At 50.6% G+C, this 144179-nt stretch overlaps 1 protein-coding gene across 3 annotated transcripts; it reads right to left on the reverse strand.

Annotated features, from left to right (window-relative positions):
- Positions 1–35619: 35619 nt before the first annotated feature.
- Positions 35620–105315, reverse strand: LOC140720121 (NACHT, LRR and PYD domains-containing protein 3-like). Of its 3 annotated transcripts, none has more exons than XM_073035011.1 (12): positions 105220–105315; positions 102466–102897; positions 101731–101891; positions 99767–99938; positions 99602–99667; positions 96316–98050; positions 37598–37684; positions 37273–37443; positions 36947–37117; positions 36621–36791; positions 36298–36465; positions 35620–36133 (listed from the first exon to the last, which is right to left on the reverse strand). In XM_073035011.1, exons 1-12 carry the CDS (start codon positions 105227–105229, stop codon positions 36046–36048), a joined length of 3432 nt encoding a protein of 1143 aa, XP_072891112.1. In that variant the 5' UTR covers positions 105230–105315; the 3' UTR covers positions 35620–36045. The 3 variants fall into 3 exon arrangements, with proteins under 3 accessions (XP_072891112.1, XP_072891111.1, XP_072891113.1); XM_073035010.1 differs by having other exon boundaries at positions 101731–101897; XM_073035012.1 differs by lacking the exons at positions 36947–37117; positions 37273–37443 and having other exon boundaries at positions 101731–101897.
- Positions 105316–144179: the final 38864 nt, after the last annotated feature.

Below are 144179 nucleotides of genomic sequence, written 5' to 3' on the forward strand. Positions count from 1 at the left end.
TGTATTGGCGCGCTGTCAAGCTCGGCTCCCCGGGACCTCTAAAACGATGGAATCCCAGAACAGAGAGCGGCCAGTCCTGCCCCTCTCTCACTAACCTCTGCAATATCAGACTTCCTTGTGTTCCTCCACGCCCTGAGCATATCTCCCTTCCTTGCACTGAAACATCCGGGGCTCGGGACACCAGTCGCGTCATGCTCTACCTTTCGATTCCTGACTTTGTATGCGCGCGCTCTTAAAACCACCAATCTTCAGAACCACTCCACTCTCCTAAAGGAAATCTTGCTTGTCGCCTTCCAGATTGGGTGCAAACTATTTCTTCTCTAAAGGTCCCGAATTCACAGGAAGAGAGACGAATGAATCCCTGCTACACTAACTCCTTACCCACATGTTGAACTGTATGAACTTCCTAGTTCGGACCTCACGGGCACAGTTACTGAGAGCTCAATGGTTGGGAAGATCTTAAGCGGTCGGTTTCGCAGAGGCACATGATGAAATAGGGCATGGTCAACATTGGCACATCTTGCTGACAAAGCGGGTCGATTCCTTTGAAGAAATAACAAACAGGATGGACAAAGGAGATTTGCTCGATCTTGTGTACTTGATATTTCTGAAAGTCTTTCACTGGATGCCATACAAGCTACAAACCCATGATATTACACGGAAGATTCTAGCAGTGGCTGACTAGCAGGCGGGAAAGACTGGTCGTTTATTGTTCGGACGCCGGTAACGAGCGGTGTTTCGGTGTCTGGTAGGAGCGATTTATTTAACATCAGGTTCACGAAAATGTGTCTAAGCAATTTGATGAACGTTTGGTGGCTCTGAATCCATATTTTCTGGAATTCAGCAGAAGAAGGGTGAGACACACTAAACCCTAACTAATGGCGAAAGGCCTTGATCGGGGGGATGCGGACAGGATATATTTTATGGTGCGAGAGTCCACTATGTAAAAATAAAGCTCAGAATGGAGGGGTGTTGTCAGAAACGAGCCACGCTCCCGAATAATGGCTTCAAGACAAATTCAAGGAAACAAAGTTTATTAACAGTTCTGCAGAGCTGGGCCCCCTCAGAGAAGGGAACCCTGAACCTTACAGGGCAGCAGGTTTTATCCTTCTTCCTTACCACCCCCCCCCCCCTGACTCGAGAGGTACACAGTCTTAGATTCAGTGTTTTCCCATTCCATATTTGGAGTTGTTTTTTACACATTTCTGTAAAACAATAGTCCATATCTCAGGACTTCAATGATTACAATCTTCGCATATCTGCTCTGTTTTCCACAAGCAGTTAGTCTTGTCGGGCGCTTCTGCATTCCTGCTTATCAGACATAATTAAATCACATTTGTTTTCTGCACTGACTTTTAATCTTCCAAGCCCACGCACATCTTAATTTACTTCAACTCTCACAGGTGTCCTTTTAGACAAGAGAGGGGGGGATTTTTTTTTTATCAACTGAGTGGTAAATATGGGAATTCATTGTCATAAGCAGCAGTGGGGGCTACCTTTCTATGTATACTTAAGGCGGACATATCCATGTTTGGGTCGGACATGATGAGATACAGAGAGAAGGATGGAGATGGAGCCGGTGAAGAAATGAGTCAGCCATGATAAAAAAATTTCCGGGGGAAGCTCGATGGGGAAAACGGGCTAAATTTACTCCTTTATCGTACGGTTTATGGTCTAAAGAGTGAGGATAAGCATCCTGTTTCAAACAAAATATCGCCTTGAGCTTTAACATATAATATAGAAAATAGAACAGAGAACAATTCAGCACAGTACGCGCCCTTCGGCCCAAAATATTGTGCCGACCCTTAAATCCTGCCTCCCATATAATCTCCACCTTAAATCCCTCCATATACCTGTCTCGTAGTCTCTAAACATTTCATTAGTTTATCTGCCTCCACCACTGAATCAGGCAGTACATTCCACGCACCAGCCACTCTCTGAGTAAAAAACCTTATTCTAATATCCCCCTTGAACTTCCCACCCCTTACCTTAAAGCCATGTCCTCTTGTATTGAGCAGTGGTGCCCTGGGGAAAAGGTGCTGCTTGTCCACTCTATCTATTCCTCTTAATGTCTTGTATACCTCTATCATGTCTCCTCTCATCCTCCTTCTCTCCAGAGAGTAAAGCCCTAACTCCCTTAATCTCTCATCATAATGCATACTCTCTAAACCAGGCAGCATCCTGGTAAATCTCCTCTGTATTCTGTTCAATGCTTCCGCATCCTTCCAATAGTGAGTAATATTGGAGTATAAAAGTATAAATTTTGCTGTGTAACCAAAACTATGAAGTCAGTTTTGAAAGTAGGAGAATGAAATCTGTAGAATGTAGAAGACAATGGTGTGTTAATGAGTGGTAGCTAAAGAGATGTAGATTAGAACATGATTAAGTCAATTGATAGCGATTAAGTCAATTGGTAGCGAGATGTACGTGAGGTACGTGTAATACGCAACTATAGACCGATTACTTATGCTAATGCAACTGGACCAGGAGATTGCTATAAAAAGTGCTGTGTCCGAGGATTGGGGGGCAATCAGCGACTAGCTCAACGACTGTCTCAGCTTTGATTTGCAAATTAAAGTTTAACCCTTCTTGAAGAATCTTCTGCGTCTCCTGGTCGGTTGTGGGGCACGAAAAACCACGACAAAATTGGCGACCGCGGCAGGACCGGAAAGAGACCCGCGGAAAGAAAACGGCAGATTGGGGAAGATTCCCAGTCCTCTAGGGACCCCCACAAGGCGAACAGAATTAAGGGTGCACCCAAACAAAAGGTAAGCGCTTTTTGCGATAGTTTGGACTAAGAATTCTGTTGGTTTTTGGGAGGTCTTGGAGTCTCAGAGGTGTGGAACCACTGCCGAAGTGTCTCTCCGGTCCAAAGAATCTGGCAGAATTGGGGGTTAACAGCAGGCTCAGAGGATTGCTCAAGAACACTGCAGTGAGGGTAAGTACAAATAAGTTAATAAGACGTAAAGAAAAAGTCCACGTGGTGTTGGTAAATCCCTGTGGGTACCGCTTCGTATAAAACGAAGGGCTGAACGGGCAGGGAAAGGAAAATAGACTAGGCGTAGAATTAGAGTAAGTTTAGTTAAGAAAAAGTCCACGTGGTGTTAGACTAGAGTAAATAATATTATCCAGTAAACAAACTGTGAATCTCTGAAATACCTTAAAAAGAGAGAATAACATGACAGGTAAAGGAACGGCAGTAGAGATTCTGAGCAAAAAATTCCCGTTAATTAAAAATGAGATCACAAAAACTTCAGAAAAATGGGAAAAATGAACCAAAAACCTGGTCACAAAGTGGCCAAGAGAAGGAACGTTTGATGTAAGTTTGTGCGAAGAAATGGAGGGACTAATTAAAAATTACAAACCAAAAGATAAATCTAAGAAAAGAGGGCAAAAAAGAGAACGAGAAATGGAAGTGCTAAAACTCTTCAGAACGGAGGGGGAAAGGCTGAGGAGGACAGGTAGAATATTGATTACAAGCGAGGAAGGCACTAAGGTGCTGGAGAAACAGCCTGTTAGAGAGAGAGGAGAGTACGGTGAGAAGTTGGCTTCAGCTCCGTACCCGGATGCGAAAGAAACAGAAAAGCCCCCTCCCTATAATGAGGAAGGAACCCCTAAGCAGTGCCCTCTGCTGACGGGAACAGTAAACATGCAGGGAGAAGTACAAGTTTGGGATAATGAGGAGGAAAAAAAAACAATACGAGAAGGAAAAAGCGGCGATATGGAAGGAGATACAGGCAGAAAGGATAAAGATAGAACAGGTACAGAGAGAAATGGAAGAAGGGATTGAACGGATGAAATACTTAAGAGAGAAAAAGGAATATGAGGAGTATCGGTTATACTATAGAAATAAACAGACTAAAAAGGAAAGTGGCTCATCAGGGCAGGAAGAGATGAGACATTCAAGAGGAAGTGGAAAAAAGATAGGAGATGAGAGTCTTGGAGAAACACAAGAGAGAAGGGAATCAAGCACGAGTAAGGATCATGAGGAGTCCCTGCCACAGGTGTACAGACACAGACAGGAAGAAAGAGAAGGTGACTCATTGGAGGGGCAAGAGTTAAGTGGAAAGAGAGAGGATGCGAGAATCTGTGGGGAAGAGGTAGGAGGCAGAAGCCTAGAAGAGCAGAAGGAGGCGGTAGGGAAGTGACTTGCGGAAGTAGAGAGAGAGCTAGATAAGTTACTGAGAGGGGATTGCCAGAGGAGATGCGAAAAATACTCCAGGGGCCAACCAAGTATTGAATCAGGACAGAAAGGAAGGACTCCACAGGGAGACCGAGGGAAGACGAGGACCCCGGAGACATTTGTGTGAGAGGCAGTAAAGACATACCCTGAGACAGATGGGGAGTCAGGCGAGGAGGAGAGCCAGGGCAGGTGGGAAGAAGGAGGAAAAATGATGCCGTTGTTAGTTAAAGGATCAGGACAAGTGCAGTATACTCCTTGGGGATCCCAGGACCTAGAAGGGCTGAAAAACACTCTGCCCAATCTACATGAATGAGCAGGGAAATGGATTAGAGCCTTTGAAGAAGAAACGGCGGGACTATTATTGGCTATGGGAGATTTGAAGGCACTGTTGATAGGGTTGATGGGAACCTCCAAATTTAACGAACTAATGGAAATGGTTGGCCTAGTGAACTCGAACGACCCGAGAACTGATGGAGACGGGTTTGACAGAGTGAGGCAGAGGGTTTGGCAGGCCCTCAGGAAGCTTTATCCACCCAAAGTGGACCCCGAAGCCTTAAAGGGGGAGCCACTGGGAGACACTGAAAACCCAGCAGCCAACGTAGAAAACCAGTTGAAAAGGTGGAGACTGGAGACTGAGCAAGAGGTGGAGAATAGCTTATTCATCACCACACTGTTCCAACATAGCATTCTGGATGCAATGCCTCCGCAAGTTAAATCCAAACTAGAGGAAGTGGTTGGGCTGACGTCAATGACCCCACAAGAATTTAGAGACCACGTAATCCATGCGGTTGAGAAATACCGGAAAGACAAACGAAGGTTGGCTGAGCAGCAGGAAGAGGTGCAAAGAAAGTTAATACAAATGCAGCTCGAAGAACTCAAAAAGAAGGAAAAAGAGAAAAACAAAAAGATGCTGCCAGCAACCACCGGTTCGAGTACAGCCATCGAACTGGATGAAGCACCGCTATATGGAGGGACCGATCATACTGTTAGACAAGGGCTGGAAAACCCCATGCCAATAATTGTCTTTGAGGGAGCATTCCCACAAATGCCCTATCAGGAACAGGCTAAATTCAAACAGCCCAGACAGGACTGGAAGTCCCAAGGAGGGGGACAGAGGAGCTATGGGCAAAGGAGACCAGTGAGAAAACAGTGGGAAAGAGAGGTAGAGAGATTGTGCTGGGAATGTAATCAGCCAGATCACATGAGAAGAGATTGTCCGTTTATACTATGGCCTGTCACACACCAGCAGGAACCGATAAGAAGGGAACCAAAGTTTAGCCAAGGACCAGCCCCCACAGGCCCAAGCGGACCTGTGAACCCCTATGCGAGGTATTAGGGGTGCCCCGAGAACTTGAGTGGGAAGGGACATTACCCAATGATAACAAGGGAGGCAGACGAGGAACCCATTGTTCAGGTTATGTTGGAAGGGCAACTGACACCAATGATGATAGATACTGGAGCCACGTACACTTGCGTACAGCCACAGTATGCCCTTCACCTTCCCATGTCAGGAAAGTTTATTAAGACGGTAGGGTTCTCGGGGAAAACACAGCTGACACAGTGCACGGCTCCAGTGCGGTTGAGAATGGGAAATAAGGGAATTGTTTTGCCGGTGCTAGTATTTAAAGGAACTCCGATTAATTTGTTAGGCAGAGATGCCTTATTGAAACTGGAATTAAAATTAGAATGCACCAGAAATGGGCTGAGTGTGGAAAGAGCAGGGGCTCAATTGATAGTGCAAGAAGACAAGGCTAATGTCTTTTGGATAGGAGACATCGCAGATCAGATTCAGGAAACCTGGGAAAAATGGAAAAAGGACGTGCAGGCTATATTACCCAGGGCTGTCATGCCCAAATCTGAGCTACATTGTACAGTGATTTTTGACGAGACTCAGAACAGGGAGTTAGAGGAGAGATGGCACCCGGAGGCATGTACCCAACAGCACCTGGAAGGGGAGGCTGTGATAATTGGAAAGCCAGGGGCAACTTTACAAGTTAAGTGGAACACCTTTTTAGAAAAATGGTACAGGATACCGGAGGCTGCGCCCCACGTAACGTTGTTGGTAAACAAGGGATATCAGTCTAAAGACTTAGGACCCTTAGTTAAGAGTGCTGAAACCGTAACAGTGTGGAGGAAAATCACGCCAGAGGTGTGGATATCAGAAGACAACAATTGCATTAAAATAATGGTAAGTGTAGATATGGTAGGGACAGTGAGAGAGGTCGAAATAACTCCCCAACCACACATGCCATTGCTGGGAAAGGAAAGAGGCCAGCAGAAAGATAAAAGGTTAGATGAGTTGCCGTCTATTCTGTGGTCACAGCATGACACGGACGTAGGGAAAATAAAAACAGCTAGTCCGGTGGAAATAAGGCTGAGAAGGGGAGCAATTCCACCCAGGAGACCACAATACCCTCTAAGATCAGAAGCAGAAGAGGGAATAGCATCGACAGTGCAGGGGTTGTTTGGAATAGGAGTGCTTAAAAGAACAAACAGTCCATGCAATACCCCGTTGCTGCCGGTCTTAAAAGCAGATAAATCTAAGTGGTGATTGGTGCATGATTTGCGAGCGGTAAATGATGTGGTAGAGGACTGGCCAGCGGTAGTCCCCAACCCACACACGCTTTTGACTAATGTTCCACCAGAAGCAAGTTACTTTTCAGTGATTGATTTGTGTTTGGCTTTCTTCAGCATTCCGCTGGCCGACCAGTGTCAGTATCTGTTTGCATTTACTTACAGAGGTGCTCAGTATACCTATACCAGAATGCCACAAGGGTTTAAACATTCACCACACGTTTTTAATCAGGTGTTGAAGGCAGACCTAGAGGGCATACCATTGCAAAGTACATTGATACAGTATGTGGATGACCTGTTGATTTGCTCCCACAGTAAGGAACAGTGTGAGCAAGACACTATAACTCTGTTAGAGAAGCTGGCGCACGGAGGACATAAAGTATCCAAAAAGGAACTGCAATTTTGCACGCAGCAAGTGGAATACTTAGGCAGGGTAATATCCAAGGGAGTGAAGGCGATAGGACCAGATCAGATTGAGGCAATAACTAAGGCCCCAAAACCCCAGACTGTAGGGCAGATGATGACGTTTTTGGGAATGGCAGGGTACAGCTCAGATTGGATAGGAGAATATGCTGAGATTGTGGCACCTTTGAGAAAGATAATGAAAGAAGCAGGACATACAAATTTGAAGAACGGATTACAGTGGAATGGAGAGGCGGAGATAGCTTTCAATACTATTAAGCAGGAATTGCAGTCAGCACCAGCATTAGCTTTGCCTGACTACGAGAAGGTTTTTCATTTGTATGTATCCAACCGACAGGAGGGTTATGTCACAGCGGTTCTAACACAAGAGACAGGCACAGGAAAAGCAAAGCAGCCGATAGCATACTACAGTACGAGACTAGATGAGGTGGCTCAGGGGTATCCACCCTGTTATCAGGGATTGGCGGCGCTGTACTATGCATATGAAAAGGCATCATCTGTAACCCTGGGCTATCCTGTAACTCTGTACACACACCACAAAGTAGCAGAATTGCTGGAAAGAGGGAAATTTGCGCTGACGCCAGCCAGGATAGCAGCGTATCAGATGCTATTGACATTTCCAGACATAACAATACAGAGATGCACTACCAGTAATATAGCCGATTTTGTCCCTTTGGGCTATGAAGGAGAACCCCATGATTGTGTAGGGAAGACGATGGCCAAATTGAGAGCAGATTTACGGTCAGAACCACTAGAGGATGCAGATAAAAAGGTTCTGGTCGTAGCTGGCTCTTGTTATAGGGATTACGATGGAAATCATGCAGGGTTCTCAGTAGTGCAGCGGGATCAGTCGAGCTATAAGATTATTAGGATGGAGTCCTGTCCCCAACCGTGTTCCGCCCAACTAGCGGAAATCAAAGCCCTGACAGCTGCGTGTGAAATGATGGAAGGTGAGAAAGTAGACATCTACACTGATTCGGCATATGCTCATGGAGTATGCCATTTGTTCGGGGCAGTGTGGAAGCAGAGAGGTTTTAAAAAAAGGTAATGGAGATCCCATACAACAATGTCAGCAAATTCTAGACTTAATAAAAGCCATAATGAAACCTAAAGCATTGGCTATAGTAAAATGCCAGGCACATAAAAAGGGAAATGATGTAATAACAAAGGGAAATCAAGCTGCGGACGAGGCAGCCAGAAAAGCGTCTGGGTGTACGTCAGTTGTCATTGCCCCCCAGGTAAGCCTATCTCCAGAACCTGTGGTAGAGGACCTAATTGAAATACAAGGTAAGGCAACTTTGGCAGAACAGACAATGTGGAGACGAAGGGGGGCCAAGCAGAACCCGGAAGGATTGTGGAGCACGGAAGACGGTTTGTTGGTAGCGCCCACCCCTCTACTGACGGTCCTGATTTCAGAAGCGCATGGGATTGACCATTGTGCAAGGGGGGAAGTGATAAATAAAATAAAGAAGGATGGTTTTTGGTCGCCTTATATCCAGGCTTCAGTGGACTTTGTCTTGTCACAGTGCAAGGTATGCACACAGAATAATGTTCGGAAGGGAATTACAACCCCAATAGGTCACATTCCTGTACCTGAAGGACCATTTAAACATCTAGTGATCGATTACGTAGACATGATAAAGACAGTGAGAGGGAAGAGGTACATGCTGGTAGTAATTGATCGATTTAGCAGATGGGTGGAGGTGGTACCTTCAAGAGATCAAGGGGCAAAGACAGGGGTAAAATTTCTGACAACTGAAGTGATCCCAAGGTTTGGAATACCTACAGAAGTTAGCTCAGACAATGGTTCAGCTTTTATCCAGAAAGCGGTCAAATTGGTATTACAGGCGCTGAGGATAAAGCAAAGATTTGGATGTGAATACCACCCTCAGTCGCAGGGCATGGTAGAGAGAATTAATGGAACCCTGAAAGCCAAACTGAACAATATCTGTGCAGACACTAAACTTAATTGGGTCGGTGCTTTACCGTTAGCATTGATGAGTTACCGCACGCAAACTAATCGAATGACATGCCTGACACCGCATGAGATGCTCACTGCGAGGCCCATGCCTGTGCCCCAGTGGAGAGGGCCGTATAAGGGACCTAGTTTGGAACAATTGGAAATAGAATTGAGACAATACCTGCAGCAGCTAACTATGATACATAGGTCTATTTATGCACAGGAAAAACAGAAAGAGCCGGAGACCGTACAAGGGGAAGGACCGATCAAACCAGGAGACCAGGTTTACGTGCGAGTTTTTCTGAGAAAGTGGAACGAGCCGAGAAGGGGGAAGGACCCTTTACGGTGACCAAGGCGTCACCCACCGCAGTTCAGGTAGAAGGACGCTCCCACCCGGTACCATCTGAACCACTGCACGAGGGCAGCCCCGCAAGGGCAATCAGGTGAGGTGTCCGAGGTAAGTGATGCGGACGAGCAGTTAGGAGGAGACAGACGGGGGAACAAGAAGCTGACACTGCACCTCAGGAGTCTGATCAGTTGGTAAGGGAAATTTTTGGTCCTGAGGACGGGCCTGAAGACCCTCAGGATGTGGTGGTGGACAGTAGGGCTTCTTCAGATAATGGGGATGAGCTGGGAACGACCGGTCGTACCCCTGGGGACAAAGCACCCACATACTCCAGTGCAGACTTGGGAACCATTAGTGTGGCAGATACGGAATGGGACCGTTAAGTCCCCACAGAACCTACAGAAAAGAAGTAAGAGGAGCACAACACTTACCTCCTCGTCATGGTTACAGACACGTACTAATCAGTGGTATCAATGGGCAGCTTACACGGCAGGAATGATGGAGAGACAGAATTGTTACCTGTGCTCAAGGGAAAGCCCCACTCAGCATGTAGTTCCCATGCCTTATAACTCCCCCACTTGCACGCGGTGGCGAAGAGAGCACAGGGGAGCAATGTGAACGACAGTGTCCAGGTCCGATTAAGGCTTGCTTCCTGAAGCTTTGTGTTATAACAGACCCCTGCTATCAAAGCTGTATGGGGAACGCACCAGTGTGCCCATATTGGTGTATGTTCTATCAGGCTTCCTCGCAGTTTGTGTGATGTTTGGAGAGAAGTGCTGTACTTTTATACCAAATAACACTAGTCCGGAAGGATCGGTTACTAAGGCAATGTATAAGTTGAAAAGTCTAAGAAAGGAAGTTAAACAGAATGCAGGGACCGGACATCAGTTATTTGACTGGTTAGACAGTAGACTCGGAGGATGGGGAGCATGGCTGACTAAGATGGCAAAAACTGTCAGTATTGTATTGTTGAGCTGTGCTGTTTTCCTCCTTGTCTCAAGTCTCTTGTAGTGCGTGCTGCAACCAAACAATTTCCGATGCTCGTGGCAATTACTGAAGCAAGCTTAGTGGAGAAAGACACACCGAAAATGTATCGTTACAGCCTACAACACCTGCAGGATGAACAGGAGCAAAACGACAGTGTGGGAGTAGATTGCAAGAGCTTCTGAGTTTTTTCCCCCTGTCTCAGGTACAAAGGGACAGGTTTTTGGCTCAGCGGCCCAGGGTAACGGGGAGAGAATACTTTGAGGTCTTGGCGCAGAAAATTATAGTTTAACCCGAGATTTGGGAGTAAGTGCTTGAGTATATTGGGGCTTTTGTGCGCGGGCTGTTAGTCATCTTTCTCTGTGTGAGACCCTATGGGTCTCAAAGGGGGGATATACTGGAGTATAAAAGTTGCATTGTTTGCTGTGTAATCAATACTATGTAGTTAGCTTTGAACTTGCTAGTTGCTATGCATGTATCCAATTTAGTAGGAGAATGAAATATTAAGAATGTAGAAGACAATGGTGTGTTAATGAGAAGCAGCTAAGAGATGTAGATTAGCAAACACGAGGAAATCTGCAGAAGCTGGAAATTCAAACAACAACACACAGAGAATGCTGGTAGAACACAGCAAGCCAGGCAGCATCTATAGGGAGAAGCGATGTCGACGTTTCGGGCCGAGACTCTTCGTCACGACTAACCTATCTTTCCTATCGGATAGTCCTGACGAAGGGTCTCGGCCCGAAACTTCGACATCGCTTCTCCCCATAGATGTAGATTAGAACAGGATTAAGTCAATGGGTAGAGACAATAGTGGCGGATGTACTTGTGATACGCAACTGTAGACCGATTGGATATGCTAATACAACTAAACCAGGAGATTGCTATAAAAAATGCTATGCACAAGGATCGGTGGGCAATCGGCGACTAGCTCAACGACTGTCTCAGCTTTGATTTGCAAATTAAAGTTCAACACTTCTTGAAGAACCTTCTGCGTCTCCTGGTCGTTTGTGAGGCAAGAAAAACCACGACAAAATTGGCGACCGCGGCACGACCGGAACGAGACCCGCGGAAAGGAAACGGCAGATTGGGGACGCTTCCCAGTCCTCTAGGGACCCCCACAAGGCTAACAGAATTAAGGGTGCACCCAAACAAAAGGTAAGCGCTTTTTGCGACAATTTGGACTAAGAATTCTGTTGGCTTTGGGAGGGGTCTTGGAGTCTCAGAAGTGTGGAACCACTGCCGAAGTGTCTCTCCGGTCCAAAGAATCTGGCAGAATTGGGGGTTAACAGGAGGCTCAGAGGATTGCTCAAGAACACTGCAGTGAGGGTAAGTACAAATAAGTTAATAAGACGTAAAGAAAAAGTCCACGTGGTGTTGGTAAATCCCTGTGGGTACCGCTTCGTATAAAACGAAGGGCTGAACGGGCAGGGAAAGGAAAATAGACTAGGCGTAGAATCAGAGTAAGTTTAGTTAAGAAAAAGTCCACGTGGTGTTAGACTAGAGTAAATAATATTATCCAGTAAACAAACTGTGAATCTCTGAAATACCCTAAAAAGAGAGAATAACATGACAGGTAAAGGAACGGCAGTAGAGATTCTGAGCAAAAAATTCCCGTTAATTAAAAATGAGATCACAAAAACTTCAGAAAAATGGGAAAAATTAACCAAAAACCTGGTCACAAAGTGGCCAAGAGAAGGAACGTTTGATGTAAGTTTGTGCGAAGAAATGGAGGGACTAATTAAAAATTACAAACCAAAAGATAAATCTACGAAAAGAGGGCAAAAAAGAGAACGAGAAATGGAAGTGCTAAAACTCTTCAGAACGGAGGGAGAAAGGCTGAGGAGGACAGGTAGAATATTGATTACAAGCGAGGAAGGCACTAAGGTGCTGGAGAAACAGCCTGTTAGAGAGAGAGGAGGGTACGGTGAGAAGTTGGCTTCGGCTCCGTACCCGGATGCGAAAGAAACAGAAAAGCCCCCTCCCTATAATGAGGAAGGAAACCCTAAGCAGTGCCCCCTGCTGACGGGAACAGTAAACATGCAGGGAGAAGTACAAGTTTCAGATAATGAGGAGGAAAAAAAAACAATATGAGAAGGAAAAAGCGGCGATATGGAAGGAGATACAGGCAGAAAGGATAAAGATAGAACAGGTACAGAGAGAAATGGAAGAAGGGATTGAACGGATGAAATACTTAAGAGAGGAAAAGGAGTATGAGGAGTATCGGTTATACTATAGAAATAAACAGACTAGAAAGGAAAGTGGCTCATCAGGGCAGGAAGATATGAGGCATTCAAGAGGAAGTGGAAAAAAGATAGGAGATGAGAGTCTTGGAGAAACACAAGAGAGCAGGGAATCAAGCACGAGTAAGGATCATGAGGAGTCCCTGCCACAGGTGTACAGACACGGACAGAAAGAAAGAGAAGGTGACTCATTGGAGGAGCAAGAGTTAAGTGGAGAGAGAGAGAGGATGCGAGAATCTGTGGGGAAGAGGTAGGAGGCAGAAGCCTAGAAGGGCAGAAGGAGGCGGTAGGGGAGCGACTTGCGGAAGTAGAGAGAGAGCTAGATAAGTTACTGAGAGCGGATTGCCAGAGGAGATGCGAAAAATACTCCAGGGGCCAACCAAGTATTGAATCAGGACAGAAAGGAAGAACTCCACAGGGAGACCGAGGGAAGACGAGGACCCCGGAGACATTTGTGTGAGAGGCAGTAAAGACATACCCTGAGACAGATGGGGAGTCAGGTGAGGAGGAGAGCCGGGGCAGGTGGGAAGAAGGAGGAAGAATGATGCCGTTGTTAGTTAAAGGATCAGGACAAGTGCAGTATATCCCTTGGGGATCCCAGGACCTAGAAGGGCTGAAAAACACTCTGCGCAATCTACATGAAGGAGCAGGGAAATGGATTAGAGCCTTTGAAGAAGAAACGGCGGGACTATTATTGGCTATGGGAGATTTGAAGGCACTGTTGATAAGGTTGATGGGAACCTCCAAATTTAACGAACTAATGGAAATGGTTGGCACAGTAAACTCGAACGACTCGAGAACTGATGGAGACAGGTTTGACAGAGTGAGGCAGAGGGTATGGCAGGCCCTCAGGAAGCTTTATCCACCCAAAGTGGACCCCGAGGCCTTAAAGGGGGAGCCACTGGGAGACACTGAAAACCCAGCAGCCAACGTAGAAAACCAGTTGAAAAGGTGGAGACTGGTGACTGAGCAAGAGGTGGAGAATAGCTTATTCATCACCACACTGTTCCAACATAGCATTCTGGATGCAATGCTTCCACAAGTAAAATCCAAACTGGAGGAAGTGGTTGGGCTGACGTCAATGACCCCACAAGAATTCAGAGACCACGTAGTCCATGCGGTTGAGAAATACCGGAAAGATAAACGAAGGTTGGCTGAGCAGCAGGAAGAGGTGCAAAGAAAGTTAATACAAATGCAGCTCGAAGAACTCAGAACAAAGGAAAAAGAGAAAAGCAAAAAGATGCTGCCAGCAATCACCGGTCCGAGTACAGCCATCGAACTGGATGAAGCACCGCTATATGGAGGGACCGATCATACTGTTAGACAAGGGCTGGAAAACCCCATGCCAATAATTGTCTTTGAGGGAGCATTCCCACAAATGCCCTATCAGGAACAGACTAAATTCAAACAGCCCAGACAGGACTGGAAGTCCCAAGGAGGGGGACAGAGGAGCTATGGGCAAAGGAGACGAGTGAGAAGACAGTGGGAAAGAGAGGTAGAGAGATTGTGCTGGGAATGTAATCAGCCAGGTCACATGAGAAGAGATTGTCCGTTTATACTATGGCCTGTCACACACCAGCAGGAACCGATAAGAAGGGAACTAAAGTTTAGCCAAGGACCAGCCCCCACAGGCCCAAGCGGACCTGTGAACCCTTATGCGAGGTATTAGGGGTGCCCCGAGAACTTGAGTGGGAAGGGAGTTTACCCAATGATAACAAGGGAGGCAGAGGAGGAACCCATTGTTCAGGTTATGTTAGAAGGGCAACTGACACCAATGATGATAGATACTGGAGCCACGTACACTTGTGTACAGCCACAGTATGCCCTTCACCTTCCCATGTCAGGAAAGTTTATTAAGATGGTAGGGTTCTCGGGGGAAAACACAGTTGACACAGTGCACGGCTCCAGTGCGGTTGAGAATGGGAAATAAAGAAATTGTTTTGCCGGTGCTAGTATTTAAAGGAACTCCGATTAATTTGTTAGGCAGAGATGCCTTATTGAAATTGGAATTAAAATTAGAATGCACCAGAAATGGGCTGAGTGTGGAAAGAGCAGGGGCTCAATTGATAGTGCAAGAAGACAAGAAGGCTAATGTCTTTTGGATAGGAGACATCGCAGATCAGATTCAGGAAACCTGGGAAAAATGGAAAAAGGGCGTGCAGGCTATATTACCCAGGGCTGTCATGCCCAAATCTGAGCTACATTGTACAGTGATTTTTGACGAGACTCAGAACAGGGAGTTAGAGGAGAGATGGCACCTGGAGGTATGTACCCAACAGCACCTGGAAGGGGAGGCTGTGATAATTGGAAAGCCAGGGGCAGCTTTACAAGTTAAGTGGAACACCTTTTTAGAAAAATGGTACAGGATACCGGAGGCTGCGCCCCACGTAACGTTGTTGGTAAATAAGGGATATCAGTCTAAAGACTTAGGACCTTTAGTTAAGAGTGCTGAAACCGTAACAGTGTGGAGGGAAATCACGCCAGAGGTGTGGATATCAGAAGACAACAATTGCATTAAAATAATGGTAAGTGTAGATATGGTAGGGACAGTGAGAGAGGTCGAAATAACTCCCCAACCACACATGCCCGTGCTGGGAAAGGAAAGAGGCCAGCAGAAAGATAGAAGGTTAGATGAGTTGCCATCTATTCTGTGGTCACAGCATGGCACAGACGTAGGGAAAATAAAAACAGCTAGTCCGGTGGAAATAAGGCTGAAAAGGGGAGCAATTCCACCCAGGAGACCACAATACCCTCTAAGACCAGAAGCAGAAGAGGGAATAGCATCGACAGTGCAGGGGTTGCTTGAAATAGGAGTGCTTAAAAGAACAAACAGTCCATGCAATACCCCGTTGCTGCCGGTCTTAAAAACAGATAAATCTAAATGGAGATTGGTGCATGATTTGCGAGCGGTAAATGATGTGGTAGAGGACTGGCCAACCCACACACGCTTTTGACTAATGTTCCACCAGACGCAAGTTACTTTTCAGTGATAGATTTGAGTTCGGCTTTCTTCAGCATTCCTCTAGCCGATCAGTGTCAGTATTTGTTTGCATTTACTTACAGAGGTGCTCAGTATACCTATACCAGAATGCCGCAAGGATTTAAACATTCACCACACATTTTTAATCAGGTATTGAAGGCAGACCTAGAGGGCATGCCGTTGGAAAGTACATTATTACAGTATGTGGATGACCTGTTGATTTGCTCCCACAGTAAGGAACAGTGTGAGCAGGACACTATAACTCTGTTAGAGAAGCTGGCGCACGGAGGACATAACGTATCCAAAAGGTAACTGCAATTCTGCACGCAGCAAGTGGAATACTTAGGCAGGGTAATATCCAAGGGAGTGAAGGCGATAGCACCAGATCAGATTGAGGCAATAACTAAGGCCCCCAAACCCCAGACTGTAGGGCAGATGATGACGTTTTTGGGAATGGCAGGGTACAGCTCAGATTGGATAGGAGAATATGCTGAGATTGTCGCACCTTTGAGAAAGATAATGAAAGAAGCAGGACATACAAATTTGAAGAGCGGCTTACAGTGGAATGGAGAGGCGGAGATAGCTTTCAATACTATTAAGCAGGAATTGCAGTCAGCACCAGCATTAGCTTTGCCTGACTACGAGAAGGTTTTTCATTTGTATGTATCCAACCGACAGGAGGGTTATGTCACAGCGGTTCTAACACAGGAGACAGACACAGGAAAAGCAAAGCAGCCGATAGCATACTACAGTACGAGACTAGATGAGGTGGCTCAGGGGTACCCACCCTGTTATCAGGGATTGGCGGCGCTGTACTATGCATATGAAAAGGCATCATCTGTAACCCTGGGCTATCCTGTGACTCTGTACACACACCACAAAGTAGCGGAATTGCTGGAAAGAGAGAAATTTGTGCTGACGCCAGCCAGGATAGCAGCGTATCAGATGCTATTGACATTTCCAGACATAACCATACAGAGATGCACTACCAGTAATATAGCCGATTTTGTCCCTTTGGGATATGAAGGAGAACCCCATGATTGTGTAGGGAAGACGATGGCATTTGCCAAATTGAGAGCAGATTTACGGTCAGAACCACTAGAGGATGCAGATAAAAAGGTTCTGTTCGTAGATGGCTCTTGTTATAGGGATTATGATGGAAATCATGCAGGGTTCTCAGTAGTGCAGCAGGATCAGTCGAGCTATAAGATTATTAGGATGGAGACCTGTCCCCAACCGTGTTCTGCCCAACTAGCGGAAATCAAAGCCCTGACAGCTGCGTGTGAAATGATGGAAGGTGAGAAAGTAGACATCTATACTGATTCAGCATATGCTCATGGAGTATGCCATTTGTTCAGGGCAGTGTGGAAGCAAAAAGCTTTTAAAAAATGTAATAGAGATCCCATACAACATTGTCAGCAAATTCTAGACTTAATAAAAGCCATGATGAAACCTAAAGCATTGGCTATAGTAAAATGCCAGGCACATAAAAAGGGAAACGATGTAATAACAAAGGGAAATCAAGCTGCGGACGAGGCAGCCAGAGAAGCGTCTGGATGTACATCAGCTGTCATTGCCCCCCAGGTAAGCCTAGCTCCAGAACCTGTGGTAGAGGACCTAATTGAAATACAAGGTAAGGCAACTTTGGCAGAACAGACAATGTGGAGAAAAAGGGGGGCCAAGCAGAACCCGGAAGGCTTGTGGAGCACGGAAGACGGTTTGTTGGTAGCGCCCACCCCTCTACTGACGGTTCTGATTTCAGAAGCGCATGGGATTGACCATTGTTCAAGGGGGGAAGTGATGAGGAAAATAAAGAAGAATGGTTTTTGGTTGCCTTATTTACAGGCTTCAGTGGACTTTGTCTTGTCACAGTGCGAGGTATGTGCACAGAATAATGTTCGGAAGGGAATTACAACCCCAATAGGTCACATTCCTGTACCTGAAGGACCATTTAAACATCTAGTGATCGATTACGTAGACATGATAAAGACAGTGAGAGGGAAGAGATACATGCTGGTAGTAATTGATCGATTTAGCAGATGGTTGGAGGCGGTACCTTCAAGAGATCAAGGGGCAAAGACAGGGGTAAAATTTCTGACAACTGAAGTGTTCCCAAGGTTTGGAATACCTACAGAAGTTAGCTCAGACAATGGTTCAGCTTTTATCCAGAAAGCGGACAAATTGGTACTACAGGCGCTGAGGATACAGCAAAGATTTGGATGTGTATACCACCCTCAGTCGCAGGGCATGGTAGAGAGAATTAATGGAACCCTGAAAGCCAAACTGAACAAGATCTGTGCAGACACTAAACTTAATTGGGTCGATGCTTTACCGTTAGCATTGATGAGTTACCGCATGCAAACTAATCGAATGACATGCCTGACACCGCATGAGATGCTCACTGGGAGGCCCATGCCAGTGCCCCAGTGGAGAGGGCCGTATAAAGGACCTAGTTTGGAACAATTGGAAATAGAATTGAAACAATACATGCAGCAGCTAACTATGATACATAGGTCTATTTATGCCCAGGAAAAACAGAAAGAGCCGGAGACCGTACAAGGGGAAGGACCGATCAAACCAGGAGACCAGGTTTACGTGCGAGTTTTTCGGAGAAAGTGGAACGAGCCGAGAAGGGAAGGACCCTTTACGGTGACCAAGGCGTCACCCACCGCAGTTCAGGTAGAAGGACGCTCCCACCCGGTACCGTCTGAACCACTGCATGAGGGCAGCCCCGCAAGGGCAATCAGGTGAAGTGTCCGAGGTAAGTGATGCGGAGGAGCAGTTAGCAGGAGACAAACAGGAGGAACAAGAAGCTGACACTGCACCTCAGGAGTTTGATCAATTGGTAAGGGAAATTTTTGGTCCTGAGGACGGGCCTGAAGACCCTCAGGATGTGGTGGTGGACAGTAGGGCTTCTTCAGATAATGGGGATGAGCTGGGAACGACCAGTCGTGCCCCTGGGGACAAAGCACCCACATACTCCAGTGCAGACTTGGGAACCGTTAGTGTGGCAGATACGGAATGGGACTGTTCAGTCACCACAGAACCTACAGAAAAGAAGTAAGAGGAGCACAACACTTACCTCCTCGCCATGGTTACAGACACGTACTAATCAGTGGTATCAATGGGCAACTTACACGGCAGGAATAATGGAGAGACAGAATTGTTACCTGTGCTCAAGGGAAAGCCCCACTCAGCATGTAGTTCCCATGCCTTATAACTCCTCCACTTGCACGCGGTGGCGAAGAGAGCACAGGGGATCAATGTGAACGACAGTGTCCAGGTCCGATTAAGGCTTGCTTCCTGAAGCTTTGTGTTATAACAGACCCCTGCTATCAAAGCTGTATGGGGAACGCACCAATGTGCCCATATTGGTGTATGTTCTATCAGGCATCCTCGCAGTTTGTGTGATGTTTGGAGAGAAGTGCTGTACTTTTATACCAAATAACATTAGTCCGGAAGGATCGGTTACTAAGGCAATGTATAAGTTGAAAAGTCTAAGAAAGGAAGTTAAACAGAATGCAGGGACCGGACATCAGTTATTTGACTGGTTAGAAAGTAGACTCGGAAGTTGGGGGGCATGGCTGACTAAGATGGCAAAAACTGTCAGTATTGTATTGTTGAGCTGTGCTGTTTTCCTCCTTGTCTCAAGTCTCTTGTAGTGCGTGCTGCAACCAAACAATTTCCGATGCTCGTGGCAATTACTGAAGCAAGCTTAGTGGAGAAAGAAACACCGAAAATGTATCGTTACAGCCTTCAACACCTGCAGGATGAACAAGAGCAAAACGACAGTGTGGGTGTAGATTGCAAGGGCTTCTGAGTTTTTTCCCCCTGTCTCAGGTACAGAGGGACAGGTTTTTGGCTCAGCGGCCCAGGGTAACAGGGAGAGAATACTTTGAGGTCTTGGCGCAGAAAATTATAGTTTAACCCGAGATTTGGGAATAAGTGCTTGAGTTTATTGGGGCTTTTGTGCGCGGGCTCTTAAGTCATCTTTCTCTGTGTGAGACCCTATGGGTCTCAAAGGGGGGATATACTGGAGTATAAAAGTTGCATTGTTTGCTGTGTAATCAATACTATGTAGTTAGCATTGAACTTGCTATTTGCTATGCATGTATCCAATTTAGTAGGAGAATGAAATCTTAAGAATGTAGAAGACAATGGTGTGTTAATGAGAGGTAGCTAAGAGATGTAGATTAGCAAACACGAGGAAATCTGCAGATGCTGGAAATTCAAACAACAACACACACAGAATGCTGGTAGAACACAGCAGGCCAGGCAGCATCCATAGGGAGAGGCGATGTCGACGTTTCGGGCCGAGACCCTTCGTCACGACTAACCTATCTTTCCTTTCGGTTAGTCCGGACGAAGGGTCTCGGCCCGAAACGTCGACATCGCTTCTCCCTATAGATGTAGATTAGCACAGGATTAAGTCAATGGGTAGAAACAATAGTGGCGGATGTACTTGTGATACGCAACTGTAGACCGATTGGATATGCTAATACAACTAAACCAGGAGATTGCTATAAAAAAATGCTGTGTACAAGGATCGGTGGGCAATCGGCGACTAGCTCAACGACTGTCTCAGCTTTGATTTGCAAATTAAAGTTCAACACTTCTTGAAGAACCTTCTGCGTCTCCTGGTTGTTTGTGGGGCACGAGAAACCACGACAGTCAGCAGTCGGCAGATTTGAGCCTTGGTTTCGTTGAGAGTTCTGTACTTCAATTCCAGGTCATTGAATCTGTCTCGGAGATGAGTTTGCGCTGGATGCTGAACAGAGAGATCGGTGCTCAGGACCGAGAGGTTCCTCCGCAGGGCGAACAATTCGTTTTCGAGGGTGGAGCGGTGGCTTTCGGGGACAAACAGTTTGCTCTCGGGGGTGGAGGCGTTGTGGTTGAGGGCCGGAACATTCCTGAGACGGGGATCCGGGCGGGAATCCTCGCCTGTCCTGGATTCAAGGGCTGAGATCGTCTCGTCGATCTGCGGTCGACATGGGCGCTGGCTCCTGTTCGCCTCCTGATATTGTTCCCAAAGGCTCCGGTATTTTTGATCGGGGGCGATCAGAGACTGACGGATCTGTAACTCTGAGGGAGACGGTGAAGGGGGTGTCGGTGATGCTACAGAGAGCGGGGTGTCGGTATCACGGTGAGGGCTGTGAGTGGGAATAAAAGGATCCTTTTCTGGTCGGCTGCCAGTGACCGGTGATGTTCTGCCGGGGCCGGTGTTGGGACCGCTTCTCTTTATGCTGTGTTCCAGTGATTTAGATGATGGAATAGATGGCCTTGGTGACAAGTTTGCAGCTATGGAGAGGGTGCAGAGGAGATTTACCAGGATGTCGCCTGGTTTGGTAGAGAAGTCATATGAAGCAAGGTTAGCAGAGCTGGGACTTTTCTCTTTGGAGCGAAGAATGAGAGGGGCCTTGATGGAGGTCTAGACGATTATGAGAGGCATAGATAGGGTGGATAGTCACTACCCGTTTCCCAGGGCAGCAATAGCAAACACCAGAGGGCATAGGCACAAAATTAAGGAAGGGAAGTTTAGGGGAGACATCGGGGGTAGATTTTTTACACAGAGGGCTGGGAGTGCCTGGAATGATTTGCCAGGGATGGTGGTGGAGGCTAAAACATTAGGGGTGTTTAAGAACCTCTTAGACAGGCACACGGATGAAAGAAAAACAGAGGGTTACGGGGTAGTACTTTTTTTAAAGGATTATATGGGTCAGCACAACATGGAGGGCTGAAGGGCCTGTACTGTTCTATGGTGTGTCAGTGGGAACATAATGGGACACGGGACTGTGGGGTAAGCGATTAGTTTGGGGACTGACATAAGCCTGAGGGAGAGTGTGGGTCAGTGGGTGTATTCCGGAGGCTGACACAGGGCTGTGTTGGGGAAGTGGGAGATGTTGGGGTCTGCTACAGGTCAGTGGTGAGGGAGGGTGTCAGTGACTTTGGGGACTGACACAGGGCTGTGTTGGGAAAGTGGGAGATGTTGGGGTCTGCTACCGGTCAGTGGTGAGGGAGGGTGTCAGTGACTTTGGGGACTGACACAGTGCGGTGTTGGGGAAGTGGGAGATGTTGGGGTCTGCCACAGGTCAGTGGTGAGGGAGGGTGTCAGTGACTTTGGGGACTGACACAGGGCGGTGTTGGGTAAGTGGGAGATGTTGGGGTCTGCTACAGGTCAGTGGTGAGGGAGGGTGTCAGTGACTTTGGGGACTGACACAGGGCTGTCTGCCGGAGTTGTCATTTGAGGTGGTTTTCCCCTCCTTGACGGAAAAGTAGCCTCTCAGGTCGTGTACGGGAAGAACGCTGGAGAGTTCGAATGCAAAGGATGTACATGGTACACTCATCTCTCCCGCTGCAGTCCGGTTCGCCATCGTTCCATCTGTGAGAAGCCTGCACCTCTGTGCCCGGATATTCCTGAAAAGATCCGGGATCTCAGTCAACAGCCCGTGGGTCCGACTCCAATCACATGACAACACCCTCGTTCCCCCCATCTCCCTCTCCGACTCTCACTAACCCATCCTCTCTGCCCCTCGTCCCTAACCTATACTCCTCCCTCCCTCTATCGCTCTCTTACTGGCCATCTTGCTTTCTCTTTACCCTCGTTCCTCTAAACTCTCTCTCTCTTTCTCATCCTCCACCCCTCCTCCCCTCCGCTGTTACATCCTCATTTTCCTTCCTCTCGCTACCTTGCCTCCATTTCCCCCAACTCTTCCCCCTTCCGATCATTCTCTCTCTTCCCATTCTCTACTCCCTCCCGACCCCGCTCTCCCTTTTATCCAACCCCTCTCGCTCTCCCGCTCCCCTCTTCAGCTGCTGTCACCTCAATCACGTGCGCTGCTGCTCTCGATACCCCAGTCCCGGGGGAAATAAAGCGCACGCATTCGCCTGATCTGTGCCCCCCGCGTGCTTTCATACGTCTCTGAAATGTCACAGAACAGATCCTCAAAATTCCCGAGCTCTCTCCGTATCCCAGTCCCCCGAGTCCTGGCAAGTTCCTCGCAAATCTGCCCCCGCACTCCCTCCAGCTCAGGGGCATCTTTCCCCCAACAGGGCGACCAGAACCGAACACCGGACTCCGAGTGCGGCCTCACCGACGTCTTGTACAGCTGGGACGTGACCCCACCGGCTCCCGTACTCAGTGTCCCGACTGACGGAGGCCGGCGTGTCGAATGTCCCGTCCCGCTGTGTCGCATCTCTTCTGCCGGATTCACGGTCCGATTTACCATCGGTGATTTACACGACCTGAGATTTGTTCTTTTGCGCAACCGGTAAAGCAAAAAGGATGTAAAGTTAATGGACGGAGGGGGGATATAAAGAGAAGGGTGGGGCAAAGGAGTGGAAGAAGGGGATTAGAGGAGAGGTGAAATACAGTGGGGTATGTATCACTCATGCTGAGCCTTGTTGTCCTGGGGAACTGTGTCCCATCGACGCACACCCCCCCCCCCCAACCCACCCGCGGTCGGTTCCTGGTTTGATCTTCTGACCCTCCCACTGATCTGCTCATCGCCGGGGATTCAGACCCTCTGTGCGGGGGAAATCACGACCCCAGGGACAAACACCCGACACCCACCGAAGCAAGCGAGCACTCTCCCTCCGAGTGAAATGAACAACTCCTCACAGTCTCTGTCTCCCCCTCCCTCCGAGTGAAATGAACAACTCCTCAGTCTCTCTCACCCCCTCCCTCCGAGTGAAATGAACAACTCCTCAGTCTCTGTCTCCCCCTCCCTCCGAGTGAAATGAACAACTCCTCAGTCTCTCTCACCCCCTCCCTCCGAGTGAAATGAACAACTCCTCAGTCTCTGTCTCACCCTCCCTCCGAGTGAAATGAACAACTCCTCAGTCTCTCTCACCCCCTCCCTCCGAGTGAAATGAACAACGCCTCAGTCTCTCTCACCCCCTCCCTCCGAGTGAAATGAACAACTCCTCAGTCTCTCTCACCCCCTCCCTCCGAGTGAAATGATCAACTCCTCAGTCTCTCTCACCCCCTCCCTCCGAGTGAAATGAACAACCCCTCAGTCTCTCTCACCCCCTCCCTCCGAGTGAAATGAACAACTCCTCAGTCTCTCTAACCCCCTCCCTCCGAGTGAAATGAACAACTCCTCAGTCTCTCTCACCCCCTCCCTCCGAGTGAAATGAACAACTCCTCAGTCTCTCTCACCCCCTCCCTCCGAGTGAAATGAAAAACTCCTCAGTCTGTCTACCCCTCCCTCCGAGTGAAATGAACAACTCCTCAGTCTCTCTCACCCCCTCCCTCCGAGTGAAATGAACAACTCCTCAGTCTCTCTCACCCCCTCCCTCCGAGTGAAATGAAAAACTCCTCAGTCTGTCTACCCCTCCCTCCGAGTGAAATGAACAACTCCTCAGTCTCTCTCACCCCCTCCCTCTGAGTGAAATGAACAACTCCTCAGTCTCTCTCACCCCCTCCCTCCGAGTGAAATGAACAACTCCTCAGTCTCTCTCACCCCCTCCCTCCGAGTGAAATGAACAACGCCTCAGTCTTTCTCACCCCCTCCCTCCGAGTGAAATGAACAACGCCTCAGTCTCTCTCACCCCCTCCCTCCGAGTGAAATGAACAACTCCTCAGTCTCTCTCACCCCCTCCCTCCGAGTGAAATGAACAACTCCTCAGTCTCTCTCACCCCCTCCCTCCGAGTGAAATGAACAACTCCTCAGTCTCTCTCACCCCCTCCCTCCGAGTGAAATGAACAACTCCTCAGTCTCTCTCACCCCCTCCCTCCGAGTGAAATGAACAACTCCTCAGTCTCTCTCACCCCCTCCCTCTGAGTGAAATGAACAACGCCTCAGTCTCTCTCACCCCGTCCCTCCGAGTGAAATGAACAACTCCTCAGTCTCTCTCACCCCCTCCCTCCGAGTGAAATGAACAACGCCTCAGTCTCTCTCACCCCCTCCCTCCGAGTGAAATGAACAACTCCTCAGTCTCTCTCACCCCCTCCTTCCGAGTGAAATGAACAACTCCTCAGTCTCTCTCACTCCCTCCCTCTGAGTGAAATGAACAACTCCTCAGTCTGTCTACCCCTCCCTCCGAGTGAAATGAACAACTCCTCAGTCTCTCTCACCCCTCCCTCTGAGTGAAATGAACAACTCCTCAGTCTCTCTCACCACCTCCCTCCGAGTGAAATGAACAACTCCTCAGTCTCTGTCTCCCACTCCCTCCGAGTGAAATGAACAACTCCTCAGTCTCTCTCAACCCTTCCCTCCGAGTGAAATGAACAACTCCAGTCTCTCTCACCCCCTCCCTCCGAGTGAAATGCACAACTCCTCAGTCTCTGTCTCCCCCTCCCTCCGAGTGAAATGAACAACTCCTCAGTCTCTCTCACCCCCTCCCTCCGAGTGAAATGAACAACTCCTCAGTCTCTCTCACCCCCTCCCTCCGAGTGAAATGAACAACTCCTCAGTCTCTGTCTCCCCCTCCCTCCGAGTGAAATAAACAACTCCTCAGTCTCTCTCACCCCCTCCCTCCGAGTGAAATGAACAACTCCTCAGTCTCTCTCACCCCCTCCCTCCGAGTGAAATAAACAACTCCTCAGTCTCTCTCACCCCCTCCCTCCGAGTGAAATGAACAACTCCTCAGTCTCTCTCACCCCCTCCCTCCGAGTGAAATGAACAACTCCTCAGTCTCTCTAACCCCCTCCCTCCGAGTGAAATGAACAACGCCTCAGTCTCTCTCACCCCCTCCCTCCGAGTGAAATGAACAACTCCTCAGTCTTTCTCACCCCCTCCCTCCGAGTGAAATGAACAACTCCTCAGTCTCTCTCACCCCCTCCGAGTGAAATGAACAACTCCTCAGTCTCTCTCACCCCCTCCGAGTGAAATGAACAACTCCTCAGTCTCTCTCACCCCCTCCCTCCGAGTGAAATGAACAACTCCTCAGTCTCTCTCACCCCCTCCCTCCGAGTGAAATGATCAACTCCTCAGTCTCTCTCACCCCCTCCCTCCGAGTGAAATGAACAACCCCTCAGTCTCTCTCACCCCCTCCCTCCGAGTGAAATGAACAACTCCTCAGTCTCTCTAACCCCCTCCCTCCGAGTGAAATGAACAACTCCTCAGTCTCTCTCACCCCCTCCCTCCGAGTGAAATGATCAACTCCTCAGTCTCTCTCACCCCCTCCCTCCGAGTGAAATGAACAACCCCTCAGTCTCTCTCACCCCCTCCCTCCGAGTGAAATGAACAACTCCTCAGTCTCTCTCACCCCCTCCCTCCGAGTGAAATGATCAACTCCTCAGTCTCTCTCACCCCCTCCCTCCGAGTGAAATGAACAACCCCTCAGTCTCTCTCACCCCCTCCCTCCGAGTGAAATGAACAACTCCTCAGTCTCTCTAACCCCCTCCCTCCGAGTGAAATGAACAACTCCTCAGTCTCTCTCACCCCCTCCCTCCGAGTGAAATGAACAACTCCTCAGTCTCTCTCACCCCCTCCCTCCGAGTGAAATGAAAAACTCCTCAGTCTGTCTACCCCTCCCTCCGAGTGAAATGAACAACTCCTCAGTCTCTCTCACCCCCTCCCTCTGAGTGAAATGAACAACTCCTCAGTCTCTCTCACCCCCTCCCTCCGAGTGAAATGAACAACTCCTCAGTCTCTCTCACCCCCTCCCTCCGAGTGAAATGAACAACGCCTCTGTCTTTCTCACCCCCTCCCTCCGAGTGAAATGAACAACGCCTCAGTCTCTCTCACCCCGTCCCTCCGAGTGAAATGAACAACTCCTCAGTCTCTCTCACCCCCTCCCTCCGAGTGAAATGAACAACTCCTCAGTCTCTCTCACCCCCTCCCTCTGAGTGAAATGAACAACTCCTCAGTCTCTCTCACCCCCTCCCTCCGAGTGAAATGAACAACTCCTCAGTCTCTGTCTCCCACTCCCTCCGAGTGAAATGAACAACTCCTCAGTCTCTCTCAACCCCTCCCTCCGAGTGAAATGAACAACTCCTCAGTCTCTCTCACCCCCTCCCTCCGAGTGAAATGCACAACTCCTCAGTTTCTGTCTCCCCCTCCCTCCGAGTGAAATGAACAACTCCTCAGTCTCTCTCACCCCCTCCCTCCGAGTGAAATGAACAACTCCTCAGTCTCTCTCACCCCCTCCCTCCGAGTGAAATGAACAACTCCTCAGTCTCTCTCACCCCCTCCCTCTGAGTGAAATGAACAACTCCTCAGTCTCTCTCACCCCCTCCCTCCGAGTGAAATGAACAACGGCTCAGTCTTTCTCACCCCCTCCCTCCGAGTGAAATGAACAACGCCTCAGTCTCTCTCACCCCCTCCCTCCGAGTGAAATGAACAACTCCTCAGTCTCTCTCACCCCCTCCCTCCGAGTGAAATGAACAACTCCTCAGTCTCTCTCACCCCCTCCCTCCGAGTGAAATGAACAACTCCTCAGTCTCTCTCACCCCCTCCCTCTGAGTGAAATGAACAACTCCTCAGTCTCTCTCACCCCCTCCCTCCGAGTGAAATGAACAACTCCTCAGTCTCTGTCTCCCACTCCCTCCGAGTGAAATGAACAACTCCTCAGTCTCTCTCACCCCCTCCCTCCGAGTGAAATGAACAACTCCTCAGTCTCTCTCACCCCCTCCCTCCGAGTGAAATGAACAACTCCTCAGTCTCTGTCTCCCCCTCCCTCCGAGTGAAATGAACACCTCCTCAGTCTCTCTCACCCCCTCCCTCCGAGTGAAATGAACAACTCCTCAGTCTCTCTCACCCCCTCCCTCCGAGTGAAATGAACAACTCCTCAGTCTCTCTCACCCCCTCCCTCCGAGTGAAATGAACAACTCCTCAGTCTCTCTCACCCCCTCCCTCCGAGTGAAATGAACAACTCCTCAGTCTCTCTCACTCCCTCCCTCCGAGTGAAATGAACAACTCCTCAGTCTCTCTCACCCCCTCCCTCCGAGTGAAATGAACAACTCCTCAGTCTCTCTCACTCCCTCCCTCCGAGTGAAATGAACAACTCCTCAGTCTCTCTCACCCCCTCCCTCCGAGTGAAATGAACAACTCCTCAGTCTCTCTCACCCCCTCCCTCCGAGTGAAATGAACAACTCCTCAGTCTCTCTCACTCCCTCCCTCCGAGTGAAATGAACAACTCCTCAGTCTCTCTCACTCCCTCCCTCCGAGTGAAATGAACAACTCCTCAGTCTCTCTCACCCCCTCCCTCCGAGTGAAATGAACAACTCCTCAGTCTCTCTCACCCCCTCCCTCCGAGTGAAATGAACAACTCCTCAGTCTCTCTCACCCCCTCCCTCCGAGTGAAATGAACAACTCCTCAGTCTCTCTCACCCCCTCCGAGTGAAATGAACAACTCCTCAGTCTCTCTCACCCCCTCCCTCCGAGTGAAATGAACAACTCCTCAGTCTCTCTCACCCCCTCCCTCCGAGTGAAATGAACAACTCCTCAGTCTCTCTCACCCCCTCCCTCCGAGTGAAATGAACAACTCCTCAGTCTCTGTCTCCCCCTCCCTCCGAGTGAAATGAACACCTCCTCAGTCTCTCTCACCCCCTCCCTCCGAGTGAAATGAACAACTCCTCAGTCTCTCTCACCCCCTCCCTCCGAGTGAAATGAACAACTCCTCAGTCTCTCTCACCCCCTCCCTCCGAGTGAAATGAACAACTCCTCAGTCTCTCTCACCCCCTCCCTCCGAGTGAAATGAACAACTCCTCAGTCTCTCTCACTCCCTCCCTCCGAGTGAAATGAACAACTCCTCAGTCTCTCTCACCCCCTCCCTCCGAGTGAAATGAACAACTCCTCAGTCTCTCTCACCCCCTCCCTCCGAGTGAAATGAACAACTCCTCAGTCTCTCTCACCCCTCCCTCCGAGTGAAATGAACAACTCCTCAGTCTGTCTACCCCTCCCTCCGAGTGAAATGAACAACTCCTCAGTCTCTCTCACCCACTCCCTCCGAGTGAAATGAACAACTCCTCAGTCTCTCTCACCCCCTCCCTCAGAGTGAAATGAACAACTCCTCAGTCTCTCTAACACCCTCCCTCCGAGTGAAATGAACAACTCCTCAGTCTCTCTCACCCCCTCCCTCCGAGTGAAATGAACAACTCCTCAGTCTCTCTCACCCCCTCCCTCAGAGTGAAATGAACAACTCCTCAGTCTCTCTAACACCCTCCCTCCGAGTGAAATGAACAACTCCTCAGTCTCTCTAACCCCCTCCCTCCGAGTGAAATGAACAACTCCTCAGTCTCTCTCACCCCCTCCCTCCGAGTGAAATGAACAACTCCTCAGTCTGTCTACCCCTCCCTCCGAGTGAAATGAACAACTCCTCAGTCTCTCTCACCCCCTCCCTCTGAGTGAAATGAACAACTCCTCTGTCTCTCTCACTCCCTCCCTCCGAGTTAAATGAACAACTCCTCAGTCTCTCTCACCCCCTCCCTCCGAGTGAAATGAACAACGCCGCAGTCTTTCTCACCCCCTCCCTCCGAGTGAAATGAACAACGCCTCACTCTCTCACCCCCTCCCTCCGAGTGAAATGAACAACTCCTCAGTCTCTCTCACCCCCTCCCTCCGAGTGAAATGAACAACTCCTCAGTCTCTCTCACCCCCTCCCTCCGAGTGAAATTAACAACTCCTCAGTCTCTCTCACCCCCTCCCTCTGAGTGAAATGAACAACTCCTCAGTCTCTCTCACCCCCTCCCTCCGAGTGAAATGAACAACTCCTCAGTCTCTGTCTCCCACTCCCTCCGAGTGAAATGAACAACTCCTCAGTCTCTCTCACACCCTCCCTCCAAGTGAAATGAACAACTCCTCAGTCTCTCTCAGCCCCTCCCTCCGAGTGAAATGAACAACTCCTCAGTCTCTGTCTCCCCCTCCCTCCGAGTGAAATGAATAACTCCTCAGTCTCTCTCACCCCCTCCCTCCGAGTGAAATGAACAACTCCTCTGTCTCTGTCTCCCCCTCCCTCCGAGTGAAATGAACAACTCCTCAGTCTCTCTCACCCCCTCCCTCCGAGTGAAATGAACAACTCCTCAGTCTCTCTCACCCCCTCCCTCCGAGTGAAATGAACAACTCCTCAGTCTCTCTCACCCCCTCCCTCCGAGTGAAATGAACAACTCCTCAGTCTCTCTCACCCCCTCCCTCCGAGTGAAATGAACAACTCCTCAGTCTCTGTCTCCCCCTCCCTCCGTGAAATGAACAACTCCTCAGTCTCTCTCACCCCCTCCCTCCGAGTGAAATGAACAACTCCTTAGTCTCTGTCTCCCCCTCCCTCCGAGTGAAATGAACAACTCCTCAGTCTCTCTCACCCCCTCCCTCCGAGTGAAATGAACAACTCCTCAGTCTCTGTCTCCCCCTCCCTCCGAGAGAAATGAACAACTCCTCAGTCTCTCTCACCCCCTCCCTCCGAGTAAAATGAACAACTCCTCAGTCTCTCTCACCCCCTCCCTCCGAGTGAAATGAACAACTCCTCAGTCTCTCTCACCCCCTCCTTCCGAGTGAAATGAACAACTCCTCAGTCTCTGTCTCCCCCTCCCTCCGAGTGAAATGAAGAACTCCTCAGTCTCTCTCACCCCCTCCCTCCGAGTGAAATGAACAACTCCTCAGTCTCTCTCACCCCCTCCCTCCGAGTGAAATGAACAACTCCTCAGTCTCTCTCACCCCCTCCCTCCGAGTGAAATGAACAACTCCTCAGTCTCTGTCCTCCCCTCCCTCCGAGTGAAATGAACAACTCCTCAGTCTCTCTCACCCCCTCCCTCCGAGTGAAATGAACAACTCCTCAGTCTCTCTCACCCCCTCCCTCCGAGTGAAATGATCAACTCCTCAGTCTCTCTCACCCCCTCCCTCCGAGTGAAATGAACAACTCCTCAGTCTCTCTCACCCCCTCCCTCCGAGTGAAATGAACAACTCCTCAGTCTCTCTCACCCCCTCCTTCCGAGTGAAATGAACAACTCCTCAGTCTCTCTCACCCCCTCCCTCCGAGTGAAATGAACAACTCCTCAGTCTCTCTCACCCCCCTCCCTCCGAGTGAAATGAACAACTCCTCAGTCTCTCTCACCCCCTCCCTCCGAGTGAAATGAACAACTCCTGAGTCTCTCTCACCCCCCTCCCTCCGAGTGAAATGAACAACTCCTCAGTCTCTCTCACCCCCTCCCTCCGAGTGAAATGAACAACTCCTCAGTCTTTCTCACCCCCTCCCTCCGAGTGAAATGAACAACTCCTCAGTCTCTGTCTCCCCCTCCCTCCGAGTGAAATGAACAACTCCTCAGTCTCTCTCACCCCCTCCCTCCGAGTGAAATGAACAACTCCTCAGTCTCTCTCACCCCCTCCGAGTGAAATGAACAACTCCTCAGTCTCTCTCACCCTCTCCCTCCGAGTGAAATGAACAACTCCTCAGTCTCTCTCACCCCCTCCCTCCGAGTGAAATGAACAACTCCTCAGTCTCTCTCACCCCCTCCCTCCGAGTGAAATAAACAATTCCTCAGTCTCTCTCACCCCCTCCCTCCGAGTGAAATGAACAACTCCTCAGTCTCTCACCCCCCTCCCTCCGAGTGAAATGAACAACTCCTCAGTCTTTCTCACCCCCTCCCTCCGAGTGAAATGAACAACTCCTCAGTCTCTCTCACCCCCTCCCTCCGAGTGAAATGAACAACTCCTCAGTCTCTGTCTCCCCCTCCCTCCGAGTGAAATGAACAACTCCTCAGTCTCTCTCACCCCCTCCCTCCGAGTGAAATGAACAACTCCTCAGTCTCTCTCACCCCCTCCGAGTGAAATGAACAACTCCTCAGTCTCTCTCACCCTCTCCCTCCGAGTGAAATGAACAACTCCTCAGTCTCTCTCACCCCCTCCCTCCGAGTGAAATGAACAACTCCTCAGTCTCTCTCACCCCCTCCCTCCGAGTGAAATGAACAACTCCTCAGTCTCTCTCACCCCCTCCCTCCGAGTGAAATGAACAACTCCTCAGTCTCTCTCACCCCCTCCCTCCGAGTGAAATGAACAACTCCTCAGTCTCTCTCACCCCCCTCCCTCCGAGTGAAATGAACAACTCCTCAGTCTTTCTCACCCCCTCCCTCCGAGTGAAATGAACAACTCCTCAGTCTCTCTCACCCCCTCCCTCCGAGTGAAATGAACAACGCCTCAGTCTCTCTCTCCCCCTCCCTCCGAGTGAAATGAACTGCTCAGTCTTTCTCTCTCCTCCCTAATATCTCTCCCTTCCTTCTCTCTCCCTCCCTCCCTCTCCATCCCTCCTTCTCTCCCCCCCCTCTCTCCGAGTGAAATGAACTGCTCAGTCTCTCTCTCTTCCCTAATATCTCTCCCTTCCTTCTCTCTCCTTCCCTCCCTCTCCATCCCTCCTTCTCTCTCCCCCCTCTCTCCGAGTGAAATGAACTGCTGTCCCTCTCTCTATTCCCTAATAGCGCTCCCCCTCCCTCTCCATCTCTCCTCTCTCTCTCCCTACCTCTATCTCTTCTCTTTATATCCCCCTTTCCTATTTTAAAGGATGTAAGGTTAATGTAAATTACAAATATATATATATATAATAAATACGGCAGAAATGTCGGTGGTGCTCTGACGCATCCAAACACCTGATGGCGGAGGGGAAGAAGGTGTTGCTGAATCGTCGAGTTTTCAGGCTCCACTCCCTTCCCCGATGGTGGCAGTGAGCCGGGAGCCTGTCCCGGTGCTGAGGGAGTCACGGTGATGAGGATCTCCATCATCCAGTTCCAGAGGGAGGTTCGCTGGCCCAGGATCCGGAGCCTGTGGATCAGAACGGAGGGGAGGATGATGCTGAACGCCGAGCTGGTCTCAGTCATCAGCAGCCTGGCGTCGGTGTTATAATGCCCAGGGACCAGGGGAGAGCGAGTGAGATCGTATCCGCGGTAGACCTTTCGTCGAGTTTTCCCAAATCACAGCGGGCCCACGTCCTCTCTGGAGAAGGGGTCGGCTCTGGGTATGACCAGCCTCTCAACCAGATCCCCACACTTGATTCCCAATCGTTCCCAATTCCTCTCAATCACCAGCACCTGGTTTCCATTCGCCACCAGAGGATAAGACTCCGACAGCTCCGGTCAGCCCTTGCCGGATTGTTGGTCGACTCTCAGAGAGAGAGGAACCTTGCTCCAAGTCATGACACAAACCTGGGTGGCAGTGTGAAATGTATGGAAGATGTTATGAGAATGCAGTGTGACTTGGACAGGTTGGGTGAGTGGGCAAATGTATGGCAGATGCAGTTTAATGTGGGTAAATGTGAGGTTATCCGCTTTGGTGGCAAGAACAGGAAGGCAGATTACTATGTAAATGGAGTCAAGTTAGGAAAAGGGGAAGTACAGCGAGATCTAGGTGTTCTTGTACATCAGTCAATGAAAGCAAGCATGCAGTGAAGAAAGCTAATGGCATGCTGGCCTTTATAACAAGAGGAATTGAGTATAGGAGTAAAGAGGTCCTTCTGCAGCTGTACAAGGCCCTGGTGAGACCCCACCTGGAGTATTGTGTGCAGTTTTGGTCTCCCGATTTGAGGAAGGACATTCATGCTATTGAGGGAGTGCAGCGTAGGTTCACAAGGTTCATTCCCGGAATGGCAGGGCTGTCATATGTTGAAAGATTGGATCGACTGGGCTTGTATACACTGGAGTTTAGAAGGATGAGAGGGGATCTGATTGAAACATATAAGATTATTAAGGGATTGGACACGCTGGAGGCAGGAAGCATGTTCCCGATGTTGGGGGGGTCCAGAACCAGAGGCCACAGTTTAAGAATAAGGGGTAGGCCATTTAGAACGGAGATGCGGAAAAACTCTTTCACCCAGAGAGTGGTGGATATGTGGAATGCTCTGCCCCAGAAGGCAGTGGAGGCCAAGTCTCTGGATGCATTCAAGAGAGAGTTAGATAGAGCTCTTACAGATAGCGGGGTCAAGGGATATGGGGAGAGGGCGGGAACGGGGTACTGATTGTGTATGATCAGCCATGATCACAGTGAATGGTGGTACTGGCTAGAAGGGCCGAATGGCCTACTCCTGCACCTACTGTCTATTGTCAAAGCAGTTAATCCCAGTAGGTGTGAGTGTCTCTGGGCGATTGTTGTCGAGGCAGCTCTCCCTACTCTTCTCCGGCACTGGTGTGATTGTCGCCTTTTGAAGCGGGGGGATGGGTGTAATTCAGACTGCAGCGGAGAGACACGTCCTCGGATACTCCAACCTCCGCTGCTGTTCTCCTCACATCAGTCGACACATCCCTCACCTGCACGCCTCTCCGTCTCCTTCGACCCTTTCAACATCTACCACATTCCCCTTCTCCGTCATCGCCTCCCTCCCCGACACCCACCACAGCCCCCTCGTCTCTGTCACACCCCCTCTCTCCCCAAACGCCTCCCTCTCTGTGTTGACAGGGATTTGTGGAGAGAATGGGGGAGAGTTGAATTCCGGAGTTAGACTCCCCCCTTCAACCGCATTTCAATCTCTCAGTTCTGAGCCTATACTGAATGGTCAGAGAGGGAGATTGGGCAGAGAGGGAGATTCGCTGTTTCATAATACCTCACTGTGTAATCGGACCGTGTGGAGGGAGATTCACTCTGTGTCTGACCCCGGGTGTAAGTGTGATGGGACAGTGTGGAGGGAGCTGCACTCTATGTCTGACCCCGGGAGTGTGTGATGGGACGGTGCGGAGGGAGATTCACTCTGTGTCTGACCACAGGAGTGTGTGATTGGACGGTGTGGAGGGAGATTCACTCTGTGTCTGACCCCGGGAGTGTGTGATGGGACGGTGTGGAGGGAGATTCACTCTGTGTCTGACCCCGGGAGTGTGTAATGGGCCGGTGCGGAGGGAGATTCACTCTGTGTCTGACCCCGGGAGTGTGTGATGGGACGGTGTGGAGGGAGATTCACTCTGTGTTTCACGCCGGTATTCCATCCTCCATCCGTCTCGTACTCCGGACCTCAGTGACTCACGTCTGATATTCGAGCCGATATTAACTGTCTGCGGGGTACAGGAGGGGGACGGTTAGCCAGGAAGGGGGTTAATTTGAGACGAGATGCTGGGCACCCAGACTCTGCCAGTCCGACCTCCCTCAGCCTGGAGCTGAGACGCTACTGTGTCAGTGTGAGGAGCTCCGACCCACTGTTACAGTGCACAGGGTGCGGGGGGCAGCGGAAACCTCAAACAAACTCAAGTCCGACACCAAGGCAGGAAGTTACAGCGGTTTATTGATTGCATCATGATAAATGCAAATTAAACAGTATGTGAGCTGCTGACTTGCGGGAATAAATACACTGTTGTAGCGATGTACTACGTACAGAGTTAGAGACAACGACACGCAGTCGGTGAGTCTGTTCCAGACTAGTTTATTCAAACTTCTCGGCGCTGGTATTTAATCCCGGGCTATTTGTGAGCCGATGCGCCTGCGCATTTAATCCCGAGCGCCCGCCCTCTCCGAGCGGAAATGACGTCAGAGGTGCTCACCGCGCTGGCTATTTGTGAGTCCATGCGCCTGCGCAGAAAGTGGGTCGCCACACTGTTCCCGACTCACTCACAATTAACTGACCGGTAACAACGGGTGACCGGTAGATTAATCAGTCCCGTTCCTCACCGTCTCTCTGCATCCAATCACACTTCAGGGCCGTGTCCGGGATCGCTGCGGATCCGAGGCCATTGCCGAGGGATTTGTCAATTTAACACCATTATATCGGCCAGACTGCCGAATGCACCGTCCTCGGCAACGGGAGCAAAAGGATTCTCTCCCGGGACACCGGAGTCCCAGACTGAGCCCCCCCCCCCCCCCCCCCGGGACACCGGTGTCCCAGACTGAGCCCCGGACCCCCCGGGACACCGGTGTCCCAGACTGAGCCCCGCCCCCCCGGGACACCGGTGTCCCAGACTGAGCCCCGGACCCCCCGGGACACCGGTGTCCCAGACTGAGCCCCGCCCCCCCTGGACACCGGTGTCCCAGACTGAGCCCCCCCCCCCCCCCCCCTGGACACCGGTGTCCCAGACTGAGCCCCCGCCCCCCCTGGACACCGGTGTCCCAGACTGAGCCCCGGCCCCCCGGGCTCCTCCTGTCCGGGTAATTCCCCGGGGTGTCACGCGGGAGAGTCTCGATCCCGCACATCCGGCGGAAGTGCGTCACCGCGGGAGCGCTTCCGATATCACCGAGCTCGAGACCGCAGCCAGTTCCGTTAAAACCGTTGGGAATCAGCCCCGGCGCGCGGCCGTTAAAGGTAAGGGCGGGAGTTAAAGGGGAGGTGTAATTAAAGGGGAGGGGTAGTTAAAGGGGTGGGGGAGTTAAAGCGGATGGGGAGTTAAAGGGGTGGGGGAGTTAAAGGGGAGGGGGAGTTAAAGGGGTGGGGGAGTTAAAGGGGAGGGGGGATTTAAAGGGGAGGGCGGGGAATCGGCTCCATCCCGCGGGCGGGGATGTTCACACATTCAGATGTTCACAGATCCACTCTCAGTCCGGGTCTGACTTCCCGCAGAGATCTCAGTTCCTTCCTCCCGGTCTCACTGAACCGATTCCCGTCCAGCCTGAAACAGATGGGAGAATGAAGATGGAATAAACAGATTACACAACAGTGTCAGTAACAGGGGACCGGGGTTAATGTTTCAACAACACTCACAGACAAATATCACCAGAAAACCCGCGGATCCGCTGACATTTTATCACATTGAACATTAACACAAACACTCACCAGATCAGCTTCAGACTCGGGAGGGTCAGTATGAGGCGGCGGAGACCGGGGACAGATCCGTCTGTCAGAGAGTTGTATCCCAGGTCCAGCTCCGTCAGTAATGGGTTTGTACTGAGAGCGGAGACGAGATCCTCGGCCCCAGAATCTGTGAGACCGACATTGTACAGCCTGGAGATGAGAGAGAGTGAGGGTGAAGGACACAGAGAGACAGGAGACGGTACAAATCCCCAGTGTTTATCAGTAACACTATTACTGATTACATTAATATTCAGTGTCAGACACCCAGTGACTGTAAACACAATCTCCCACAGTCTGGTACTTACCGTAGTCTCTGTATTTTACACTCCGGGTTCCTCAGAGCTGCAGAGACCAGTTTCACTCTTGAATCTTGCAGTTTATCACCACTCAGGTACAGCTCCGTCAGTGATCGATTTGTACTGAGAGCGGAGGCGAAATCCTCGGCCCCAGAATCTGTGAGACCGACATTGTTCAGCCTGGAGATGAGAGAGAGTGAGGGTGAAGGACACAGAGAGACAGGAGACGGCACAGCTCCCCAGTGTTTATCAGTAACACTATTACTGATTACATTAATGTTCAGTGTCAGACACCCAGTGACTGTCAACACAATCTCCCACAGTCTGGTACTTACCGCAGTTTCTGTATTTTACACTCCGGGTTCCTCAGAGCCGAAAACACCAGTTTCACTCCAAAATATCCCAGTTTATAACAATTCGAGTCCAGCTCCGTCAGGGATGGGTTTGTACTGAGAGCGGAGACGAGATCCTCGGCCCCAGAATCTGTGAGACTGACATCTAACAGCCTGGAGATGAGAGAGAGTGAGGGTGAAGGACACAGAGAGACAGGAGACAGTACAAATCCCCAGTGTTTATCAGTAACACTATTACTGATTACATTAATGTTCATTGTCAGACACACAGTGACTGTAAACACAATCTCCCACAGTCTGGTACTTACCACAGTTTCTGTATTTTACACTCTGAGATTCTCAGAGCCGACAACACCAGTTTCACTCCTGAATCTCCCAGTTTATTACAACTCAGGTCCAGCTCCGTCAGTGATGGTTTTGTACTGAGAGCGGAGGTGAAATCCTCGGCACCAGAATCTGTGAGACCGACATTGTTCAGCCTGGAGATGAGAGAGAGTGAGGGTGAAGGACACAGAGAGACAGGAGACGGTACAAATCCCCAGTGTTTATCAGTAACACAATTACTGATCACATTAATGTTCAGTGTCAGACACCCAGTGACTGTAAACCAATCTCCCACAGTCTGGTACTTACCCCAGTTTCTGTATTTTACACTCCGGGTTCCTCAGAGCCGCAGAGACCAGTTTCACTCCTGAATCTCCCAGTTCATTCTCCCCAAGTCTAAACACAAACAGACAAATTGATGAACAAAGTGATACAAACCGTGGGTCTGAGGGAAATTCTCTCAAGCGGATATTTCAGGAAACATTAAACCCTTCCGTAAATCACTGATCAGAGTTCCCATCACTGTCAATGTCCCTCACTGCCCAGCTCCAGGGTATTCACCCAATGTCAGTCATTTAGTCTGTTGCTGTGACCCTGTGAACTCCACATATTCTGTGTCGTTCTCCGTTGGCTAGAAAAGTGTTACTGACCACAGAGTGTCAGAAGGGGCAGGGATGAAGGTGATATAGCCCCACAGTGAGGAAGCTTTGTGAATTGGGAAATGTCGATGGGAGATGGAGGAAGAGACCCCACCTGAGGGAACGGATGGAAAGACACAAGAGGAAAGTGATGGGGAAACGAGATCCCACAGGAGGAAGTGGGATGGGGAAAAGAGATACCACAGTTATGGGGGGATGGGGAAGAGAGATCCCACAGGAGGAAGGGGATGGGGAAGAGAGATCCCACAGGAGGAAGTGGGATGGGGAAAGAGAGATCCCGCAGGACGAAATGGGATGGGGAAAAGCGATACCACAGTTATGGGGGTATGGGGAAGGAGAGATCCCACCGCGGGATGGGAAAGAGAGATCCATCAGGAGAAAGGGGGATGGGGATGAGAGATCCCACAGGAGGAAGAGGATGGGAAAGAGATATCCCACAGGAGGAAGAGGAAAGGGGAAGAGAGATCCCAGAGGAGGAAGTGGATGGGGACGAGAGATCCCGCAGTAGAAAGCTGAATCAGGAAAAGAGATCCCACAGGAGAAAGGAGATTGGGAAAAGAGATCTACAGAAGGAAGGGGATGGGCAAGAGATATCCCACAGGAGGGATGGGATGAGGAAATGAGATCCGGCAGGAAGAAGTGGGATGGGGAAAAGAGATCCTACAGGTGTTTGGGGTATTGGGAAGGAGAGATCCCATAGGAGGAAGGAGATGGGGAAGAGAGATCCAACAGGGGGACAGGGATGGGGAAGAGAGATCCCACAGGAGGAAGGGGGAAGGGGAAGAGAGATCCCACAGGAGGAAGGGGGATGGGAAAGAGAGATCCCACAGTAGGAAATGGATGGGGAAAAAGAGATCCCACAGGAAGAAGGGGGATGGGGAAAACCGATCCCACAAGAGGAATGTGATGGGGAAACGAGTTCCCACAGGAGGAAGGGGGATGGGGAAAAGTGATCCCAAAGGAAGGAAGGGATGAGGAAAGGAGATACCGCAGGAGTTGGGGGGATGGGGAAGAGAGTTCCCACAGGTGGAAGGGGTTAGGAAAGAGAGATCCTATGGGAGGAAAGGGAATGGGAAGGAGAGATCCCACAGGAGGAAGGTGGATGGGGAAGAGAGATCCCACAGGAGGAAGGGGAATGGGGAAGAGGTCCCATAGGAGGAAGGAGGATGGGGAAGAGAAATCCAACAGGGGGACGGGGATGGGGAAGAGATCCCACAGGAGGAAGGAGGATGGGGAAGAGAAATACAACAGGGGGACAGGGATGGGGAAGAAAGATCCCACAGGAGGAAACGGAATCAGCAGGAGAGATCCCACAGGAGAAGGGGAAGGCAATGAGAGATCCCGCAGGAGCAAGTTTGGAAGAGAGATCCCACAGGTGGAAGGGGGATGGGGAAGAGAGATCCCATAGGAGGAAGGGAGATGGAGAAGAGAGATCCCTCAGGAGAAAGGGGGATGGGGAAGAAATTTCCAGCAGGAGAAAGTGGATGGGGAAGAGTGATCCCACAGTAGGAAACAGAATCAGGAAGAGAGTTCCAACAGGAGGTAGGGGGGTGGGGAAAAGAGATCCCACAGGAGGCAGGGGACTGGGATGGCATATCAAACAGCAGTAAGGGGAATGGGGAAGAAACATCCCACAGGAGGGAGGGGGATGGGCAAGAGGTCCCATAGGTGGAAGGCGATGGGGAAGAGAGATCACACAGTAGGGAAGAGAGATCCCACATGAGGAAGGGGGATGGGGAAGAGAGATCCCACAGGAGGAAGAAAATGGGAAGAGATCCCACAGGAAGAAGGAGATAGGGAAAGAGAGATCCCACAGGAGGAAGGGTGTTGGGGAAGAGAGATCCCTCAAGAGGAGGGGGATGTGGAAGAGAGATCCGACAGGAGGAAGGGGACTGGGAAGAGAGATCCGACAGGAGGATGGAGAATGGGTAAGAGAGATCTGACAGGCAGAAGGGGGATGGGGAAAAGTGATCCCAAACGAGGAAGGGGGACTGGGAAGACAGATCCCACCGAAGGAAGAGGATTGGAGGGAGATATCCCACAGGAGGAAGAGTGATGTGGAAGAAACATCCCACAGGAGGGAGGGGAATAGGAAAGAGATCCTATGGGAGGAAGGGGAATGGGAAGGAGAGATCCCACAGGAGGAAGGCGGTTGGGGAAGTGAGATCCCTCTGGAGGAAGGGGGATGGGGAAGAGAGATCCCACAGGAGAAAGGGAGATGTGGAAGAGAGATCCCACAGGAGGAAGGGGAATGTGGAAGAGAGATCCCACAGGAGGAAGGGGATGAAGAAGAGAGATCTCACAGGAGGAAGGGGAATGTGGAAGAAATATCCCACAGGAGGAAGGGGATGAAGAAGAGAGATCTCACAGGAGGAAGAGGAATGTGGAAGAGATATCCCACAGGAGGAAGGGCGTTGGGGAAGTGTGATCCCTCTGGAGGAAGGGGGAAGGGGAAGAGAGATCCCACAGGAGGAAGGGGATGAAGAAGAGAGATCCCACAGGAGGAAGGGGGTGGGGAATTTAAACATGCAGGTGAACTGGGAGAAACAGTTTGGTGCTGGACCCCAGGATAGGGAGTTTGTAGAGTGCCTACGGGATGCATTCTTGGAACAGCTTATACGAGAGCCGACCACGGACAAGGCTATTCTGGATTTAGTCTTTTGTAATGAACAGGATTTGATAAGCGACTTTGAAGTAAAGGAGCCATTAGGGGGTAGTGACCATAACATGATATGTTTTTATCTACAGTTTGAGAAGGATAAGGGCAGATCGGAGGTGTCAGTGTTGCAGCTGAACAGGGGAAACTATGGGGCCATGAGGGAGGAGCTGGCCAAAGTTGACTGGAAGGATAGCCTAGCAGAAAGGACAGTGGAACAGCAATGGCAGGTATTCTTGTGAATAATGCACAAGGTGCAAAATCAGTTCATCCCCAGAGAAGGAAGGATTCAAAGGGAGGAAAGGGGCCACAGTGGTTGACAAAGGAAGTAAGAGATTGCATAGCATTAAAAAAAAGGAAGTATGACAGAGCTAAGGTGAGTGGGAGGACAGATGATTGGGAAGTTTTTAAGGAACAACAGAACTTAACTAAAAAGGCAATACGGGTACGAACGCAAGCTAAACAGGAATATAAAGGAATAGCAAGAGCTTTTTTAGGTATGTGAAGAGAAGGAATATAGTTAAGAACAATGTTGGGCCCTTGAAGAATGAATTGGGTGAAATTGTTATGGGAAACAGAGAAATGGCAGAAGAATTTAATGAGTACTTTGGATCTGTTTTCACTAAGGAAGACACAAGCAATCTCCCAGATGTATGGATGGGCCAAGGACATAGGGTAACAGAGGAAATGAAACAGATTGACATTCGGAAGGAAACGGTGATGAGTAGACTGATGGGACTGAAGGCTGACAAATCCCCAGGTCCAGATGGTCTGCATCCTAGGGTACTAAAGGAGTTGGCCCTGGAAATTGCGGATGCATTGGTAATCATTTTCCAAAGTTCCTTAGATTCAGGATCAGTTCCTGAGGGTTGGAGAATGGCTAATGTTATCCCATTTTTTAAGAAAGGAGGGAGGGAGAAAACAGAAGTATCGACCTGTCAGCATGACATCGGTGGTGGGGAAGATGCTAGAGTCCATTATTAAGGGTGAAATAGTGGCATATCTGGATAGCAGTGATAGGATTGGGCCGAGCCAGCATGGATTTACCAAGGGTAAATCATGCTTGACTAATCTGTTGGAGTTTTTCGAGGACGTAACCAGGAAGTTAGATGGGTGAGATCCAGTGGATGTAGTGTACCTCGATTTTCAGAAGGCATTTGATAAGGTACCACATAGGAGATTGTTGGGTAAAATCAAAGCTCAGGGCATCGGGGGGAAGACATTGACATGGATAGAAAACTGTTTGGCAGATAGAAAGCAAAGGGTAACGGTGAATGGGTGTTTCTTGGAATGGCAGGTGGTGACCAGTGGGGTGCCACAGGGCTCGGTATTGGGACCACAGCTGTTTACAATTTACATCAACGATTTAGATGAAGGCATTGAGAATAACATCAGCAAATTTACTGATGATACTAAGCTGGGTGGCAGTGTGACATGTGATGAGGATGTTAGGAGAATTCAGGGTGACTTGAATAGGCTGGGTGAGTGGGCAGATACTTGGCAGATGACATTTAATGTGAATAAGCGTAAGGTTATCCTCTTTGGGAGTAAGAACAGGAAGGCAGATTATTATCTGAACGGTGTAGAGTTAGGTAAGGGAGAAATACAAAGAGATCTAGGAGTCCTTGTTCATCAGTCACTGAAGGTGAATGAGCAAGTGCAGCAGGCAGTGAAGAAGGCTAATGGATTGTTGGCCTTTATTACAAGGGGAATTGAGTACAAGAGCAAGGAAATCCTCTTGCATTTGTACAGAGCCCTGGTGAGACCACACCTGGAGTATTGTGTACAATTTTGGTCTCCAGGGTTAAGGAAGGACATCCTGGCTGTAGAGGAAGTGCTGCGTAGATTCGCGAGGTTAATTCCTGGGATGTCTGGACTGTCTGCCGCAGAGAGGTTAGAGAGACTGGGCTTGTACACGCTGGAATTAAGGAGATTGAGAGGGGATCTGATTGAAACATATAAGGTTATTAAGGGATTGGATAAGATAGAGGCAGGAAATATGTTCCAGATGCTGGGAGAGTCCAGTATCAGAGGGCATGGTGTGAGAATAAGGGGTAGGTCATTTAGGACAGAGTTAAGAAAAAACTTCTTCTCCCAGAGAGTTGTGGGGGTCTGGAATGCACTGCCTCGGAAGGTAGTGGAGGCCAATTCTCTGGATGCTTTCAAGAAGGAGCTAGATAGGTATCTTATGGATAGGGGAAGCAAGGGATATGGGGACAAGGCAGGAACCGGGTATTGATAGTAGATGATCAGCCATGATCTCAAAATGGCGTTGCAGGCTCGAAGGTCCGAATGGTCTACTTCTGCACCTATTGTCTATTGTCCATTGTCCCACAGGAGGAAGGGGGCTGCGGAAGAGAGATGGCACAGGAGGATGGGGGATGTGGAAGAGAGATCCCACAGGAGGATGGGGGATGTGGAAGAGAGATCCAACAGGTGGTAGGGGGATGGGAAAGAGAGATACCACAGAGGAAGGGGATTCAGAAGAGAATTCCCTCAGAAGGAAGGGAGATGGGGAAGAGAGATCCCACAAGAGGATGGGGGATGGGGAAGAGAGATCCCACAGGAGGAAGGGGGATGTGGAAAAGAGATCCCACAGGAGGTAGGGGTATGGGGAAAGTGATCCGACAGGAGGAAAGGGATCGGGAAGATAGATCACACAGAAGGCAGGGGGATGGGGAAGAGAAATCCCACAGGAGGAAGGGGGTTGGGGAAAGTGATCCGACATGAGGAAGGGGATGGAGAAGAGAGATCCCATAGGAGGAAGGGGGTTGGGGAAAGTGTTCTGACAGGAGGAAGGGGGATGGGGAAAGTGTTCCGACAGGAGGAAGGGGGATGGGGAAAGTGTTCCGTCAGGAGGAAGGGGATGGAGAAGAGAGATACCACAGGAGGAAAGGGTTCGGGAAGTGAGATCCCATAGGAGGAAGGTGGATGGGGAAGAGAGATCCCACAGGAGGAAGGGGGATCTGGAAGAGAGATCACACAGGAGGAAGGAGTTGGGAAGAGAGATCCCACAGGAGGAAGTGGTTGGGAAGAGAGATCCCACAGGAGGAAGTGGTTGGGAAGGGAGATCCCACAGGAGAAAGGGGGATGGGAAGAGAGATCCCACAGGAGGAAGGGGTTGGGAAGAGAGATCCCACAGGAGAAAGGGGGATGGGAAAGAGAGATCCCACAGGAGGAAGAGGATGGGGAAGAGAGATCCCACAGGAGGAAGTGGATATAGTAGAGAAATCCCGAAGTAGGAAGCTGAATCAGGAAGGGAGATCGAAGGGGAGGAAGGAGATCGGGAAAATAATTCTACATGGGGAAGCGGATGGGGAAGAGAGATCCCACAGGAGGAAGGAGATCGCGAAAAGAGATCCCTCTAGAGGAAGGTGAATGGGGAAGAGAGATCCCACCGGAGGAAGCTGGATGTTGATAAGTGATCCCGCAGTAGGAAATGGGATGGGGAAAAGAGATACTACAGTTATGGGGGGATTGGGAAGAGAGATCCCACAGGAGGAAGGGGATGGGGAAGAGAGATCCCACAGAAGGAAGTGGGATAGGGAAGAGAAATCCCACAGAAGGAATTGGGATGGGGAACAGAGTTCCCACAGGTCGAAGGGCTATAGAAAAGAGAGATCCTACGGGAGAAAGGGGAATGGGAAGGAGAGATCCCACAGGAGGAAGGCGGATGGTGAAGGGAGAACCAACAGGAGGAAGAGGGATGGGGAAGAGAGATCCTATAGGAGGAAGGGGGATGGGTAAAGGAGATCCTACACGAGGAAGGGGATGGGGAAGAGAGATCCCATAGGAGGAAGGGGGATGGGGAAGTGAGATCCCACAGGAGGAAGGGGGATGGGGAAGAGAGATCCCACAGGAGCAAGTGGGATGGGGAACAGAGTTCCTACAGGTCGAAGGGGGATGGAAAACAGAGATCCTACGGGAGAAAGGGGAATGGGTTGGAGAGATCCCACAGGAGGAAGGCGGATGGGGAAGAGAGATCCTACAGGTGGAAGGGGGATGGGGAAGAGAGATCCTACAGGAGGAAGGGGATGGGGAAGAGAGATACCACAGGAGGAAGGGGGATGGGGAAGAGAGATCCTATAGGAGGAAGAGTGATGGGGATGAGAGATCCCATAAGAGGATGGGAATGGGGAAGAGAGATCCCACAGTAAGGGGGATGGGGAAAGTGATCCGACAGGAGGAAAGGGATCGGGAAGACAGATTACACAGAAGGCAGGGGAATGGGGAAGAGAGATCACACAGAAGGCAGGGGGATGGGGAAGAGAAATCCCACAGGAGGAAGGGGGATGGTGAAAGTGTTCCGACAGGAGGAAGGGAATGGAGCAGAGAGATACCACAGGAGGAAAGAGTTCGGGAAGTGAGATCCCATAGGAGGAAGGTGGATGGGGAAGAGAGATCCCACAGGAGGAAGGGGGATCTGGAAGAGAGATCACACAGGAGGAAGGAGTTGGGAAGAGAGATCCCACAGGAGGAAGTGGTTGGGAAGAGAGATCCCACAGGAGGAAGGGGTTGGGAAGAGAGATCCCACAGGAGAAAGGGAGATGGGGAAGAGAGATCCCACAGGAGGAAGGGGGATGGGGAAGAGAGATCCCACAGGAGAATGGGGGATGGGGAAGAGAGATCCCACAGGAGGAAAGGGGATGGGGAAGAGAGATCCCACAGGAGGAAGTGGATGGGGAAGAGAGATCCCACAGGAGGAAGGAGATCGCTAAAAGAGATCCCTCAGGAGGATGGTGAATGGGGAAGAGATATCCCACAGGAGGAAGCTGGATGTTGAGAAGTGATCCCGAAGTAGGAAATGGGATGGGGAAAAGAGATACTACAGTTATGGGGGGATTGGGAAGAGAGTTCCCACAGGTGGAAGGGGGATAGGAAAGAGAGATCCTGCAGGAGGAAAGGTGATGGGGAAGTGAGTTCCCACAGGAGGAAGGGGATGGGGAAGAGAGATCCCACTCGAGGAAGGGGGATAGGAAAGAGTGATCCTACGGGAGGAATGGGGATGTGAAGGAGAGATCTCACAGGAGGAAGGCGGATGGGGAAGACAGATCCCACAGGAGGAAGTGGGATGGGGAACAGAGTTCCCACAGGTCGAAGGGGTTGGAAAAGAGAGATCCTACGGGAGAAAGAGGAATGGGAAGGAGAGATCCCACAGGAGGAAGGCGGATGGGGAAGAGAGATCCTACAGGAGGAAGGGGATGGGGAAGAGAGATCCCACAGGAGGAAGGGGGATGGGGAAGAGAGATCCTATAGGAGGAAGGGGGATGGGGAAAAATGATCGCTTGGGAGGAAGGGGGATGGGTTAAGGAGATCCCACACGAGGAAGGGGGATGGGGAAGGGAGATTGCACAGTAGGAAGGGGATGGGGAAGAGAGATCCCACAGTAAGGGGGATGGGGAAAGTGATCCGACATGAGGAAAGGGATCGGGAAGATAGATCACACAGAAGGCAGGGGGATGGGGAAGAGAAATCCCACAGGAGGAAGGGGGTTGGGGAAAGTGATCCGACAGGAGGAAGGGGATGGAGAAGAGAGATACCACAGGAGGAAAGGGTTCGGGAAGTGAAATCCCATAGGAGGAAGGTGGATGGGGAAGAGAGATCCCACAGGAGGAAGGGGGATCTGGAAGAGAGATCACACAGGAGGAAGGAGTTGGGAAGAGAGATCCCACAGGTGGAAGTGGTTGGGAAGAGAGATCCCACAGGAGGAAGTGGTTGGGAAGGGAGATCCCACAGGAGGAAGGGGTTGGGAAGAGAGATCCCACAGGAGAAAGGGGGATGGGAAAGAGAGATCCCACAGGAGGAAGGGGGATGGGGAAGAGAGATCCCACAGGAGGAAGAGGATGGGGAAGGGAGATCCCACAGGATGAAGTGGATATAGTAGAGAAATCCCGCAGTAGGAAGCTGAATCAGGAAGGGAGATCGAAGGGGAGGAAGGAGATCGGGAAAAGAATTCTACATGGGGAAGCGAGATCCCACAGGAGGAAGGAGATCGCGAAAAGAGATCCCTCTAGAGGAAGGTGAATGGGGAAGAGAGATCCCACCGGAGGAAGATGGATGTTGATAAGTGATCCCGCAGTAGGAAATGGGATGGGGAAAAGAGATACTACAGTTATGGGGGGATTGGGAAGCGAGATCCCACAGGAGGAAGGGGATGGCGAAGAGAGATCCCACAGAAGGTTAGTGGGATAGGGAAGAGAAATCCCACAGAAGGAATTGGGATGGGGAACAGAGTTCCCACAGGTCGAAGGGGGATGGAAAAGAGAGATCCTACGGGAGAAAGTGGAATGGGAAGGAGAGATCCCACAGGAGGAAGGCGGATGGTGAAGGGAGATCCAACAGGAGGAAGAGGGGTGGGGAAGAGAGATCCTGTAGAAGGAAGGGGGATGGGTAAAGTGATCCGACAGGAGGAAAGGGATCGGAAAGAGAGATTACACAGAAGGCAGGGGGATGGGGAAGAGAGATCACACAGTAAGGGGGATGGGGAAAGTGATCCGACAAGAGGAAAGGGATCGGGAAGAGAGATCACACAGAAGGCAGGGGGATGGGGAAGAGAGATCACACAGAAGGCAGGGGAATGGGGAAGAGAAATCCCACAGGAGGAAGGGGGATGGTGAAAGTGTTCCGACAGGAGGAAGGGGATGGAGAAGAGAGATACCACAGAAGGAAAGGGTTCGGGAAGTGAGATCCCATAGGAGGAAGGTGGATGGGGAAGAGAGATCCCACAGGAGGAAGGGGGATCTGGAAGAGAGATCACACAGGAGGAAGGAGTTGGGAAGAGAGATCCCACAGGAGGAAGTGGTTGGGAAGAGAGATCCCACAGGAGGAAGGGGTTGGGAAGAGAGATCCCACAGGAGAAAAGGAGATGGGGAAGAGAGATGCCACAGGAGGAAGGGGGATGGGGAAGAGAGATCCCACAAGAGAATGGGGGATGGGGAAGAGAGATCCCACAGGAGGAAAGAGGATGGGGAAGAGAGATCCCACAGGAGGAAGTGGATGGGGAAGAGAGATCCCACAGGAGGAAGGAGATCTCTAAAAGAGATCCCTCAGGAGGATGGTGAATGGGGAAGAGAGATCCCACAGGAGGAAGCTGGATGTTGAGAAGTGATCCTGCAGTAGGAAATGGGATGTGGAAAAGAGATACTACAGTTATGGGGGGATTGGGAAGAGAGTTCCCACAGGTGGAAGGGGGATAGGAAAGAGAGATCCTGTAGGAGGAAAGGTCACGGGGAAGAGAGATCCCACAGGAGGAAGGGGATGGGAAAGAGAGATCCCACTCGAGGAAGGGGGATAGGAAAGAGTGATCCTACGGGAGGAATGGGGATGGGAAGGAGAGATCCCACAGGAGGAAGGCGGATGGGGAAGAGAAATCCCACAGAAGGAATTGGGATGGGGAACAGAGTTCCCACAGGTCGAAGGGGGATAGAAAAGAGAGATCCCACAGGAGGAAGGCGGATGGTGAAGGGAGATCCAACAGGAGGAAGAGGGATGTGGAAGAGAGATATTATAGGAGGAAGGGGGATGGGGAGGAGAGATCCCACAGGAGGAAGTGGGATGGGGATCAGAGTTCCTACACGTCGAAGGGGGATGGAAAACAGAGATCCTACGGGAGAAAGGGGAATGGGAAGGAGAGATCCCACAGGAGGAAGGCGGATGGGGAAGAGAGATCCTACAGGTGGAAGGGGGATGGGGAAGAGAGATCCTACAGGAGGAAGGGGATGGGGAAGAGAGATACCACAGGAGGAAGGGGGATGGGGAAGAGAGATCCTACAGGAGGAAGGGGGATGGTGGAGAGAGATCCCACAAGCGGATGGGGGATGGGGAAGAGAGATCCTACAGGTGGAAGGGGGATGGGGAAGAGAGATCCCACAGGAGGAAGGGGATGGGGAAGAGAGATCCCACAGGAGGAAGGGGGATGGGGAAGAGAGATCCTGTAGAAGGAAGGGGGATGGGTAAAGTGATCCGACAGGAGGAAAGGGATCGGAAAGAGAGATTACACAGAAGGCAGGGGGATGGGGAAGAGAGATCACACAGTAAGGGGGATGGGGAAAGTGATCCGACAGGAGGAAAGGGATCGGGAAGAGAGATCACACAGAAGGCAGGGGAATGGGGAAGAGAAATCCCACAGGAGGAAGGGGGATGGTGAAAGTGTTCCGACAGGAGGAAGGGGATGGAGAAGAGAGATACCACAGGAGGAAAGGGTTCGGGAAGTGAGATCCCATAGGAGGAAGGTGGATGGGGAAGAGAGATCCCACAGGAGGAAGGGGGATCTGGAAGAGAGATCACACAGGAGGAAGGAGTTGGGAAGAGAGATCCCACAGGAGGAAGTGGTTGGGAAGAGAGATCCCACAGGAGGAAGGGGTTGGGAAGAGAGATCCCACAGGAGAAAAGGAGATGGTGAAGAGAGATGCCACAGGAGGAAGGGGGATGGGGAAGAGAGATCCCACAAGATAATGGGGGATGGGGAAGAGAGATCCCACAGGAGGAAAGAGGATGGGGAAGAGAGATCCCACAGGAGGAAGTGGATGAGGAAGAGAGATCCCACAGGAGGAAGGAGATCTCTAAAAGAGATCCCTCAGGAGGATGGTGAATGGGGAAGAGAGATCCCAAGGAGGAAGCTGGATGTTGAGAAGTGATCCCGCAGTAGGAAATGGGATGTGGAAAAGAGATACTACAGTTATGGGGGGATTGGGAAGAGAGTTCCCACAGGTGGAAGGGGGATAGGAAAGAGAGATCCTGTAGGAGGAAAGGTCACGGGGAAGAGAGATCCCACAGGAGGAAGGGGATGGGAAAGAGAGATCCCACTCGAGGAAGGGGGATAGGAAAGAGTGATCCTACGGGAGGAATGGGGGATGGGAAGGAGAGATCCCACAGGAGGAAGGCGGATGGGGAAGAGAAATCCCACAGAAGGAATTGGGATGGGGAACAGAGTTCCCACAGGTCGAAGGGGGATAGAAAAGAGAGATCCCACAGGAGGAAGGCGGATGGTGAAGGGAGATCCAACAGGAGGAAGAGGGATGTGGAAGAGAGATATTATAGGAGGAAGGGGGATGGGGAGGAGAGATCCCACAGGAGGAAGTGGGATGGGGATCAGAGTTCCTACACGTCGAAGGGGGATGGAAAACAGAGATCCTACGGGAGAAAGGGGAATGGGAAGGAGAGATCCCACAGGAGGAAGGCGGATGGGGAAGAGAGATCCTACAGGTGGAAGGGGGATGGGGAAGAGAGATCCTACAGGAGGAAGGGGATGGGGAAGAGAGATACCACAGGAGGAAGGGGGATGGGGAAGAGAGATCCTACAGGAGGAAGGGGGATGGTGGAGAGAGATCCCACAAGCGGATGGGGGATGGGGAAGAGAGATCCTACAGGTGGAAGGGGGATGGGGAAGAGAGATCCCACAGGAGGAAGGGGATGGGGAAGAGAGATCCCACAGGAGGAAGGGGGATGGGGAAGAGAGATCCCACAGGAGGAAGGGGGATGGTGAAAGTGTTCCGACAGGAGGAAGGGGATGGAGAAGAGAGATACCACAGGAGGAAAGGGTTCGGGAAGTGAGATCCCATAGGAGGAAGGTGGATGGGGAAGAGAGATCCCACAGGAGGAAGGGGGATCTGGAAGAGAGATCACACAGGAGGAAGGAGTTGGGAAGAGAGATCCCACAGGAGGAAGTGGTTGGGAAGAGAGATCCCACAGGAGGAAGGGGTTGGGAAGAGAGATCCCACAGGAGAAAGGGAGATGGGGAAGAGAGATCCCACAGGAGGAAGGGGGATGGGGAAGAGAGATCCCACAGGAGAATGGGGGATGGGGAAGAGAGATACCACAGGAGGAATGGGGATAGAAAAGAGAGATCCTACGGGAGAAAGGGGAAAGGGAAGGAGAGATCCCACAGGAGGAAGGCGGATGGGGAAGAGAGATCCTACAGGTGGAAGGGGGATGGGGAAGAGAGATCCTACAGGAGGAAGGGGATGGGGAAGAGAGATACCACAGGAGGAAGGGGGATGGGGAAGAGAGATCCTATAGGAGGAAGAGTGATGGGGATGAGAGATCCCATAAGAGGATGGGAATGGGGAAGAGAGATCCCACAGTAAGGGGGATGGGGAAAGTGATCCGACAGGAGGAAAGGGATCGGGAAGACAGATTACACAGAAGGCAGGGGAATGGGGAAGAGAGATCACACAGAAGGCAGGGGGATGGGGAAGAGAAATCCCACAGGAGGAAGGGGGATGGTGAAAGTGTTCCGACAGGAGGAAGGGGATGGAGCAGAGAGATACCACAGGAGGAAAGAGTTCGGGAAGTGAGATCCCATAGGAGGAAGGTGGATGGGGAAGAGAGATCCCACAGGAGGAAGGGGGATCTGGAAGAGAGATCACACAGGAGGAAGGAGTTGGGAAGAGAGATCCCACAGGAGGAAGTGGTTGGGAAGAGAGATCCCACAGGAGGAAGGGGTTGGGAAGAGAGATCCCACAGGAGAAAGGGAGATGGGGAAGAGAGATCCCACAGGAGGAAGGGGGATGGGGAAGAGAGATCCCACAGGAGAATGGGGGATGGGGAAGAGAGATCCCACAGGAGGAAAGGGGATGGGGAAGAGAGATCCCACAGGAGGAAGTGGATGGGGAAGAGAGATCCCACAGGAGGAAGGAGATCGCTAAAAGAGATCCCTCAGGAGGATGGTGAATGGGGAAGAGATATCCCACAGGAGGAAGCTGGATGTTGAGAAGTGATCCCGAAGTAGGAAATGGGATGGGGAAAAGAGATACTACAGTTATGGGGGGATTGGGAAGAGAGTTCCCACAGGTGGAAGGGGGATAGGAAAGAGAGATCCTGCAGGAGGAAAGGTGATGGGGAAGTGAGTTCCCACAGGAGGAAGGGGATGGGGAAGAGAGATCCCACTCGAGGAAGGGGGATAGGAAAGAGTGATCCTACGGGAGGAATGGGGATGTGAAGGAGAGATCTCACAGGAGGAAGGCGGATGGGGAAGACAGATCCCACAGGAGGAAGTGGGATGGGGAACAGAGTTCCCACAGGTCGAAGGGGTTGGAAAAGAGAGATCCTACGGGAGAAAGAGGAATGGGAAGGAGAGATCCCACAGGAGGAAGGCGGATGGGGAAGAGAGATCCTACAGGAGGAAGGGGATGGGGAAGAGAGATCCCACAGGAGGAAGGGGGATGGGGAAGAGAGATCCTATAGGAGGAAGGGGGATGGGGAAAAATGATCGCTTGGGAGGAAGGGGGATGGGTTAAGGAGATCCCACACGAGGAAGGGGGATGGGGAAGGGAGATTGCACAGTAGGAAGGGGATGGGGAAGAGAGATCCCACAGTAAGGGGGATGGGGAAAGTGATCCGACATGAGGAAAGGGATCGGGAAGATAGATCACACAGAAGGCAGGGGTTCGGGAAGTGAAATCCCATAGGAGGAAGGTGGATGGGGAAGAGAGATCCCACAGGAGGAAGGGGGATCTGGAAGAGAGATCACACAGGAGGAAGGAGTTGGGAAGAGAGATCCCACAGGTGGAAGTGGTTGGGAAGAGAGATCCCACAGGAGGAAGTGGTTGGGAAGGGAGATCCCACAGGAGAAAGGGGGATGGGAAGGGAGATCCCACAGGAGGAAGGGGTTGGGAAGAGAGATCCCACAGGAGAAAGGGGGATGGGAAAGAGAGATCCCACAGGAGGAAGGGGGATGGGGAAGAGAGATCCCACAGGAGGAAGAGGATGGGGAAGGGAGATCCCACAGGAGGAAGTGGATATAGTAGAGAAATCCCGCAGTAGGAAGCTGAATCAGGAAGGGAGATCGAAGGGGAGGAAGGAGATCGGGAAAAGAATTCTACATGGGGAAGCGAGATCCCACAGGAGGAAGGAGATCGCGAAAAGAGATCCCTCTAGAGGAAGGTGAATGGGGAAGAGAGATCCCACCGGAGAAAGATGGATGTTGATAAGTGATCCCGCAGTAGGAAATGGGATGGGGAAAAGAGATACTACAGTTATGGGGGGATTGGGAAGCGAGATCCCACAGGAGGAAGGGGATGGCGAAGAGAGATCCCACAGAAGGTTAGTGGGATAGGGAAGAGAAATCCCACAGAAGGAATTGGGATGGGGAACAGAGTTCCCACAGGTCGAAGGGGGATGGAAAAGAGAGATCCTACGGGAGAAAGTGGAATGGGAAGGAGAGATCCCACAGGAGGAAGGCGGATGGTGAAGGGAGATCCAACAGGAGGAAGAGGGGTGGGGAAGAGAGATCCTGTAGAAGGAAGGGGGATGGGTAAAGTGATCCGACAGGAGGAAAGGGATCGGAAAGAGAGATTACACAGAAGGCAGGGGGATGGGGAAGAGAGATCACACAGTAAGGGGGATGGGGAAAGTGATCCGACAAGAGGAAAGGGATCGGGAAGAGAGATCACACAGAAGGCAGGGGGATGGGGAAGAGAGATCACACAGAAGGCAGGGTAATGGGGAAGAGAAATCCCACAGGAGGAAGGGGGATGGTGAAAGTGTTCCGACAGGAGGAAGGGGATGGAGAAGAGAGATACCACAGGAGGAAAGGGTTCGGGAAGTGAGATCCCATAGGAGGAAGGTGGATGGGGAAGAGAGATCCCACAGGAGGAAGGGGGATCTGGAAGAGAGATCACACAGGAGGAAGGAGTTGGGAAGAGAGATCCCACAGGAGGAAGTGGTTGGGAAGAGAGATCCCACAGGAGGAAGGGGTTGGGAAGAGAGATCCCACAGGAGAAAAGGAGATGGGGAAGAGAGATGCCACAGGAGGAAGGGGGATGGGGAAGAGAGATCCCACAAGAGAATGGGGGATGGGGAAGAGAGATCCCACAGGAGGAAAGAGGATGGGGAAGAGAGATCCCACAGGAGGAAGTGGATGGGGAAGAGAGATCCCACAGGAGGAAGGAGATCTCTAAAAGAGATCCCTCAGGAGGATGGTGAATGGGGAAGAGAGATCCCACAGGAGGAAGCTGGATGTTGAGAAGTGATCCCGCAGTAGGAAATGGGATGTGGAAAAGAGATACTACAGTTATGGGGGGATTGGGAAGAGAGTTCCCACAGGTGGAAGGGGGATAGGAAAGAGAGATCCTGTAGGAGGAAAGGTCACGGGGAAGAGAGATCCCACAGGAGGAAGGGGATGGGAAAGAGAGATCCCACTCGAGGAAGGGGGATAGGAAAGAGTGATCCTACGGGAGGAATGGGGATGGGAAGGAGAGATCCCACAGGAGGAAGGCGGATGGGGAAGAGAAATCCCACAGAAGGAATTGGGATGGGGAACAGAGTTCCCACAGGTCGAAGGGGGATAGAAAAGAGAGATCCCACAGGAGGAAGGCGGATGGTGAAGGGAGATCCAACAGGAGGAAGAGGGATGTGGAAGAGAGATATTATAGGAGGAAGGGGGATGGGGAGGAGAGATCCCACAGGAGGAAGTGGGATGGGGATCAGAGTTCCTACACGTCGAAGGGGGATGGAAAACAGAGATCCTACGGGAGAAAGGGGAATGGGAAGGAGAGATCCCACAGGAGGAAGGCGGATGGGGAAGAGAGATCCTACAGGTGGAAGGGGGATGGGGAAGAGAGATCCTACAGGAGGAAGGGGATGGGGAAGAGAGATACCACAGGAGGAAGGGGGATGGGGAAGAGAGATCCTACAGGAGGAAGGGGGATGGTGGAGAGAGATCCCACAAGCGGATGGGGGATGGGGAAGAGAGATCCTACAGGTGGAAGGGGGATGGGGAAACAATGGGGAAATTGTTATGGGAAACAGAGAAATGGCAGAAGAATTTAATGAGTACTTTGGATCTGTTTTCACTAAGGAAGACACAAGCAATCTCCCAGATGTATGGATGGGCCAAGGACATAGGGTAACAGAGGAAATGAAACAGATTGACATTCGGAAGGAAACGGTGATGAGTAGACTGATGGGACTGAAGGCTGACAAATCCCCAGGTCCAGATGGTCTGCATCCTAGGGTACTAAAGGAGTTGGCCCTGGAAATTGCGGATGCATTGGTAATCATTTTCCAAAGTTCCTTAGATTCAGGATCAGTTCCTGAGGGTTGGAGAATGGCTAATGTTATCCCATTTTTTAAGAAAGGAGGGAGGGAGAAAACAGAAGTATCGACCTGTCAGCATGACATCGGTGGTGGGGAAGATGCTAGAGTCCATTATTAAGGGTGAAATAGTGGCATATCTGGATAGCAGTGATAGGATTGGGCCGAGCCAGCATGGATTTACCAAGGGTAAATCATGCTTGACTAATCTGTTGGAGTTTTTCGAGGACGTAACCAGGAAGTTAGATGGGTGAGATCCAGTGGATGTAGTGTACCTCGATTTTCAGAAGGCATTTGATAAGGTACCACATAGGAGATTGTTGGGTAAAATCAAAGCTCAGGGCATCGGGGGGAAGACATTGACATGGATAGAAAACTGTTTGGCAGATAGAAAGCAAAGGGTAACGGTGAATGGGTGTTTCTTGGAATGGCAGGTGGTGACCAGTGGGGTGCCACAGGGCTCGGTATTGGGACCACAGCTGTTTACAATTTACATCAACGATTTAGATGAAGGCATTGAGAATAACATCAGCAAATTTACTGATGATACTAAGCTGGGTGGCAGTGTGACATGTGATGAGGATGTTAGGAGAATTCAGGGTGACTTGAATAGGCTGGGTGAGTGGGCAGATACTTGGCAGATGACATTTAATGTGAATAAGCGTAAGGTTATCCTCTTTGGGAGTAAGAACAGGAAGGCAGATTATTATCTGAACGGTGTAGAGTTAGGTAAGGGAGAAATACAAAGAGATCTAGGAGTCCTTGTTCATCAGTCACTGAAGGTGAATGAGCAAGTGCAGCAGGCAGTGAAGAAGGCTAATGGATTGTTGGCCTTTATTACAAGGGGAATTGAGTACAAGAGCAAGGAAATCCTCTTGCATTTGTACAGAGCCCTGGTGAGACCACACCTGGAGTATTGTGTACAATTTTGGTCTCCAGGGTTAAGGAAGGACATCCTGGCTGTAGAGGAAGTGCTGCGTAGATTCGCGAGGTTAATTCCTGGGATGTCTGGACTGTCTGCCGCAGAGAGGTTAGAGAGACTGGGCTTGTACACGCTGGAATTAAGGAGATTGAGAGGGGATCTGATTGAAACATATAAGGTTATTAAGGGATTGGATAAGATAGAGGCAGGAAATATGTTCCAGATGCTGGGAGAGTCCAGTATCAGAGGGCATGGTGTGAGAATAAGGGGTAGGTCATTTAGGACAGAGTTAAGAAAAAACTTCTTCTCCCAGAGAGTTGTGGGGGTCTGGAATGCACTGCCTCGGAAGGTAGTGGAGGCCAATTCTCTGGATGCTTTCAAGAAGGAGCTAGATAGGTATCTTATGGATAGGGGAAGCAAGGGATATGGGGACAAGGCAGGAACCGGGTATTGATAGTAGATGATCAGCCATGATCTCAAAATGGCGTTGCAGGCTCGAAGGTCCGAATGGTCTACTTCTGCACCTATTGTCTATTGTCCATTGTCCCACAGGAGGAAGGGGGCTGCGGAAGAGAGATGGCACAGGAGGATGGGGGATGTGGAAGAGAGATCCCACAGGAGGATGGGGGATGTGGAAGAGAGATCCAACAGGTGGTAGGGGGATGGGAAAGAGAGATACCACAGAGGAAGGGGATTCAGAAGAGAATTCCCTCAGAAGGAAGGGAGATGGGGAAGAGAGATCCCACAAGAGGATGGGGGATGGGGAAGAGAGATCCCACAGGAGGAAGGGGGATGTGGAAAAGAGATCCCACAGGAGGTAGGGGTATGGGGAAAGTGATCCGACAGGAGGAAAGGGATCGGGAAGATAGATCACACAGAAGGCAGGGGGATGGGGAAGAGAAATCCCACAGGAGGAAGGGGGTTGGGGAAAGTGATCCGACATGAGGAAGGGGATGGAGAAGAGAGATCCCATAGGAGGAAGGGGGTTGGGGAAAGTGTTCTGACAGGAGGAAGGGGGATGGGGAAAGTGTTCCGACAGGAGGAAGGGGGATGGGGAAAGTGTTCCGTCAGGAGGAAGGGGATGGAGAAGAGAGATACCACAGGAGGAAAGGGTTCGGGAAGTGAGATCCCATAGGAGGAAGGTGGATGGGGAAGAGAGATCCCACAGGAGGAAGGGGGATCTGGAAGAGAGATCACACAGGAGGAAGGAGTTGGGAAGAGAGATCCCACAGGAGGAAGTGGTTGGGAAGAGAGATCCCACAGGAGGAAGTGGTTGGGAAGGGAGATCCCACAGGAGAAAGGGGGATGGGAAGAGAGATCCCACAGGAGGAAGGGGTTGGGAAGAGAGATCCCACAGGAGAAAGGGGGATGGGAAAGAGAGATCCCACAGGAGGAAGAGGATGGGGAAGAGAGATCCCACAGGAGGAAGTGGATATAGTAGAGAAATCCCGAAGTAGGAAGCTGAATCAGGAAGGGAGATCGAAGGGGAGGAAGGAGATCGGGAAAATAATTCTACATGGGGAAGCGGATGGGGAAGAGAGATCCCACAGGAGGAAGGAGATCGCGAAAAGAGATCCCTCTAGAGGAAGGTGAATGGGGAAGAGAGATCCCACCGGAGGAAGCTGGATGTTGATAAGTGATCCCGCAGTAGGAAATGGGATGGGGAAAAGAGATACTACAGTTATGGGGGGATTGGGAAGAGAGATCCCACAGGAGGAAGGGGATGGGGAAGAGAGATCCCACAGAAGGAAGTGGGATAGGGAAGAGAAATCCCACAGAAGGAATTGGGATGGGGAACAGAGTTCCCACAGGTCGAAGGGCTATAGAAAAGAGAGATCCTACGGGAGAAAGGGGAATGGGAAGGAGAGATCCCACAGGAGGAAGGCGGATGGTGAAGGGAGAACCAACAGGAGGAAGAGGGATGGGGAAGAGAGATCCTATAGGAGGAAGGGGGATGGGTAAAGGAGATCCTACACGAGGAAGGGGATGGGGAAGAGAGATCCCATAGGAGGAAGGGGGATGGGGAAGTGAGATCCCACAGGAGGAAGGGGGATGGGGAAGAGAGATCCCACAGGAGCAAGTGGGATGGGGAACAGAGTTCCTACAGGTCGAAGGGGGATGGAAAACAGAGATCCTACGGGAGAAAGGGGAATGGGTTGGAGAGATCCCACAGGAGGAAGGCGGATGGGGAAGAGAGATCCTACAGGTGGAAGGGGGATGGGGAAGAGAGATCCTACAGGAGGAAGGGGATGGGGAAGAGAGATACCACAGGAGGAAGGGGGATGGGGAAGAGAGATCCTATAGGAGGAAGAGTGATGGGGATGAGAGATCCCATAAGAGGATGGGAATGGGGAAGAGAGATCCCACAGTAAGGGGGATGGGGAAAGTGATCCGACAGGAGGAAAGGGATCGGGAAGACAGATTACACAGAAGGCAGGGGAATGGGGAAGAGAGATCACACAGAAGGCAGGGGGATGGGGAAGAGAAATCCCACAGGAGGAAGGGGGATGGTGAAAGTGTTCCGACAGGAGGAAGGGAATGGAGCAGAGAGATACCACAGGAGGAAAGAGTTCGGGAAGTGAGATCCCATAGGAGGAAGGTGGATGGGGAAGAGAGATCCCACAGGAGGAAGGGGGATCTGGAAGAGAGATCACACAGGAGGAAGGAGTTGGGAAGAGAGATCCCACAGGAGGAAGTGGTTGGGAAGAGAGATCCCACAGGAGGAAGGGGTTGGGAAGAGAGATCCCACAGGAGAAAGGGAGATGGGGAAGAGAGATCCCACAGGAGGAAGGGGGATGGGGAAGAGAGATCCCACAGGAGAATGGGGGATGGGGAAGAGAGATCCCACAGGAGGAAAGGGGATGGGGAAGAGAGATCCCACAGGAGGAAGTGGATGGGGAAGAGAGATCCCACAGGAGGAAGGAGATCGCTAAAAGAGATCCCTCAGGAGGATGGTGAATGGGGAAGAGATATCCCACAGGAGGAAGCTGGATGTTGAGAAGTGATCCCGAAGTAGGAAATGGGATGGGGAAAAGAGATACTACAGTTATGGGGGGATTGGGAACAGAGTTCCCACAGGTGGAAGGGGGATAGGAAAGAGAGATCCTGCAGGAGGAAAGGTGATGGGGAAGTGAGTTCCCACAGGAGGAAGGGGATGGGGAAGAGAGATCCCACTCGAGGAAGGGGGATAGGAAAGAGTGATCCTACGGGAGGAATGGGGATGTGAAGGAGAGATCTCACAGGAGGAAGGCGGATGGGGAAGACAGATCCCACAGGAGGAAGTGGGATGGGGAACAGAGTTCCCACAGGTCGAAGGGGTTGGAAAAGAGAGATCCTACGGGAGAAAGAGGAATGGGAAGGAGAGATCCCACAGGAGGAAGGCGGATGGGGAAGAGAGATCCTACAGGAGGAAGGGGATGGGGAAGAGAGATCCCACAGGAGGAAGGGGGATGGGGAAGAGAGATCCTATAGGAGGAAGGGGGATGGGGAAAAATGATCGCTTGGGAGGAAGGGGGATGGGTTAAGGAGATCCCACACGAGGAAGGGGGATGGGGAAGGGAGATTGCACAGTAGGAAGGGGATGGGGAAGAGAGATCCCACAGTAAGGGGGATGGGGAAAGTGATCCGACATGAGGAAAGGGATCGGGAAGATAGATCACACAGAAGGCAGGGGGATGGGGAAGAGAAATCCCACAGGAGGAAGGGGGTTGGGGAAAGTGATCCGACAGGAGGAAGGGGATGGAGAAGAGAGATACCACAGGAGGAAAGGGTTCGGGAAGTGAAATCCCATAGGAGGAAGGTGGATGGGGAAGAGAGATCCCACAGGAGGAAGGGGGATCTGGAAGAGAGATCACACAGGAGGAAGGAGTTGGGAAGAGAGATCCCACAGGTGGAAGTGGTTGGGAAGAGAGATCCCACAGGAGGAAGTGGTTGGGAAGGGAGATCCCACAGGAGAAAGGGGGATGGGAAGGGAGATCCCACAGGAGGAAGGGGTTGGGAAGAGAGATCCCACAGGAGAAAGGGGGATGGGAAAGAGAGATCCCACAGGAGGAAGGGGGATGGGGAAGAGAGATCCCACAGGAGGAAGAGGATGGGGAAGGGAGATCCCACAGGATGAAGTGGATATAGTAGAGAAATCCCGCAGTAGGAAGCTGAATCAGGAAGGGAGATCGAAGGGGAGGAAGGAGATCGGGAAAAGAATTCTACATGGGGAAGCGAGATCCCACAGGAGGAAGGAGATCGCGAAAAGAGATCCCTCTAGAGGAAGGTGAATGGGGAAGAGAGATCCCACCGGAGGAAGATGGATGTTGATAAGTGATCCCGCAGTAGGAAATGGGATGGGGAAAAGAGATACTACAGTTATGGGGGGATTGGGAAGCGAGATCCCACAGGAGGAAGGGGATGGCGAAGAGAGATCCCACAGAAGGTTAGTGGGATAGGGAAGAGAAATCCCACAGAAGGAATTGGGATGGGGAACAGAGTTCCCACAGGTCGAAGGGGGATGGAAAAGAGAGATCCTACGGGAGAAAGTGGAATGGGAAGGAGAGATCCCACAGGAGGAAGGCGGATGGTGAAGGGAGATCCAACAGGAGGAAGAGGGGTGGGGAAGAGAGATCCTGTAGAAGGAAGGGGGATGGGTAAAGTGATCCGACAGGAGGAAAGGGATCGGAAAGAGAGATTACACAGAAGGCAGGGGGATGGGGAAGAGAGATCACACAGTAAGGGGGATGGGGAAAGTGATCCGACAAGAGGAAAGGGATCGGGAAGAGAGATCACACAGAAGGCAGGGGGATGGGGAAGAGAGATCACACAGAAGGCAGGGGAATGGGGAAGAGAAATCCCACAGGAGGAAGGGGGATGGTGAAAGTGTTCCGACAGGAGGAAGGGGATGGAGAAGAGAGATACCACAGGAGGAAAGGGTTCGGGAAGTGAGATCCCATAGGAGGAAGGTGGATGGGGAAGAGAGATCCCACAGGAGGAAGGGGGATCTGGAAGAGAGATCACACAGGAGGAAGGAGTTGGGAAGAGAGATCCCACAGGAGGAAGTGGTTGGGAAGAGAGATCCCACAGGAGGAAGGGGTTGGGAAGAGAGATCCCACAGGAGAAAAGGAGATGGGGAAGAGAGATGCCACAGGAGGAAGGGGGATGGGGAAGAGAGATCCCACAAGAGAATGGGGGATGGGGAAGAGAGATCCCACAGGAGGAAAGAGGATGGGGAAGAGAGATCCCACAGGAGGAAGTGGATGGGGAAGAGAGATCCCACAGGAGGAAGGAGATCTCTAAAAGAGATCCCTCAGGAGGATGGTGAATGGGGAAGAGAGATCCCACAGGAGGAAGCTGGATGTTGAGAAGTGATCCTGCAGTAGGAAATGGGATGTGGAAAAGAGATACTACAGTTATGGGGGGATTGGGAAGAGAGTTCCCACAGGTGGAAGGGGGATAGGAAAGAGAGATCCTGTAGGAGGAAAGGTCACGGGGAAGAGAGATCCCACAGGAGGAAGGGGATGGGAAAGAGAGATCCCACTCGAGGAAGGGGGATAGGAAAGAGTGATCCTACGGGAGGAATGGGGATGGGAAGGAGAGATCCCACAGGAGGAAGGCGGATGGGGAAGAGAAATCCCACAGAAGGAATTGGGATGGGGAACAGAGTTCCCACAGGTCGAAGGGGGATAGAAAAGAGAGATCCCACAGGAGGAAGGCGGATGGTGAAGGGAGATCCAACAGGAGGAAGAGGGATGTGGAAGAGAGATATTATAGGAGGAAGGGGGATGGGGAGGAGAGATCCCACAGGAGGAAGTGGGATGGGGATCAGAGTTCCTACACGTCGAAGGGGGATGGAAAACAGAGATCCTACGGGAGAAAGGGGAATGGGAAGGAGAGATCCCACAGGAGGAAGGCGGATGGGGAAGAGAGATCCTACAGGTGGAAGGGGGATGGGGAAGAGAGATCCTACAGGAGGAAGGGGATGGGGAAGAGAGATACCACAGGAGGAAGGGGGATGGGGAAGAGAGATCCTACAGGAGGAAGGGGGATGGTGGAGAGAGATCCCACAAGCGGATGGGGGATGGGGAAGAGAGATCCTACAGGTGGAAGGGGGATGGGGAAGAGAGATCCCACAGGAGGAAGGGGATGGGGAAGAGAGATCCCACAGGAGGAAGGGGGATGGGGAAGAGAGATCCTGTAGAAGGAAGGGGGATGGGTAAAGTGATCCGACAGGAGGAAAGGGATCGGAAAGAGAGATTACACAGAAGGCAGGGGGATGGGGAAGAGAGATCACACAGTAAGGGGGATGGGGAAAGTGATCCGACAGGAGGAAAGGGATCGGGAAGAGAGATCACACAGAAGGCAGGGGAATGGGGAAGAGAAATCCCACAGGAGGAAGGGGGATGGTGAAAGTGTTCCGACAGGAGGAAGGGGATGGAGAAGAGAGATACCACAGGAGGAAAGGGTTCGGGAAGTGAGATCCCATAGGAGGAAGGTGGATGGGGAAGAGAGATCCCACAGGAGGAAGGGGGATCTGGAAGAGAGATCACACAGGAGGAAGGAGTTGGGAAGAGAGATCCCACAGGAGGAAGTGGTTGGGAAGAGAGATCCCACAGGAGGAAGGGGTTGGGAAGAGAGATCCCACAGGAGAAAAGGAGATGGTGAAGAGAGATGCCACAGGAGGAAGGGGGATGGGGAAGAGAGATCCCACAAGATAATGGGGGATGGGGAAGAGAGATCCCACAGGAGGAAAGAGGATGGGGAAGAGAGATCCCACAGGAGGAAGTGGATGAGGAAGAGAGATCCCACAGGAGGAAGGAGATCTCTAAAAGAGATCCCTCAGGAGGATGGTGAATGGGGAAGAGAGATCCCAAGGAGGAAGCTGGATGTTGAGAAGTGATCCCGCAGTAGGAAATGGGATGTGGAAAAGAGATACTACAGTTATGGGGGGATTGGGAAGAGAGTTCCCACAGGTGGAAGGGGGATAGGAAAGAGAGATCCTGTAGGAGGAAAGGTCACGGGGAAGAGAGATCCCACAGGAGGAAGGGGATGGGAAAGAGAGATCCCACTCGAGGAAGGGGGATAGGAAAGAGTGATCCTACGGGAGGAATGGGGGATGGGAAGGAGAGATCCCACAGGAGGAAGGCGGATGGGGAAGAGAAATCCCACAGAAGGAATTGGGATGGGGAACAGAGTTCCCACAGGTCGAAGGGGGATAGAAAAGAGAGATCCCACAGGAGGAAGGCGGATGGTGAAGGGAGATCCAACAGGAGGAAGAGGGATGTGGAAGAGAGATATTATAGGAGGAAGGGGGATGGGGAGGAGAGATCCCACAGGAGGAAGTGGGATGGGGATCAGAGTTCCTACACGTCGAAGGGGGATGGAAAACAGAGATCCTACGGGAGAAAGGGGAATGGGAAGGAGAGATCCCACAGGAGGAAGGCGGATGGGGAAGAGAGATCCTACAGGTGGAAGGGGGATGGGGAAGAGAGATCCTACAGGAGGAAGGGGATGGGGAAGAGAGATACCACAGGAGGAAGGGGGATGGGGAAGAGAGATCCTACAGGAGGAAGGGGGATGGTGGAGAGAGATCCCACAAGCGGATGGGGGATGGGGAAGAGAGATCCTACAGGTGGAAGGGGGATGGGGAAGAGAGATCCCACAGGAGGAAGGGGATGGGGAAGAGAGATCCCACAGGAGGAAGGGGGATGGGGAAGAGAGATCCCACAGGAGGAAGGGGGATGGTGAAAGTGTTCCGACAGGAGGAAGGGGATGGAGAAGAGAGATACCACAGGAGGAAAGGGTTCGGGAAGTGAGATCCCATAGGAGGAAGGTGGATGGGGAAGAGAGATCCCACAGGAGGAAGGGGGATCTGGAAGAGAGATCACACAGGAGGAAGGAGTTGGGAAGAGAGATCCCACAGGAGGAAGTGGTTGGGAAGAGAGATCCCACAGGAGGAAGGGGTTGGGAAGAGAGATCCCACAGGAGAAAGGGAGATGGGGAAGAGAGATCCCACAGGAGGAAGGGGGATGGGGAAGAGAGATCCCACAGGAGAATGGGGGATGGGGAAGAGAGATACCACAGGAGGAATGGGGATAGAAAAGAGAGATCCTACGGGAGAAAGGGGAAAGGGAAGGAGAGATCCCACAGGAGGAAGGCGGATGGGGAAGAGAGATCCTACAGGTGGAAGGGGGATGGGGAAGAGAGATCCTACAGGAGGAAGGGGATGGGGAAGAGAGATACCACAGGAGGAAGGGGGATGGGGAAGAGAGATCCTATAGGAGGAAGAGTGATGGGGATGAGAGATCCCATAAGAGGATGGGAATGGGGAAGAGAGATCCCACAGTAAGGGGGATGGGGAAAGTGATCCGACAGGAGGAAAGGGATCGGGAAGACAGATTACACAGAAGGCAGGGGAATGGGGAAGAGAGATCACACAGAAGGCAGGGGGATGGGGAAGAGAAATCCCACAGGAGGAAGGGGGATGGTGAAAGTGTTCCGACAGGAGGAAGGGGATGGAGCAGAGAGATACCACAGGAGGAAAGAGTTCGGGAAGTGAGATCCCATAGGAGGAAGGTGGATGGGGAAGAGAGATCCCACAGGAGGAAGGGGGATCTGGAAGAGAGATCACACAGGAGGAAGGAGTTGGGAAGAGAGATCCCACAGGAGGAAGTGGTTGGGAAGAGAGATCCCACAGGAGGAAGGGGTTGGGAAGAGAGATCCCACAGGAGAAAGGGAGATGGGGAAGAGAGATCCCACAGGAGGAAGGGGGATGGGGAAGAGAGATCCCACAGGAGAATGGGGGATGGGGAAGAGAGATCCCACAGGAGGAAAGGGGATGGGGAAGAGAGATCCCACAGGAGGAAGTGGATGGGGAAGAGAGATCCCACAGGAGGAAGGAGATCGCTAAAAGAGATCCCTCAGGAGGATGGTGAATGGGGAAGAGATATCCCACAGGAGGAAGCTGGATGTTGAGAAGTGATCCCGAAGTAGGAAATGGGATGGGGAAAAGAGATACTACAGTTATGGGGGGATTGGGAAGAGAGTTCCCACAGGTGGAAGGGGGATAGGAAAGAGAGATCCTGCAGGAGGAAAGGTGATGGGGAAGTGAGTTCCCACAGGAGGAAGGGGATGGGGAAGAGAGATCCCACTCGAGGAAGGGGGATAGGAAAGAGTGATCCTACGGGAGGAATGGGGATGTGAAGGAGAGATCTCACAGGAGGAAGGCGGATGGGGAAGACAGATCCCACAGGAGGAAGTGGGATGGGGAACAGAGTTCCCACAGGTCGAAGGGGTTGGAAAAGAGAGATCCTACGGGAGAAAGAGGAATGGGAAGGAGAGATCCCACAGGAGGAAGGCGGATGGGGAAGAGAGATCCTACAGGAGGAAGGGGATGGGGAAGAGAGATCCCACAGGAGGAAGGGGGATGGGGAAGAGAGATCCTATAGGAGGAAGGGGGATGGGGAAAAATGATCGCTTGGGAGGAAGGGGGATGGGTTAAGGAGATCCCACACGAGGAAGGGGGATGGGGAAGGGAGATTGCACAGTAGGAAGGGGATGGGGAAGAGAGATCCCACAGTAAGGGGGATGGGGAAAGTGATCCGACATGAGGAAAGGGATCGGGAAGATAGATCACACAGAAGGCAGGGGTTCGGGAAGTGAAATCCCATAGGAGGAAGGTGGATGGGGAAGAGAGATCCCACAGGAGGAAGGGGGATCTGGAAGAGAGATCACACAGGAGGAAGGAGTTGGGAAGAGAGATCCCACAGGTGGAAGTGGTTGGGAAGAGAGATCCCACAGGAGGAAGTGGTTGGGAAGGGAGATCCCACAGGAGAAAGGGGGATGGGAAGGGAGATCCCACAGGAGGAAGGGGTTGGGAAGAGAGATCCCACAGGAGAAAGGGGGATGGGAAAGAGAGATCCCACAGGAGGAAGGGGGATGGGGAAGAGAGATCCCACAGGAGGAAGAGGATGGGGAAGGGAGATCCCACAGGAGGAAGTGGATATAGTAGAGAAATCCCGCAGTAGGAAGCTGAATCAGGAAGGGAGATCGAAGGGGAGGAAGGAGATCGGGAAAAGAATTCTACATGGGGAAGCGAGATCCCACAGGAGGAAGGAGATCGCGAAAAGAGATCCCTCTAGAGGAAGGTGAATGGGGAAGAGAGATCCCACCGGAGAAAGATGGATGTTGATAAGTGATCCCGCAGTAGGAAATGGGATGGGGAAAAGAGATACTACAGTTATGGGGGGATTGGGAAGCGAGATCCCACAGGAGGAAGGGGATGGCGAAGAGAGATCCCACAGAAGGTTAGTGGGATAGGGAAGAGAAATCCCACAGAAGGAATTGGGATGGGGAACAGAGTTCCCACAGGTCGAAGGGGGATGGAAAAGAGAGATCCTACGGGAGAAAGTGGAATGGGAAGGAGAGATCCCACAGGAGGAAGGCGGATGGTGAAGGGAGATCCAACAGGAGGAAGAGGGGTGGGGAAGAGAGATCCTGTAGAAGGAAGGGGGATGGGTAAAGTGATCCGACAGGAGGAAAGGGATCGGAAAGAGAGATTACACAGAAGGCAGGGGGATGGGGAAGAGAGATCACACAGTAAGGGGGATGGGGAAAGTGATCCGACAAGAGGAAAGGGATCGGGAAGAGAGATCACACAGAAGGCAGGGGGATGGGGAAGAGAGATCACACAGTAAGGGGGATGGGGAAAGTGATCCGACAAGAGGAAAGGGATCGGGAAGAGAGATCACACAGAAGGCAGGGGGATGGGGAAGAGAGATCACACAGAAGGCAGGGGAATGGGGAAGAGAAATCCCACAGGAGGAAGGGGGATGGTGAAAGTGTTCCGACAGGAGGAAGGGGATGGAGAAGAGAGATACCACAGGAGGAAAGGGTTCGGGAAGTGAGATCCCATAGGAGGAAGGTGGATGGGGAAGAGAGATCCCACAGGAGGAAGGGGGATCTGGAAGAGAGATCACACAGGAGGAAGGAGTTGGGAAGAGAGATCCCACAGGAGGAAGTGGTTGGGAAGAGAGATCCCACAGGAGAAAAGGAGATGGGGAAGAGAGATGCCACAGGAGGAAGGGGGATGGGGAAGAGAAATCCCACAAGAGAATGGGGGATGGGGAAGAGAGATCCCACAGGAGGAAAGAGGATGGGGAAGAGAGATCCCACAGGAGGAAGTGGATGGGGAAGAGAGATCCCACAGGAGGAAGGAGATCTCTAAAAGAGATCCCTCAGGAGGATGGTGAATGGGGAAGAGAGATCCCACAGGAGGAAGCTGGATGTTGAGAAGTGATCCCGCAGTAGGAAATGGGATGTGGAAAAGAGATACTACAGTTATGGGGGGATTGGGAAGAGAGTTCCCACAGGTGGAAGGGGGATAGGAAAGAGAGATCCTGTAGGAGGAAAGGTCACGGGGAAGAGAGATCCCACAGGAGGAAGGGGATGGGAAAGAGAGATCCCACTCGAGGAAGGGGGATAGGAAAGAGTGATCCTACGGGAGGAATGGGGATGGGAAGGAGAGATCCCACAGGAGGAAGGCGGATGGGGAAGAGAAATCCCACAGAAGGAATTGGGATGGGGAACAGAGTTCCCACAGGTCGAAGGGGGATAGAAAAGAGAGATCCCACAGGAGGAAGGCGGATGGTGAAGGGAGATCCAACAGGAGGAAGAGGGATGTGGAAGAGAGATATTATAGGAGGAAGGGGGATGGGGAGGAGAGATCCCACAGGAGGAAGTGGGATGGGGATCAGAGTTCCTACACGTCGAAGGGGGATGGAAAACAGAGATCCTACGGGAGAAAGGGGAATGGGAAGGAGAGATCCCACAGGAGGAAGGCGGATGGGGAAGAGAGATCCTACAGGTGGAAGGGGGATGGGGAAGAGAGATCCTACAGGAGGAAGGGGATGGGGAAGAGAGATACCACAGGAGGAAGGGGGATGGGGAAGAGAGATCCTACAGGAGGAAGGGGGATGGTGGAGAGAGATCCCACAAGCGGATGGGGGATGGGGAAGAGAGATCCTACAGGTGGAAGGGGGATGGGGAAGAGAGATCCCACAGGAGGAAGGGGATGGGGAAGAGAGATCCCACAGGAGGAAGGGGGATGGGGAAGAGAGATCCTGTAGAAGGAAGGGGGATGGGTAAAGTGATCCGACAGGAGGAAAGGGATCGGAAAGAGAGATTACACAGAAGGCAGGGGGATGGGGAAGAGAGATCACACAGTAAGGGGGATGGGGAAAGTGATCCGACAGGAGGAAAGGGATCGGGAAGAGAGATCACACAGAAGGCAGGGGGATGGGGAAGAGAGATCACACAGAAGGCAGGGGAATGGGGAAGAGAAATCCCACAGGAGGAAGGGGGATGGTGAAAGTGTTCCGACAGGAGGAAGGGGATGGAGAAGAGAGATACCACAGGAGGAAAGGGTTCGGGAAGTGAGATCCCATAGGAGGAAGGTGGATGGGGAAGAGAGATCCCACAGGAGGAAGTGGTTGGGAAGAGAGATCCCACAGGAGGAAGGGGTTGGGAAGAGAGATCCCACAGGAGAAAAGGAGATGGGGAAGAGAGATGCCACAGGAGGAAGGGGGATGGGGAAGAGAGATCCCACAAGAGAATGGGGGATGGGGAAGAGAGATCCCACAGGAGGAAAGAGGATGGGGAAGAGAGATCCCACAGGAGGAAGTGGATGAGGAAGAGAGATCCCACAGGAGGAAGGAGATCTCTAAAAGAGATCCCTCAGGAGGATGGTGAATGGGGAAGAGAGATCCCACAGGAGGAAGCTGGATGTTGAGAAGTGATCCCGCAGTAGGAAATGGGATGTGGAAAAGAGATACTACAGTTATGGGGGGATTGGGAAGAGAGTTCCCACAGGTGGAAGGGGGATAGGAAAGAGAGATCCTGTAGGAGGAAAGGTCACGGGGAAGAGAGATCCCACAGGAGGAAGGGGATGGGAAAGAGAGATCCCACTCGAGGAAGGGGGATAGGAAAGAGTGATCCTACGGGAGGAATGGGGATGGGAAGGAGAGATCCCACAGGAGGAAGGCGGATGGGGAAGAGAAATCCCACAGAAGGAATTGGGATGGGGAACAGAGTTCCCACAGGTCGAAGGGGGATAGAAAAGAGAGATCCCACAGGAGGAAGGCGGATGGTGAAGGGAGATCCAACAGGAGGAAGAGGGATGTGGAAGAGAGATATTATAGTAGGAAGGGGGATGGGGAGGAGAGATCCCACAGGAGGAAGTGGGATGGGGATCAGAGTTCCTACACGTCAAAGGGGGATGGAAAACAGAGATCCTACGGGAGAAAGGGGAATGGGAAGGAGAGATCCCACAGGAGGAAGGCGGATGGGGAAGAGAGATCCTACAGGTGGAAGGGGGATGGGGAAGAGAGATCCTACAGGAGGAAGGGGATGGGGAAGAGAGATACCACAGGAGGAAGGGGGATGGGGAAGAGAGATCCTACAGGAGGAGGGGGGATGGTGGAGAGAGATCCCACAAGCGGATGGGGGATGGGGAAGAGAGATCCTACAGGTGGAAGGGGGATGGGGAAGAGAGATACCACAGGAGGAAAGGGTTCGGGAAGTGAGATCCCATAGGAGGAAGGTGGATGGGGAAGAGAGATCCCACAGGAGGAAGGGGGATCTGGAAGAGAGATCACACAGGAGGAAGGAGTTGGGAAGAGAGATCCCACAGGAGGAAGTGGTTGGGAAGAGAGATCCCACAGGAGGAAGGGGTTGGGAAGAGAGATCCCACAGGAGTAAGGGAGATGGGGAAGAGAGATCCCACAGGAGGGAGGGGGATGGGGAAGAGAGATCCCACAGGAGAATGGGGGATGGGGAAGAGAGATACCACAGGAGGAATGGGGATAGAAAAGAGAGATCCTACGGGAGAAAGGGGAAAGGGAAGGAGAGATCCCACAGGACGAAGGCGGATGGGGAAGAGAAATCCCACAGAAGGAAGTGGGATGGGGAAGACAGATCCCACAGGAGGAAGAGGGATGGGGAACAGAGTTCCCACAGGTCGAAGGGGATAGAAAAGAGAGATCCTACGGGGGAAAGGGGAATGGGAAGGAGAGATCCCACAGGAGGAAGGCGGATGGTGAAGGGAAATCCAACAGAGGAAGAGGGATGGGGAAGAGAGATCTTATCGGAGGAAGGGGGATGGGGATAAATGATCGCTTGGGAGGAAGGGGGATGGGTAAAGGAGATTCCAGACGAGGAAGGGGGATGGGTAAAGGAGATCCCACACGAGGAAGGGGGATGGGGAAGAGAGATTCCACAGGAGGAAGGGGGATGGGGAAGAGAGATCCCACAGGAGGAAGTGGGATGGGGAACAGAGTTCCCACAGGTCGAAGGGGGATGGAAAAGAGAGATCCTACGGGAGAAAGGGGAATGGGAAGGAGAGATCCCACAGGAGGAAGGCGGATGGGGAAGAGAGATCATATAGGAGGAAGGGGGATGGGGAAAGGAGATTCCACACGAGGAAGGGGATGGGGTAGAGATATCCCAAAGGAGAAAGGGGGGTGCGTAAAGGAGATCCCACACGAGGAAGGGGGATGGGTAAAGCAGATCCCAGAGGAGGAATGGGGTGGGGAAGAGAGATCCCACAGGAAGAAGAGTGATGGGGATGAGAGATCCCATAAGAGGATGGGAATGGGGAAGAGAGATCCCACAGTAAGGGGGATGGGGAAAGTGTTCCGACAGGAGGAAAGGGATCGGGAAGAGAGATCACACAGAAGGCAGTGGGATGGGGAAGAGAGATCCCACAGGAGGAAGGGGGATGGGGAAAGTGATCCCACAGGAGGAAGGGGGATGGAGAAGAGAGATACCACAGGAGGAAAGGGTTCAGGAAGTGAGATCACATAGGAGGAAGGGGGATGGGGAGGAGAGATCCCACAGGAGGAAGGTGGATGGGGAAGAGAGATCCCACAGGAGGAAGGGGGATCTGGAAGAGAGATCACACAGGAGGAAGAGGGATGTGTAAGAGAGATCCCACAGGAGGAAGGTGGATGGGGAAGAGAGATCCCACAGGGGGAAGGGGGATGGGGAAGAGAGATCCCACAGGAGGAAGGGGGATCTGGAAGAGAGATCACACAGGAGGAAGAGGGATGTGTAAGAGAGATCCCACAGGAGGAAGGTGGATGGGGAAGAGAGATCCCACAGGGGGAAGGGGGATCTGGAAGAGAGATCACACAGGAGGAGGGAGTTTGGAAGAGAGATCCCACAGGAGGAAGTGTTTGGGAAGAGAGATCCGACTGGAGGAAGGGGTTGGGAAGAGAGATCCCACAGGAGAAAGGTGGATGGGGAAGAGAGATCCCACAGGAGGAAGGGGTTGGGAAGAGAGATCCCACAGGAGGAAGGGGTTGGGAAGAGAGATCCCAGAGGAGAAAGGTGGATGGGGAAGAGAGATCCCACAGGAGGAAGGGGGATGGGGAAGAGAGATCCCACAGGAGGAAGGGGTTGGGAAGAGAGATCCCACAGGAGAAAGGTGGATGGGGAAGAGAGATCCCACAGGAGGAAGGGGGATGGGGAAGAGAGATCCCACAGGAGGAAGGGGATGGGGATGAGAGATCCCACAGGAGGAAGGAGATCGCGAAAAGAGATCCCTCAGGAGGAAGGTGAATGGGGAAGAGAGATCGCACAGCAGGAAGCTGGATGTTGATAAGTGATCCCGCAGTAGGAAATGGGATGGGGAAAAGAGATACAACAGTTATGGGGGGATTGGGAAGAGAGTTCCCACAGGTGGAAGGGGGATAGGACAGAGAGATCCTGCAGGAGGAAAGGTCACGGGGAAGTGAGATCCCACAGGAGGAAGGGAATGGGGAAGTGAGATCCCATAGGAGGAAGGGGGATAGGAAAGAGTGATCCTACGGGAGGAATGGGGATGGGAAGGTGAGACCCCACCGGAAGAAGGCGGATGGGGAAGAGAAATCCCACAGAAGGAAGTGGGATGGGGAAGACAGATCCCACAGGAGGAAGTGGGATGGGGAAAAGAGTTCCCACAGGTCGAAGGGGGATAGAAAAGAGAGATCCTACGGGAGAAAGGGGAATGGGAAGGAGAGATCCCACAGGAGGAAGGCGGATGGTGAAGGGAGATCCAACAGGAGGAAGAGGGATGGTGGAGAGAGATCCCACAGGAGGAAGGGGATGGGGAAGAGAGATCCCACAGGAGGAAGGGGGATGGGGAAGAGAGATCCCACAGGAGGAAGGGGATGGGGAAGAGAGATCCTATAGGAGGAAGGGGGATGGGGAAAAATGATCGCTTGGGAGGAAGGGGGATGGGTAAAGGAGATTCCACACGAGGAAGGGGATAGGGTAGAGATATCGCACAGGAGGAAGGGGGATGGGTAAAGGAGATCCCACACGAGGCAGGGGGATGGGGAAGAGAGATTCCACAGGAGGAAGGGGGATGGGGAAGGGAGATTCCACAGGAGGAAGGGGATGGGTTATCGAGATCCCACAAGAGGAAGGGGATGGGGAAGAGAGATCCCACTCGAGGAAGGAGGATAGGAAAGAGTGATCCTACGGGAGGAATGGGGTTGGGAAGGAGAGATCACACAGGAGGAAGGCGGATGGTGAAGGGAGATCCAACAGGAGGAAGAGGGATGGTGGAGAGAGATCCCACAGGAGGAAGGGGATGGGGAAGAGAGATCCCACAGGAGGAAGGGGGATGGGGAAAAATAATCGCTTGGGAGGAAGGGGGATGGGTAAAGGAGATTCCACACGAGGAAGGGGATAGGGTAGAGATATCGCACAGGAGGAAGGGGGATGGGGAAGAGAGATTCCACACGAGGAAGGGGATAGGGTAGAGATATCGCACAGGAGGAAGGGGGATGGGTAAAGGAGATCCCACACGAGGAAGGGGGATGGGGAAGAGAGATTCCACAGGAGGAAGGGGATAGGGTAGAGATATCGCACAGGAGGAAGGGGGATGGGTAAAGGAGATCCCACACGAGGAAGGGGGATGGGGAAGAGAGATTCCACAGGAGGAAGGGGGATGGGGAAGGGAGATTCCACAGGAGGAAGGGGATGGGTTATCGAGATCCCACAAGAGGAAGGAGATGGGGAAGAGAGATCCCACAGGAGGAAGGGGGATGGGGAAGAGAGATTCCACAGGAGGAAGGTGGATGGGTAAAGGAGATCCCACACGAGGAAGGGGGATGGGGAATAGTGATTCCACAGGAGGAAGGGGGATGGTTGAAGGAGATCCCACACGAGGAAGGGGGATGGGGAAGAGAGATTCCACAGGATGAAGGGGATGGGTTATCGAGATCCCAGAGGAGGAAGGGGATGGGGAAGAGAGATCCCACAGGAAGAAGAGTGATGGGGATGAGAGATCCCATAAGATGGGAATGGGGAAGAGAGATCCCACAGTAAGGGGGATGGGTTATGTGATCCGACTGGAGGAAAGGGATCGGGAGGAGAGATCACACAGAAGGCAGGGGGATGGGGAAGAGAAATCCCACAGGATGAAGGGGGATGGGGAAAGTGATCCGACAGGAGGAAGGGGGATGGAGAAGAGAGATACCACAGGAGGAAAGGGTTCGGGAAGTGAGATCCCATAGGAGGAAGGGGGATGGGGAGGAGAGATCCCACAGGAGGAAGGTGGATGGGGAAGAGAGATCCCACAGGAGGAAGGGGGATCTGGAAGAGAGATCACACAGGAGGAAGAGGGATGTGTAAGAGAGATCCCACAGGAGGAAGGTGGATGGGGAAGAGAGATCCCACAGGGGGAAGGGGGATCTGGAAGAGAGATCACACAGGAGGAGGGAGTTTGGAAGAGAGATCCCACAGGAGGAAGTGTTTGGGAAGAGAGATCCGACTGGAGGAAGGGGTTGGGAAGAGAGATCCCACAGGAGAAAGGTGGATGGGGAAGAGAGATCCCACAGGAGGAAGGGGTTGGGAAGAGAGATCCCACAGGAGGAAGGGGTTGGGAAGAGAGATCCCACAGGAGGAAGGGGTTGGGAAGAGAGATCCCACAGGAGAAAGGTGGATGGGGAAGAGAGATCCCACAGGAGGAAGGGGGATGGGGAAGAGAGATCCCACAGGAGAAAGGTGGATGGGGAAGAGAGATCCCACAGGAGGAAGGGGATGGGGATGAGAGATCCCACAGGAGGAAGGAGATCGCGAAAAGAGATCCCTCAGGAGGAAGGTGAATGGGGAAGAGAGATCGCACAGCAGGAAGCTGGATGTTGATAAGTGATCCCGCAGTAGGAAATGGGATGGGGAAAAGAGACACTACAGTTATGGGGGGATTGGGAAGAGAGTTCCCACAGGTGGAAGGGGGATAGGACAGAGAGATCCTGCAGGAGGAAAGGTCACGGGGAAGTGAGATCCCACAGGAGGAAGGGAATGGGGAAGACAGATCCCACAGGAGGAAGTGGGATGGGGAAAAGAGTTCCCACAGGTCGAAGGGGGATAGAAAAGAGAGATCCTACGGGAGAAAGGGGAATGGGAAGGAGAGATCCCACAGGAGGAAGGCGGATGGTGAAGGGAGATCCAACAGGAGGAAGAGGGATGGTGGAGAGAGATCCCACAGGAGGAAGGGGATGGGGAAGAGAGATCCCACAGGAGGAAGGGGGATGGGGAAGAGAGATCCCACAGGAGGAAGGGGATGGGGAAGAGAGATCCTACAGGAGGAAGGGGGATGGGGAAGAGAGATCCCACAGGAGGAAGGGGATGGGGAAGAGAGATCCCACAGGAGGAAGGGGGATGGGGAAGAGAGATCCTATAGGAGGAAGGGGGATGGGGAAAAATGATCGCTTGGGAGGAAGGGGGATGGGTAAAGGAGATTCCACACGAGGAAGGGGATAGGGTAGAGATATCGCACAGGAGGAAGGGGGATGGGTAAAGGAGATCCCACACGAGGCAGGGGGATGGGGAAGAGAGATTCCACAGGAGGAAGGGGGATGGGGAAGGGAGATTCCAGAGGAGGAAGGGGATGGGTTATCGAGATCCCACAAGAGGAAGGGGATGGGGAAGAGAGATCCCACTCGAGGAAGGAGGATAGGAAAGAGTGATCCTACGGGAGGAATGGGGTTGGGAAGGAGAGATCACACAGGAGGAAGGCGGATGGTGAAGGGAGATCCAACAGGAGGAAGAGGGATGGTGGAGAGAGATCCCACAGGAGGAAGGGGATGGGGAAGAGAGATCCCACAGGAGGAAGGGGGATGGGGAAAAATAATCGCTTGGGAGGAAGGGGGATGGGTAAAGGAGATTCCACACGAGGAAGGGGATAGGGTAGAGATATCGCACAGGAGGAAGGGGGATGGGGAAGAGAGATTCCACACGAGGAAGGGGATAGGGTAGAGATATCGCACAGGAGGAAGGGGGATGGGTAAAGGAGATCCCACACGAGGAAGGGGGATGGGGAAGAGAGATCCTGTAGAAGGAAGGGGGATGGGTAAAGTGATCCGACAGGAGGAAAGGGATCGGAAAGAGAGATTACACAGAAGGCAGGGGGATGGGGAAGAGAGATCACACAGTAAGGGGGATGGGGAAAGTGATCCGACAGGAGGAAAGGGATCGGGAAGAGAGATCACACAGAAGGCAGGGGGATGGGGAAGAGAGATCACACAGAAGGCAGGGGAATGGGGAAGAGAAATCCCACAGGAGGAAGGGGGATGGTGAAAGTGTTCCGACAGGAGGAAGGGGATGGAGAAGAGAGATACCACAGGAGGAAAGGGTTCGGGAAGTGAGATCCCATAGGAGGAAGGTGGATGGGGAAGAGAGATCCCACAGGAGGAAGTGGTTGGGAAGAGAGATCCCACAGGAGGAAGGGGTTGGGAAGAGAGATCCCACAGGAGAAAAGGAGATGGAAAACAGAGATCCTACGGGAGAAAGGGGGATGGGGAAGAGAGATCCCACAAGAGAATGGGGGATGGGGAAGAGAGATCCCACAGGAGGAAAGAGGATGGGGAAGAGAGATCCCACAGGAGGAAGTGGATGAGGAAGAGAGATCCCACAGGAGGAAGGAGATCTCTAAAAGAGATCCCTCAGGAGGATGGTGAATGGGGAAGAGAGATCCCACAGGAGGAAGCTGGATGTTGAGAAGTGATCCCGCAGTAGGAAATGGGATGTGGAAAAGAGATACTACAGTTATGGGGGGATTGGGAAGAGAGTTCCCACAGGTGGAAGGGGGATAGGAAAGAGAGATCCTGTAGGAGGAAAGGTCACGGGGAAGAGAGATCCCACAGGAGGAAGGGGATGGGAAAGAGAGATCCCACTCGAGGAAGGGGGATAGGAAAGAGTGATCCTACGGGAGGAATGGGGATGGGAAGGAGAGATCCCACAGAGGGAAGGCGGATGGGGAAGAGAAATCCCACAGAAGGAATTGGGATGGGGAACAGAGTTCCCACAGGTCGAAGGGGGATAGAAAAGAGAGATCCCACAGGAGGAAGGCGGATGGTGAAGGGAGATCCAACAGGAGGAAGAGGGATGTGGAAGAGAGATATTATAGTAGGAAGGGGGATGGGGAGGAGAGATCCCACAGGAGGAAGTGGGATGGGGATCAGAGTTCCTACACGTCAAAGGGGGATGGAAAACAGAGATCCTACGGGAGAAAGGGGAATGGGAAGGAGAGATCCCACAGGAGGAAGGCGGATGGGGAAGAGAGATCCTACAGGTGGAAGGGGGATGGGGAAGAGAGATCCTACAGGAGGAAGGGGATGGGGAAGAGAGATACCACAGGAGGAAGGGGGATGGGGAAGAGAGATCCTACAGGAGGAGGGGGGATGGTGGAGAGAGATCCCACAAGCGGATGGGGGATGGGGAAGAGAGATCCTACAGGTGGAAGGGGGATGGGGAAGAGAGATACCACAGGAGGAAAGGGTTCGGGAAGTGAGATCCCATAGGAGGAAGGTGGATGGGGAAGAGAGATCCCACAGGAGGAAGGGGGATCTGGAAGAGAGATCACACAGGAGGAAGGAGTTGGGAAGAGAGATCCCACAGGAGGAAGTGGTTGGGAAGAGAGATCCCACAGGAGGAAGGGGTTGGGAAGAGAGATCCCACAGGAGTAAGGGAGATGGGGAAGAGAGATCCCACAGGAGGAAGGGGGATGGGGAAGAGAGATCCCACAGGAGAATGGGGGATGGGGAAGAGAGATACCACAGGAGGAATGGGGATAGAAAAGAGAGATCCTACGGGAGAAAGGGGAAAGGGAAGGAGAGATCCCACAGGACGAAGGCGGATGGGGAAGAGAAATCCCACAGAAGGAAGTGGGATGGGGAAGACAGATCCCACAGGAGGAAGAGGGATGGGGAACAGAGTTCCCACAGGTCGAAGGGGATAGAAAAGAGAGATCCTACGGGGGAAAGGGGAATGGGAAGGAGAGATCCCACAGGAGGAAGGCGGATGGTGAAGGGAAATCCAACAGAGGAAGAGGGATGGGGAAGAGAGATCTTATCGGAGGAAGGGGGATGGGGATAAATGATCGCTTGGGAGGAAGGGGGATGGGTAAAGGAGATTCCAGACGAGGAAGGGGGATGGGTAAAGGAGATCCCACACGAGGAAGGGGGATGGGGAAGAGAGATTCCACAGGAGGAAGGGGGATGGGGAAGAGAGATCCCACAGGAGGAAGTGGGATGGGGAACAGAGTTCCCACAGGTCGAAGGGGGATGGAAAAGAGAGATCCTACGGGAGAAAGGGGAATGGGAAGGAGAGATCCCACAGGAGGAAGGCGGATGGGGAAGAGAGATCATATAGGAGGAAGGGGGATGGGGAAAGGAGATTCCACACGAGGAAGGGGATGGGGTAGAGATATCCCAAAGGAGAAAGGGGGGTGCGTAAAGGAGATCCCACACGAGGAAGGGGGATGGGTAAAGCAGATCCCAGAGGAGGAATGGGGTGGGGAAGAGAGATCCCACAGGAAGAAGAGTGATGGGGATGAGAGATCCCATAAGAGGATGGGAATGGGGAAGAGAGATCCCACAGTAAGGGGGATGGGGAAAGTGTTCCGACAGGAGGAAAGGGATCGGGAAGAGAGATCACACAGAAGGCAGTGGGATGGGGAAGAGAGATCCCACAGGAGGAAGGGGGATGGGGAAAGTGATCCCACAGGAGGAAGGGGGATGGAGAAGAGAGATACCACAGGAGGAAAGGGTTCAGGAAGTGAGATCACATAGGAGGAAGGGGGATGGGGAGGAGAGATCCCACAGGAGGAAGGTGGATGGGGAAGAGAGATCCCACAGGAGGAAGGGGGATCTGGAAGAGAGATCACACAGGAGGAAGAGGGATGTGTAAGAGAGATCCCACAGGAGGAAGGTGGATGGGGAAGAGAGATCCCACAGGGGGAAGGGGGATGGGGAAGAGAGATCCCACAGGAGGAAGGGGGATCTGGAAGAGAGATCACACAGGAGGAAGAGGGATGTGTAAGAGAGATCCCACAGGAGGAAGGTGGATGGGGAAGAGAGATCCCACAGGGGGAAGGGGGATCTGGAAGAGAGATCACACAGGAGGAGGGAGTTTGGAAGAGAGATCCCACAGGAGGAAGTGTTTGGGAAGAGAGATCCGACTGGAGGAAGGGGTTGGGAAGAGAGATCCCACAGGAGAAAGGTGGATGGGGAAGAGAGATCCCACAGGAGGAAGGGGTTGGGAAGAGAGATCCCACAGGAGGAAGGGGTTGGGAAGAGAGATCCCAGAGGAGAAAGGTGGATGGGGAAGAGAGATCCCACAGGAGGAAGGGGGATGGGGAAGAGAGATCCCACAGGAGGAAGGGGTTGGGAAGAGAGATCCCACAGGAGAAAGGTGGATGGGGAAGAGAGATCCCACAGGAGGAAGGGGGATGGGGAAGAGAGATCCCACAGGAGGAAGGGGATGGGGATGAGAGATCCCACAGGAGGAAGGAGATCGCGAAAAGAGATCCCTCAGGAGGAAGGTGAATGGGGAAGAGAGATCGCACAGCAGGAAGCTGGATGTTGATAAGTGATCCCGCAGTAGGAAATGGGATGGGGAAAAGAGATACTACAGTTATGGGGGGATTGGGAAGAGAGTTCCCACAGGTGGAAGGGGGATAGGACAGAGAGATCCTGCAGGAGGAAAGGTCACGGGGAAGTGAGATCCCACAGGAGGAAGGGAATGGGGAAGTGAGATCCCATAGGAGGAAGGGGGATAGGAAAGAGTGATCCTACGGGAGGAATGGGGATGGGAAGGTGAGACCCCACCGGAAGAAGGCGGATGGGGAAGAGAAATCCCACAGAAGGAAGTGGGATGGGGAAGACAGATCCCACAGGAGGAAGTGGGATGGGGAAAAGAGTTCCCACAGGTCGAAGGGGGATAGAAAAGAGAGATCCTACGGGAGAAAGGGGAATGGGAAGGAGAGATCCCACAGGAGGAAGGCGGATGGTGAAGGGAGATCCAACAGGAGGAAGAGGGATGGTGGAGAGAGATCCCACAGGAGGAAGGGGATGGGGAAGAGAGATCCCACAGGAGGAAGGGGGATGGGGAAGAGAGATCCCACAGGAGGAAGGGGATGAGGAAGAGAGATCCTATAGGAGGAAGGGGGATGGGGAAAAATGATCGCTTGGGAGGAAGGGGGATGGGTAAAGGAGATTCCACACGAGGAAGGGGATAGGGTAGAGATATCGCACAGGAGGAAGGGGGATGGGTAAAGGAGATCCCACACGAGGCAGGGGGATGGGGAAGAGAGATTCCACAGGAGGAAGGGGGATGGGGAAGGGAGATTCCACAGGAGGAAGGGGATGGGTTATCGAGATCCCACAAGAGGAAGGGGATGGGGAAGAGAGATCCCACTCGAGGAAGGAGGATAGGAAAGAGTGATCCTACGGGAGGAATGGGGTTGGGAAGGAGAGATCACACAGGAGGAAGGCGGATGGTGAAGGGAGATCCAACAGGAGGAAGAGGGATGGTGGAGAGAGATCCCACAGGAGGAAGGGGATGGGGAAGAGAGATCCCACAGGAGGAAGGGGGATGGGGAAAAATAATCGCTTGGGAGGAAGGGGGATGGGTAAAGGAGATTCCACACGAGGAAGGGGATAGGGTAGAGATATCGCACAGGAGGAAGGGGGATGGGGAAGAGAGATTCCACACGAGGAAGGGGATAGGGTAGAGATATCGCACAGGAGGAAGGGGGATGGGTAAAGGAGATCCCACACGAGGAAGGGGGATGGGGAAGAGAGATTCCACAGGAGGAAGGGGATAGGGTAGAGATATCGCACAGGAGGAAGGGGGATGGGTAAAGGAGATCCCACACGAGGAAGGGGGATGGGGAAGAGAGATTCCACAGGAGGAAGGGGGATGGGGAAGGGAGATTCCACAGGAGGAAGGGGATGGGTTATCGAGATCCCACAAGAGGAAGGAGATGGGGAAGAGAGATCCCACAGGAGGAAGGGGGATGGGGAAGAGAGATTCCACAGGAGGAAGGTGGATGGGTAAAGGAGATCCCACACGAGGAAGGGGGATGGGGAATAGTGATTCCACAGGAGGAAGGGGGATGGTTGAAGGAGATCCCACACGAGGAAGGGGGATGGGGAAGAGAGATTCCACAGGATGAAGGGGATGGGTTATCGAGATCCCAGAGGAGGAAGGGGATGGGGAAGAGAGATCCCACAGGAAGAAGAGTGATGGGGATGAGAGATCCCATAAGATGGGAATGGGGAAGAGAGATCCCACAGTAAGGGGGATGGGTTATGTGATCCGACTGGAGGAAAGGGATCGGGAGGAGAGATCACACAGAAGGCAGGGGGATGGGGAAGAGAAATCCCACAGGATGAAGGGGGATGGGGAAAGTGATCCGACAGGAGGAAGGGGGATGGAGAAGAGAGATACCACAGGAGGAAAGGGTTCGGGAAGTGAGATCCCATAGGAGGAAGGGGGATGGGGAGGAGAGATCCCACAGGAGGAAGGTGGATGGGGAAGAGAGATCCCACAGGAGGAAGGGGGATCTGGAAGAGAGATCACACAGGAGGAAGAGGGATGTGTAAGAGAGATCCCACAGGAGGAAGGTGGATGGGGAAGAGAGATCCCACAGGGGGAAGGGGGATCTGGAAGAGAGATCACACAGGAGGAGGGAGTTTGGAAGAGAGATCCCACAGGAGGAAGTGTTTGGGAAGAGAGATCCGACTGGAGGAAGGGGTTGGGAAGAGAGATCCCACAGGAGAAAGGTGGATGGGGAAGAGAGATCCCACAGGAGGAAGGGGTTGGGAAGAGAGATCCCACAGGAGGAAGGGGTTGGGAAGAGAGATCCCACAGGAGGAAGGGGTTGGGAAGAGAGATCCCACAGGAGAAAGGTGGATGGGGAAGAGAGATCCCACAGGAGGAAGGGGGATGGGGAAGAGAGATCCCACAGGAGAAAGGTGGATGGGGAAGAGAGATCCCACAGGAGGAAGGGGATGGGGATGAGAGATCCCACAGGAGGAAGGAGATCGCGAAAAGAGATCCCTCAGGAGGAAGGTGAATGGGGAAGAGAGATCGCACAGCAGGAAGCTGGATGTTGATAAGTGATCCCGCAGTAGGAAATGGGATGGGGAAAAGAGACACTACAGTTATGGGGGGATTGGGAAGAGAGTTCCCACAGGTGGAAGGGGGATAGGACAGAGAGATCCTGCAGGAGGAAAGGTCACGGGGAAGTGAGATCCCACAGGAGGAAGGGAATGGGGAAGACAGATCCCACAGGAGGAAGTGGGATGGGGAAAAGAGTTCCCACAGGTCGAAGGGGGATAGAAAAGAGAGATCCTACGGGAGAAAGGGGAATGGGAAGGAGAGATCCCACAGGAGGAAGGCGGATGGTGAAGGGAGATCCAACAGGAGGAAGAGGGATGGTGGAGAGAGATCCCACAGGAGGAAGGGGATGGGGAAGAGAGATCCCACAGGAGGAAGGGGGATGGGGAAGAGAGATCCCACAGGAGGAAGGGGATGGGGAAGAGAGATCCTACAGGAGGAAGGGGGATGGGGAAGAGAGATCCCACAGGAGGAAGGGGATGGGGAAGAGAGATCCCACAGGAGGAAGGGGGATGGGGAAGAGAGATCCTATAGGAGGAAGGGGGATGGGGAAAAATGATCGCTTGGGAGGAAGGGGGATGGGTAAAGGAGATTCCACACGAGGAAGGGGATAGGGTAGAGATATCGCACAGGAGGAAGGGGGATGGGTAAAGGAGATCCCACACGAGGCAGGGGGATGGGGAAGAGAGATTCCACAGGAGGAAGGGGGATGGGGAAGGGAGATTCCAGAGGAGGAAGGGGATGGGTTATCGAGATCCCACAAGAGGAAGGGGATGGGGAAGAGAGATCCCACTCGAGGAAGGAGGATAGGAAAGAGTGATCCTACGGGAGGAATGGGGTTGGGAAGGAGAGATCACACAGGAGGAAGGCGGATGGTGAAGGGAGATCCAACAGGAGGAAGAGGGATGGTGGAGAGAGATCCCACAGGAGGAAGGGGATGGGGAAGAGAGATCCCACAGGAGGAAGGGGGATGGGGAAAAATAATCGCTTGGGAGGAAGGGGGATGGGTAAAGGAGATTCCACACGAGGAAGGGGATAGGGTAGAGATATCGCACAGGAGGAAGGGGGATGGGGAAGAGAGATTCCACACGAGGAAGGGGATAGGGTAGAGATATCGCACAGGAGGAAGGGGGATGGGTAAAGGAGATCCCACACGAGGAAGGGGGATGGGGAAGAGAGATTCCACAGGAGGAAGGGGATAGGGTAGAGATATCGCACAGGAGGAAGGGGGATGGGTAAAGGAGATCCCACACGAGGTAGGGGGATGGGGAAGAGAGATTCCACAGGAGGAAGGGGGATGGGGAAGGGAGATTCCACAGGAGGAAGGGGATGGGTTATCGAGATCCCACAAGAGGAAGGAGATGGGGAAGAGAGATCCCACAGGAGGAAGGGGGATGGGGAAGAGAGATTCCACAGGAGGAAGGTGGATGGGTAAAGGAGATCCCACACGAGGAAGGGGGATGGGGAATAGTGATTCCACAGGAGGAAGGGGGATGGTTGAAGGAGATCCCACACGAGGAAGGGGGATGGGGAAGAGAGATTCCACAGGATGAAGGGGATGGGTTATCGAGATCCCAGAGGAGGAAGGGGATGGGGAAGAGAGATCCCACAGGAAGAAGAGTGATGGGGATGAGAGATCCCATAAGATGGGAATGGGGAAGAGAGATCCCACAGTAAGGGGGATGGGTTATGTGATCCGACTGGAGGAAAGGGATCGGGAGGAGAGATCACACAGAAGGCAGGGGGATGGGGAAGAGAAATCCCACAGGATGAAGGGGGATGGGGAAAGTGATCCGACAGGAGGAAGGGGGATGGAGAAGAGAGATACCACAGGAGGAAAGGGTTCGGGAAGTGAGATCCCATAGGAGGAAGGGGGATGGGGAAGAGAGGTCCCACAGGAGGAAGGTGGATGGGGAAGAGAGATCCCACAGGAGGAAAGGGGATCTGGAAGAGAGATCACACAGGAGGAAGGGGGATGTGGAAGAGAGATCCCACAGGAGGAAGTGGTTGGGAAGAGAGATCCGACAGGAGGAAGGGGATGGGTTATCGAGATCCCAGAGGAGGAAGGGGATGGGGAAGAGAGATCCCACAGGAAGAAGAGTGATGGGGATGAGAGATCCCATAAGTTGGGAATGGGGAAGAGAGATCCCACAGTAAGGGAGATGGGTTAAGTGATCCGACTGGAGGAAAGGGATCGGGAGGAGAGATCACACAGAAGGCAGGGGGATGGGGAAGAGAAATCCCACAGGATGAAGGGGGATGGGGAAAGTGATCCGACAGGAGGAAGGGGGATGGAGAAGAGAGATACCGCAGGAGGAAGGTGGATGGGGAAGAGAGATCCCACAGGAGGAAGGGGGATTTGGAAGAGAGATCACACCGGAAGAAGGGGGATGTGGAAGAGAGATCCCACAGGAGGAAGTGGTTGGGAAGAGAGATCCGACAGGAGGAAGGGGATGGGGAAAGAGTTCCGACAGGAGGAAGGGGGATGGGGAAAGTGTTCCGACAGCAGGAAGTGGGATGGTGGAGAGAGATCCTACAGTAGGAAGGGGGATGCGGAAGAGAGATCCTATAGGAGGAAGGGGGATGGGTAAAGGAGATTCCACACGAGGCAGGGGATAGGGTAGATATATCGCACAGGAGGATGGGGGATGGGTAAAGGAGATCTCACACGAGGAAGGGGAATGGTGAAGAGAGATTCCACAGGAGGAAGGGGGATGGGGAAGGGAAATTCCACAGGAGGAAGGGGATGGTTTATCGAGATCCCAGAGGGGGAAGGGGATGTGGAAGAGAGATCCCTCAGGAAGAAGAGTGATCGGGATGAGAGATCCCACAAGAGGAAGGGGATGGGGAAGAGAGATCCCACAGGAGGAAGGGGGATGGGGAAGAGAGATCCCACAGGAGGAAGGGGGATGGGGAAGAGAGATCCCACAAGAGGAAGCTGGATGTTGATAAGTGATCCCGCAGTAGGAAATGGGATGGGGAAAAGAGATACTACAGTTATGGGGGGATTGGGAAGAGAGTTCCCACAGGTGGAAGGGGGATAGGACAGAGAGATCCTGCAGGAGGAAAGGTCACGGGGAAGTGAGATCCCACAGGAGGAAGGGGATGGGGAAGTGAGATCCCATAGGAGGAAGGGGGATAGGAAAGAGTGATCCTACGGGAGGAATGGGGATGGGAAGGAGAGACCCCACCGGAGGAAGGCGGATGGGGAAGAGAAATCCCACAGAAGGAAGTGGGATGGGGAAGACAGATCCCACAGGAGGAAGTGGGATGAGGAACAGAGTTCCCACAGGTCGAAGGGGGATAGAAAAGAGAGATCCTACGGGAGAAAGGGGAATGGGAAGGAGAGATCCCACGGGAGGAAGGCGGATGGTGAAGGGAGATCCAACAGGAGGAAGAGGGATGGTGGAGAGAGATCCCACAGGAGGAAGGGGATGGGGAAGAGAGATCCCTCAGGAGGAAGGGGGATGGGGAAGAGAGATCCCACAGGAGGAAGGGGATGGGGAAGAGAGATCCTACAGGAGGAAGGGGGATGGGGAAGAGAGATCCCACAGGAGGAAGGGGATGGGGAAGAGAGATCCCACAGGAGGAAGGGGGATGGGGAAGAGAGATCCTATAGGAGGAAGGGGGATGGGGAAAAATGATCGCTTGGGAGGAAGGTGGATGGGTAAAGGAGATTCCACACGAGGAAGGGGATAGGGTAGAGATATCGCATAGGAGGAAGGGGGATGGGTAAAGGAGATCCCACACGAGGAAGGGGGATGGGGAAGAGAGATTCCACAGGAGGAAGGGGGATGGGGAAGGGAGATTCCACAGGAGGAAGGGGATGGGTTATCGAGATCCCACAAGAGGAAGGGGATGGGGAAGAGAGATCCCACTCGAGGAAGGAGGATAGGAAAGAGTGATCCTACGGGAGGAATGGGGTTGGGAAGGAGAGACCCCACCGGAGGAAGGCGGATGGGGAAGAGAAATCCCACAGAAGGAAGTGGGATGGGGAAGACAGATCCCACAGGAGGAAGTGGGATGGGGAACAGAGTTCCCACAGGTCGAAAGGGGATAGAAAAGAGTGATCCTACGGGAGAAAGGGGAATGGGAAGGAGAGATCCCACAGGAGGAAGGCGGATGGTGAAGGGAGATCCAACAGGAGGAAGAGGGATGGTGGAGAGAGATCCCACAGGAGGAAGGGGATGGGGAAGAGAGATCCCACAGGAGGAAGGCGGATGGGGAAGAGAGATCCTATAGGAGGAAGGGGGATCGGGAAGAGAGATCCTATAGGAGGAAGGGGGATGGGGAAAAATGATCGCTTGGGAGGAAGGGGGATGGGTAAAGGAGATTCCACACGAGGAAGGGGATAGGGTAGAGATATCGCACAGGAGGAAGGGGGATGGGGAAGAGAGATTCCACACGAGGAAGGGGATAGGGTAGAGATATCGCACAGGAGGAAGGGGGATGGGTAAAGGAGATCCCACACGAGGAAGGGGGATGGGGAAGAGATATTCCACAGGAGGAAGGGGATGGGTTATCGAGATCCCACAAGAGGAAGGAGATGGGGAAGAGAGATCCCACAGGAGGAAGGGGGATGGGGAAGAGAGATTCCACAGGAGGAAGGTGGATGGGTAAAGGAGATCCCACACGAGGAAGGGGGATGGGGAATAGAGATTCCACAGGAGGAAGGGGGATGGTTGAAGGAGATCCCACACGAGGAAGGGGGATGGGGAAGAGAGATTCCACAGGAGGAAGGGGATGGGTTATCGAGATCCCAGAGGAGGAAGGGGATGGGGAAGAGAGATCCTACAGGAAGAAGAGTGATGGGGATGAGAGATCCCATAAGATGGGAATGGGGAAGAGAGATCCCACAGTAAGGGGGATGGGTTAAGTGATCCGACTGGAGGAAACGGATCGGGAGGAGAGATCACACAGAAGGCAGGGGGATGGGGAAGAGAAATCCCACAGGATGAAGGGGGATGGGGAAAGTGATCCGACAGGAGGAAGGGGGATGGAGAAGAGAGATACCACAGGAGGAAAGGGTTCGGGAAGTGAGATCCCATAGGAGGAAGGGGGATGGGGAAGAGAGATCCCACAGGAGGAAGGTGGATGGGGAAGAGAGATCCCACAGGAGGAAGGGGGATCTGGAAGAGAGATCACACAGGAGGAAGGGGGATGTGGAAGAGAGATCCCACAGGAGGAAGTGGTTGGGAAGAGAGATCCGACAGGAGGAAGGGGATGGGGAAAGTGTTCCGACAGGAGGAAGGGGGATGGGGAAAGTGTTCCGACAGCAGGTAGTGGGATGGTGGAGAGAGATCCTACAGTAGGAAGGGGGATGCGGAAGAGAGATCCTATAGGAGGAAGGGGGATGGGTAAAGGAGATTCCACACGAGGCAGGGGATAGGGTAGAGATATCGCACAGGAGGAAGGGGGATGGGTAAAGGAGATCCCACACGAGGAAGGGGAATGGTGAAGAGAGATTCCACAGGAGGAAGGGGGATGGGGAAGAGAGATCCTATAGGAGGAAGGGGGATGGGGAAAAATGATCGCTTGGGAGGAAGGAGAATGGGTAAAGGAGATTCCACACGAGGAAGGGGATAGGGTAGAGATATCGCACAGGAGGAAGGGGGATGGGGAAGAGAGATTCCACACGAGGAAGGGGATAGGGTAGAGATATCGCACAGGAGGAAGGGGGATGTGTAAAGGAGATCCCACACGAGGAAGGGGGATGGGGAAGAGAGATTCCACAGGAGGAAGGGGGATGGTTGAAGGAGATCCCACACGAGGAAGGGGATGGGGAAGAGAGATCCCACACGAGGAAGGGGGATGGGGAAGAGAGATTCCACAGGAGGAAGGGGATGGGTTATCGAGATCCCAGAGGAGGAAGGGTATGGGGAAGAGAGATCCCACAGGAAGAAGAGTGATGGGGATGAGAGATCCCATAAGATGGGAATGGGGAAGAGAGATCCCACAGTAAGGGGGATGGGTTAAGTGATCCGACTGGCGGAAAGGGATCGGGAGGTGAGATCACATAGAAGGCAGGGGGATGGGGAAGAGAAATCCCACAGGAGGAAGGGGTTCGGGAAGTGAGATCCCATAGGAGGAAGGGGGATGGGGAAGAGAGATCCCACAGGAGGAAGGTGGATGGGGAAGAGAGATCCCACAGGAGGAAGGGGGATCTGGAAGAGAGATCCCACAGGAGGAAGGAGGATAGGACAGAGAGATCATGCAGTAGGAAAGGTCACGGGGAAGAGAGATCCCACAGGAGGAAGGGGATGGGGAATAGAGATCCCACTCGAGGAAGGGGGATAGGAAAGAGTGATCCTACGTGAGGAATGGGGATGGGAAGGACAGATCCCACCGGAGGAAGGCGGATGGGGAAGAGAAATCCCACAGAAGGAAGTGGGATGGGGAAGACAGATCCCACAGGAGGAAGTGGGATGCGGAACAGAGTTCCCACAGGTCGAAGGGGGATAGAAAAGAGAGATCCTACGGGAGAAAGGGGAATGGGAAGGAGAGATCCCACAGGAGGAAGGCGGATGGTGAAGGGAGATCCAACAGGAGGAAGAGGGATGGTGGAGAGAGATCCCACAGGAGGAAGGGGATGGGGAAGGGAGATCCCACAGGAGGAAGGGGGATTGGGAAGAGAGATCCCACAGGAGGAAGGGGATGGGGAAGAGAGATCCTACAGGAGGAAGGGGGATGGGGAAGAGAGATCCCACAGGAGGAAGGGGATGGGGAAGAGAGATCCCACAGGAGGAAGGGGGATGGGGAAAAATGATCGCTTGGGAGGAAGGGGGATGGGTAAAGGAGATTCCACACGAGGAAGGGGATAGGGTAGAGATATCGCACAGGAGGAAGGGGGATGGGTAAAGGAGATCCCACACGAGGAAGGGGGATGGGGAAGAGAGATTCCACACGAGGAAGGGGATAGGGTAGAGATATCGCACAGGAGGAAGGGGGATGGGTAAAGGAGATCCCACACGAGGAAGGGGGATGGGGAAGAGAGATTCCACAGGAGGAAGGGGGATGGGGAAGGGAGATTCCACAGGAGGAAGGGGATGGGTTATCGAGATCCCACAAGAGGAAGGGGATGGGGAAGAGAGATCCCACTCGAGGAAGGAGGATAGGAAAGAGTGATCCTACGGGAGGAATGGGGATGGGAAGGAGAGATCCCACCGGAGGAAGGCGGATGGGGAAGAGAAATCCCACAGAAGGAAGTGGGATGGGGAATACAGATCCCACAGGAGGAAGTGGGATGGGGAACAGAGTTCCCACAGGCCGAAGGTGGATAGAAAAGAGAGATCCTACGGGAGAAAGGGGAATGGGAAGTAGAGATCCCACAGGAGGAAGGCGGATGGTGAAGGGAGATCCAACAGGAGGAAGAGGGATGGTGGAGAGAGATCCCACAAGAGAATGGGGAATGGGGAAGAGAGATCCTACAGGAGGAAGGGGGATGGGGAAGAGAGATCCCACAGGAGGAAGGGTATGGGGAAGAGAGATCCCACAGGAAGAAGGGGAATGGGGAAGAGAGATCCTATCGGAGGAAGCGGGATGAGGAAAAATGATCGCTTGGGAGGAAGGGGGATGGGTAAAGGAGATTCCACACGAGGAAGGGGATAGGGTAGAGATATCGCACAAGAAGAAGGGGGATGGGTAAAGGAGATCCCACACGAGGAAGGGGGATGGGGAAGAGAGATCCCACAGGAGGAAGGGGATGGGGAAGAGAGATCCCACAGGAGGAAGGGGGATGGGGAAGAGAGATCCTATAGGAGGAAGGGGGATGGGGAAAAATGATCGCTTGGGAGGAAGGGGGATGGGTAAAGGAGATTCCACACGAGGAAGGGGATAGGGTAGAGATATCGCATAGGAGGAAGGGGGATGGGTAAAGGAGATCCCACACGAGGAAGGGGGATCGGGAAGAGAGATTCCACAGGAGGAAGGGGGATGGGGAAGGGAGATTCCACAGGAGGAAGGGGATGGGTTATCGAGATCCCACAAGAGGAAGGGGATGGGGAAGAGAGATCCCACTCGAGGAAGGAGGATAGGAAAGAGTGATCCTACGGGAGGAATGGGGTTGGGAAGGAGAGACCCCACCGGAGGAAGGCGGATGGGGAAGAGAAATCCCACAGAAGGAAGTGGGATGGGGAAGACAGATCCCACAGGAGGAAGTGGGATGGGGAACAGAGTTCCCACAGGTCGAAAGGGGATAGAAAAGAGTGATCCTACGGGAGAAAGGGGAATGGGAAGGAGAGATCCCACAGGAGGAAGGCGGATGGTGAAGGGAGATCCAACAGGAGGAAGAGGGATGGTGGAGAGAGATCCCACAGGAGGAAGGGGATGGGGAAGAGAGATCCCACAGGAGGAAGGCGGATGGGGAAGAGAGATCCTATAGGAGGAAGGGGGATCGGGAAGAGAGATCCTATAGGAGGAAGGGGGATGGGGAAAAATGATCGCTTGGGAGGAAGGGGGATGGGTAAAGGAGATTCCACACGAGGAAGGGGATAGGGTAGAGATATCGCACAGGAGGAAGGGGGATGGGGAAGAGAGATTCCACACGAGGAAGGGGATAGGGTAGAGATATCGCACAGGAGGAAGGGGGATGGGTAAAGGAGATCCCACACGAGGAAGGGGGATGGGGAAGAGATATTCCACAGGAGGAAGGGGATGGGTTATCGAGATCCCACAAGAGGAAGGAGATGGGGAAGAGAGATCCCACAGGAGGAAGGGGGATGGGGAAGAGAGATTCCACAGGAGGAAGGTGGATGGGTAAAGGAGATCCCACACGAGGAAGGGGGATGGGGAATAGAGATTCCACAGGAGGAAGGGGGATGGTTGAAGGAGATCCCACACGAGGAAGGGGGATGGGGAAGAGAGATTCCACAGGAGGAAGGGGATGGGTTATCGAGATCCCAGAGGAGGAAGGGGATGGGGAAGAGAGATCCTACAGGAAGAAGAGTGATGGGGATGAGAGATCCCATAAGATGGGAATGGGGAAGAGAGATCCCACAGTAAGGGGGATGGGTTAAGTGATCCGACTGGAGGAAACGGATCGGGAGGAGAGATCACACAGAAGGCAGGGGGATGGGGAAGAGAAATCCCACAGGATGAAGGGGGATGGGGAAAGTGATCCGACAGGAGGAAGGGGGATGGAGAAGAGAGATACCACAGGAGGAAAGGGTTCGGGAAGTGAGATCCCATAGGAGGAAGGGGGATGGGGAAGAGAGATCCCACAGGAGGAAGGTGGATGGGGAAGAGAGATCCCACAGGAGGAAGGGGGATCTGGAAGAGAGATCACACAGGAGGAAGGGGGATGTGGAAGAGAGATCCCACAGGAGGAAGTGGTTGGGAAGAGAGATCCGACAGGAGGAAGGGGATGGGGAAAGTGTTCCGACAGGAGGAAGGGGGATGGGGAAAGTGTTCCGACAGCAGGTAGTGGGATGGTGGAGAGAGATCCTACAGTAGGAAGGGGGATGCGGAAGAGAGATCCTATAGGAGGAAGGGGGATGGGTAAAGGAGATTCCACACGAGGCAGGGGATAGGGTAGAGATATCGCACAGGAGGAAGGGGGATGGGTAAAGGAGATCCCACACGAGGAAGGGGAATGGTGAAGAGAGATTCCACAGGAGGAAGGGGGATGGGGAAGAGAGATCCTATAGGAGGAAGGGGGATGGGGAAAAATGATCGCTTGGGAGGAAGGAGAATGGGTAAAGGAGATTCCACACGAGGAAGGGGATAGGGTAGAGATATCGCACAGGAGGAAGGGGGATGGGGAAGAGAGATTCCACACGAGGAAGGGGATAGGGTAGAGATATCGCACAGGAGGAAGGGGGATGTGTAAAGGAGATCCCACACGAGGAAGGGGGATGGGGAAGAGAGATTCCACAGGAGGAAGGGGGATGGTTGAAGGAGATCCCACACGAGGAAGGGGATGGGGAAGAGAGATCCCACACGAGGAAGGGGGATGGGGAAGAGAGATTCCACAGGAAGAAGAGTGATGGGGATGAGAGATCCCATAAGATGGGAATGGGGAAGAGAGATCCCACAGTAAGGGGGATGGGTTAAGTGATCCGACTGGCGGAAAGGGATCGGGAGGTGAGATCACATAGAAGGCAGGGGGATGGGGAAGAGAAATCCCACAGGAGGAAGGGGTTCGGGAAGTGAGATCCCATAGGAGGAAGGGGGATGGGGAAGAGAGATCCCACAGGAGGAAGGTGGATGGGGAAGAGAGATCCCACAGGAGGAAGGGGGATCTGGAAGAGAGATCCCACAGGAGGAAGGAGGATAGGACAGAGAGATCATGCAGTAGGAAAGGTCACGGGGAAGAGAGATCCCACAGGAGGAAGGGGATGGGGAATAGAGATCCCACTCGAGGAAGGGGGATAGGAAAGAGTGATCCTACGTGAGGAATGGGGATGGGAAGGACAGATCCCACCGGAGGAAGGCGGATGGGGAAGAGAAATCCCACAGAAGGAAGTGGGATGGGGAACAGAGTTCCCACAGGTCGAAGGGGGATAGAAAAGAGAGATCCTACGGGAGAAAGGGGAATGGGAAGGAGAGATCCCACAGGAGGAAGGCGGATGGTGAAGGGAGATCCAACAGGAGGAAGAGGGATGGTGGAGAGAGATCCCACAGGAGGAAGGGGATGGGGAAGGGAGATCCCACAGGAGGAAGGGGGATTGGGAAGAGAGATCCCACAGGAGGAAGGGGATGGGGAAGAGAGATCCTACAGGAGGAAGGGGGATGGGGAAGAGAGATCCCACAGGAGGAAGGGGATGGGGAAGAGAGATCCCACAGGAGGAAGGGGGATGGGGAAAAATGATCGCTTGGGAGGAAGGGGGATGGGTAAAGGAGATTCCACACGAGGAAGGGGATAGGGTAGAGATATCGCACAGGAGGAAGGGGGATGGGTAAAGGAGATCCCACACGAGGAAGGGGGATGGGGAAGAGAGATTCCACACGAGGAAGGGGATAGGGTAGAGATATCGCACAGGAGGAAGGGGGATGGGTAAAGGAGATCCCACACGAGGAAGGGGGATGGGGAAGAGAGATTCCACAGGAGGAAGGGGGATGGGGAAGGGAGATTCCACAGGAGGAAGGGGATGGGTTATCGAGATCCCACAAGAGGAAGGGGATGGGGAAGAGAGATCCCACTCGAGGAAGGAGGATAGGAAAGAGTGATCCTACGGGAGGAATGGGGATGGGAAGGAGAGATCCCACCGGAGGAAGGCGGATGGGGAAGAGAAATCCCACAGAAGGAAGTGGGATGGGGAATACAGATCCCACAGGAGGAAGTGGGATGGGGAACAGAGTTCCCACAGGCCGAAGGTGGATAGAAAAGAGAGATCCTACGGGAGAAAGGGGAATGGGAAGTAGAGATCCCACAGGAGGAAGGCGGATGGTGAAGGGAGATCCAACAGGAGGAAGAGGGATGGTGGAGAGAGATCCCACAAGAGAATGGGGAATGGGGAAGAGAGATCCTACAGGAGGAAGGGGGATGGGGAAGAGAGATCCCACAGGAGGAAGGGTATGGGGAAGAGAGATCCCACAGGAAGAAGGGGAATGGGGAAGAGAGATCCTATCGGAGGAAGCGGGATGAGGAAAAATGATCGCTTGGGAGGAAGGGGGATGGGTAAAGGAGATTCCACACGAGGAAGGGGATAGGGTAGAGATATCGCACAAGAAGAAGGGGGATGGGTAAAGGAGATCCCACACGAGGAAGGGGGATGGGGAAGAGAGATCCCACAGGAGGAAGGGGATGGGGAAGAGAGATCCCACAGGAGGAAGGGGGATGGGGAAGAGAGATCCTATAGGAGGAAGGGGGATGGGGAAAAATGATCGCTTGGGAGGAAGGGGGATGGGTAAAGGAGATTCCACACGAGGAAGGGGATAGGGTAGAGATATCGCATAGGAGGAAGGGGGATGGGTAAAGGAGATCCCACACGAGGAAGGGGGATGGGGAAGAGAGATTCCACAGGAGGAAGGGGGATGGGGAAGGGAGATTCCACAGGAGGAAGGGGATGGGTTATCGAGATCCCACAAGAGGAAGGGGATGGGGAAGAGAGATCACACTCGAGGAAGGAGGATAGGAAAGAGTGATCCTACGGGAGGAATGGGGTTGGGAAGGAGAGACCCCACCGGAGGAAGGCGGATGGGGAAGAGAAATCCCACAGAAGGAAGTGGGATGGGGAAGACAGATCCCACAGGAGGAAGTGGGATGGGGAACAGAGTTCCCACAGGTCGAAAGGGGATAGAAAAGAGTGATCCTACGGGAGAAAGGGGAATGGGAAGGAGAGATCCCACAGGAGGAAGGCGGATGGTGAAGGGAGATCCAACAGGAGGAAGAGGGATGGTGGAGAGAGATCCCACAGGAGGAAGGGGATGGGGAAGAGAGATCCCACAGGAGGAAGGCGGATGGGGAAGAGAGATCCTATAGGAGGAAGGGGGATCGGGAAGAGAGATCCTATAGGAGGAAGGGGGATGGGGAAAAATGATCGCTTGGGAGGAAGGGGGATGGGTAAAGGAGATTCCACACGAGGAAGGGGATAGGGTAGAGATATCGCACAGGAGGAAGGGGGATGGGGAAGAGAGATTCCACACGAGGAAGGGGATAGGGTAGAGATATCGCACAGGAGGAAGGGGGATGTGTAAAGGAGATCCCACACGAGGAAGTGGGATGGGGAAGAGAGATTCCACAGGAGGAAGGGGGATGGTTGAAGGAGATCCCACACGAGGAAGGGGATGGGGAAGAGAGATCCCACACGAGGAAGGGGGATGGGGAAGAGAGATTCCACAGGAGGAAGGGGATGGGTTATCGAGATCCCAGAGGAGGAAGGGTATGGGGAAGAGAGATCCCACAGGAAGAAGAGTGATGGGGATGAGAGATCCCATAAGATGGGAATGGGGAAGAGAGATCCCACAGTAAGGGGGATGGGTTAAGTGATCCGACTGGCGGAAAGGGATCGGGAGGTGAGATCACATAGAAGGCAGGGGGATGGGGAAGAGAAATCCCACAGGAGGAAGGGGTTCGGGAAGTGAGATCCCATAGGAGGAAGGGGGATGGGGAAGAGAGATCCCACAGGAGGAAGGTGGATGGGGAAGAGAGATCCCACAGGAGGAAGGGGGATCTGGAAGAGAGATCCCACAGGAGGAAGGAGGATAGGACAGAGAGATCATGCAGTAGGAAAGGTCACGGGGAAGAGAGATCCCACAGGAGGAAGGGGATGGGGAATAGAGATCCCACTCGAGGAAGGGGGATAGGAAAGAGTGATCCTACGTGAGGAATGGGGATGGGAAGGACAGATCCCACCGGAGGAAGGCGGATGGGGAAGAGAAATCCCACAGAAGGAAGTGGGATGGGGAAGACAGATCCCACAGGAGGAAGTGGGATGCGGAACAGAGTTCCCACAGGTCGAAGGGGGATAGAAAAGAGAGATCCTACGGGAGAAAGGGGAATGGGAAGGAGAGATCCCACAGGAGGAAGGCGGATGGTGAAGGGAGATCCAACAGGAGGAAGAGGGATGGTGGAGAGAGATCCCACAGGAGGAAGGGGATGGGGAAGGGAGATCCCACAGGAGGAAGGGGGATTGGGAAGAGAGATCCCACAGGAGGAAGGGGATGGGGAAGAGAGATCCTACAGGAGGAAGGGGGATGGGGAAGAGAGATCCCACAGGAGGAAGGGGATGGGGAAGAGAGATCCCACAGGAGGAAGGGGGATGGGGAAAAATGATCGCTTGGGAGGAAGGGGGATGGGTAAAGGAGATTCCACACGAGGAAGGGGATAGGGTAGAGATATCGCACAGGAGGAAGGGGGATGGGTAAAGGAGATCCCACACGAGGAAGGGGGATGGGGAAGAGAGATTCCACACGAGGAAGGGGATAGGGTAGAGATATCGCACAGGAGGAAGGGGGATGGGTAAAGGAGATCCCACACGAGGAAGGGGGATGGGGAAGAGAGATTCCACAGGAGGAAGGGGGATGGGGAAGGGAGATTCCACAGGAGGAAGGGGATGGGTTATCGAGATCCCACAAGAGGAAGGGGATGGGGAAGAGAGATCCCACTCGAGGAAGGAGGATAGGAAAGAGTGATCCTACGGGAGGAATGGGGATGGGAAGGAGAGATCCCACCGGAGGAAGGCGGATGGGGAAGAGAAATCCCACAGAAGGAAGGAAATTGGATGGGGAATACAGATCCCACAGGAGGAAGTGGGATGGGGAACAGAGTTCCCACAGGCCGAAGGTGGATAGAAAAGAGAGATCCTACGGGAGAAAGGGGAATGGGAAGTAGAGATCCCACAGGAGGAAGGCGGATGGTGAAGGGAGATCCAACAGGAGGAAGAGAGATGGTGGAGAGAGATCCCACAAGAGAATGGGGAATGGGGAAGAGAGATCCTACAGGAGGAAGGGGGATGGGGAAGAGAGATCCCACAGGAGGAAGGGTATGGGGAAGAGAGATCCCACAGGAAGAAGGGGAATGGGGAAGAGAGATCCTATCGGAGGAAGCGGGATGAGGAAAAATGATCGCTTGGGAGGAAGGGGGATGGGTAAAGGAGATTCCACACGAGGAAGGGGATAGGGTAGAGATATCGCACAAGAAGAAGGGGGATGGGTAAAGGAGATCCCACACGAGGAAAGGGGATGGGGAAGAGAGATCCCACAGGAGGAAAGGGGATGGGGAAGAGAGATCCCACAGGAGGAAGTGGATGGGGAAGAGAGATCCCACAGGAGGAAGGGGGATGGGGAAGAGAGATCCCTCAGGAAGAAGTGATGGGGATGAGAGATCCCACAAGAGGATGGGAATGGGGAAGAGAGATCCCACAGGAGGAAGGGAGATGGGGAAAGTGATCCGACAGGAGGAAGGGGATGGAGAAGAGAGATACCACAGGAGGAAAGGGATCGGGAGGTGAGATCCCATACGAGGAAGGGGGATGGGGAAGAGAGATGCCACAGGAGGAAGGGGGATCTGGAAGAGAGATCACACAGGAGGAAGGGGTTGGGAAGAGAGATCCCACAGGAGGAAGGTGTTCAGAAGAGAGATCCCACAGGAGGAAGTGGATAGGGAAGAGAGATCCCACAGCAGGAACAGGGGTGTGGAAGAGAAATCTGACAAGAGGAAGGGTAATGGCTAAGAGAAATCCAACAGGAAAAAGGGGGATTGGGAAGAGTGATCGCACAGGATGAAGGGGGATGGGGGAGAGTGATTGCACAGGATGAAGGGGGTGGCATTTGTCACAATTCATCTCAATCTGATTTACTGCAGTTTTACCCAAATCCGTTTACTTTGAAACAGCACAATGGAACAGTGTCACAGTTCTGAGTGAAAGATAAATCAAGTTACCTCAACTCCTGGCACTTGTGCAGCCCGGGTCCCAGCCGCTGGATTCCTTCACACTGAATGTTGCATTTCTCCAGGTTGAGATATTTTATTGTATCACAGAGTCCGATGGCATGAGACAGGACCGCGCAGTCAACTGGGGTCAGTGTCGTTCCACTGAATGACAATGTTTCCACAGATCCCAGTGCGGCCTGAGCCAGTACACGATTCTGAGACTCAAACAGGTAGTGCAATGTGTTCAGGAGTCTCCTTCTACCAATGTCACCCGTGTTTCTACTCTGGCGTTTAACCTTGTTCTTCAACCAGTCAATCACCCGGCAGGTTGTTTCATGAGGAAATGGACCCAGAAACTCCTCCAGGCCCTGAGCTGTCATTGGGTTGGAGAGACCAGCAACAAAACGGAGAAATACCTCAAATCGCCCATCTTTTGTCTTGTGGGCTTCAGTGAGGAATTTCAGGATATTCTCGGGATGTACAGTCAGGAATTGTGCGACTGCAGCTACAAACTCTTGAATGGTGAGGTGTGGGAATGTGTACACCACACTCTGGGCAGAATCCTCTCTCTCCAAAAGCTCCATCAGGAACCCGGACAGGAACTGGGAAGGCTGCAGATTGAACTTGATCAAATCTCCGTCTGCAAACACAATCTTCTTCTCGGAAACTCCTCTGTAGGCCATCTGACCCACCCTGAGTAACACATCACGGGGTCTCTCAATCTCACGGCCGTGATTTTTCAGGATGTTGTAAATATAGTAGGAGTACAGTTGAGTGATGGTCTTGGGAACTCGCTGCGGGTCCCTGACTCTTTGTGTGAAGAAGGGGCCCAGTGCCAGAGCGAGGATCCAGCAGTAGGAGGGGTTGTAGCTCATGGTGTACAGGATCTCGTTCTCCTGCACGTGTTTGAAAACAGCTGCTGCCACCGTCTGATCTTCAAAATGCCTGATGAAATATTCCTTCCGTTCCTCACCAACAAATCCCAGGATTTCAGCCCAGACACCGATATTCGCTTTTTCCAAGAAATGTAACACAGTGGGGCGGGTGGTCACCAACACTGAACACCCTGGGAGCAGCTTGCCCTGAATTAAACTGTACACTATGTCAGACACCTTGCACCGGAATTCAGGATCTGTGCATGAGTCCTGAGGGTCCGTGTTTCTCCGGCTGTCAGCAAAATCAATTGTGTCGTTGAATTCATCCAAACCATCGAATATAAACAGCAATCCCTCTGGGTTCTTCCAGACTTCTCTCAGGATATTCCCAAAGTAAGGATACTGATCCAGAATCAGTTCCCTCAGGTTTATTCTGCAGTTGATAGAGTTTAAATCCCGGAATTTGAAACTGAAGACAAACTGGAACTGTTGGAATATTTTCCCCTCGGCCCAGTCATAAACAATCTTTTGAACCATTGTTGTTTTCCCGATTCCTGGCACGCCGGCTACTGCTGCGGAACTGCCAGATTTGGATTTACTGCGGGAAAAACTGCTGTGGAATAACTGAGCAGTCTGTATTTTTTCTAACGCTCTACGGAGATGTTTCTCTCTATAATCCTCGTGATCTCTGCCTCTTGCCAGCAGCTCGTGTTCCACCAGTCTCCGATCTCGAAGAGTTGAAATGACCGTGAGCTTTGTGTATCGATCAACCAGCTGGAAAACCTTCACCTTCTCCCTCATCAGGATCGTGTTCACTCTCAGTGTTTCAGTTTGTGCCCGCAGAGTCTCCTTGTGTTTCTGTTGAACATCTTCATGGGAACAAAAACATATTCAAAATGTTAACTAGCTCAACTGACAAAGAACTTTATAACTACATTCCAATATTCAGTGTTTGAGATTACATGAATTAATTCAATGCTTCCATGGATATTAGGACAGAAAGTAAAATTCTGTTCACAGACACAGGAACTAACAGCAATGATTGTCTCAGAAAAATGTCCAATCCTGATATTCTGACACTAATTACTGATGAAGGTGAACGTTCCCCGGATATCCTATTGCAATCCTGACTGCACTCCCGTTACAACATTTCACTATATTTAAAGCATTGTTTGCATCATTAACAGACGATGTTATTGCTGACCTGGTGAGGAAATACGGAGAGCAGGACACTGTGCATTTTGGCAAAGCTACACACTGGGGTGTCACAGGTGTCCACTGCAAACACCAATGGTGTCAAAACAGGAACAGAACATGCGGGAAATGGAGGTTTCTTTACTCAGAGATGTTCCTGAATCGGAAGAGCGTCGGCATTTAGAGAAGGCAGGATAATGGGGTTGAGAAGAATTGCGGAGCAAATTCACTGAGCTGAATGGCTTCATTATCTTCCTAAGACTTATGGTTTTAGGGAGTATCTAGAGTATTGTGTTCACTTCTGATTGTCCAGCACTGGGATGATTGGAGAGGGTGCAGAACAGGTTCACCAGGATGTTGCTTGGATTCGGTGCCATGTGAGGTAAGTAGTGGTTTGAGAAACTTGGATTGTTTATTCTGGAGTTAGAATAGAGATCTGACAGATGTTTATAAGATTGAGAGATCAGATTTGGGGTAGAGAGCCTGTATTTTACTTTCAACTTGGGATTCATGGCTCATACCAGAGGGCATTTGGTTAAGGTGAAATGGGGTAAATTTAGTGTACATGTGGGCAGATTTTTCACAGCCTGGGTCGTGTTGGAGGCAACTATGTCATAGATTCTCCAAGAGATACGTGAATGTGCAGGAAATGTGAGGGTATGGTCAATAGCATAAGAGAGGATAACAAAGTGTTTTTTTTGTTCTTTCCCAGATATATAAAGAGTAAAACAAGTAGAGTGTTGATATCGAACCGCTGGAAAATGATGTTGTAGATTTAGTAACGGGTGAAAAGGAAATGTCAGACATACTCTGTGGAAGTCACTAGCAGAATTCCAAATTGTAAAGAGCATCAGCGGACAGAATTGAGTGCAGCTGCTATTACGAAGGAGAAGGTGCTTCGGAATCTGAAAGGTCTGAAGAGAGAACGGTCACCTGGACTGGGTCATACAGTGTGTCAGGAACCTGTCTGGGGTGTGTGGGGATTCCCAGAGTGTTAGGACCCAGAGTGTAAGGTTCAGAGACACAAGGACTGGATTAATACATTAACAGCTGGAACAGCTGGAAAAATACACTTTACAATGTTCAGGCTGCAACGAGAGATGATCTGAATTGTAACCTGAAACCAGAGATCGACGAATGATTGATGGTGGATTTTCGTTCCCAGATTCTGCCAAGTCACAGTCTAACATTTGAGATGTGGTTTGAACTGAGATTTCATCACTCACCTATCAGTTCAGTGGGTAACTCAGACAACCCTTGTGCGATGTTTATGTATTCCTCTGGGTCAGGACCTGTTTAAATCAAAAAAAGAGTTCATGAAAACAGAACTAAAATAATTACAACTATTCAGTTCAATGTGCCTTTGTGTTGAGTGCGTGTTTTTAACATACCGAGCTCCTGTATCTCCCTCAGTATCCTGTCCAACTTCGGTAACTCAGTCCTCCACATCACAAAGGATTCCCACATCGCCCTCCGGGCCCGGGAGCCTTTGCCCATCACCAAACTGAGGAAGAGTCTGGAACACTCTGTCCGGTTTCCCTTCTCTGTCAGTTCAGTGACTTTCTATAAAAGCAAACAATTAATTTATTGTGGAGTAGATGGACAGACATGGCGAATCTCACAGATTAATATTCATCCTGGATTAATGAGCTGAGGTGAGTTTGACCGACGGTCCTGATAAGATGCAAAATTAATTTTAGACTGAATGCCTGTTCAACAGTCCAGATATGCAGCTCTTGCACTTATGTCATACAACGATATGACTATTACAGCACAGTAACACCGTCCGTGCCGAGCGCTTACTCTCACCTAGTCCCACCTACCTGCACTCAGCCCATAACCCTCCATTCCTTTCCTGTCCATATACATATCCAGTTTTTAAAATGCCACTTCTACTGTAAGCTCATTCCACACAGTTACCACTCTCTGAGTAAAGAAGTTCCCCCTCGTGTTACCCCTTAACTTTTGCCCCCAACTCTCAACTCATGTCCATTTGTTTGAATCTCGCCTACTCTCAATGGAAAAAAGCCTATCCATATCAACCCTATCTATCCCCTCATAATTTTAAATGCCTCTATCAAATGCCCCCCCCCCCCCCTGAAACTTCAACGCTGTAAAGAATAAAGACTTAACTTGTTCAACCTTTCTCTGTACTTAGGTGCTGAGACCCAGGTAACATTCTAGTAAATCTCCTCTGTACACTCTATATTTTGTTGACATCTTTATGAATAATGCGGTGGCCAGAACTGTACACAATACTCCAAATTTGGCCTTACAAATGCCTTGTACAATTTATCTTTACTTCCCAACTCCTGTACTCAATGCTCTGATTTAAAAAGGCCAGCATATCAAAAGCTTTCTTCACCACCCTATCCACATGAGATTCCACCTTCAGGGAACTATGCACCATTATTACTAGTTCACTGTGTTATACTGCACTCTTCAACGCCCTACCATTTACCATGTATGTCCTATTTTGATTAGTCCTACAAAAATAAAGCACCTCAAACTTATCAGCATTAAACTCAATCTGCAAACTTTCAGCCCACTCTTCTAACTGTCCTAAATCTCTCTGTAAGATTTGAAAACTACTTCATTTTCCACAACGCCACCTATCTTAGTATCATCTGTATACTTAGTAATCCAATGTACCACCCCATCATCCAGATCATTAATGTATATTGCAAACAACATTGGACCCAGTACAGATCCCTGAGGCACACCACTAGTCAACGGCCTCCAACCTGACAAACAGTTATCCACCACTACTCTCTGGCATCTCCCATCCAGCCACTGTTGAATCCATTTATTACTTCAATATTAATACCTAACGATTGAACCTTCCTAACTAACCTTCCGTGCGGAACCTTGTCAAAGGTCTGACTGAGGTCCGGTACACTGATAAATACAGCAGGTGTGAGAGGAGAAGGTGACTCTGAACCTGCAGTTCCCAGTGCTCCCCACCTGAACAGCTGAAACAGATCTAATGAAGTCAAAGGTCTGACTGAGGTCCGGTACACTGATAAATACAGCAGGTGTGAGAGGAGAAGGTGACTCTGAACCTGCAGTTCCCAGTGCTCCCCACCTGAACAGCTGAAACAGATCTACTGAAGACAAAGGTCTGACTGAGGTACGGTACACTGATAAATACAGCAGGTGTGAGAGGAGAAGGTGACTCTGAACCTGCGGTTCCCAGTGCTCCCCACCTGAACAGCTGAAACAGATCTACTGAAGACAAGTCAGAGATCAAAGTCTCCATTGCCATGTAGAACTCATAGAACGTGCAGGAGATTAATATCGATCACTATTCCCTCTGATATCAGCAGTTCAGTGACAGTACACTAAATACACTCACCTCATTTTCTTCCCTACTGAAATGTCCCTCCTTTGTCAACATCCAACTGAGACTTTCAACTTTTTCTTCAATCGCTTGTTTGAGTCTGTCCCTGTAGAACTTGGTCAGTTGGTACAGTCGATACTCGCCCCCCTCTGCCAGGAGGTCGGAGATTGTAAACTCTGTCTCTGCGAATATAAAATGAGAATGTAGTCACAAACTCAAATATCGCTTGTCTCCACCGCTCTCACCCAGCCCTAACAAACCAGTCATGTCTTGAACCTTATTGTTTACCTGCTTTCAGCTGGAAACACGTATTTTGCCCTAATCTCCAACACTGGCCTTAAAAAACCGACCCATCAATGCGCTGTGCGAGACGTTCCCAGAAGGAACCCATTCACCAGAAACCTGTCTCTCCCACCGTCCCACCCACTCACCGATTTCAGTTTAAAATGGGCAATAAATGTTGGGACTGTCGCTTCCCAGAGATACTCTCTCTATCCTGGTGAATACATTTCCCATAACTCATATCCTGGAAATTCTCTCTTATCTGGAGAGCTGCATTTCCTCCGATACACATCCTGGAAATCCTCAGAGCAGGTAGGACATTTCCTCTAGTGCGGGAACCGGTGCCACACTACACCGACTGCACCACGCCCACACTTTATCCCTCTCTGACCAACCCTCCAACAAGGAATCACATTTACCCGCTTCCCACCTCATTCTGCGAACACATCACCCTCATGTCTCACTCACCCACTCCCTGTTGGGCACTTGACAATTCCGTGTTTAATGAGTTTCCGAGCTGACAGGAAGTCGCCTCACTTGTGCTGGGTCCAGGGTCCTGCTCAGTGTCTCTGACGTCACTGTCTCTGGGCTGACAGGCAGTCGCCTCACTTGTGCCGGTTCCAGGGTCCTGCTCAGTGTCTCTGACGTCACTGTCTCTGGGCTGACAGTAAGTCGCCTCACTTGTGCCGGTTCCAGGGTCCTGCTCAGTGTCTCTGACGTCACTGTCTCTGGGCTGAATTTGCTCCTCCTCCTCTGCGGCCGGACCGCATTCCATTGGGACATTGCTCTCAATCTGACCCTGCTTTGGAACCTTGCTTCCCGTGTCCCGATCATCTTTCCTCGATGAGTTGCCTGGTAAAAACCTCTTGAGTACTTTCTGTACCGGATTTAATTTCCCACCTGCAGTAAATGATGAATTGCAGGTTTAGAGTGATTTATGCTCGAACAAGGATTCACAACGGGTGTCTGCAATGGAGCCAGGACTCTGGCTGACCGGATTTGGAGTGGGACTGTGCTGGTGAATGTGAACCACACTTCATGCCGGGTGACCATCACGGTAAGCCAGTGAGTGGATACATCCACTCCCAGAAAAAGAACTGGATAGACACAGTAATACTGATCACCGACTACGCATTAGCTGAACACACCAATAACTGGCGGTTATTAATAGAGAGACATTAGGAGATACCGGGAATTACCACTGGGATTATCTCCCATAAACATAAATCTCCCTGGATCACAAACTGTCCAGCCACCTGTATCACTCACAGACAAGCCACTGGATTACTCGTGGTCCGATCCTCCAGATCGAATGTTTTCCGGTTGCTTTGTCACACACTGTCTTGTACCCCGGGTCAAAGACTGACCACTGCCTTGAGACAGACAACGTCCAGCCCCCTGGGTTACAGATTGAACATAACCTTGAAGCCCATGATGCCTGGTCCCCTGGGTCTCATCATGTCTCCTGGATAATAATTGTCATGTAGCAGCTATACAAGTCATTGGCAAAGGGAGAGTCTTGCGTGCAGTTCCAGTAACTAAACAAAGTCTCGCTGAGAGAGCTTTGCATTTGCTAAGGATGCAGTTGCTAACAATCTACAGGATGGATGTGATTCAGCTGGGAAGAGTGTCGGGGAGATTCACAAGTACGTTACCGGATGGGGTTGTTTGTTATCTGGTTCGGCTGGGACAGTTTGCCCCGGAACACGGGAGCTTGAAGGGTAAACCTGCACACGTAAAACAGAATCAGAATCAGTTTTATTATCACCGGCATGTGAGGTGAAATTTGTTAACTTAGCAGCAGCAGTTCAATGCAATAGGTAATCCAGCAGGGAAAAAATAATAATGATTACAATTTTTAAAAAGTACACAATTAAACCAATTATGTATATTGAATAGATTTTTAAAAAATGTGCAAAAACAGAAAGACTGTATATTTTGAACAAAGTTAGGTAGTGTCCAAAGATTCAATGTCCATTTAGGAATGGGATGGCAGAGAGGACGAATCTGTTCCTGAATCACTGAGTGTGTGCATTCAGGCTTCTGTACCTCCTCCCTGATGGTAACAGTGAGAAAAGGGCATGCCCTGGGTGCTACACGTCCTTAATAATGGACGCTGCCTTTCTGAGACACCGCTCCCTGAATATTTACAACTTCCGGCAGCTTCTCTCGGTCCTGTGCAGTAGCCCCTCCAGACCAGACAGTGACAAACTGATGCAGACCACAAATGAAGTGTCTCCTGATCCTCAGCCATTTCCAAAGCTGGCAATGTTCTCGGCTCGGCTACAGAAAACAGAGTTCGGAAAACCCCCCTCATCTACTTTGCGCAGCGAGGGGGGAGTTGAGAGCTGCCCTGACAAAACCTGAAATGTTGTATTATCGCACAATCTTTGAAATCCAGGAAATGCTCTTGTCACCTGCCTCTGAATTTTGTAAATGAAAGTTGAAGATGTCTTTCACCTCTAAACAGGCCCTGATGTGCAACAAACACTGAACCTAGATAATGTTGTAGGGGTGGAACTGGACTCTCTGATGGTGGTATCTGAAAAGAGGATGCTGTCCAAGTTGCATGCCATCTTGGAAAATGCTCCCCTCCACTCCATAATGTACTGGTTAGGCACAGGAGTACATTCAGCCAGAGACTCATTCCACCGAGATGCAACACTGAGCGTCATAGGAAGTCATTCCTGCCTGTGGCCATCAAACTATACAACTCCTCCCTCAGAGTGTCAGACACCCTGAGCCAATAGGCTGGTCCTGGACTTATTTCCACTTGGCATGATTAAATTATTATTATTTATGGTTTTATATTGCTATACTTCTACACTATCCGTGGTTGGTGCAGCTGTAATGAAATCCAATTTCCCTCGGGATCATTAATGTATGTCCGTCTGTCTGTAGACTTTTACATAACAAACAACACCGCTGTCACATTCCTGTTCGTGTTTCACTCTCACGCTGCTGATTCGGGGTCTCCGGCTCCTTTCACTCAGGTGAAGCTTTGCCTGGTGAGTGGAGTCATTCGACCATTACTGGTGTCAGGTCCCTGCGCTGGAACTGTTGGACCGATCGATTACACAAAGGCACTTTACCAGTGGGATCAATGACACTGCTTGATGAAACTTTTTCTCTGCCCTGTTAGCGCCTGTGTAAGCTTCTTCATCTGAACTATTGTGCACCAACAGGGCAGAAGTTTAGTTATAAAGATCCGGGTGAACATACCTGTAGCCATTCTGATTCTGACTGACGGTTGTTGATTGTCGTCGTCTTGTTTACACTGTGATTCCGGTGCAGGACAGCGCCGCCTTCTGGTGATGCCCTGAATTACACACAACAAGCAGATAGTGAGTCAGAGAGAGTTGGATTACTTTGCAAATGTGACAGTACAGCCATTCTCTGTATCAGAGCCGCAGTTCGCATCAACTCCCAAACCATGTCTGTAAGTCTGTCCAGTGATACCTAGAGCATTCTCCCGATAGAGGCACAGAGCAACAGAGCACAAATACGGACCCTTCAGCCCATCGAGACGTTTTCCTCCTGGCCTCTTCCTTCCATCTTCACATCCCAGCTGCTTCTGGAATTATACAATTGCGTCTGCTTCATCCATTTCCTCTGGCAGTTCCCGCCACATAATCACCAGCCTCTGCATGAAACCGTTGCTGCTCGGGTTGGTTTTGGAATCTATTTACCATCCTCTGCCCATTTAGATCCCCTATAAGCGACGATAATATTCACCGTGAGTACCATCTACTAATTGTCTGTCATCGGCGAAATTTCTGGTCAAGCCTTGTGCACTTGCTTTGTAATCATTGCTATCAAATAACGAATATCAAATGTCCCAACCTGTAGCCTCGCGGTATACCACTAGTTACCCGCCTCCACTCTGAGGAGAAACCTTCATCCACCACTCTTTGCTTGCTAGCTTCAAGGCAACTTGTGAACCCAACTAGCTCTGTCTCTGTACCGCATGGGACGTTATCTTCCAGACCAAGCTGTCATGAGGCAGCTTGCCAATGTACAATACCCACTCCCCAACCCTCATTGACAATCATCTTCAAAAATCTTAAAAAAGTATTGTTGAACACAACTTCCCATGCACAATGCCATGGTGACTCATGATCAGTCTTCGTTGAACTCTGTAGATATTCTGTGTGTGACTGGTCCATATTGTGGAAAATTGTCTCCGGCACCTCACTTTTTTTGCTTATTTCGGGGGTACCAGGCAAGGTTGTCCTCTTAGTCCATTATTATTTGATATTGCGCTGGAACCTTTGGCAATTGCTATTAGAGAATCACCTAACATTTTTGGCATTACTCGCGGGATGGATATCCGTAAGTTATCTTAATATGCAGACAACTTGTTATTATACATTTCTGATCCTGAGAAATCCATTACTGCAGTTATATCATTGTTGGCTCAGTTTAGTAATTTTTCCGGGTATAAACTGAATTTTAATAAGAGTGAATTGTTCCCCCTAAATAGGCAGGTTCCAATTCACAGAAATTTGCCGTTTAAATTAGTTACTGTTTATTTTATATACTTAGGGATTAAAATTACAAAAAAAAGCATTTATTTAAGGTTATTTTTTTACCATTAATTGATCACATTAAATATTTGTTTACTAAATGTTCACCATTGTCTTTATCATTGATAAGTCGGATTAATGCTATTAAGGTGATTTTTCACCTATGTTCTTATATATATTTCAAGCGGTACCAATTTTTATTCCGAAATCTTTTTTTGTCAATGTTCATTGAAAATTTTTTCATATATTTCTGGCCGAATAAAAATTCCAGGTTAGGTTAAAGACATTTACAAAAGTTAAAAACGGAAGGTGGATTGGCATTGCCAAATTTTAGATTTTATTGCTGGGCAATTAATATCCCATATTTGATATACTGGTCAGCGACAGTTCGCCTGTTGAAAGTCCGATAGTCCGCACACATGCGTACCCTTCTCATCTTATTCCGGGCCACTACTATTCGGGACGCATACGGGGCTTCGGGACTCAGTGATAATTCCAGTTTCCTTCAACTTACACAAGTGCTGCTGCAAGTCTTCCACATCTGTTGGGGCCAGTCGCCGTGACCTCTCTCTGAACAGTGTGTCCTCAGTCACTCGGATGATATGGCGAGTGCTCTTGGAGCAACCCACATCAAATTCGCCAAGAGAAAAAAACATCTTTCAGCTTCAACATCTTCTCCACCAGCCTGCGTTTCTGCTCCGGTGACACAGGAGAATCCCGAAAGTTAAAGGCCTCAGTGGTAAGCTTTCCTCTGCTTTCCAATCCTTCCCCTCTAGTGGGCCTCACAGGGGCGCTAGACATTACCGTCACCGGGAACAAATGCGCCAGCGGGATCCCTCTCTTAAAAGTAATTTCACCTGCCATAGTGTTCCTGACACTCACGGCCATCCGCCTCGCAGGTACCACCGCTGGCCTCTGCACTTCGGGCCTCACCAGCACCCCCGCCGGAAATCGTGTCTCCCCCTCGAGATCGTGCGGGGCGTCTACTAGCAGGGCTTCGCCCGCCGGCACTCCGGGGAATCTGGGGGTCCCCATCACTAGTGCCACCACCACTGGCCGTATCACTTTAGACCTCCCTTGCGTACACCACACCGACACTCGTTTGCACTCAGGATCCAACTCGAAACACAGCTCGAAACACTGGGTGTACCGAAAGGGTCTCCAGCGCCTTCTCCTTACAGGCTCTCAGGAGCCATTCACAAGAGGGAGTTAGTCCGCAATAGAAGGGCAGAGCGACACCTGTTCCAACCGGGTCCGGACAAACCAACACCGGCGTCTCAATGGCTTCAGACACTCCCACATCGCCCTCGGAGAATTCCAATCTCACTGACAGGTACACATCGCACGGCTAATCACTGTCTCTTACACCCGAAATCCCCAGTGCTTCAAATGGGGTTACTGACAAGTGCTTTAGATATTTGTTTTAGAACGGCCGGTGCAATAAGGTAACCTGACATCCTGTGTCGAGGATGGCTTTTGCGTAAACTCCCTCTATCGGTAGGCCCACGCTTGGGCTTTCGGTGGTCCCCTGGCTGATTTCTAGCAATGTGTTCCTCCAGAGACCCCAGTCCGTTCCCTCATTGAGTCTGTCCTAAGTTTCCCGAAACCTCTCCGTTCTTATTCGCCCGGGGGCTTGCCCACCTCGGGACGTCTTGTCTCTCACAACCCCTCCGAAAGTGTCCCCCTTCCCCACAGCTGTAGCACACCCCCGACTGTTCATGTTCCCGCCGGAAATGCGCCTCTTTCCCACAGTTAAAGCACACGCTACCAGCCGCCCCTCCTCTCCCGGGACGCCCACCACTACCAGCCCACTGCGCTGGTCGTCCCCCGAAGGTTTACTCTCCCTGTCCATCCCCTCAAACAGGGGGGTCCTTACTCCCCTGGGACCCCTTGGGTTTCTCGGACCTCAAACCGGCCAGCACTTCCTGCACCGTTGAGGATCGCCCCCGGTGGCACGACCCCTTTTACGGCCCAACGCGCTCTCTTCCACCCTGTACTACAGTAAAAAATGTTACAGTAACTCTGGAGTTCGACATTTACTATCTGATCTTTACTGTCAATATACCACGCAGAAATCGGCCACTCAGCCCATCCAGCCTTCTGCCCCGTACAATAAAATCATGTGTTTCGCTCCGTAATGCCGCCTGCCGCCTGTCTCTTTCTGAAACCGGTCATCCCTCACCCCCACCAATCCCTTTTCCCACCACCGCCTCCACCCCCCCCACCCCGCTTTTTACTGTGTGCCGTGGCCTTGAACAGAATCAAAATCTTTGCTTCTACAGGTTGTCGAGCGGATCAGTTGGAAGCACCCACAATAAACACAGTCTCAAAGGAAAAGATAACATGCATTCATCTGAAATGACAAGCTTTGGAAACGGGAAACGTGTTGTCCAAACAGATTTTTCACACGCTTGCTTTGAAATCGGAACCCTTGGTTTCAGATCAGTTTTTAATCATGGCATAAGCCATGATGTGAAAAATCTCAGTAATGCTGACAAGAAAGTGTAGGATCACAAATCATATCGCCGCCGGAAGGGGGTTAAAATGGAGCGAATGAGTTATTGATCACCGATGCAAAACACAGATCATGGATCGATTTGAAATAAAGATCGGAAACAAATATCAGAAGCTGAATTATTCTCACCTGAATTCGCTAAGAATATTCAGTCTCCGTGTGAATATATTTTCAAGTCGATTTCTTCCAGCTTCATAGCAGACAATCGGCCGAGGAGCCGGTGCTGCTGTTCTGTGAGACTCACAGCGCGACTTCCTGTGTGCAAGCTGCTGCCCGTCCGCAGGACGGATTCCGACACGCAGACATTCCTCGGATCAGGCAGCGGCGTTTCTGCTGAAAACAAATCCAAACGGTTCAACATTCCTCCCCTCCCTTCAACTGTCAGCAAAGCAGGCTTAATGTTGTAGTCAAATCTTACTGTTCCAGGGGGATATCAATAAAACGAGGTGACAGAGGAAAGAAAGTTCCCCAGTGTCAGCAATCTGAATGCCGACTTGTCACAATCGCTATCAGACTTTGTGAGTTTCCAGTATTCTAATTCATCTCAACACCAAATCAGCTGTGGTTTTAATAACTTTCTTTCTAAGAAAAATAAAAATAATAGAATTAGCCGATCTGCCGCATTCTTAACTGAGACAATCCAAACAGTAAAATCTCACGTTTTCTCTGTTGTTTTGAGTAGTTAGTTTTAGTGTGTGTGTGTGTGTGTGTGTGTGTGTGTGTGTGTGTGTGTGTGTGTTTGAGTGAGTGTATGTGTGTGTGTGTGTGTGTGTGTGTGTGTGTGAGTCTGTGTGTATGTGTGTGTGTGTGTGTGTGTGTGACTGTATGTGTGTGTGAGTGTGTGTGTCTGTATGTGTGTGTGTGTGAGTCTGTGTGTGTGTGTGTGTCTGTGTGTGTGTGAGAGTGTATGTGTGTGTGTGTGTGTGTGTGAGAGTGTATGTGTGTGTGTGTGTGTGTGTGTGTGTGTGTGTGTGTGTGAGAGAGAATGTGTGTGTGTGTGTGACTGAGAGAGAGAGAGAGATAGAGATGAGAGGGAGAGGGAGGGAGAGAGAGATCAGAGATCAGAGACGGAACCCAGCCCCGTGGGACATGTCGGATATCACTGTCGGTGTGAAACGTTCTACAGTACTGACTCAGTAGAAACCAACAGGGCAATGTTTTGATTGAAGGTAACGACATCGCTTCTCCTAATCCGTTTGGTCAGTAATTAATTCGTTAACTTGAACATTTCAGAGCTCCTTCCTGCCATTGAATTCCCTCCCGGTCCGAACCCCGCTGTGAACGCTCCCTGGTTCTGACGAATCGGAGACAACACTTACTGCGATGTTGAAACCGGACGGAGTTCAGTGCGGTCCCGGGTGAGCGGTGTGCTCACCATGTACAGAGATTTCAGCCTAAGCTGCTACCTCCGAGGCTATTTGTTTATACAGTGTCCGTCGGGCATTACAGATACACTGGTCCGATTGAGCTGGAATAAGCGTACATGGCCGCATTTCTGGTGCGCGCACCCTCTGCGGACCGGGGTTTGTCCGACAGCGGGGGGAGACGGAACTGGGGGCAAATAGAGGAACCACAGATAGGAATATCAAAGGCAGCGTTAACCGTCTCTCGCGGACGCAGGTAGGTTCTGTGTGAACTTCCGCGTAGGTCAAACAATTTCCCTCCTTGCAGTTCCATCACAACCAATGGGGCGGAGGTTCTTTGTTTAATTCAGCGAATCCCAGTCCGAGGATTTGATCCATCTCGGGTTCTGGAAGGTTCTGAGCTCCACCCTGTGTGAGAACGAGGCTTCCCAGCTCAGGACGAGTTTCAGCTGAAACATCCCTCACCTGTCCAGGTGCAGGGAGTCGCCTTTCTGCTGAACTCAAACAAACACGTTCGACAATTTGCCCCCACAGGATTTCTGAAGGTCTTCAGTCATATATTTTCCGAGAGCTTCGCGATTCTGGAGAGTTTTTGACATTGGTAATATTAAAAAATTATTAATATCCCATTCGCGCAGCTGTCGCCACAAGAAACCTGTGGCCCACGGTTGACATCAATTCACAAGGAACGGTTGTTGAGCCACATCTTGTCAGACACATTCGTGGAAATTCTCCCTTTTAAAAGTCGCCTATTGCGTTGGTCTCGAAGTTTGCTGAGGGAGCGGGTGATGGACAGATTACAAATGGGCCTGGAGGGACTGACACACGGAGGAGTGCAAACACCATGGGGACTGGGGTGCACATCACTCATAGTAGATGTTGGTTTTCCAGTTCATGTCGGAAAATATCTCCCGGCAGAAGTTTAGATTGACTTCCGGGAGAGAGGAGAGCGAGGGGAAAGTGAGATGGTAAGGAGGAATGGTTGAGGATGGTGAGGAGGGATGGTTGAGGATGGTGAGGAGGGATTGTTGAGGATGGTGAGGAGGGATTGTTGAGGATGGTGAGGAGGGATGGCTGAGGATGGTGAGGAGGGATGGTTGAGGATGGTGAGGAGGGATTGTTGAGGATGGTAAGGAGGGATTGTTGAGGATGGTGAGGAGGGATGGCTGAGGATGGTGAGGAGGGATGGTTGAGGATGGTGAGGAGGGATGGTTGAGGCTGGTGAGGAGGGATGGTTGAGGCTGGTGAGGAGGGATGGTTCAGGATGGTGAGGAGGGATGGCTGAGGATGGTAAGGAGGGATGGTTGAGGATGGTGAGGAGGGATGGTTGAGGATGGTAAGGAGGGATGGTTGAGGATGGTGAGGAGGGATGGTTGAGGATGGTAAGGAGGGATGGTTGAGGATGGGGAGGAGGGATGGTTGAGGATGGTGAGGGGGGATGGTTGAGGATGGTGAGGAGGGAATGTTGAGGATGGTGAGGAGGGATGGTTGAGGATGGTGAGGATGGATGGTTGAGGATGGTGAGGAGGGATTGTTGAGGATGGTGAGGAGGGATGGTTGAGGATGGTGAGGAGGGATGGTTGAGGATGGTGAGGAGGGATGGTTGAGGATGGTGAGGAGGGATGGCTGAGGATGGTAAGGAGGGATGGTTGAGGATGGTGAGGAGGGATGGTTGAGGATGGTAAGGAGGGATGGTTGAGGATGGTGAGGAGGGATGGTTGAGGATGGTGAGGAGGGATGGTTGAGGATGGGGAGGAGGGATGGTTGAGGATGGTGAGGGGGGATGGTTGAGGATGGTGAGGAGGGATTGTTGAGGATGGTGAGGAGGGATGGTTGAGGATGGTGAGGATGGATGGTTGAGGATGGTGAGGAGGGATTGTTGAGGATGGTGAGGAGGGATGGTTGAGGATGGTGAGGAGGGATGGTTGAGGATGGTGAGGAGGGATGGTTGAGGATGGTAAGGGGGGATGGTTGAGGATGGTAAGGAGGGATGGTTGAGGATGGTAAGGGGGGATGGTTGAGGATGGTGAGGAGGGATTGTTGAGGATGGTGAGGAGGGATGGTTGAGGATGGTGAGGAGGGATGGTTGAGGATGGTGAGGAGGGGTGGTTGAGGATGGTGAGGAGGGGTGGTTGATGGTAAGGAGGGATTGTTGAGGATGGTAAGGAGGGATGGTTGAGGATGGTGAGGAGGGATGGTTGAGGATGGTGAGGAGGAATGGTTGAGGATGGTGAGGAGGGATTGTTGAGGATGGTGAGGAGGGATGGTTGAGGATGGTGAGGAGGGATGGTTGAGGATGGTGAGGAGGGATGGTTGAAGATGGTGAGGAGGAATGGTTGAGGATGGTAAGGAGGGATGGTTGAGGATGGTGAGGAGGGATAGTTGAGGATGGTGAGGAGGGATGGTTGAGGATGGTGAGGAGGGATGGTTGAGGATGGTGAGGAGGGATGGTTGAGGATGGTGAGGAGGAATGGTTGAGGATGGTAAGGAGGGATGGTTGATGGTGAGGAGGGATGGTTGAGGATGGTGAGGAGGGATGGTTGAGGATGGTAAGGAGGGATGGTTGAGGATGGTGAGGAGGGATGGTTGAGGATGGTAAGGAGGGATGGTTGAGGATGGTGAGGAGGGATTGTTGAGGATGGTGAGGAGGGATTGTTGAGGATGGTGAGGAGGGATTGTTGAGGATGGTAAGGAGGGATTGTTGAGGATGGTGAGGAGGGATGGTTGAGGATGGTGAGGAGCGATGGTTGAGGATGGTGAGGAGGGATGGTTGAGGATGGTGAGGAGGGATGGTTGAGGATGGTGAGGAGCGATGGTTGAGGATGGTGAGGAGGGATTGTTGAGGATGGTGAGGAAGGATGGTTGAGGATGGTGAGGAGGGATGTTTGAGGATGGTGAGGAGGGATTGTTGAGGATGGTGAGGAGGGATGGTTGAGGATGGTGAGGAGGGATAGTTGAGGATGGTGAGGAGGGATGGTTGAGGATGGTGAGGAGGGATGGTTGAGGATGGTGAGGAGGGATAGTTGAGGATGGTGAGGAGGGATGGTTGAGGATGGTGAGGAGGGATTGTTGAGGATGGTGAGGAGGGATTGTTTAGGATGGTGAGGAGGGATTGTTGAGGATGGTGAGGAGGGATGGTTGAGGATGGTGAGGAGGGATGGTTGAGGATGGTGAGGAGGGATTGTTGAGGATGGTGAGGAGGGATGGTTGAGGATGGTGAGGAGGGATTGTTGAGGATGGTGAGGAGGGATGGTTGAGGATGGTGAGGAGGGATAGTTGAGGATGGTGAGGAGGGATGGTTGAGGATGGTGAGGAGGGATGGTTGAGGATGGTAAGGAGGGATGGTTGAGGATGGTGAGGAGGGATGGTTGAGGATGGTAAGGAGGGATGGTTGAGGATGGTGAGGAGGGATTGTTGAGGATGGTAAGGAGGGATGGTTGAGGATGGTGAGGAGGGATGGTTGAGGATGGTGAGGAGGGATTGTTGAGGATGGTGAGGAGGGATGGTTGAGGATGGTGAGGAGGGATGGTTGAGGATGCTGAGGAAGGATGGTTGAGGATCGTGAGGAGCGATGGTTGAGGATGGTTAGGATTGAATGAACGGCGAGAGGAGTGAGCGGATAATGAGCTTTAGGCTGCTACGTATTCGACGACGTTGGATGGTCGGGTGGCAAATGTACCGAGCACAAAATGCCCGCTACCCAGGATGAGGTGGACGGCAAAAAGGTCGGAGCGAGGGCACAGGGAGCTGCGGGGATCAGGAGTGACGGGACTGGGAGAGTTGGCCAGTGATTCACTCAATCGTGGTGGAAAGGGGAACGGGGTGGTGAGGTTGTGGGAAATGGCGAAGTTGCCGCCCGCTGAGGATAAGATGTATCACGAATAAGGGAATGGGAGAGAGAGCTCTGAGTGACGGGATAGCGAGGTTGTGTGTGTCTCACGCCATGCTGTATGCAAACTGTGGAACGCGCGTGGAGAAAGTTTGCTCTGAGGAGAAGCTGGCAACCTTATCCCGTCTCCAACCCCCATCCCGAGTTTTTGCGCCCTCTCAGACTGCAGGGTCGGTCAAGTTCAGGCTGTGATACGGGAACGGTGTTGTCAATGGGCCAGCAAATGCAGGAGTGGGGTCGGAATTGCTGGAGAAATGCAGACGAGGCCTACGGGTGCGAGCTGGTCAGCATCGAGCCTCGTTATCTTTTGTAGGGGAACAAGGTGTGGTGAAAGGGGGGGGGGTGAGTTCAGAGATAGAGCAGTAATGCTTGATAAGGTAAGGGGGGCAGGTGGAGAAAGGGTAACTAGAACCATCTTTACCCTTTTGCCTTCCCTGTCTCCTTCGCCATACCTCTTCCTGCCCCTCTATCTCTCCCTCAGCGCTCTTGCTCTAAGCTTTCGAAATAATCCTTGCTCAGCACTCCTCTCTCATTTGAACGTCTTTTCACCCCTTCCTTTACTCTCGCCTCTCTACTCCCTTTTCTTCCCCTTCCATGTTATTTCTCCTAAACTTCCATCAGCCCTCTCCTCCCCCCAAAAAACCCACCTGTCCCCACTCCCCATGTTCCGGCCTAACGCCCTAATCTCCTTCCTGTCACTCAGCTCTGTGAACGGCCAGAACTCTGAACCTACCAGTCCTTCCAAGTGAGGCAACACTTCACCTGCGAATCGGCTTGTGGTTATCTCTTGTATCCTGTCGTCCAGATGTGCCCTCCTCTGTATTGCCGAGATTAGTCTTAAATGTCATGCGGGAGACAATAAAAAACAATTTGCAACTTTATTTATTCAGCATGACGACACCGTCTATAAAAGTGAACTAAAGCGACACTAACTTCATAGACCCTATACCGATTATAGAGAAAGAGTTGTTTTCTGCCTGAGGCACATTAGGTTGGATTAATCCGCCGGGCCTGACAAGGTGTTCCCTGATACTCCGTGCGAGGCAAGTGCAGAAATTTCCTGGTCATAAGGGGGGAGGGGCGTTGAGACTGCACCCAAATGCAGAACGCAGACACTGAAGTACTAGGAACAGGGTGGGACAAAGCTAAAGGACCGGGCAGGTCGGAGTTCTCGGGGTTCGTGGAGTTCCTGGAGATCCTGAGGATCTCTTGGGGTTCTTGGAGATCCTGGGGTTCCTGGAGGCTTGGGGTGCTTAGAGGCTTGGGTAGCACGAGGCTGGTGTCCTAGGTTCTTGGGGATTTTGGAAACTTGGGTTTCTGGAGTTCCTGGAGACTTGGAACCTTAGAGACAAGGAGTGCTTGGAATCTATGGTTGCTCGAGGCTAGAGTCTTGGGTTCACTGGAGAATTGGAGTTCTTGGGTTCTCTGGAGACCTGGAGTGCTTGGAGTACTTGGGTTCCTGGAGCTAGCCTCCTGGGCGGGCTACAGGACTCCTGGGCAGGAAGCGGGACACAACCCGACTGAGGCAAGGAAAAGGATGGGACAGAACCAACCGCAGGGCAATGGAAACCGGCCTGGCTTATCCGACGGAGGCAACGGACAGGAAGGGACAGAACCAGCTCGAGTCTTGGGTTCTTGGAGGTAACCTCCTAAGCGGGGCGCGGGACTCATGAGCAGAAAGCGGGACACAACCCGACGGAGGTAAGGAACAGGAAGGGACAAAACCAGCTGCAGGGCAACGGAAACCGGCCTGGCTTATCCGACGGAAGCGAGGGGCAGGAAAGGAGCTTGGTCAGAGGTGGATTCAAGACTTGAGGCGTCCGGTAACCTCGGCGGGCTACGGAACAGCCAAATCCATATCTCACTGAAATAACTCGCCTTCCACCGGTGGGTTACTCCAAGTGGAGTCTGACGGTACGACCCCGCATCTACACTCAATCCCAGAGCCACTTACATTCACAGCCAGCAAGATGAGCATCAGGTGAAAATGTTCGAGTCCAACCGAACCAAGATGAGCATAAGGGGCAAATGCCTGAGTCCGAGCCGAAACGAGGGACAGTCGGAGTACCCGGAGTCCGCGGACCGGACCGTGAACCGGAATGCAGACTTCAAACTGGACCATGACATTCCAGGTCCCTATCACGGATATTTACATCATCCTTAAAGACAGGTGAGCTACCAGAGAATTGTAGAATTGCCAATGTTGTTCCCCCGTTCAAGCAAGAATCTAAATATAACCCAGGAAATTAGAGGCCTGAAATCAGTAATGGGAAAGTAACTGGAAGGTATTCTGAGAGACGGGATATATACGTATCTCAACAGCCATGGACTAAATAAGGATACTCAGCATGGACTCTTGAGTAGTAAGCCATGTCCAATCAATCTTATCGGATTTTTCCAAAAGGATGTCGGGAAGGTTGATGAAGGCCAGGCAGTGGATGTTGTTCATAAGGACGTTGCAAGGCATTTAACATGGCAGGTTCGTCACGAAAGTTCATTTGCTCGGCATAGAACACTATTCTGATCGTCAGGAGAGCCAAGTTTGTCCCTTGCAATTATTTTGTCCTTATCATATCTGTAGAATCCCCAAGGGATCCTCCTTCATATTGTCTGCTGGGACAACCTGACGCCTTTATTTCATCTCTTTCGTTAGTATTCCTAACACTCCATAAGTGCCTCATTTCCCCCCTTTTCCCAAACCTGCGGTGCACCTCATTTTCTCCTAACCCGTACCTCAATATCTTTTGACACCAAGGTTCCCTAAACGTGTTACAGTTCTCTTTTATTCTGACAGGGACGCGCATGCTCTGTACTCTCAGTGTTCCGCTTTTGAAGGCCTCCCATTTACACCTCTTCGGCAGAAAACTTTCTGTCCAAATCCAAACTTCCCAGATCTTTTGTGATACCATCAAAATCGTCCCTTCTAACGTTCAGAATCTCAACCCGCAGAGCAGTGTTAATGTTTCCATATCCACTTTGAAATTCATTGTATTAGGATCACTCGATGTAAAGCGTTACCTTTCAGAAACTGATTTCACCATCCCTGTCTTACTCCCCCATAGGAGATCAAGTGTGGCACATTCTCTCCACGAGACTTATCTGTACAGTTTAGGAAAACTTTCCTGGACACATTTGACAAACTCTACCCTATCTATTCCTTTTAAAGTATGGGAGTCTCCGTCAGTATATAGAAAGTTAAAATCATCTTCCATAAAATCCTTATCTTTCTTGAAATGTTCTGCGATATCTGCACAATATTTTTCCTCTAAACTTCTAGGACGGCTGGGCTCTGAAATATCGCTCATTAGTGTTTCCATACCACTGTATTTTTCTCAGTTCCACTCTGCAATCCTCACTACACGGGACCTGACCGAACACTGCTTTGACCTTTTCCCTCACAGTAAGGTCATCCATCCCCCTTTAATCGCGTCTAAACCAAGAGAAGCTCGGAGTACTGGGCTGCCAGTTCTGGCCCACCTGCATCGCTGGTGGAAACAACATCTCCATTCCGTGCATTGGCCCTTGCCCTGGGCTCATCTGGCTTTGATGAAAGCAGTGGGGAGAACAAGTCAACGGGACTCGGCAGACTAACAGTTCGGCACGGAGACCGGCAACGGTGCAGAGTAAAACACCCGGTGCAGGATACGGAGACGAGAACATGTGTGCCGTGGCGTATGTAATCGTGTAAGATAGACCATCGATATAGAGAACCGGAACTGTGCGTGATAAAGCGCCAATTATGCGATACCGTGACAGGGAAACATAATCTCAGCTTGGATTTGTTCGGTGGCGTGATCAGCCAGGATTAACATCTTTGGGAATTGAATAAGTAGTGTTGATCCATCAATTCTAACCAGACCTCCATGTGTCCGCCCTATTCTATCACCTCACCCTCCTCATCACATTGATCCATCCCTCCCTCTTTGTTACCTCTCTCTGCCACCCGTCTCTCCTGAACGCCACTCTCATTCACCCCTCCTCTTCTCACTTAACCCCCTCCAAAGCCCAGTTTCATCCCTCCGCCACCCCTTTCTCAATTATCGCTCCCTTGTGCTCACCCCTTCGTCCTTCTCCCAATCCTTCTCTCCTGGCTCACGCCCCGCCCTCTCCTCTACGGCCTTGTCGCCCAAATCTGTCAGCGCCCCCCCCCCGCCTTCTCCGAACAATCGGGTCACCCATCACTGCTCTTTATCCATCTCTTTCATCCCTTTCTATCAATTCCCAAAACTCTCACCTTTCATAGCTGGCCCTCGCACTCACCCATTCAAACACGCCTGCTCAAGCACACCCCTCCTTCCCCATCCCTCTCTCTCACAGAACCCTCCTCAACATTCTGTATTGCTTCCCCCTTCTCTCAACCCGTATCCCTCACACCACCTACATTCGTATTCCCTCCTTGCTTTCATCGTGTTTCACATCTCTTCTCCCTCACTGCCCCTCACTCACCCCTTCGCTCTCTCCCCATTTCCTTCCATCTTCTTCCACCATTCCTTCCCGATCGCTCTCCTCAATCCCTCCCCAACTCTCGCTCCCTTCTTACCCCAACTCTCCCAACCTCTCCCCCGCTCATCAAATCTTCCACTCCTCTGTCTCGTCCTATTTCCCCTCTCTCCCTCACCCTCTACCTGCAGTCTCACACTCCTTCTCACGCCCTCTCACCTCTTCCGCTTGCTCCCACTGCCCTTCAACCTCTCTGTTCTGTTCTCTCTCGCCTAGTTTTGTGTTTGTCTCTCTCACACGCTCCCCTATCCCTCACGCTATCTGTTCACCATAACCCGCTCTCTGCTCACCGCCCAGCCCTCTCTACTTCACACTCCATCTCAAACACTTCCCTTCATCCTGCCCTACTCCTCGAAAATCCCGTTCTCTACCTCTCCCTCTCACTCACTCTCACACTTCCTCCTATACTACATGCCCTTTGCACCCTTCACCCTCATAACTGAATTTCCAAATAATTACCCCTTCTGCATCACAACACCATACTCTCATGCTGCCACTCACCGTCCCTTCCACAACTCGTTCCTTACCCTCAGACTCGCCTTACCCCTCAGCCACACGTCACCGCCCACACAATCACTCTCACTTCACTCTTTTCCCTCATTCTTCCTTTCACGGTAAAACTTCGCTGAGAACCGTCCCATCAACTTCTCACGCTCTCACCTTCCCCCTCACTCTCACTTGCCTCTCACAGGCGTCCTCACCATCACTCCCCTCACCTTCCTCCTGGCCCTCTCCCTCACTCTACACAAATTCTAAACCTCACCGTCAAACTCACGCTCACAATTACTCACCGTCTCCCTCACAGTCACTCTCACACCCATTTTCCCATCCCCCATATTAAACTTCTCCTTCCCTCACCATAAACCTCAGCCTAACCCTGACCTTAATCTCCCGCTTCCCCTCACACCCGCTCCCACCTCTTCATCAGGAGCACTTAACAGGTAAGTGGCAATTGTAACTGAGAAAGCTGTGAGTTCCATACGCTAAATAATGTTTTTTTTTATATTAAGGAATGTTTTTGTTCAGGTGCAATGGTCTTAATTATCTAAAAGGAAAATTGAAAAAAATATTTCAAAGCAACTGCGGACGATTGGAGTTTGATATAAATTAAACCTTCGGTACAAATGATCGCTCCCACAACAGAAATGATTAGTTACAATATTAAAGCGACTTAGTTCACATCTGAATGTAAATGTTTTGTGTATCCGATTAGACATGATTTCAGTTGGAAAGACGCTCCCTGTTCCGGGAAATGTGCCCGGACACGCAGTTGCTCACACACAGACACTGAGCTCCAATTTCACGGAACAACAACCCGTACCTGACTAATCAATCAATCATCGGTCCTCCTCCCTCCCTTCATTTCCGGTCACCATGAAAGCTATCGGACTCAAACATCGACTTGTTCGCTTCCATGCATGAATGCTGCCCGACCTACTGAATTCCTGCTGGATTTTGTGCATTGACATGGTTACGAAATTTCCCCGAGAGGGATCTTGAGGGCCAGAGAGCGGGGCGGGTTGAAAGGCACGACTTGAAAACGTCAACAATGTCACAATATTCCCGGGAAATTGAGATCAGAATAACTCAGCTGCTGATATCCATTTGATATCTTTATTTCCAAGCAACCCATTTCTGTGCTTTGTCTCAGTGATCGACCACTTATCAACTCTGTTTTCAAACCCTTTCGACGGTAAAGATGTTTCTGTTCCTACAGTTTCCTGTTCACACGGTTGATATTCTCCATCTGTTATGCTATGATGAAAAACAGTGTCTGCAGAGAGGGTTAAGCATTTCAAAGCAAAAGCTTCACAGCCAGAGCCTGATCGGTTTTCAAAATGTCTTATTTCAGATGGCTACATCTGTATGCATTCTGAGTGATTGTGGGTGTTTATAATTTCTCACAACTCCAATGCAAGCAAAGTTTTCGATTACACCCAAGGGCCAGATGATCGATAAACGTGGGGTGAACAGTTGCATGGAGTTGGGCGTGCTGAATATGGGATAAAAGTGCAAATGTGAGAAGCAAAATTTAAATCAGGCTACTGTCAGGAGTAGCGGATTTATGGGGCCGAGTGGCCAACGGGCCACGGAGATCTTTCACAATTGACTTAACGTAAAACAATCCAATGTCTGTGCGCGAAGTCACGTGCTATTTTTTTTTCTTGATTGATCCCAAAATTAATATTGATCCAATTCAGCTTTTTATATCCGAGGTGGTAACGAATCAGCATCTGGGAAGGAGATTGAAAGTCTAACTGAGTGGTGCCACAACAAGCACCGCTCACTCAGCGTCAGCAAGACCAAGGAGCTCATTGTTGACTTCAGGGAGGAAACCAGAGATCCATGAGCCTTTCCTCCTCGGTGGATCAGAGATGGAGAGGGTCAGCCACGTTAAATTCATCGGTGTTATTATTTGGAAGATCTGTCCTGAGCCCAGCTTGTAAATGCAGTTACCTAGGAAGTACGCGAAGGCCTCCATTTTCATAGGTGTTTGAGAAGATTTGGCATGAAACCTAAAACTTTGACAAACTTTTAATGATGTGTGGTGGAGATTAATTGGCTGGCTACATCACAACCTGGTATGGAAACACCATTGCCCTTGAACTGAATATCACATAGAAAGTAATGGATACGGCCCCATCCATCACGAATAAAATCCTCCTCATCACTTAGCACACCTACATGAAACGTTGTCGCAGAAAAGCATCATCTATCATCAGAGAACCGCGCCATACAGCCCATGCTCTCTACTTGCTGTTGCATCAGGAGGAAGGTACAGAAACCTCAGGACTCACACTACCAGATTTATCGATAGGTATAACCCTTCAAACATCATGAACCAAAGGGAGTTAGCAATTAGCAATAAAGAGATCCAGAGCAGGCAGAAGACCAGAGCGAGGTGCCCATGAAGAGGAGTAAGCTCCGAGACGTAGCCTGCGAAAGAAGAGTTCAGCGTCATGGCGTACGCGGAATTCGGTGTGGGCGAAGCGAGACAAAGGTGAGGCCCTTACTGAGGGCAGAGCGCTCTGCCTCAGAGAGTTGAAGGTCGGAGGGAATGGTAATTACCCGGCACGAATGAGAGATGGTATCACAGGGGGGAGGGAGGTGGTGGTGTCGGTGATCGCATTTGTAGGCATTATGTCTCCATCAGACACTCAGTGAATTTGCTTTAAATTTGCAATTTGCAGGGATGAAAGCAAAGTGTTTGGGGCCCCATTTAACTACTGATTCTGGCAGAGTTAGAGGGTTAATTTTGCTGTAAGGAAGCAACATTAATGGAAGCAGACACAGGAACTTCATCAATTGCCAGTTGTTTAGCAGAAGGGACCAATTTGTATGTTACCTTGACAGAAACAGATATTCATAGTGGTGACAAATGGGTGCAGTCTGGTTTACTTCAGGTTGGAGAGGGGTGTGGAGTTTTGAAGCCAATGCCTTGCGGTGCCACGATCGTTAATTTAGCATTTCCGGAGTGGTAGATCACACAGTACGGAAACAGGCCTTTGTTTGGCCATACATTTTCCACTTACTGTCTACACTGGTCCCATTTATCAGCACTGGGTTCATAGTTCACTGCTCCTCGGCAGTTTCAATGCTCATCCACTTCGTAAATGTTGTGAAGGGACCTGCCTCCATCACCAACTTGTGCAGTGCGTTCCAGAGTGAAAATTCACTTCGTCAGATCCTTCGAAACCTCATCGTTCTCTGCTGAAATCTGTGATCTTCTTCACACCCGTCCCATGATCGCGGACTATATTTGCATCAGTGAGGCCTTTGATATGGTGCAGCATGAAGAGTTGCTTGGGAAGTTAGATCATATGGGATCCAGGGCAAGCTGACGAACTGGATTTTCAATTGGCTTGATGGTACGACGCCGAGAGTCATGGTGGGAGGCTGATTATTGGACTCGAGGCCCGTGCCCAGTGATGTTCCTCATAGTTACCCCAATTGCTATTTGACATCTAGATCAGCAATTTGGTTGTGTATGTAGAGGGCAGGAACAGGTAGTGTGGAGGAAATAAGTTCAAACAATTACTTTTTTCGGAAGATAATAAATTATATGTCTCCCCTCTGTTTCCTTCTTCCTACTTAGCCTCCCACTCCCTCTCCTGTCTTCTTCCTCCTCCCCCAACGTCCAAATCCCTTCCCTCTCCAATCTATCTTCCCCGTCCTCGGCCTCAGAGATCTCATATTTGGGGTGAACAGTGAATCGTTTAAGGGAACTCGAGAGAAGCTTCACTCAGGATGATGAGACTGCGGAAGAGGCTGATACTGATATTTAACAAACAGTATAGTACAGAAAGTTTGTGCAGGGGGAAATTGCAGGTTGATCAAACCAGTGAGTGAAAGGTCATCATGGACTAGAAGGGCCGAAAGTCACACTTCCGAGCTTCTCTGCTCTATGACTCTAAGAATATTCTGACATGCAGTTGCTACTGTCAATGCGTTGCTGCCAAAGACTGACCCGATAAATTTGCAGAACAGTTGAATAGGCTGCCCATTGGTTGTTCCCCTTCCAAAAGTCATTGGGATATCCCAGGACTGAGAAGATATTGTCTCCTCCATTATCTTTCACTCAGTCTGTTACGCAACAAGTTCATTGTTTACAGAAAGTCCCCGAGCTCATGGAGCAGGGAATCTCACTAAGCGATTCCACGCACTTCTTCAGGTTTGTGATGGAGTAATTTTCCAATTCCAAGCCGTGATGTGGGGATCCTTTGTGGAAATGAGCAATGGATAAACTAAGATGGACAAAATGCTGAAAGACGTTCTGGAGCTTGGTATGTTGAAACAACACACTGAACTGAAAATTGCATTGAGACATTGTAGACGTAACAATGTTATAGAACATAGAGTTAGAAGATAGATTAGTCTGGCACAGGGACTGGCCAACAACGTTTACACCTCCTTCGAATGCAAGTAAATTAGTAGTCAACAGGCCATCGATGCGAATCCATTGCGCATTCAAAATATCCGTTTACCTCCACTTTCCTAAAATTTTATGTGCCTCTTAAAAATCCCTGATGTGTCTGCTTTTACCATGACCACAGGCGCTCATTCCCGGCACCCCGAAATCGTGTAAACGAACTTGCATTTCACACAGGTGTAGCCTTTCTCCTTTGAACTTAGTCCTCTCACATTAAATGCATATTCTTTGTTATTACACATTTCAAACACTCAAAAAAAGATGCAGTCTACCTGCTCTATATATGCCTCTCATAATCTTATAAACCTCTATCAGATTTTACCTCACGCTCCCCCGGTGCAGAGAAAAGAACCCGTTTGTCCAATCACATGTCCTCTAATCCCGGCAATATCCTGGTAAGTGTCTTCTGCACTCTCTCGAATACCTCAACAGTTTTCCGAGAGTGAGGTAACCAGATTGGTGAGCAATAATCCAGATGTGGGCTAACTGGAGTTTATTTCAGGTGCAACATAACTTCCTGACTTTTAAACTCAACGCATCGAGAACCAAATTCAAGAATGCCATACACCTTCTTAACCACCTCAAAAACCTGCATAGCCAATTTCAGGGAGTTTTGAGCATGAATTCCAACATCGTTCTGCTCATTAACAACTGGTAAGCGTCTTGCACTTAACAGTCTACTATCTCACAACATTGACCTACCGAGGTGCCACTCCACACATTTGCCTGGGTTAAAGTCCATCTGCCATTTCTCTGCCCATGTGTGCAAATGATTGACAGTACATCCCGCTGTATCCTTTCCCAGTCATCTGTGCTATCCATACCCATGTACATTTTCAGACAGGTCTGTTGTGTACATCACAAACTGCAGAGGTGACAGCACTGATCCTTGCGGAACAGCACTAATCATGACCTCCAGGTAGAACAGGCCCCTTCAACCACCCCCTTCTGTATCCAATGGGCAAGCCAGTTCTGAATTCAAACAGCCATTTCATCATCGATCCCACGCATTTTATCATCTGGATGAGCCTCCCATGTGGAAACTTGTGAACTGCCTTTCTGAAATATGTTGAAATAGCAATCATCGCACTAACTTCCTCAATTATCCTCGTCACGTTCTCAATAAAATCAATCAAGATAGTAAGACAAAGCTGCCCCACAGAAGGCCCTGCTGGCTCTTCCTAAATAGGTAATGGTTTTCCAAATACTAATAAATCCTGTCTCTCAGAATTTTCTTCAGTACCTTCCGTGCCGATGATATGCGACTTGCTGGTCTATTGTTTCCAGGATTATCCCTGGTTTCCTTCTTGAATAATGGAGCAACATGAGCTTCTCCTCAATCCTCCAGGACCTCGCCTCTGGCTATGAAGGTCACAAAGATATTCATCAAGACCCCAGCAGCTCTTCACTTTCCTCTCAATTACCTGGGGTATATTCCATCCGACACTAGGGATTTATCCCACTTGCTGCTATTTAAGATACCCTGCACTACCGTCTCCAAAACTTCAAAATTCCTGAGCATATTAATACTTCGGGCACTTGTTGGCCAGAGAAATCTACCGTCTGATCAAGGACAGGGGAAGCATCAAAGCCAGCTGTCTTTGCCCCCCCCCCTCCATTTTGTGGACGATGAACTGGTTTTTGCTCTGGGATAATCTAATCAGAGCAGCGGAATGTGGAAACAGGAAGCTTCAGGTAATGATCTTCTAAACCTGAGACCATTCTCAAACAAGTAACTATTTGTTCTGTACACGGTGTGGACACTGAACTGATTCTTAACTCTGGGATAATCTAATCAAAGCTGCGAAGGTTTCACAGGTACATTGAATGTCAGAGAGATGTATACAATATACATCCTGAAATGCTTTTTCTTCGCAAGTATCCCCGAAAACAGAGGTACTCCAAAGAGTGAATGACAGTTAAATGTTAGAACCCCAAAGCCCCAACACCTTTCCTAATCTCCCCACATGCCTCCCACGCCTCAATCGCCTCTATCATCTCACTCAACCCTCTCTCCTCGCTTCCCTAAACACTCACCTCTGCTTCATTGCAACCGCAAGTACGCATCCATCCAAACTCGCCCCCTCAAACACACGTTGCTCCCTCATTCCTCTCTCACCCAATCATCCTCTACCCTCTCTTCTCCATGTCTCCATCTCTCTATTGGTACCCCTCGCACCACCTACACTCACCATTCCTATCTCTCTTCGTTCTCCTTTCCCTTTCTTTCACATCTCTTCTCCCGCTCGACCTCCCATGCCCCATTCACTGCTCCGCTTTCCCTCCTCCTTCTCCCTCCATTTCCTCCCAATCACTCTCCACTGTCCCTCCCAATCTCTCCCCCCTCCTTCTCTGTCCCTATCCTCTTTCGAAATCTCACCACCATTTCCCCTCCCCTCCATCTCTCCCCTCGTTCCACTGACTTCTTATATTCCCTCTCTCCACGTCTTACCCCTCTTTTCCAACTCTCCCCCGCACTCTTTCCAACTCAAGGGCACTCTCTCTCTCTCCTACTCTCAACCGCTCGTTCCCTCTGGCGCCTCCCTCTCATCTGATTCCTTCTTTTCGCCTTTGCCCCCCTCTCTCACACTCTCCCCTATTCCTCATGCTCTTACACCCCCTGTCTCTACACTCTATACGTCACACTCAAACTCAACCCTATTCCGCCCCCCTCATCCTCCTTCAACCCTCCCGCACCCTCTCTCTACCATTCCAGGTCAACCACTTTCACCTTCCCACTGGTCCTCCTCCATCCCACACCCTCACCCTCCTCCTCCCTCCGACACTGATCCACCAACTAATTTTCCACCTCTCCATCCGCTCTACTACCCTCGCACCCTGCCTCTCACCCTCACATTCCCAAACCATCAGTTGCCCTCTGACTCGCCCGAATCTTCCCCACGCTGCCCCCCAAACTCACCCTCACACGCCCTCTTTCCCAAACTCTCCCTGTCACCATAAACATAACCTTTCCGTCAACGTTCCCCACATCCCCATTTCGTCCCTCATGCTCGTACACATATTGACTCTTCCACGCCCCCCTCACGCTCTCTTTACACTCCCCGTCGCCCTTTCCCTCTCTCACCTATAACACTAAACATCTTAAAACCCACCCTCAAACCCACGCTCACATTTACTCTCACCCTCTCCTTCATACTCTCTTTCACACTCACTCCCCCCATCACCCACACTCACAGGCTTTCTCTCTCCACTCACAATAAACCGTATCCTAATCTTCACCTTCACTCCGTCACTCCCCTCACACTAACCCTCACCCTTGCATCTACTGCATTTTTAATGTAAGTGGCAATTATAACTGGGAAACTTGCAGGCTTCATGAACTAGATAATGTTGTTGTGTTCAAATGTTAAGGAATGCTGTTTTTGAGATGCCATCGGCTGATTTACTTAAAAGGAATCTTGAAAAATGTTTTTGAAGCACGCAGGTATTACCAACCAGCATAGCCCGTATACAATGAATGTGATTTGATGGAGGCGTCAAAATTAGATAAAAAGCTTTTTGCCACACTCACCGTCCCGCTTTCTCTACGTCACACTCCATGTCAACCCTCTCTCAATTTCTCTCATGATTCCTCAACCCTCCCAGCAACCTTTCTCTACCACTCTAGCTCAGCCACTCTCAACCTCCAACATCCTCCTCCACCCCATGCCCTCTCCGTCTTCCTCCCTCACATCCTCCAACTCACTCTCCACATTTTCCTCCCACTCGTCAACACTCTGACCCTCCCATTCTCAACCAGTCCCTGCCCCCAGAGCGGCCCTAGCCCACACCCACTCGCCCACCGTCTCACGCTCACTCGCCCTCTTTCCCACACTCTCCCTCTCACCATAAACACAACCGTCAAACGCATCATCAACTTACCACACACCCATCCCGTCAAATTTCCCTTCATCCCTCCTTTCCCCCTCACGTTCGTCTTCACCTTCAATCTTCCACACTCTCTCACCCTACCGTTACACTTACCGTCGCCCTCTCCCTCTCTCCCCTAACTATATACCTCACCTTAAACCTGACCCTCAAACTCACGCTCTCAATTTCTCTCTCCCTTTCTCTCACACTCACTCTTACATCACTTCCGCCATCCCCCACACACTCACCCTCATCTTCTCTCTCCCCTCACCATAAAACATAGCCTATTCCTCACCCCACCCTCACATCGACAGTATTTAAAATGTAAGTGGTAATTGTAACTGGGAAACGTGCAGGATCCACAATCTAGGTGATGCTGTTTGTTTTATATATTAAGGAATGTTATCGTTTAGTAGCAGCAGGCTGATTTACTTGAAAGGGATCGTGAAGAACATTTGATTGAGGAAACTGCAGATGATTGGAGTTAATATAAATTAAACACACGGTATTATTTTAAATTACGTTGGGGATGAATTGATCGTCTGTGTAGCAGAAATGCCTAAATGCAATATTAAAGTACTTTAGTTCACATCTGGATGTAAATATGTTGTGAACAGATTAGACATGATTTCAGTTGGAATGTCGCTCCCTGTTCTCGGAAACGTGCTCGGACACGCAGCTGCTCACGCACAGCCCCTGAGCTCCGAGTCTCACGGAACAACAACCCGCACCTAACAAATCAATGAGTCATCGTGCCGCTTCGTCCTTCACCATGAAAGCTATCGGACTCAAACACCGACTGTTCGCTTCCATGCATGGATGCTGTCTGACCTATTGAACTCTTGCAGGATTTTGTGTATTGCCATGGTTACGAAGTATCCCCGAGTGGGCTTGTGTGGGGCAATGATAGCGGCGTGTTGAAAGACACGACTTGAAAAAATCAGCAATTCAGAATGTTCTTGGGGAATAGCCAACGACTGCAAAGTTTAATTCAGTTTAGTGTCAGGAGCAGCGGGTTTGAGGGCCCGAGTGGCCTACGCGCATTAGTATATAGACAAGGAAATCTGTGACCATTGACTTAAAGTAACCCAATCTAATGACTGCGCACGAAGGCACATGCCAACTGTTCGTTGCATAAACAGAGACTTCATATTGAACTAATGAAGCTTATTATATCCGAATTGGTGACGAATCAGCATACGGGAAGGAGGTTGACCAAGGAGATGATGACAAATTCAGGAGCAGGACAATCAGAGATCCGTGAGCCAATCCTCATCGGAGGATCAGAGCTGTAGTTCCTGAGCGTTATTATTTTGAAGGCCTCTACTGGGCCCAGCATATGAATGCAGTTCCCTAGGAAACACACCAGTGCCGCTGTTTCCTTAGTAGTTTGCGAAGATTTGGCATGACCTCCAACATTTTGACAAAGTTTTATAGATGTGTAGTGGAGAGCTCATTGTCTGGCTTCATCACAACCTGGTATGAAAACACCATTGCCCTTGAATTGAATGTCACTTAGACAGTAGTGGATACGGCCCCATCCGTCATGAATAAAATCCTCCTCACCATTGAGCAGATCTACAGGAAACGTAGTCGCAGAAAAGCATCATCCATCATCAGAGACCTGCTATACAGCCTCTGCTGTCTTCTTGCTGTCCATCAGGAGGAAGGGATAGAAGCCTCAGGACACACACAACCACATCCAGCAATAGTTATTACCCCTCAAACATCGGGCTCTTGAACCAAAGGGAATTAATTCACTTACCCCCGTCATTGAAAATCTCCAACAACCAATGGTCTCACTTTCAAGAACCCCTCATCCCATCTTAAAGGTCCAAATGATCGCTCCCACAACAGGAATGATTAGTTACAATATTAAAGCGACTCAGTTCACATCGGAATGTAAATGTTTTGTGGATCCGATTAGACATGATTTCAGTTGGAAAGACGCTCCCTGTTCTGGGAAATGTGCCCGGACACGCAGTTGCTCACACACACAGTCCCTGAGCTTCGATTTCACGGAACAACAACCAGCTCCTGACTAATCAATCAATCATCTGTCCTCCTGCCTCCCTTCATTTCCACTCATCATGAAAGCTATCAGATTCACACATCCACTGTTCAGTTCCATACATGGATCCTCCCTGACCCACTGAATTCCTGCAGGATTTTGTGTATTGCCATGGTTGCAAAATTCACCCGAGAGGGATCGTGAGGGGCCAGTGAGCGGGGCGAGTTGAAAACTTCAACAATGTCACAATATTCCCGGGGAATTGAGATCAGAATAACTCAGCTGCTGATATCCATTTGATATCTTTATTTCCAAGCAACCCATTTCTGTGCTTTGTCTCAGTGATCAACCACTTATCAACTCAGTTTTAAAACTCTTCCGGCGGTAAAGATGTTTCTTTTCCTACAGTTTCCTGTTCACACAGTTGATATTCTCCATCTGGTAGGGTATGATGAAAAACAGTGTCTGCAGAGAGGGTTAAGCATTTCAAAGCGAAAGCTTTACAGCCAGTGCTTGATCGGTTTTCAAAATGATTTATTTCAGATGGCTCCATCTGTACACATTCTGGGTGATTGTCGGTGTTTATAATTTCTCACAACGGCCAATGCAAGCAAGGTTTTCGATTACACCCAAGGGCCAGATGATCGATAAACGTGTGGTGAACAGTTGCATGGAGCTGGGCGTGCTGAATACGGGATAAGAGTGCAAATGTGAGAAGCAAAATTTAAATCAGGCTACTGTCAGGAGCAGCGGATTTGTGGGGCCGAGCGGCCAACGGGCCACGGAGATCTTGCAGAATTGATTTAAGGTAAACCAATCTAATGTCTTTGCGCGAAGTCACGTGCCTTTTTTTTATTGATTGATCCCAAAATGAATATTGATCTGATGAAGCTTTTTATATCCGGGGTGGTAAGGAATTAGCATCTGGGAAGGAGATTGAAAGTCTGACTGAGTGGTGCCGCTCACTAAGAGTCAGCAAGACCAAGGAGCTCATTCTGGACCGCAGGAGGAGGAAACATCGAAACATAGAAAATAGGTGCAGGGGTCGGCCATTCGGCCCTTCGAACCTGCACCGCCATTCAGTATCATCATGGCAGATCATCCAACTCAGAACCCTGTACCTGCTTTGTCTCCATACCCCCGATCCCTTCAGCCACAAGGGCCATATCTAACTTCCTGTTAAATATAGCCAATGAACCGGCCTCAATTGTTTCCTGTGGCAGAGAATTCCACAGATTCACCACTCTCTGTGTGAAGAAGTTTTTCCTCATCTCGGTCGTGAAAGGCTTCCTCTTTATCCTGAAACTGTGACCCCGCATTCTGGACTTCCCCAACATCGGAAACCATCTTCCTGCATCTACTCTGTCCAATCCCTTTAGAATTTTATACGTTTCAATATCTCCCCTCAATCTTCTAAATTCCAATGAGTATACGCCTAGTCGATCCTCTCTTTCTTCATATGAAAGTCCTGCCATCCCAGGAATCAATCTTGTGAACCTTCTTTGTGCTCGCTCTATGGCAATAATGTCTTCCTTCAGATTAGGGGACCAAAACTGCACACAATACTCTAGGTGCAGTCTCACCCAGGCCTTGTACAACTGCAGTAGAACCTCCCTGCTCCTGTACTCAAATCCTTTTGCTATGAATGCCATCATACCATTTACCTTTTTCACCGTCTGCTGTATCTGCATGCCCTTCTTCAATGACTGGTGTACAATGACAACCAGGTCTCTTTGACCTCTTCTTTTCCTGATCGGCCACCATTCAGATAATAATCTGTTTTCCTGTTCTTGCAACCAAGGAGGATAACCTCACATTTATCCACATTAAATTGCATCTGCCATAAATTTGCCCACTCACCCAACCTATCCAAGTCACCCTGCATCCTCTTAGCATCCTCCTCGCAGCTAACACTGCCGCCCAGCTTCGTGTCATCTGCAAACTTGGAGATGCTGCATTTAATTCCCTCGTCTAAATCATTAATATATATTGTAAACAACTGGGGTTCCAGCACTGAGCCTTGCAGTACCCCACTAGTCACTGACTGCAATTCTGAAAAGGTCCCGTTTACTCCCACTCTTTGCTTCCTCTCTGCCAACCAATTCTCTATCCACATCAATACCATACCCCCAATACCATGTGAGTTAAGGTTACAAACTAACCTCCTGTGTGGGACCTTGTCAGAAGCCTTTTGAAAATCCAAATATACCACATCCACTAGTTCTTCCCTATCCACTCTACTAGTTACATCCTCAAAAAATTCTATAAGATACGTCAGACATTATTTTCCTTTCACAAATCCGTGCTGACTTTGTCCGATGGATTCACCTCTTTCCAAATGTGCTGTTATCCCATCTTTGATAACCGACTATAGCATTTTCCCCACCACCGCTGTCAGGCTAACCGGTCTATAATTCCCCGATTTCTCTTTCCCTCCTTATTTTAAAAAAGTGGTGTTACATTAGCCACCCTACAATCCTCAGGGACTAATCCAGAATCTAAGGAGTCTTGAAAAATTATCACGAAAGCATCCATTATTTCTTGGGCTACTTCCGTAAGCACTCTGGGATGCAGGCCATCTGGCCCTGGGGATTTATCTGCCTTTAATCCCTTCAATTTACCTAACACCACTTCCCTACCATCATGTATTTCCCTCAGCTCCTCCATCTGAATGGACCCTCGGTCCCTTACTATTTTCGGAAGATTATTTACGACCTCCTTAGTGAAGACAGAACCAAAGTAGTTAATCAATTGGTCTGCCATGTCCTTGCTCCCCATGATTAATTCACCTGTTTCTGACTGTAAGGGACCTACATTTGTCTTAACCAATCTTTCTTTTCACATATCTATAAAAGCTTATACAGTCAGTTTTTATGTTCCCTGCCAGCTTTCTCTCATAATCTTTTTTCCCCTTTCCTTATTAAGTCCTTTGTCCTCATCTGCTAGGCTCTGAATTTCTCCCAGTCCTCAGGTGTGCCGCTTTTCTTTTCTAATTTATATGTTTCCTCATTGGACCTGATACTATCCCTATTTTTTCTTGTCAGCCACGGGTGCACTACCTTTCCTGGTTTATCCTTTTGCCAAACTGGGATGAACACTTGTTTTAGTTTACCCGTGCGATCTTTAAATGCTTGCCATTGCATATCCACAGTCAGCCGTTTAAGTATCATTTGCCAGTCAATCTTAGCTAATTCACATCTGATACCTTCAAAGTTACCCTTCTTTAAGTTCAGAAGCTTTGTTTCTGAATTAACTATGCCACTCTCCATCTTAATGAAGAATTCCACCATATTATGATCACTCTTACCCAAGGGGCCTCGCACGACAAGATTGCTAACTAACCCTTCCTCATTGCTGAATACCCAATCTGGAATGGCCTGCTCTCTAATTGTTTCATCGACAAGTTGGTTCAGAAAACCATCCCGTATACATTCCAAAATCCTCTTCCTCAGCACCCTTACCAATTTGGTTCACTCAATCTATATGTAGATTGAAGTCACCCATTATAACTACTGTTCCTTTGTTGAACGCATTTCTAATTTCCTGTTTAATGCCATCCCCAACCTCACTACTACTGTCAGGTAACCTGTGCACAACTCCCACCAGTGTTTTCTGCCCCTGGGTGTCTGCCCCATACTGTTATGCAGCTCTACTCATATCGATTCCACATCCTCCAGGCAAACGTCCTTCCTTTCTATTGCGTTAATCTCCTCCATAAGCTCTCTCCCTGTGAGGCAACTTTCGTGGATCAGTGGACATGTATCCCCAGATCCCTCTGCATCTCCGCGCTACAACTTATCCTAACAAGTAATGGTAGAGATCAGGAAGATTATAAGATTAGCAGGAAGGAACTTAGGAAGGAAATTAGGAGAGCCAGAAGGGCCCATGATGTTGTGGCCATTACAAAGGCTTGGATGGCTGAGCGGCAGGAATGGCTACTACATGTGCCAGGCACAGATGCTTCAGAAAGGACGGGGGAAGTCAATAAATGTGTGTCTGTCGATCATAGATAGTGACACGGCTGCAGAAAGGGGGGAAGTTATGGAGGGAATGCCTACAGAGACTCTGTGGGTGGAAGTTAGGAATAGGAACCGATCAATATCTCTACACATAAACTGAATCTGAATATGAATCTACAGGACGTAGACCATCCGGAAGGAACATGGACATCGAACAGCAGATAGGAAGACTGATTCTGGAAAGGAGTAATAATAACAGGGCTGCTGTGCTGGGAGTCTTTAATTTCTCAACTATAATTGGCATCTCTCTAGATTGGGTTGGAGTTTGTTCTGTCAGTTCAGGAAGGTTTCTTGACACAACATGTCGACAACCCAACAAGAGAAAAAGCTGTACTTGATCTGGTATTGGGAAGTTAACCTGGCTAAGGGTTAGGTCTCACAAAGTTTCAGGATTTTGGAGATCATCATCACAATTCTCTCTCCTTTTCCATAGCATTGAAGAGGGATAGGAACAGACAAGTTAAGGGAACGTTTAACTGGAGTAAGTTGCAATATGAGGCCATCGGGCAGGAACATGCAAGTATGGCAGACTTAGAGGAAACTCACTCCACACCGTCGCATCACACACTCCCGGGGTCAGTCACGGCAGGAAGCTCCCCCTGTGGCGTAACCGTTACGTCACTCCTTTTGGGGACTGGAGCTTCTTCGCTCGTGCTATGAACGCAGAGTGAAGCTCCCCTTGTGACGCCGCAATAACGCAGTACCGGGTCCAGACGCTAGGTGTCTCTCCCGCCGCACCTTCCCTTGACGCACTGCCCGTGTAATGTCACTAGGTGGCGCGCTCGCTACGTCTCCTCGCTCATTCCCGAGATCAGCCACAAACTGCAGCCACCCGTCTCTCTCTGCCTTGTGATTAGGAGAAGGGGGAAGTGGGGATGTTACCTCACCCTTTCTGCTAGTCAGAATTTGGCAGATTTCAGTCTTGATTTATTTGAGAGTTCTGTACTTCATTTCGAGGTGATTGAATTTGCCTCGGAATCAGTTTGCGATTCATGTTGAACAGAGAGATCTGTGCTCACGACCGAGAAGTTTCCTTTCAGGACGAACAACTTGTTTTCAAGGATGGAGAGGTTGATTTCGAGGACAAACAGTTTGCTTTCGAGGATGGAGACGTTGTTGTTGTTGGCCGAAACATTCTTGTGACAGGTCCTTAGATCCAGGCGCGAATCTCGGACGTCCTGGATTCAAGGGTTGAGTTCGGCTCGTGGATTTGCAGTCGACATGGGGACTGGGTCTTGTTCATATCCTGATATTTTTCCAAAAGACTGCTACTTTTTGGTCGGAGGAGATCAAACACTGACGGATCTGTAACACTGAAGGAGATGGTGGAGGGGTGTCAGCGTCACGGTGAATCGTGTTTTGGTGCCACAGTGAGCGGTGTGTCGGTCTCACTTTGAGGGGTGTGAGTGGGAATAACAGGATCCTTTTCTGGTCGGCTGCCAGTGACTGGTGGTGTGCCACAGGAGTCGGTGTTGTGACCGCTTCTGTTTATGCTGTATAGCAATGATTTAGATGATGGAATTACAAGTTCACAAGACAAAGGAGCAGAAGTAGTCCATTCGGCCCACTGAGTCTGCTCTGCCACTCCACCATGAGCTAAACTATTCCCCCGTCTAGTTCAAATTTCAGGCTTTTTCCCCATATCCCTTGATACCCGGGATAATTAGATAACTATCAACCCCCTCCTTAAACACCCTCAATGATCGGGCCTCCACAGCTGCATGTTTCAACGAATTCCATAAATCCACGACTCTCTGGCTAAAATAAATTCTCCTCATCTCTGTTTTAAATGTGTACCCTCTAATTCTAAGACTATGGCCTCTTGTCTTGGACTCAACCACCAAAGGAAACAGCCTTTCCACATCTACTCTGTCCAACCCTTTCAACATTCCTTATTTCTTGAAAGAATTTCATCCAATTCTGCTCTACAGTCCCTCCATCTAGTTTACTTTTCCAAACAACTTGGGGCAGTTCCTCTCTCATACCACTGTAATTTCCCTTGTTCCACTGAAATAACAATACACCTGATACCAGATTCTCCTGTACAAATTTGAAACTTAACTCAATCATATTATGATCTCCATTTCCAAGGGGTTCCATTATCTCTAGCTTCCTAACACCCCCAGGTTAATTACACAGCACAGAATCCAAAACGGCCGATCCCCTGGTGGAAAAGCTGCTCCAAAAAGCCATCCCGTAAGCATTCTACAAAATCCCTCTCCTGACACCCAGTGTATTCCTGACTTTCCCAATCCACTTTAATATTAAAATCCCCCATGATTATCGTGACATTTACCTTCTGAAACTTTTATTTTCCAATTTCCATCTGTAACTTGTAGTCCATATCCTGGCTGTTTGGACGCCTGTATATAACGGCTATTAGTGTCTTTTTACCCTTGCCATTTCGAATCTCGACGCATAAGGACTCTACCCCTTCTGATCCTGTAGTCCTTCTTTCTAGTGATTTGAGACCATTGTTTACCATCAGGGCCACGCCACCCCAAACTAATCAAATTGCTCACACTCCGCCCAATTGATCTATGCGTCCCAAATTATTCCTAGTGCCGCACTCCCTCCCCACAGTGTCCGTTCCCAAAGTCCTCCCACTGACGCATTTTCTCCCCACAGACCTGCGTCAGTCCCCAAGCAAATCCAACTGCCCCACGAACGCTCCGCAGACCTTTCCCTGTCCCAAAAATGCTCGCAATGCCTCAACTCTCCTCACAGTCCTCGGCAGTCCGCAAACTAATCCCACTACTACCGAAGCTGCTGGTGATTGAAATCAATGGGCGAGATCCTCTTTTGATAAAGTCAGGCTGGTAAGCGACTTGAAGAACCCTGACTGTCTGTGTTCCTGCTGCCGACGGCGCAGATAGAACATCGGTGTGTGCCGGATCGGGCCAGACACGTTGTGCCAAACTAATACAGAATCGGAATAAGATGCATTATCACTGATTTAGATGTCCTGAGATTTGTTCCGGCAGTGGAATTTGAGGCTTCGGTTCAAAAGGCCAAGGTCATTTTCTTTCATTGTCTCTTAGTGCCCTGCAGTGAGAATGGTCCCGGGGTCAGCGGTGTGTCCGTCATATACTGGAGACCTCCAGTTCCCATGATAACTGCATCTGCGTGAGATGCATCGGACTGCATCACCATGCAAACCATATCATGGAACTGGAGTTACAGATAGATCAGCTACGGCTAACACGGGAGAATGGGGAAGATATCGATAAGATGGGCAGGGATGTAGACACCCCTTCGGTAGTAGACCCACCGTGGAAGCAATGACTCGCTTCCCCTATAAGGGGCACTGAGATGTGGGCAATACATTACTACTTTGCACAGATCCTGTTTGGGTTTGCTGAGCTGTGCCATCATTTTATGCAAAAAATAGATCTGGTCCGTGGGTTGAGATTCTATGTTGGAGAAAGTCCAATTTTAATCTTATAGAAACATAAAACTTACAGGCCAATGTAGAGCCAAAAATATCCCTACATTAGAACTACAAAGGCTTTTCACATAGCACTCTATTTTTCTAAGCTCAATGTATCTATCCAGGATTCCCTTAAAAAAAATCCTATCATATCTGCATCCAGCACCATTGCAGGCAACACATTCCATACACTGACCACTCTCTGAGTAAATAAAACTTGCCCCTGACCACACTTCTGTACCTATTCCCCAGCACCATAAAACTGTGTCCTTAAACTGTTCGATCCTTTCCGCGTCCAGACCCTAGATTGGGGGTGTTACGAAGAATGAACAACTCTGATGGGCAGAAGGGTTCAGAGTTGCCCATATTCCCCCCCCCCGGAGAATCACAAACCGTTACTGTTGCCATGCTGATAATGAGAGAGAAAGAGATGGAACAAAAACATGCCAGAACATCTGCTACTGATGAGAGAGGGGAGAGAGACTTGTTGTTCCGCCAAATTATGGCTCCTGAAAGACTTATGGCTCCGGAGAGGGCTGTTTACTTGGTACCATTCTGTTCATTAAAATTCCTCAGTGGACAGGCGGAGTGGGCTGGTTTGATGGGCTAAACCATTCAAAACTGATTGACACCTGAGACCCCGTGAGTGGGGATAAACGTGAGTTCTGGGGAGACACCCGTCAGACACACCAGGAGTCACGCCAGTGGACACTGATTGAGTGTTGGGAACCCACAGAAAGGTGGGGGCTTCGAAGACCGAACCAGGAGGTCGGTCAGTAAGGCAATCAGTGTTAACGCGGGGCCGGTGGGGACTTGTGTGCGTGTCCACTCATGCCAGAGTGACGAGTCCACCACAGAAGAACAGTCTAGCTTTGAAGGACAGAGGGGTCATACCTGAATGGCCACAACACATCAACGGATCAAGAACGTGAAGGGTTTGACTAACTGTAGCTGTCACTGTTCGCTCCCTCTCTCTCTCTCTCTCTCTCTCTCTCTCTCTCTCTCTCTCTCTCTCTCTCTCTCTCTCTCTCTCTCTCTCTCTCTCTCTCTCTCTCTCTCTCTCTCTCTCCTCTCTCTCTCTCTCTCTCTCTCTCCCTCTCCAATGATTACAACACAACAACCATAACTACATCAGCACACATGAACTGCACTGCACTTTATACTCATCTATGACAATTTATTTACCCTAGACATCGATAGAGCTTGTTTATTATTGATTCATATTATACCCACACTTTAAGGGTTAGTATTGCTAACGTGTATTATCTATATATTTGCATTGTTGATGTGGTTTTGCTTATTTGTATTAATAAACACTGTTTGAAAATAGTACCACCAGACTCCAACGAATTCTTCTTTCTCTGCTGGTTAGACACCCAGTTACGGGGTACGGAACAGGGGTTCTTCAACAACTATCGTTCTCAACAGCAATTAGATGAGCTGAAGAGCCTCATTCTGTTCGTTATGACTCTAATGATGTGCATCAGATGAGGGATGATGTTCTGTAAAAGGGCCTCAGGGAGTCAGATGCTAAAGAGCGGGACCTCCAGGGAATCCGAATTGTGCCCCGAAGTAATGAGTGCAGAATTAGGAAGGTTAATCAGTTTCGAAGTGGCTGAGCAGTTATTGTGGGATGAGGGAACAAAAAATATTGGATCTGATACGTACCCCGTAACCGGGAGTCTGACCAGCAGAGAAAGAAGAATCCGTTGGAGTCTGGTGGTACTATATTCAAAAGTTTCTATTAATAAAATAAGCCAATCAATATAAATAATGCAAAAAAATAGAAAATACACGTTAGCAATAATAAACCTAAAAGTGTAGGAATAATAATAATCAATAATAAACAAGCTCTATCGATGTCTAGGGGATAATGAATTGCCACAGAATATGAAGTTCATTTCATTTCATGCGGGCTGAGGTAGATATTGGTCGTTGTGTTGTAATCGTTGGAGAGAGAGAGAGAGAGAGAGAGAGAGAGAGAGAGAGAGAGAGAGAGAGAGAGAGAGAGAGAGAGAGAGAGAGAGAGAGAGAGAGAGAGAGAGAGAGAGAGAGCGAACAAGAAGTAACAGCTACAGCAGTCAAACCCGTTGCGTTCTTGATCCGTCGTGTCGTTGTGGCCATTCAGTTATGACCCCTCTGTCCTTCAGCTGGACCGTTCTTCTATGGTGGACTCGTCACTCTGGCATGAGTGGACACACACACAATGCCCACCGGCCCTGGTACAAGACTGTAAGTTTAACTGACCGATCTCCTTGTTCTGTCTCTGATGCCCCACACCTTACCGTGGGTTCCAACACTCATGCAGTGTCCACTAATGTGTCTCCTGGTGTGTCTTAAGGGGGTCTCTAAGACCTGACTTTGATCCGTACTCACGGGGTCTCAGCTATCAATCAATTTTGAATAACGGTGTCCTTCAAACCAGCCCACTCCGGCTGTCCACTGAGGAATGTTAATGATTGAATGGTATAAGATAAATAGCCCTCGCAGAAGTCATAATACGCTAAATCAACAGGTCTCTCTCCTCTCTGTTATCTGTAGCAGATGTTCTTGCAAGTTTTCTTTTCATCTCTCTCTCTCATGAGGGGCATAGCAACAGTAAGGGTTTGTGATTCTCCCGGGGGTGGGAGGATATGGGGCATTCTGCTCCCCATTGTCCATCAGAACTGTTCATCCTTCATAACACCCCCATCCTTCTGGGAATTTTCACCAAGGTGAAAATTAACTAATACAGCTTCCTACAGAATTACAGAGATTAACAAGATACAAAAGTGGTCTTAACTACAAAAATAATACAGATACACATTCAAGTTAAGATCTAGATAAACAATCAACAATTAGATTGTCACTCCCCCTAATATGTTGTATTATAGTATCAAATTCCTGTAGCAACAGACTCCAACTTGGTAACCTCCTATTTTTATTTTTCATGTTAGCCAAAAAGTACAAAGGGGTTGTGATCAATATAAACACTTAATGCTTTCTGTGCTGAAGAAATGTAGACCTCAAAATGCTGTATCGCCAAGATAAGTGCCAACAATTCTAATCCCACAGTAGAGCAATTTCTCTGATGCACATTGAACTTTCAAGAGAAATTCGCTACTGGGTGTTCCACTCCATCCCCTGCTTTTTGCAATAGGACTGGCCCTGCAGGCTCTTCACTTGCATCAGCTGCCAGGGAGAAAGTTTTCAAAAGTTCAGGTGCTTTTAACACAGGGTGATGGCACAGTATGGTTTTCAACTTCGCAAAAGCTTCCTGACAAGAATTGCTCCACACAAACTTCTCAGCCTTCCGTAGGGGTTTTGTAATCCGGAGGGCAATATCCGCAAAGTTCTTACAAAATTTTCGATAGTACCGCACCATGCCCAAAAGCCTTCTAAGTGCTCTCTTCTTTGTTGGGACAGGAACCTCGGAAATAGCCCGTACTTTAGCCTGCACAGCAGCCAACTGCCCCTGTCCTAACACACACCCCAAGTATGTGATCGTGGCATGACCATATTCACTGTTTGCGAGGTTCACTGTAAGATGGGCTGCAGGCATTTTTTCCAAATAGTATTTCTACAGCGTCAATGTGCTCAACCCAGGTGTCACTCCAAACTCCCACAACGTCAATATAGGCCTTCGTGTTTGTTAACCCTTTAATCACTATGTCAATCATCCTCTGAAATGTCCCTGGAGCATTTTCCATTCCAAACAGCAAAATTTTGTATTCATAGAACCCGGATAGAGTGACGAACGCTGAAATATCTCGAGCCCTGTCCGTTAAAGGAACGCATCCGTATCGCTTTAGCAGGTCAATCTTAGTGATGTATCTCTCTTTACCCACTTTATCAATACAATCGTCCACCCAATGGATAGGGTAAGCATTTGTCTGTGTGACAGCATTCACCTTTCTGTAATCCGTACAGAATCTTATGGTATCGTCCGGCTTTTGTACGACCACGCATGGAGATGCCGATGCAGAAGCAGATTCACGAATAATACCAGCAGCTAGCATATGCTCAATTTGTTTTTCCACTAGCTTGCACTTTTCCAAATTCATCCGATAAGGGGATTGTTTAATAGGCTGGGTTGAGGTAACAACAGCATCATGTTCTTTTCCTTTACACCTCCTTGGAACATCTGGTCATAAATCTACATGCCGTTTAATGAGCTGTGTCAGCTGCTCACTTTGCACAGGCTCTAAATGACTGACATTATCAGAAAGGTTGGCTAAAATAACAGAGTTCTCTAGTCTGGTGGGTACTATGCTTATCTTTTCAAAATGCTCAGGTCCCTCCTTTACAATCCTTTTTGCCTCCTCGGTTTGCGTGACCGAACCGACCACTGCTGGGGTCGATTCCTGATAACCTTTCAGCATGTTTACGTGAACCAACTGACTCGGCTTTCGTCAATCAGGGGTTTCGATCACATAATTCAGAGAGTCTATTTTCTTAATCACTTTGTACGGTCCCTGACTCCTTGCCTGAATGGTGTTGGTAAATACAGGGAATAGGACCAAAACCTTATCGCCCACGTGAAATTCTTCCTGTCGGGTTCGTTTATCATACCATTGTTTCATTATATCGTTAACATTTACCACACCCCCTAACACAAACAACTGAGAATTCTCACTTTCCACTGGTACCAAGGTTAACCCTTTCTTCACCGGACCAAGTCCATCCCACACAAAAGGATTGCATTGTTTTTCAATTAAATCAGATACCTCAGACTTTTACTGAGTTTTAATACTAGGTTCAGTACCCTGTGAATCCACATCCTTCTCATCCTGAACACAGGCAAACCGGACTCGACCTCTTCCAGGCGTTCGATACCAGTCCCTTTTTCAATTTCTAACTTCCCCTGATCCTGCCAGTCTCTTTGGGCGACTCCCATCTGGAGTAAAATCAACCCTGCGGGTTAAAACAACCTCTTCTGCTAACCCAGCAGACTCCCTCAAGGTCGCAGAATTCCTTTCCTCTAGGACAGCCCCTACATCATTATCGGGAACACATTCAAATTCTTCAACTACAAACAGTCCTGTCAAGCCAGACAGATCATTCTTGTCCAACCCTAGACCTTCTTACGGCCATATCTGTTTCTCATCTTTACTCTGTGCCTCTATAAATTCCCTCTTGGCTAAGGGTAGAACTACCTCCTCTCCTTTATTCACTTTATTCTCCGTTTTACCATCCCCTAACCCCTCTTGGTACAGGGTCGTTAAAAACGTCTCAGCCAAATCAACGCTGGACTCATTTAAACTGGCTCCTTTCTCAGCCGCCTTTCTCGACATGCTGCGAGTGACTGCGCATGCGGGATAAATCTTGGACTCTATGGGCGGGTCCTCAGCACCAACAGGCTTGCTTGTTATTTCACTGCTGAACACACGACACCATCTGCTAAATCCTTACCAAGAAAGACGTCGACGCCATCCTTCGGTAGATCCGACCGCACCCCTATTTCGACTTGTCCAGATACCAGGTCACATTTTAAAATTATCCAGTGCAAAGGTACAGCTTCTGTCCCTTTTCCTATGCCTCTTAACACAACCTCTCCCGTCTTAGGACCGAAATACAGCACCTTCAATGACTGATCCGCTCCAGTATCCCTCCAGATCCTCACTGGAACTGGGGTTTCTCCTTCTTTCACAGACACCGTCCCTTCCGAAGTAAATTTCTCACGCCCCTCTTGGGCTCCATCCACCTTTGCCTTCCTCATCGATCTACTGACCGACTCAATGCACCCTGCAGGGATTGCCGACTTCCCTTTTCCTGTCTCCTTCTTCGGAGCAAATCACTTAGATGCAATATGACCGACTTTTCTACAATTATAACAGGTAAAGCTGGGAAAAGGTAGGAAGGGTTTGTGATTCTCCCGGGGGGGGGGGGATATGGGCAACTCAGCTCCCCATTATCCATCAGAACTATTCACTCTTCATAACACCCCCATTCTTCAGTGAATTTTAAGCAACGTCAAAATTAACTAATACAGCATCTTACAGAATTGCAGAGTTTAACAAAATACAGAACTGATCTTAACTACGAACATAATACAAATATACATTCAATTTAACATCTATATAAACAATCAGCAATTACATTGTCACTCCCCTTAGCATCTTGTATTTTTATATCAAATTCCTGTAGCAACAGACTCCAACTTGGTAACCTCCTATTTTCATTTTTCATGTTAGCCAAAAATACCAAGAGGTTGTGATCAGTATAAACAATTAATAGTCTCTGTGCTGATCAAATGTAGACCACAAAATGCTGTATCGCCAAGATAAGTGCCAGCAATTCTTTTCCCAGTAGAGTAATTTCTCTGGTGCACATTGAACTTTCGAGAGAAATACGCTACTGGGTGTTCCACTCCATCCCCTGCTTTCTGCAATAGGACTGGCCCTGCAGCCTCATCACTTGCATCAGTTGCCAGGGAGAAAGGTTTCAAAAGGTCAGGTGCTTTTAACACAGGGTGATGGCACAGTATGGTTTTCAACTTCACAAAAGCTTCCTGACAAGAATTGCTCCACACAAGCTTTTCATCCTTCCGTAGGAGTTTTGTAAGTGGGAGAGCAATATTCGAATGTTCTTACAAAATTTTCCATAGTACCCCACCATGCCCAAAAACCTCCTCTGTGCCCTCTTGTTTGTTGGGACAGGAACCTCGGATATAGCCTGTACTTTAGCCTGCACAGGAGCCAACTACCCCACTCCTAACACATACCCCAAGTATGTGATCGTGGCATGACCAAATTCACTCTTTGCGTGTTTCACTGTAAGATGGGCTGCAGATATACTTTCAAACAGGTTTTCTACAGCCTCAATGTGCTCATCCCAGTTTTCACTCCAAACTACTACTTAGTCTAAATAAGCCTTTGTGTTTGTTAACCCTTTAATCACGGCGTCAATCATCCTCTGAAATGTCCCTGGAGCATTTTTCATTCCGAATGGCAAAACATTGTATTCATAGAACCCGGATGGGGTGACGAAGGCTGAAATTTCTCGAGCCCTGTCCGTTAAAGGATCCCTTTAACAGGTCAATCTTAGTGATGTATCTCGCTTTACCCACTGTATCAATACAATCGTCCACCCTAGGGATAGGGTAGGGATCTGTTGGTGTGACAGCATTCACCTTTGTGTAATCCATAC

Source organism: Hemitrygon akajei, unplaced genomic scaffold (genome assembly GCF_048418815.1).
Source record: "Hemitrygon akajei unplaced genomic scaffold, sHemAka1.3 Scf000036, whole genome shotgun sequence".
Taxonomy (NCBI): domain Eukaryota; kingdom Metazoa; phylum Chordata; class Chondrichthyes; order Myliobatiformes; family Dasyatidae; genus Hemitrygon; species Hemitrygon akajei.

Excerpts from the sequence above, each read along its gene's own strand:
- LOC140720121 (XM_073035010.1), bottom strand. Across the intron at positions 99,668-99,766 it reads GAGGGAGATACAGGAGCTCG|GTCCTGACCCAGAGGAATAC; the intron begins GTATGTTAAAAA and ends TGATTTAAACAG. Across the intron at positions 36,466-36,620 it reads TGTAAAATACAGAGACTACG|GCTGTACAATGTCGGTCTCA; the intron begins GTAAGTACCAGA and ends TCTCATCTCCAG.